This window comes from Amblyomma mixtum, chromosome 5 (genome assembly GCF_055824585.1).
Source record: "Amblyomma mixtum isolate Tamu chromosome 5, ASM5582458v1, whole genome shotgun sequence".
NCBI lineage: Eukaryota > Metazoa > Arthropoda > Arachnida > Ixodida > Ixodidae > Amblyomma > Amblyomma mixtum.
This window is the reverse complement of record NC_143016.1, coordinates 51,337,010-51,479,983: the sequence shown is the minus strand read 5'-3', so window position 1 is coordinate 51,479,983 and position 142,974 is coordinate 51,337,010. Positions and strand designations below refer to the sequence as shown.

The 142,974-nt window shown below is 45.6% G+C and overlaps 9 protein-coding genes across 9 annotated transcripts in view; 5 read left to right on the top strand and 4 right to left on the bottom strand.

Moving 5' to 3' along the window:
- Positions 1-991: 991 nt before the first annotated feature.
- LOC149342132 (uncharacterized) lies at positions 992-5,233 on the top strand. Its single transcript, XM_089546756.1, has 3 exons — positions 992-1,003; positions 2,686-2,856; positions 3,869-5,233. Exons 1-3 carry the CDS (start codon positions 992-994, stop codon positions 4,319-4,321), a joined length of 636 nt encoding a protein of 211 aa, XP_089402882.1. The 3' UTR covers positions 4,322-5,233.
- Positions 5,234-30,104: 24,871 nt separating this feature from the next.
- On the top strand, positions 30,105-43,742 carry LOC149342131 (uncharacterized). Its single transcript, XM_089546755.1, has 3 exons — positions 30,105-30,116; positions 30,722-31,210; positions 43,012-43,742. Exons 1-3 carry the CDS (start codon positions 30,105-30,107, stop codon positions 43,663-43,665), a joined length of 1,155 nt encoding a protein of 384 aa, XP_089402881.1. The 3' UTR covers positions 43,666-43,742.
- An 8,629-nt stretch (positions 43,743-52,371) lies between these two features.
- On the bottom strand, positions 52,372-57,606 carry LOC149342130 (uncharacterized). The gene is made up of 4 exons (XM_089546753.1): positions 57,595-57,606; positions 55,478-55,543; positions 54,035-54,163; positions 52,372-53,040 (listed from the first exon to the last, which is right to left on the bottom strand). Exons 1-4 carry the CDS (start codon positions 57,604-57,606, stop codon positions 52,372-52,374), a joined length of 876 nt encoding a protein of 291 aa, XP_089402879.1.
- Positions 57,607-68,461: 10,855 nt separating this feature from the next.
- On the top strand, positions 68,462-70,258 carry LOC149342129 (cuticle protein 16.8-like). The gene is made up of 3 exons (XM_089542114.1): positions 68,462-68,473; positions 69,006-69,053; positions 69,690-70,258. The coding sequence occupies exons 1-3, from the start codon at positions 68,462-68,464 to the stop codon at positions 70,185-70,187; spliced, it is 558 nt and encodes a 185-aa protein (XP_089398240.1). The 3' UTR covers positions 70,188-70,258.
- An 8,583-nt stretch (positions 70,259-78,841) lies between these two features.
- On the top strand, positions 78,842-85,985 carry LOC149342128 (uncharacterized). The gene is made up of 3 exons (XM_089542113.1): positions 78,842-78,853; positions 78,939-79,010; positions 85,599-85,985. The coding sequence occupies exons 1-3, from the start codon at positions 78,842-78,844 to the stop codon at positions 85,983-85,985; spliced, it is 471 nt and encodes a 156-aa protein (XP_089398239.1).
- A 15,026-nt stretch (positions 85,986-101,011) lies between these two features.
- On the bottom strand, positions 101,012-103,334 carry LOC149342127 (uncharacterized). The gene is made up of 2 exons (XM_089542112.1): positions 103,081-103,334; positions 101,012-101,288 (listed from the first exon to the last, which is right to left on the bottom strand). The coding sequence occupies exons 1-2, from the start codon at positions 103,332-103,334 to the stop codon at positions 101,012-101,014; spliced, it is 531 nt and encodes a 176-aa protein (XP_089398238.1).
- Positions 103,335-117,501: 14,167 nt separating this feature from the next.
- LOC149342126 (cuticle protein 10.9-like) lies at positions 117,502-119,053 on the top strand. Its single transcript, XM_089542111.1, has 3 exons — positions 117,502-117,662; positions 117,794-117,853; positions 118,440-119,053. The coding sequence occupies exons 1-3, from the start codon at positions 117,564-117,566 to the stop codon at positions 118,728-118,730; spliced, it is 450 nt and encodes a 149-aa protein (XP_089398237.1). The 5' UTR covers positions 117,502-117,563; the 3' UTR covers positions 118,731-119,053.
- Positions 119,054-131,548: 12,495 nt separating this feature from the next.
- On the bottom strand, positions 131,549-133,501 carry LOC149342125 (uncharacterized). Its single transcript, XM_089546752.1, has 3 exons — positions 133,471-133,501; positions 132,663-132,781; positions 131,549-132,064 (listed from the first exon to the last, which is right to left on the bottom strand). Exons 1-3 carry the CDS (start codon positions 133,499-133,501, stop codon positions 131,549-131,551), a joined length of 666 nt encoding a protein of 221 aa, XP_089402878.1.
- A 6,736-nt stretch (positions 133,502-140,237) lies between these two features.
- Positions 140,238-142,974, bottom strand: part of LOC149342124 (cuticle protein 16.8-like) — a 3,256-nt gene continuing 519 nt past the window's right edge. The window contains exon 3 of the mRNA XM_089542109.1: positions 140,238-140,705. Coding sequence (XP_089398235.1) covers positions 140,238-140,705 — 468 coding nt within the window. The remainder of the gene's footprint in view (positions 140,706-142,974) is intronic.

Sequence of the window (142,974 nt, the reverse complement as noted above, 5' to 3'; positions counted from 1 at the left end):
CCAACATTTCCGCATATTTCTTGTCAATAAAAGAAATATAGTTAGCGAATCTGTTTTTTGTGATTTTCTTACAGCGCACGTTTTCAAATTAGTAAAGGATATTGTACATTTTTCTTGCGTAGACAGTTCCCAGTGAATGGTATGTTAGCTACTTTTAACCGAAAATGTTGTTCCATGACGTAATAAAGTCCAAAAGCTGGAATGAATGCCAGGAGTTAGTCATTGTGGACTCCTAGCTACGATCATGTCATCAGTGTTGCTTTGATATGTCAGAAATGAGCACCCCTTCCACCTAGGCCCGTGCTGAACTAACCATCCAAATTATGAGAATATTGAGATTTTTATTTTCGTTTTTTATTTTCTCACCTTGTGCCAACGTTTGTGCTTTAAACTCGCCCGAAAGCACCATTTTTCAGGGAATGAAAGTGCAGTAGCGACTTCTTTATCTCAAAACTCTTGAAAACTCACAAAACTCTTAAATGGATCCAGGTAAAGCTCGAAGGCCCAAACACGAACTATCACTCTGCGGGTCCGTGTTCGACATTCAGAAACAACCAAGAATCGGTTCGCACTGGGTGCAACTCCGGCCGTTTTCTCCTCGTCCCGATGACAAATGCGGGCACTTTGCTGCCTTGCTATGCCCGCATTTTCATTTTTCTTTTTTTTAACCGTCGCTTCTCACCTCGCGTCGCCGCTGAATGCGGCGCTTTAAAATGCAGATGGCGGTGGCTGCCTGTCTTGCGCCGTCGCGCATGAAGACTCCCTCGGGGCCTGGCTCGTGCGCTACCCGTCCTGTGTGTCTCGTATGCCCAAATTTCGCCCTGACCCGGTTCGCGGTGAAATGGGTCGTTTTCGTTAATTTTTTTCGGGTGCCAAGCGAGAGTGAAAACGCGGCGCCCACTGCGAGGGAAATCTCTATATAAGAAAGTGGCACGCGATGACACCTCACAGCTTTGTGAAAGCGAGGTGCACGAGGAATACCACCGAAATCATGTTCGCCGAGGTAAGTGACGGCTTCAGCGAGCCAGCGCTACTTGGGTGTCGTCGAGATCAGGAGCCCTACGTCGAGCTGTGGTGAAAGAACTGGGCACTCTTTCATTGGATCGAGACAAGCGCCACTTATACTGTAATTTTCCTAATCGAATAGCTGGATCGGAAATGCTGGCTCTGCGGTTGAGACAGAAGCTTGCGAGGGGTCTACGCTGGGTGCTTGGGGACGTTTACGCACAACGGGTGTAATTGACGTGGTGAGTATTATGATCTGGCAGCGCATAGAAATGGGAAATAGCAGTGGACTAAGCATCAACAACCGTGACTGCAGTGGCTTGTCATTGGTTTGAAAGCGATAATATCAACCATTCTTCATACCCGCTCTCAAAAACTGTTCGCAATGTACTCCTAAAGGCAGAAGGCGATGACTTGTTAGTTAGCCTTGGTCGTTGGCTCGAGCGTGGAGATATAGCTAATTATTGGAACCTGGAGTAGTGCTTTACCTTGTGGGTTTATCTAGTCTTTTAGTTTTTATAGAGACAAAGTAGAACGAAAGGATTCGAGCAATGAAGTTTAGGAGGCATTACCTGTCTACGAAACGTTTGCAGCGTCCTGTCATAGTGGTTTCAGTATGGTTCTCCAAACGTAGTATAGAAGCTTTTTGAGAAGGAGGTAATCCAGATGACTACAGTCGGGGTTCATTCAGGAAAACCCGAAAAAGGAATTTTTAAATGGTGCATCGATAACTGGGTACTCTGGTGGTATTCGCCTTTCCCTGAAATCCTAACAAACACCTACATGTCGTGAGATAATATTTCAAGCCGAGTTCAGCTTGAAATGTTTTTACGCAGCTGCTCGTTTAGTAATCTTCGCTTAGCCTTATTTTCTTCGTTATTGTTGCATAAAACTGCGTATCGAGGCGTTGCTTTCTTGAAACGCCACCCCAATAACTTAAAAGAAGTTTTTAAACGCGGGTATTAAGAGCACGATCACTTAGAACAACGAAAACAAAAAGAGAAAAAGACTGCAATTGTAACGCTTTGTGAAGTGAAGTATAGGGCCTTTTCTTTCGTGGTTGTTGCTGCAGTCCTCAGATTCACATATTGCAGCCTGCACTTGGCTACAGAAGCGAAAGTGAAATCCCCAGCGCAGACGCACCATCACCTATGCGGTTGAAGATCACTTGGAAAAACCCACAATTCATCTCTTTGTCTATTATTCCGTACAAATCACGTCTAAAAATCACGTGTACAAACCAAGACTGTATAGCGATGATATGGAAGCGCGTCAGCGTGCGTAGTGGCAAGATATATTTGTGAAAGAGCAGCAAACGATACGGGTGATGTGTCTGGATAACTTGATTTGAAGAAAATAGCGCCAGAGCATGCAAACCACGAAAAGACAAGGACGAGACAAGGTTTCCATGCTCTGGCGCTATTTTCTTCAAATCAAGTATGCATCAACTCGCCCAAGAAGAAGTGTTAATGTCTGGATAACACCGACGTGGCAGTGAATGTGTGTGTACAGACGCCCTCTACATGTGGCTACTGGGTAAGTAGTTGGCAGAACTGGCCGTACGGTGTCACCTTGTACGGGAGTGAACTAGTCAAGTGCTTTCGCACAAGTGGGAAGCGAGTCCACTCTGTCAACTTGCCGTCGCCGGATTCTGGATCTCTGCTCTCCGTCGGATCGCAGGCCGCTTTCGTGGTGCTATGCCTGGCCGGCGCCGCCTCTGCGGGAGCCCTGCATCCCGCTCCAGCACCGTACTACGCGGCGGCGCCCGTCCTGGCACCACCCCGTGTTCTGGCTCCTGCCCCCGTCAAAGCAGTCGTCGCTCCTCTCGCTCCGGTCGCAGCAGCCGTACCAGTGAGTCGGACGGTGCCCTATATACAAGGCTCGCAGTGACGTCACAGTGGGCACCATCTTGGAGAATCGGGAGAGCGGCAAAAATCTGCCTGCTGTGATTGCCTTTGCAGCAAGGAAGCTTGGTTCTAGAGTGGTGCACATTCATGATGCCCGTGTCATATCAAGTGCAAACCGCCTATAGTTACATGCGCCCTCACACGCTCGTCCGACTTTAGGTTGTCTTGTCAATAGCTCGGAATTATTTAGACACCGCGCAAACGCAAGAGGCCGACCAAAGCGTTGCTCCTCTTTGCACAGGATAATTTCCTAGGCGTCAGGGTTTCCTTCACGAATACTGGGAAGAGAAATGTGCCATGCCTGGTTAAGGCATGGGGTGGTAGTTATAAGCTGAAGAACAGGTTAGAACGAATATCGAATGGTAATGCGTAATCCGATAGTCACGTTGCCGAAAGGGGAAGTGGCGTTCCCGAAAAACTGTGCGGGCTCTTAATAACCATAGAGGAAAGTCATGAGAAGGTTTCTGTCTTGACGGCTGTTCTCCTGCCATGGCGCCGATATTACAGGCATTTTTTATTGTTCTCTCTTAGCAGTCCGCCTTTACAGCTGCATTTCTGGTTGTAACAAGTCAATTTACTTATACATTTTGGTGTCTTTAGATAGCACGAGTAACGCGTCTTGTGCCAAGTTTTTGTCTTTTGCAAGTATTCGTTATCTTTTATCGGCTTTCCTGTCGCGTGCGTATTTTTTGCGAGTGCGTTTGCATGGGATGTACCCCTCTGTCCTCCTATATAGACGGTCCTGTTCTACAGTAAACCTGAAATAGCTGTCGCTCTGTTAGCTACCTCAGCTATCAGTCATGTAACTCTTTTTTTTTTTCTGAGCAAACGAATCATTACTGACAGCGCCATTCTTTACTGCACGCTGTTCACAATCCGAGAGGAAACTCCGTTATTCCTCTCCATTTCGGGATCGGGCCGAAGATCTTCCTTGATCGCTTGTCGATCGCCCGCAGGTGACGGCCCAGTCCTACTCGTTCGGCTACAACTCGGCCGACGAGTTCGGCACCCGCGTCCAGCGCCAGGAGTCTAGCGACGTCAACAACGTGCGCACGGGCTCGTACGGCTATGTCGACGCCAAGGGCATCTACCGCCACGTCCAGTACGTCGCAGACGCCGCCGGATTCCGCGCCGCCATCGACACCAACGAGCCCGGCACCGCTCACGGTCAGACCGCGGGCGCTCTCTACAACGCCGCCCCGCTGCAGGCCGCTCCGGTGGCCGCCCCGGCCCCGTACAAGGCCGCCGTGCCCGTGGCAGCAGCCGCCGTGCCAGTGGCGCCGGCGCCGTACGCGGCGTACGCCAAGCCGGCTTTCCCAGCTGCGGTCTACGCGGCGCCACCCAAGTACGCGGCGCCGCTGGTCGCCGCACCGGCGCGCCCGCTCGCTTACGGGCCCAAGTATTTATAAGGAGGGGATGTGACGAACTGCGGTCTGGCTTGCGTGGTTCGACGGAGACGACTCGGACATCGGAATGCTTTGGGACGAGATTGTGATGGTCATTAAACTGCACTGCTTTCCCACCTGCAACACGAGTGTGGAAAGAATCGCTGGTTATAGCATGCACAAGCGTAGAAGATGGCTCTTGGAGTGTTCACCAAGCTGACACTAGCGCGGAAATGATGCCTGTGAAGTCTGGGCTTATCTTGCACTGCATTTCTTGTTATTAAAATATTCAAAAATTATTAGTGAGCTAGAGGAGCGATTATCATTGAGACCAATTTCGGAGTAGGCATATCTTAGTGATGTATTTACGCTAGGATGTTCGCATGTGCTCGAACACAGAGTATACTGTGTCTTTATGTATACCTACGTTTCCGAGAATGCTCTAAGCTCAGTTTTTGGAGTCTCATTCATGATTATATCAGGAAAGCCTGGTGTGCGATTCTTTCTCACTATACCGATCATATGGGTGCGCTGTGTACCGACCTACGCTGTATACCGACCTGTAGCCGAGTAGACGCAAAGCGGTACCGAAGCAAGTCATTGAGAGTGTGGATGTGCAATGTGAGTTATTCTTTTCTGCTGTAGCTGTTTACTTCTCCTATTTCCTTTCCGAAGAACAACGAAGGCCTCTAATTTTTAGTGGCCTTCAAAGAGGGTGCGATGGCTATTATACCTTCGCTCGCACTGCGCATCACTACAGCGCTTTGCTGTCGGATGCGGGTGTCGAAGTGAACTTTGGTTGTGATTTTAGGCCTCTGAAGATGAGTTCATGCGCTAAGGACACGACATTTGGACGACGTTGAGCTGTGCCCGATAATGTATCGCTTATTATACTTGGATCGTATTCAAAGTTCATAATAAACTTACCAGACTGCTCATTGTTTTTGTTGACTGCGCTTGGCGACTTAACGTGCTCGACTCTGCCTACTGTCACAGCAAAGTCCGTTTTTTGCGTACGCGCATTGTGCTCCGGGCCTAAACCTAGTAGCCACCGCAGGAAATCGTAAAAAAAAAAAAAATCGCGGCGATGAATGAAATTAATGCGGAGGGGAATGGGTTAGCACCTCGGCTTCAATTTTGGGTACGCTTTGTATTTACGAACTGAATCCACACACAGCAGCAGCAATGCCAGTTCTTTTTTACCTTGCTGCGCTTTATTCTTATTCAAGAAAATTTAGACCACACAGTGCCTTGGTGCAGAGGGCAAAAGGCGAAAATCAATCCGCCTGACTGGGCCCTAAGCACCACTCGAACACAACAGCAAGGGGCACATACATACACATACATAAACAATATAATGATCCCACTGTAAATGTTTGTACAACACAACTTCCTAGTATAAACATTCATTATATTCTTATTAAAGGGACAGTGAGGAGAGCACTATTAATATTTTTTTGTAGCAAAATCCGATACTTCGGCATGTCATGGCTTTGTTGCCACTTGGCCGGCAGCGAAAGATGCGTTTATTTCTAAGAAATTTAGATTTGAAGTTGAAAAAGTTTTTCCCGCCACTCTGATTCAAACTTGGGATTCTCCTATGACGACACAGGACTAAGTGACGTGAAACATGACGTGATCGTGACGTAACGCAGACTCCGTGATTTCTGGCTGCCAGCAGTGCGGCCTAGCAGCAGCCGAAAAGAAAGCTACCGCCGGCCGCACGTTGAAGGTATCTATCGGCTATTGCGGCCGTCGCTACAGTCGCTTCGTTTACGTTTGCACTGGCGTTTTGCCAGCGTTACGATGGATCTCGTTCTCGAAGTCGTCAAAGAAGTTCTTGCAAATAGACACCTTTAGCATACCGTGTACCTTAATTGTTACCGCTAGCGGAATAGCGGGAGCTCGCCTAACACCGGTGAGCAGGCGCTGATTGGTCCCGATGCTTCAGGCGCGTGCCTAGCTGCCGGGCACGTGGTGCCATCTGTCGACGTCAAGGAGATTTGCGCATGCCTTGTCTGCGCCTCAGTGATTTTTGGCTTCTCGGGTCCTAGAGTTGCTTTGGTTCTAGCAACACTGCTTTGTTTGTCCTATGACGTCATCACGCTTGTACTTGCGAGTTTGGCCTGTGGCGGCGATACCTGTATTTTGGTTCTTGCTCTTTTCTACGTTACAATAGCTTTGTTGTCAGTATGAGTGGCGTTTTTGTAATCAGGAGCTGGTATTCTGTCGATACAAGCCAACTTCAATTTCTTTTCAGTGTCCCTTTAAGCAGCAAACATGCCTAAAAAAATCACAGGAAAGGGCAGTGCAAGAGCATAGATCCAAAATATGTATGGAAACTAATAGTATAATCAGAAAAACAAAAGAAAGAAGAAAAAGAACACAAAACAGAGAAGTGCAAGAGCAGATACAGATCATACATATGTATAGAAACTAACTGTGTACATAAAAAATAATACCCCTGTCACACTAGCAAATTTAATATCATTCGAACCTAATGGCATTCGATGCATCGAATGCCATTCGGTCTCTTTCGGTGCTACACGGAAAAAAAAAAATAGGCGTCTCTCATAGCCTCAGTCGCTTTGGGACGTTAAACCCCATAAACCAAACCAACCAACCAAAAAAATAATGTGATTCGAAAATGATGGCACCGACGATCAGTGAAAAAAAAATAGTCCAACTGAACACATCAGCGCGCATAAAATATGTTTGAAATTGTTGTGCAGTGTTTGAAAAGCGGGTGAGAACGTTTGTGTGCCGTATTACAAGCTTAACATATTATTTGCGGCCAATCTGCACCACTTTAGCCATCAAAAGCCAAGCCAAGTACAAAGCCAACCACAAATCCGATAAATGTAAACAAACAAAATGGCTGACATTGCGGCGCGCGGACACGCGCGGAGCTTGGAAATGACTTCCAAAAGGTGAACTGCTCAGTTACGCCTTTAAGTACCTTCGAGCTTAAAGGGCAACTCCGGCGATTTTTCAGCCATTTTAAGTTAATGGCTGTTTTGTGTTCCTAAGAATCTCCTGTAATGTGTACGATACAAGGTTTTCAAAAGCAAACGTAAAATAATTTTTAAACAGCAAAAAACGCAAAACTCGAAACCGAAACCGCTAAACCGAAACCGGGGAGGTGCCTTCGTGCGGTATTGACTGTGACGTCACGAGCGGGTTCGCCGCGCTTTGACGTCCCCGAAGATATCACAGCTACCCTGAGCCGCGCTGTCGACATGACTGAAAGCGCGAAGGACAGCTTTTCCGAGACCAGCGAGTCTTTATAAGACGACTCATTCGACGATTTTGGACTGGACGAGTCGCCTTTCAGGTATGATCCACCGCCGCGCGAGCCAGCCGAGTCACACTACAGGCCGCGTCACCTGCAGCACGGAGACGGTCTGAACTCGGAGAAGTGATTACTTGAGTCATTTCTCGTGCATGCATTTGTGACAGAGTCGTCAGAACAAAAGTTAATGAGATGCTCCCGCCGGCAGCTGTTCGTGTGACCAGTGCCGGCCGACCCAGCCTGATGAAAGAATCTGCTGCCGGAACGTTGTCGCGGTGCACAACGTCCTTACAGGGGCATGCATCACCAACAGTCCTCTCTGCGAAGCTTTATCAGGACGGCGAGCTTTTGGAAGTGAGTTCACGCCAGCTACAGTTCTACAATCCAACATACCGCTTCTTCTTGACGGCCGCGCTTCGTTCAGCTGGCCGCTGCGATATACGGTTGTACTAGAATAACGTTGGCACAGAATATGCCTTCAAGCGCCACTTGAACGAAGCCTTAGCGAGTCCAAAGCTGTCTTTGAAGTACACGCTGTCTTCATAGCTATTTGGCGCGAAATATTCCGAGCACAAGCGGGAATGCTTCCTCGGAGACCAGTTTACACGGCGGACAGCTCTCACACGCTTGTCGCGAAGGTTCTTATCGCTAGGAAACCTACGCTAGATCATGCCCGTTGTCACAGATCAAGAATTTGTGCACCCCACAGCACAACAGAAGTTGCCGTGACCCATCACTCTGCCGTACACATCACATCAGGCACGTTGAGATGGCGTGAAATTGCACAGGTGGTCGAAATAATTCCGGAGAGCTTCACTACGGACCTCTTTCTTCCTTTCTTCTTTCACTCCTACCTTACGTCGCGTTTCGGGTGTCCATTACTGCGTCATATTTACTTTCCCCAAAACCAATTTTCAGTTTTCCCCTGCACTGCCAGCGCCAGCACGCGCCCAACCAGCTTGACACGCCGCACCGCCAGTGACGTCACAGAACAGGGTGGCCTGTAGAAGTTGCTCGACCAGTGGGTGCCGCTCGCGTCGAGGAGCGCTTGTCTTCAAAATTCGCTTGCGGAAAAACTACGCCGGTTTCAGGTGCGAAATTTTACATTAGGTATCAGGCTATCATAAAAAATTCAGACTTAAAATTTCATTTCAATTGATGCACATCGAAAAATCGCCGGAGTTGCCCTTTAACGAACATGGCACGCCACCCAACAAGAATCACGCATCCCAAAATGACCGACGGTCGCGAGAAAGACGCTGCTTCACGCTCGGCCGCTGCTGTAGGCTGCTGAGACCGAGAGTAACAGCTATCCACGACAGACTCTAGTGTGAACAGATTCACATAAACATGAACTTTTTTTAGCACAACTAAATAAATGAACTTTCTAAGTTTGGCAGTGTGCACATTATTTTTTTCGCGTCGCTTGTTCGTGCTGCGTATCTGGTGTCCAGAGTACGCATTCGCTTCGAGATCGAATGCGAATGAGTTCCCCTAACTCATTCGATGGCGAATGTCATTCGAACCTAATGACATTACATGTTCCCGTGTAGCAGTCGATTAATGACATTAGGTGCTAATGTCATTCGATTCGAATGACATTAAATTTGTTAGTGTGACAGGGGTATAAAACAAATGTGCGATCAATAGAAAGATGTAAGTAGAAAAAAAAATTATAGTGCTTTTTCCTGAAAATAAATTTTCGCCCGCTTACGAAAAGGAAGGACAGAGGTAGATTTCTCCATAATATCAATTAACTCGGGATGGGAGATCAAAAGGTTTGGGATTTGCCAGTTTAAAGACTGCCTACCATAGTTTGTTGTGTTTCTTGGTTTCTGTATATTTGTGCGCCTGAACTCATATCGTGTTTGATCGGTCGTGTATTTAAAAAAAATTGTTGACGATTGGCTATGAGTTTCAAGAATGCCACCTGAGACAGTCGCTCATAATATAATGTTTGTATAGGAGGTATTTGGTTTTTGCTGAAGTAGGAAGATGTGGAGTCATATCTTGATAAATTTTCAATAAAGCGAATAGATTTCTTTTGCAATAAAAAAAAAGGCTTTCAAGATTTGCTTTTCCAGTGACTCCCCAGATAAGCAAACAATAGCGCAACCTTGAATGAACTGCACTGAAATAAAGCTGGCGCCTTAGCCGGAGCGGTAGAAATTGGCGAAGCCTGTTGAGCATTCCAATGCATTATGCTATGGCGCGCTTCACGCGCTTAATATGTGGTGTCCAGCGGAGATTTTAGTGGAATTGTACGCCTAAGAATTTTACTTGCGTAACGCGCTCTAAAGGTCGAGGCTGAAAAATTATCGGATTAGCGATCGCTGTGATCTCCCGCCATTTTGTGTCAGTTCCTCCATGCTCGACAGATATCGCTTCCTTGCGGCTTTTGCTGTGAGGAAAGGAGGGGTGGTGAGTCCCAGTGCTTGCCTGCTCCTTCGTTTGGACTTCCTCGTGCTCGGATGAAAGTTGATAAACACGACGATGTCCAAAGCACAGGCTTGAGAGGCTGGCAGTTTAACTCGCGAGGCGAAAGGCTGCGGCGATGGCCGAGTAGTCTAAACCAGCTACTAGCGAAGCTGATCTGTTCGCGCCGTTGTAGGTTCGAATAACTGTGGAGGCCATAACCCTTTGCAGTTAGGGCTCCATGAGCACTGCTATATTATTTATTCGACTGTCTTGAGCACCTCGGGCTAGCACGGCGGAAAGAGTAGCGGAAATGGCTTGCGTCAGTCCAGCGAGGGGGCGTTTCGACATTCCTTCGCCCTATGCAGAGATCTATAAGCATCGAAAGTTTCTTTTTTCTGTTCCCTCTCCATGCTCTGTGCGACAAAAAATGCCGGACGCCGGGTTTTTATTCGCATAAGCGTTCTAATGCTAACGCATTAATAAAAGGTAGAAAAGGTTATAGAATTACCGCGTGAATGCGAGTCATGGAATCACGTAATTGCAGTTGGTCAGCATGAAGAAAGAGATAGAGAAGTGCAGAAGGAGGGATGTTAACCCAATAATACCAACTTTTCTACCTTCTACGCGGCGAGCTTGGACAAAGCGCGCTGACGAGTCCGCGTTGTCCGCTGATCTAGACATAAGCGCAAAGTAAGCCCACAGTACGCCTACAGTCTGGCGCTCAAACATGTAGCCCTAAATAGTTGAGCAGCGATGATGCTCCTATAACAGACGAAGCTTTAAGTCGCGGTCCCAAAATCTGAGCGTCCGTTACGGGACGTGAGTCCAAGCGGCGAAGGGCTACCTCCAAAGGCATTTGTTGATTGCAAAAGCTGGGGTAGTGGCAAAGAAGAATTGAAGTCGTCGGCATAAACATTCGCAAATCTTAATAAAAGCAAGAACAAAAGAGCGCAGAGACACGGCGAAGTATGGTAACATAAATATAGAGTGCTGACTGACAAGCGGATGTTTACTGACCGCATCAAGCGTGCATATACGCATCGCCATCAGGAAGAAGAAGAATACAAGGCACAGGCGAAAAATAAGATGACGCAGCGATGCTTCATTTGAGTGCAAGATATGCCAGCTCTATAGGTTGGAATGCCATAGACAGGACACTAACACGATCTTCATCCCTGTCTTTAATTATGAACACTTCAACAATATCCCTTGCCCTTCTCTTCCGTTACTTCTTCAAGGTAGGAGAAGATACGAACAATAAGATACGTTTAGGTATTTCCATTTTTCTGCATTCAACAGAGTGACTTGTTAAATGTTTAAAGCGCAGTCTGTTCCGCTAATTGTCATGCTCTCTTAACAGTCCTTCAATTCATAATCCTGTTCGTCCAATGTCGCAGAGACCACACGATAAATAGATGAAATACGCCACTTGACTGCGACGCGAAGGGCATGTTTCTTTCCACAGGTCCTCTAGCGGTCATCCTCGATGTTGACTTGTCTGCGAAACTCAGACATTGTTACAGGAAAAAAAAAACTTAACATAAGAGCTCTGCATAATTTCCTTGATACTCTGTGGAGCATGTAAGGAATGACCACAATGTGAGACCTCGAGGGATCAGATAATGTCGCTTCCAAAAGCAACGAGGCAATTCAGTTTCCTTCTAAGCCATACAGCGGAGCCTTTACGGCACCCCTAGAAACGAAAGTGGCTCGAAAGGCTTGGGTAAGAGTTCTCCTTACCTTGGACCGATTTAGATAAGAGGTGCCATAAGCATTCAGCCACACGCGTTTAAGAAACAGACATCGTTGCTTCGTTACTTTGGCAAAGACGGCATTTGCCGGTTGGTTTTCCTTTCAACCTTTATTTTCCTATATATGCAATTGGCTATGCTTTTGAGCGTTGGCTTAGGGAAACCAGCCTCAGTAAGTGTCGACAAGCTGATGTGGACGCGAAAAACGAGAATATGGCTGGAGGAATCCCATTGTTTGACTATTGTAGAGCCTTAAAATAGCATCGGGAGCGAAGGGCAAAAGGCAATTTTTTCAATGTTCGAAATTAAAGAGAGAGAGAGGGTAAGACTGTGCTAGCTTCCCGTGGATTAGGCTCTCCTCGGACCAGCTGGCATATCTTGCACGTGACTGAATCGTTGTTGCGTCATCATTTCTTTTTTTGTCTGCATCTTTATTCTTTTTGTTCTCCCTATTGTCATTGTGTCGCTTCGCACTATGCAGCGCAATACGTACGCCTCGCATGGTCACTCACCATATGGTTTATCATCAGCGCTTCTTTCCTGCATTTTTCTTCGTTCGTCTCATCCTTGCATCTTTCGTTCCTCTTTATTCCCATTCACTGACCGGCCCAGATTTTTCTCTTGCAGTTCAATGTTCCTCAATAGGAACCAGGATGAGCGTCTTGGCACGCGGTTTTAGTTTTGCTTCCTAGTCTTTCTCCCACTGGAGCGGGCAGCGGGCTCTATACGGACTTCATTTTTCCTGAGGGAGTAATGATGAGGAACTGCGAGAGGGGTGCGGAAGTGGACACTGATTTAGCAGCTAGCGAAAAAAAAATTATCTCTTGCTCTGGCATGTGAACTCTGGACCTCTGATAATTTAGGATATCACCTGCAGTATCAGCGGCATCTGAAAGACACTACATCGGAACGCGGAAGCCATACATCCAAACCTGCTTCCCGCTTCGAGATAGCAACCAATATCTGTCGCTTCCTTGGAAGATGTGAGTCGTAGCAGAGACAAAAACAGGCTTAAACGAAGCACGCCTGGCATAGTGTGATGCTCGCGATATTTCCAATGCGTCACAATTATAACTCACCCCTAGGCGCTATGCAGAACGAAAATATCTCTGTGGACTGCTTGTATGAGTGCTTCTTTCACGTGATGGCGGGTGACGAATAGGGACGTAATTAAAATGCCATTCCTCGGCGTTGCGGGAGTACGAGCGTCTAATAGAAGCACGTATCAGGCTAACTACAACGACTCGTAGTCTGATTTTCGAATCCGCGCTCCGGTTTTTGGTGTAGCCATCGGCCATAAACAATCCAGACAGAGCGGCTTCACTCCATCGCGCCTGGAGGCACGGAAGCCTCGGGTGGCAGTCATTAATCTCCCGCTTGTTTTTTTCTCGCCCGAAGCCTTCGAGTCAGTTTTCTTTTAGAATCGTGTCCAGGAAGCCCGGCGCCGCACCGGGAACCGCCGCTCGCGTCTCACTGTATAACAGCGGCGAAGGCCTTTCCTCACGGAGCCAGGCCAGCGCAGCCGCTATGGCACAATCCCCCCCCCCTGCTCCACCATGCACTCTCTCGCCCTCTGTACACACGGGCCAAGAGGCGTACAAAGGCAACGCTTGTTCGGCTGGCCCGAAGCCTTGCCTTGTACGCGCCACAACCGGGCACAGAGGCAGAGCCAGAAAGAAAACGAGACACTGACCGCGGCAGACCTCTCTCTCCCCCATGCCAGTGTGTGCGTGCGTGTTATAACGGCTATGCATTATAATAAGGACTGGCTGCCGTAATCTCGTAATCTCTCATTGCGCAATTGAACCTCAGAGGCCTTCAGACGGACTTATGCCAGTCGCCGGGTTCGCGTATGGTAGACGTGCGTGAGTTCGCTGCCGTGCGCGGTGGGTACGGGCGAAATGATGGCCGAGCCCGCTCGCTTTCTTTTTTTCGCCCCCTTCACTCTGCACGCGTTCGAAAGTGGGCATGCAGCAGCGCGGAGCCCGAGGGCGGCGCGGTAACCCGTATAATTCTTCTGGCCGCCTCGGGTCGTTTACTCAGCGGGTGTTGAGGCCTCTGATTGTTGTTCCCGTTGCGTGCCATATATACAGCGGCGTGGCCGCGACCGGCTCCTGAGCGCTACTCACGGCTTCCATATGCGGACGCACGCACAGTCTACACCTGTGCCAAGTTGAGCGTGCGGGACGGGTTTCAAAGCCCGGAGGCCTGAGTCAGTTGTGCGGCTCATTGGGTTCCTCTTGCTGCTAGCTCAGCGAAATCCAAACAAACCAGCAGTGGTTGGAGTAACCGATGATTCAAGCTTACCTAGCCCCTGATAATTTCATGAGATGCAGGTTCTGCTGTTTAACTATGAGAGAGTGCACACGTTCTGCACTCGATCAGGAAACAGGCTTAGGGATTGAAACTATCATGCGCTGCCACTCTGAGCGTAGTATATATAAAGCAACAGCAAAGCACAGGCAGATAGCGCGGCACAGAACGGAAGGAGGAAGAAGAATTTCATACATATTGCTGGTGCCGAAATCGTAAAAAAAAAAGTAGTACCCGGGGCCCGTGATGGCCACAGTCACGGGCGAATACGTTGGTCAGAATTGACAGGTGTGCGCTGACAGCTAATAGCAGAGTTAAAGCAATCCCGTAGAAGGGTTCACGCAGTTCCCGCAGTGAGAACAAAACATCAGAAACACATGCGCTTAACTACTTGTTAAAAACCGCTGTTTGTTAAACGACATATGTATGGACCGCTGATTCTGGTAAATGGTTCTCGTGAATTTCAAGGTTCATATATTGCAGTTTTATAGAAGTATGGTTATTGTACTGTAATTTATTTTCTGCCAAATTTCCCGGGCTATCAATAACAGAGAACAGTAAATGCTTAAGACGAAGAATAATCTGGTCATCTTTCGGCTTGAGCACTTCCTACGTTATTTTCTTCCTTTTTTGTTGCGTACACAAGGAAAAAAGGAGCCCCAATGTAGGTATCCGCGACTTCGCCTTTTTTCTTGGAGCTATAACAGGTGTTTTAGGCGCGGTGAGGTTGGTCCACAAAAATAGCACCGTCTATAGTGGATCCTGTGCTCCGATATCAGCCGCTTATCCTTTTGTGTAAATCTCAGTTTGTGCTCACGCGAAGCTGCTCCCTGCAGGGCCGGGACCGGAAATGCAAAAGCGACACGCTGCGTTCCACGGCTGGGTGAACGCGGAAGGTTCGAACAACTATCGACTCTGACATTGACCGATGGCCCACTGGCGAAACAAAGGCTGCATTGCTGGCCACGTTGAATAACATGCTGCGCTGAAGCGACTAACGCACGCACTACATTCTCGTTTCCCTCTCAATCGGCGCTGACACAAAATTGAGTAACAAAAGGTTAAGTGCAGCCCGACGCACTGCCAGAGAGAAAGAGGTGAAACTAGAATAACTCGACGAAGCCGCGTAAACTGTTTCTAATGCAACGAAAAGGTTTTAAAAACTGCATACATGGAAAATGAAGGCTACTGCCTCATGAGGAGAAATGCTCACAATTGAACTTTGTCTGTATAGACAGCTTACCGCTTGCACATGAAAAAGTGGCTACTGCTACTGAAAACGGAGCTTTTATAAGATATACAAGACAGATGGATGAATTACAGGTGTGACCTTGAGGGGCGGTTGCCACAAGCAAACCTTTATGATGTAAATGCAGTTTTCTTGTTGTGGACCTCTGAGGCTATGCCGCACTATCATTCCCTTCCAGCTGGTGATGACGGAATCCTTTTCATCACTCAAATCAAGAGTTTGGGTAGAGGGACGGAAAATTCGATAAAATTCTTTATTTCTTGCAGAAATAATGCATCCTGCAGAAGCGTGAAGGGCTAAAAGCTGCCTCCACAGCTGAACTAGGTGCATGACCCCTTCTGCAAGGCAGTCGTCGTTTTACATCAAGAGGTATTGCCCATATTAATTGGCATTAGGTATGCGAACAAAGTGAATCATACATAAGCACAAGTACACATATATTATTAAAAAAGAAACCACATATCATTTCAAAATGTGGGTAGAATGGTAGTTGTAATATTTATAGACTCATTACAACACCAACTCAGCAAAGAATTAAACGGACAACCTCAAAGCGATAAATACAATACATATATGTTTAAAAAAAACCTTCGGAAAATAATTTTTTCGAATGTAATTTTCTCAGCCACGAATGCGCCTTTTGAAGCCGAACAAATTAGCACGAAGAGTCGAACAACCACTTTTTTGCTAAGAACAAAATAAAAAAAAATAAGTATATTTGCATAGCGTTGTCCTCAGCGCTTCCTTCAAGGCGGACTTGATCCACCACGGGAATGCTGCTAAATGCACCTTTCTATTTGACTTAACTAGTGTGCGGTCGAAAATGTTAATTAGGCCATATAATCATAACTGAGCTTGTCTACGGTCGAAAACGTGGGTTAGGCCACATGATCATAACTGAGCTAGTGTAGGGTCGAAAATGTTGATTAGGCCACATAATCATAACTGTGCTATAGTGGACGGTCGAAAACTTAGGCTAGGCCACACAATAATAACTGAACTATAGGGTACAGTCGAAAAAGTGGATTTCAGGCTACATGATCATAACTAAGCTACTGTGCTCTCTTCTGATCGCAGACATCTTGTAAATTCTTCCAATAGTGCGTTTATAATTTCTTTGAAAAACTAAATGAAACTAATTGTTCGGTATTAGGTGTGTGCGGAAATTAGATTCACATTTCTATAAAGTTCTCCTGAAAAAAAAAAACAGTGGTATGGCCTATACCGCGTTCTAGGCCTGTTACCAGTGATGCAAAACCAATATTTTGTGCCTCCCGGCACTCCTGGGGTGGCTGAACTGCCGCAGCGCCTATTTGGAGAAGCCCCATGTAGCGCATTTTTAAACTGTGCCCTTTGTTCAGAAACGAAGACACGAAAAAATTCACAGGGACACCTAATTTAATGATGTTTTGACAACATTAGCGGTTGCTGACCCCTTTACCTGAAACGACGAGATTGATGATCTCTGACGTCACTTCCAGCCTAGTAACGTCACTTCCCTCAAGCCAATAGGCAAATTTTACGACCGACGACTGTTTACAAGGAGATGAGACGGCCGGAACGTTTCGTCTGTGTCGTCTCTTTTTTCTCCGTCTTGACTCGCGATCGCAGCGCGCATTGCAGAATGAACGAAACCAACTAGCCGTCTCTTTGTTGCAAACTTAGGTATTAATTATACTACCGGCGAGCAGTGAAACGTGACCATGCTGGCGCCTCGGCCTGCTTACTGCCTTTGTTAAAAGATAGTAAAGAGGAAAACGAATTATCCAAGGTGAGGAGGATCTTAATGTTCATGTACCATCGATCATCATTATCATCATCATCATCATCAGCCTGACTACACCCACTGCAGGGCAAAGGCCTCTCCCATGTCTCTCCAATTAACCCTGTCCTGTGCCAGCTGCGGCCACGCTATCCCCGCAAACTTCTTAATCTCATCCGCCCACCTAACTTTCTGCCGTCCCCTGCTACGTTTGCTTTCTCTTGGAATACACTCCGTTACCCTTAAGGACCAGCGGTTATCTTGCCTTCGCATTACATGCCCTGTGCAAGTCCATTTCTTCCTCTTGATTTCAACTAAGATGTCATTAACCCGCGTTTGTTCCCTCACCCACTTCGCCCTCTTCCGATCTCTTAACGTAACACCTACCATTTTCCTTTCCATAGCTCGCTGCGTTGTTCTTAACTTAAGCTGAACCCTCTTTGTTAGCCTCCACGTTTCTGCCCCATAGGTGAGCACCGGTAGGATACAGCTGTTTTATACTTTTCTCTTCTGGGATATTGGTAAGCTACCATTCATGATCTGAGAGAACCTGCCATATGCGCTCCACCCCATTCTTATTCTTCTAGTTATTTCCCTCTCATGATCCGGATCTGCGGTCACTACCTGCCCTAAGTAGACATATTCTCTTACTACTTCCAGCACCTCGCTACCAATTGCGAACTGCTGTTCCCTTGCTAGGCTGTTGAAGATTACTTTGGTTTTCTGCATGTTAATTCTTAGCCCCACCGTTCTGCTCTGCCTGTCTAACTGATTGATCATGCTTTGCAGTTCTTGTTCTGAGTGGCTTAGCAAGGCAATGTCATCAGCGAATCGCAAATTACTCAGGTATTGTCCATTAACTCTTATCCCCAACTGTTCCCATTCCAGTCCCCGGAATACCTCCTGTAAGCAGGCAGTGAAGAGCATTGGCGAGATCGTGTCTCCCTGCCTGACACCTTTCCGTATTGGAAGTTTATTGCTGAGTTTATGGAGAACTATAGTAGCTGTGCAATCGTTATAAATATCTTCCAATATTTTCACATAACACTCTTCTACACCCTGATTCCGCAATGCCTGCATGACAGCTGAGGTTTCCACTGAATAAAATGCTTTCTCATAATCAATGAAGGCTATATATAGGGGTTAGTTATATTCTGCGCATTTCTCTATCACCTGATTGATAGTGTGAATGTGGTCTATTGTCGAGTATCCTTTACGAAAGCCTGCCTGATCATTTGGTTGACTAAAGTCCAAGGTTGTCCTGACTCTATTAGCGATTACCTTAGTAAATACCTTGTAGGCAACGGACAATAAGCTGATTGGCCTGTACCATCGATAGCGTAACACAAACAACAGATTAGAATTTACAATACCTCGTGACCAACAAGACACGGCTGAACAGAACACCATCGACCTTCAGATGTCACGACCAGTGCCTTAACAATTCAGTCGCAACTTTTCTTTATTGACAATTAGAGCTGCGGCGCTGATGGTTCAGCCTTATGCTTTCTAAGCGCTTTACTTTATGAATTTCACTGCGGTCTGAAGTTTAGAGCGACGCATACATATAAGCGAAAGCCTTCCAGGTGCGGTAAAACCTTTCAGACGGTAGGTCCTAAAGGCAGTGAGGGCTCGAAATCAGTTGTTTACGCATATTCAACGACAGCGCAACACACAATGGTTGATACTTAAGGGTAATTTTCCATGGATTTGTTATTTTACTTGTAAGCGAAATCAGCATAACCGGCCCCTGCGTATCAGCCAACATAACCCTTTCAAGTAGGTCGACGCCCGTCGATCCGTGAACCAGAGGCAAGATTAATCGAGCGAGCCCGAACCGCCGCTCAAGGCAGCCGTTTAAACAAACCTCGCGCTTGTTAAAAGCTGCTCGCGATCCATGTGACAACGAGCTCGAGCAACGCGACAAGCACACAGCCCAGACTTGCCGGGCGAACACTTTGACACTCCGTGTCAATGTCGCGCACGGATAGTGCCAATAAGTGGAGAGAGAGAAAGCGGGCAGGCCTGACTGCCTTTCAAAGCGGCCGCACTGAGCAGTATAACGGGCTTCCAAAGGCCATTTGACTTGCTTCTTTTACAGTTAACTGGCGCGGCTGATTTAATTCCGGAGCAGGCGAGCACGCAGCATCTACACGGGCATTCGCCGAGCGCGTTCGGCCACGCCTTTTTCACTGGGCGCCCGCATGGGGAGCGTTCGATTATGCTTCTTTTTTGCTTTGTTTCGTTTTCGCAACGCGACCTTGAGCGCGCGTTGCTTCGTTAAGAAAGACGGAGGAAGGTCGCGCGAGCGGAGAGCCCGGGCTCCTTAAAGGCGCGCGAGCGGAATCGCGGTGAGGCCAAATTGCCTGGCACTGTAAGCCGGAGCACAATATATACACTCGTTCGCAGTTTGGCGCTCGCGATATAGTTTTTTTTTTTTTCAGGCAGGCTTCGTTTCTCGGCGTCCGACCTTATACATATGAATTAAATCGCTCTCCTTCGGACACACGCTTGAGCACCAGAGAAAGAAGACCAAGAAGGGGGAGTCGACCAAAGGAATGTCGGAGTCCGGAGCACGGGAAGGAAGGAAGGAGAGAATGTAAGGGTGCTGGCGTTCCCTCGCTGCCTAGTTGCAAGAATGTGCCGTGCAGTGTCGGAGGACAGCTTTGTTGCGGGTGAAATGGGGCGGCCAGTATATATAACCCCCCTCACCCCTTGCCGCACCCTCATTGCGACCGCGCCAGTGCAAATTTCACGATTGTTTCTTTGTCTTCCTCGAGACCGTACCAAGATGGAAGCGGGCAATCTTGATTATCACCCACGTGTGTCCCTCTTCTTCTGGCGGAGTGCGGGCGTGGAGCCTCCGCTCAGCCAAAGGGAGGCGTGTTGTTTAAGGAGATGAAGGAATGAAAATAAAAAAGAACAATAAGAAAAGAGAACGTGAGGAAAGAATGCTTGTTTGTTCGGCTATGTTTTCTTCACACCGTCTCGTCAAATCCGTGCTCGTCTATGGGCGTGCACGCGCTCGTTCATCAGCTTGCCACTACCACGATTCTGACAGCCTCGGCTGCGAGGTGTGGGCGTAGAGCTCTCGAGAGCTCTGGGAGCTGCTCGCGTGAACGCAGCTCAGAGCACCATTGCGTTGTATTTGGGCTTTCCCAACTGGGTGTTCCGGAGCAAGAATGACGGGCGGACAGAGCGTGACCAAAGTGTCCTTTTTTTTTTTGCTCTACTTGTTGCGCTGACACTGGCGGATATTTTATCATTTTCCTAGGCTCTCCCTTTGTCTTCGTGAAGCCTCATGCGTGACTTGCACAGTCCCACTTTCTTTTTGTTTCTGCTTATTAGGTTTTCATTTGTTTAGAACTTCTCAGTGCATCGTTGTGTTTAGATTTAAGTGCGGGTTGTAGATTTATGTAATCCAGAGCGAGATTATTTTCAGCGCGTATTTTGTATTTGTATTTTTTATTATGTTTTTGTCACTGATTGTTGTAGAGCGTAATAAACAAAAGTGGGTGAGAATCAAGGAACTAAATAAAATGCAGTGAATTTGGCTCAGTTAGAGTCAGGTAATTTTGTGTACGCAATGGAGGCAAAAGTTTCACGAGTGAGCCTTTGTCGGGAATGACTGCGACCTCTTCCGGAGGTTTTTTGTGTACTTCGGATGCATATGGCAAAAAACAAAATGGCGAGTGAAAGATGTTTCATTCTACAACTGAAAATTTTCTCAATTAGACCCAAATATTACTATTTCGGGCCCATTCTTCTTGCAGCAGCTTGATAATTCCGGCAATTATTGTAATAACGTAGGCAATTTCAGAGGTTTAATTTCCATAAAACTATAAACATTCACTTTTCGCCAAATTTTACTCCTCATACTACCTGAAAAAGGGGAAATTCCTCGAGTAGAGCAGCATTGGACGCCGTTCACATACAGTCCGGGAAAATCAAAAATATGGTACAACGGAAATCCCTTCCAGTAAGGGCATAATCTAGAAAACTTTCGGCGCGTAAACACGCAAATAGCGTTTACTGCGGTTACACTGGCGGTTCAAGTGTCAATTTAAAGAGTTGATCGGAAGGAATTATGCACTGGAGGCTCAAGTGTGGTAAATTGTCCACGTTTTTTCCTGTGCTCGTATTCTGCTCCTCTGAGGCAGCAAGTGCGAATGGACGGTGCTTTGGAAAAGATAAACAAATGAAGGCTCGCATGGGTTTGATGGAGTTACGCCGCCATCTGGTGAAAGCAGTCCAAGCCGTATTAGCAGTGATTTCCACCATCATCATCTCATGAGCCGGGTTGAGTCCAATGGAGGACACAAGCCTCTTCCTGTCACCATAGGCGTGCACATGCCTCCCGATAAGGGGGGGGGGAGTTTTGTAGCAGCACTCTTTCATCTCTTTTGGGTAGCAGTTAACTATATGGTGCAAAATTTGCGTCTCCCTTCCCTCCTCTCCCTGCGTCCGCCTATGCCTGTAACAACCAATTACATATTTACTATAACATCCAACTGCACCCATTCTAATACAGGAAATTTCTTGACATTCTCATTGCATCTGATTATCTACCACACGTGGCTGCTTTCTTCTTATATGTAGCCGATCCCTAATTAATAATCAGCTTCCGGCCAGCGGCTCGGCGCTTTACGTGCCCTACCTGCGTCCATCTCTCTGTTCCAGCTATAGTACTCTCAGCTCGTGCTAGATTTCTAGTCTACGCTACTTCGTTTCTATTAATCTGTACCTTTTCATTTTTATTTGTTTTGCTCTCCGTGCGTTTTCCATTGAAACATGCAGCCGTTTTTCAAGGCAATAAAAAAACTTGTAATGTCTTCGATTGTAACGCGCACCACATTTTCATGCTTATTGATGCTTCGATGCACAGCCTTTCCTCTAATCATTAAAATCTCTCTCTCGGTACACAAGATCAGCTTATTTTAAAGAGTTAGCTTTTCTTTGCTCGTTCCTTCGGGCCGTCGATGACATCTGTAGTTCAAACCTTGGTAGCGCTCCAATAGCATCATGGCAGCGTTTATCTTTCGACGGGAACTACAGCGTTGGCTGTGCACCCAGCGAACTTGATAGAGCGTCAAGTCTCTGTGCACCCTGGCTGGGAGCGTCAGCAACGGTTGCGCGCTCGGCGTGGGGCTGCCCGGCTTAGCCAGTGCGTGCTTACAAAGCTACTACACACAAGGTCGCCTTCTTTTTTTTTAAACCCAGCGTCATGTTGAACTTAGTGCATCCTAGCAACCGATGTTTCCATGTTGGCCAAGTCCGGTTGACGCGTTACTGACGGAGTTCTTGAGATGCTAACGATAAAATCGAAGTGGAAGAAACACCAAGCCGCTATTTTGTAACACCGAATGCAATAGGGCGTATTGGCATAGTTTCAGTTTCGTACTCGATTCTAACGGCCATATTATTTTAAGGCGACACTATCCGAAAAAAGGTGTGCGTAAGAATCGAGTAAATACGATATTCTTTTGTTATAGTAGCTTACACTTCCCGCCGCTCCAGGATAACCTTCAAGGATATTAGTAAGAGGCTCAAAACATAAATAATGGTTATTTCGTGTGCACATAATGATGTACGCAAGCATAGGAATTTATAGTACACTGCACGGGCTCGGGCCGGCCCGAAAGCCCGGGCCCGGCCCGGCCCGCGGGCCGGGTCGGGCCGGGACATGATTTGTTTTGCCGGGCCTGGGCCGGGCCCGGGCCTGAAGTTGCGGGCCCGGGCCGGGCTCGGGCTTAAAGCTGCGGACCCGAGCCGGCCTTCGGTTTGTACAGAAACGGCTGATGTCCGACTATTCATTCACTATTGCAGAGTGAAGTACACAACTGCGGCATTGGAGCAGCGACACGGATGAGCTATGGGTTATAGTACGCGCTGAGAAAAAACTAAGCTTTATTCATTGACTTAGTTATTTCCCTATTTCCGCGCCGCGGTGGCTTAGCGGTCAAGTTTCTTGACTACTGAGCCAGTGAACCAGGGTTTGCTCCTAGCCTCGGCGGCCGCATTTTTATTTAGGTGGCAAGCATGACAGCCATGTACTTTGTAGTATCATTGCTCGTTGAAGAAACCCAGGTGGTCGAAATGATCCGGAGTCCTTTGCTTCGGTGCCTCTCACAGCCCCCAAAACATAGCTTTTATTTTTAGCTATATCATTCTCATGAGAGAAAATTCACAAACTAAAGCGCGTTTGGTTTTCTTTTTGATCAGCTGGCCGGAAGATCTCGTAAATTAGATAGCCACAAAAGCTTGCGAGAGTTTGTAGATCTCATCTCATAACCACATCTATCCCTCCTCGCTTCTTCAAGAGCCTTGTTGTCATGACAATTGTTCTGCCGTATAAGTTATCACGTGGTTCGCGCGTTATCTTTTGGTCCACCAGTAAAAGTAAAATTCAACCTGCCTTAATTGGCCATTGATCGTTCGTCATCCCAAAACATACCTATAAACTATTAGAAATGCATTCGGGAAGAACATATAAGTTTAGGATGCTTATAGTCTTCAAATACACACCCCGAAATACTCAAGCCTTTCAGCTTTTCGTTTCTGCTGAAAGGCGACCAGTTCGGCTATAAGTTCAACCTGAGAGATCGCGTTCACTAAAAAAATGTCATCCCACTGCTTGCTAGCCAGCTTTAATGTTTATACTTCACTGGCGGCAAAATATAACCGATTACAATCATGGGGGAATGAAAAGTATTCTATTACGCTCGTATGCAGCCCTTTTTATTTGGCTCTCCGAACTTCCTAGTTCATCTTTGCGCACGTACACGAGATCACTGTCCAAAAGACAGGCCTGGCGAGCGCTACTATTAATCACTTCCTTCTGGGTTAAAAACAACCAACTTTCCTCAACCCAAACTGCGGTTTCAGAACCTTTGTGGGCGAGTTCCTTATCGATCTAGTCGCAGTCTGCTTGCGCAGAGTGAGCAGTATACCTCAAGCGTTACTGTGATACGGGCCGGGCCGGGCCCGGGCTGGGCCTCACTCCGGGATTCACGGACCGGGCCGGGCTCGCTACAGCGATAATTTAGCGGGCCTGGGCCGGGCCCGGGCTTGAAGCCGCGGGCCTGGGCAGGGCTCGGGCTTAAGGTGTCGGGCCCGGGCCGGGCTTGGGCCTCAGATTGTGGCCCGTGCAGTGCTCTATTAGGAAATCTAAAACAGACGCTATTAGTGGAGTAGGCTAGCCGACTACCAAAAATTCTATATTTTTGACACTTCTAACCATGACAATGCTCGACGGCAAGGTCTACCTAACCAATTACTTAATTCAAATCTGAATTAGGGTGACAGTGCCGTTTCTGTTGGACACTTGGAACGTAAAATATTTAGGGACACTTAAGCTCCGCCTTAAGGGTGCGACGCGGTGCCGTTAATCGGTCTGTTCAGCTGCCTGGGGTCCTCTCTGCGCATTCCTCCGCAGACACGGACACTGTTCTTTCCTTCACTATCACATAACGCCAAACCTAAACTTAAGAATACAATGCGATAACATAAGAGATACGGCGCAAGTACTTCTTCTCTGTCGCCTAGGTTCTCCACTTTACATTCACAGATCGCGGGAGTCGTCATGCGTCTCCTGGCGCAGTGGTAAAACAGTTAAGCGATGTGTTTTTCACCCGGCAGGTGGCTGTTTAAAACACCTACACCGGTGGGACTCGTGAGCCAGAGGTGGCTCTCCTCGAGCAGACTCTCGCGACCAATCATTAGTTTAAAGGGCAACTGCAGAGGTTTTAGAATTCGACGAGCTTAAAGGGGTCGAATGCCTAAAACTTGCAGGTGGAGTACGACAAGTGCTTTAGGGTTATCACTTGAAGTGGTGACGTAATTGCCGACTAAAATCGCGATGGCCTTGAAGTTTCCCCGTAGCGCACAGCACAGTATGTGTGTGTGTGTTTCGAGGGGGGGGGGGGGGGGGGGGCATGATGTTTTCATCTACGGAACCGGAACAATTTCAACGCATAAAATCATGCTTTAAAGGAAGGTAACCAATGGCTCTAAAAGCAAAGCTCGCCGAACAGTGTTGACAGCACCTATAGACGCAAGGCTGGGTGTAACGTTGTTTAGAAATGGAGGTTTGAGGCCGACCACGGCTTACGGTGTCAACCGCCCTTAAACGTGCATTGAACTGAAATACACTGCTCGATATATTGAGTGACGCTCTTCGCATAATGCATCAGCCTCAGGTGATTTGTTGAAGGAAAGGGAAGAATTTTCGTTTCGCTTTTTTGCCTTTTGAACGTTGTTGGTGTCGGCATAGGAGCAACAACCTTCACCATCCAGATGTCCACTCAGCACCCGAATGAAAAAAAGCGATAGAAAAATCGAATTCAAGGATGTGATTGCAAGGCGACGAATGTAAAAACGAAATGCACAACCAATACTGCTAGCGCGGATTTTTCGCATCACATCGTGGGACAGATTGTGCATATTTTTCTTTTTCGGAGACATCTCATATATTACCTTTGGACTTTCAGTTTAGTCACGGATTTTGTGCCATGTCTTTCATTAGGTATGCCTGCGCCTGTCTTGCATGAAACGTGTGCACATAGCTTAAATAGTGCGGTGAATGTTTACTGGGAACGAATGCAAGAGAAGAGATGACTTGTGCTTAGTCACTATGGAGGTCACAAGAGCAGGGGCTCTTCAACGTTTGTGGACATGAAGTTCTTTAACGCTTCGGCCCTCTAGTGGGGACCGAACAAATAATCTGGCTGGTTGACGGTGTCGACGGCACAAAGCCAGAAAAGATGGGAGCAGACATCTGATGTTTTTAATGCAAAGGCGATTAATTTGGAAGTTAAGTCGGGTGGTATTTACATAACATTCGATGATATTTTGTTCATTCCTTTAGAAGGTAATTCTTACGCGCGAAATAGGATAACGTACTCCTCATGTGCCTTGTCGCTTGCTTTCACACTCGCTTGTTTCTCAAAATAAAGCTGTTTCAAAGTTTCAAAGTTTATTTCCCATCTAACACTACAGATGGAGGAATCGTAGAAAAAAGCTGCCCTTGGGCAGCTTGACGAGTCTACAATCCTAATTATTGACAGGGAGGCAACACAAGAGTTTATACAATTTTAAAAAACAAGCACATCAAGGAAGCACCCAAGAATACACGAAACAGCAATATGTATACATAATGAAATTTAAACCATGTTATTCAAAAACAAATTATGTAGTTCACGACGTGAAAAAGAAAACAAATCGAGGTTAATGTGGATATACCTATTTAGAAGAGATGGAAGTGTGTACTGAAGGCATTCCCTACCAAGATTTAGCCGAGGTGTTGGCACTGTCCATTCTTCGCCACGTCTTGTTGGATAGACTGATTCTTTTTTCCTTAGTTCTGCTAAATTTTTAAGATTTGTTACATTTTTCCTGATTTCTGTTTTAAAAGTAACACTGAGGCGATATTTATAAAGATTATGTGCTTTAATAACTCTGGAATGACAAAAGAAAGCTGCAATTCGATTTCGGAACGGTAAATTATATGTATCTTTTTTGCATTAAATGAATACGTTCAAGGTTAGTGAATGATGTAGTGCCCCACACGAACTGGCAATAGTTTAAATGCGAGTTGAATATTGAATTGCATACCAGCATCTTAGTTTTTGTGGGAAGTATGTATTGTAGACGGCCTATAACACCAGTGATTTGAGCTATTTTTTTTTCAAGATATAATTGACATGATAATCCCATGACATACTGGCAGAAAATATAACCTCAGTGCATTTAAACTGCTCAACAATTTCTATAGCCCGCGAGTTTAATATAATTCCATGATTATATGAATATTTCAAGTATTATGTTACCACACTTTAAATAATATTAGCACATGCAATTCCCTGATTCATCGCAACCACTCACTAGCGCGCCCTATCTTCTTAAGTCCGTGTCGCCGTCGTGTTCGTGAGTCTAATCGATGGGAACGAAAGAATGAGAATAAAAAGGAGAATACAGAGTGAACAAAAGAACACAAATGGCGTTTGGTGTATCGAGAAGCAGGGTGACTAATTTAGTTTCTTGAGTAGAGGCAAGAACAGTTCGTAGCGCGTACCAACCTGCCCCATTTTAATTATTGGCGTAGGTAAGAGCCTGCAGTTGTTTAAACAAGTGCCTTTTGATATGGTACCCCAGAGAAAAGTTACAGGGATTGAAAGGGACTACTACAACTCCATGTTTTCAACTCCGCGTTCTGATCGGGCTTCCTCAACAGGTAGGGGTATGACGGTAGCCGGGCAGGAGTGACAACTGGTACCTAATCTTAGGTCTTTTTTTGCTACACTCCGCAACGGCGTGCTACGCTTCCAGTGACCGACCAAGGACTTTCCTTGTTTCCGCTTTCCGTTCCTCCTTATTCCTCCATGAAACTTTCCTGCCCACTAGCTTTCATACAGTGAGAAGAATCGCTACTTCATTGCGCTTCAAGTGCGTCTGTAACTGTCTCTTCCCATTTAGCCGCCGGTGTGCACAAGACAAAAATTGTTTACTATTGGATGTCAGAAACGTCTCGTGCTTTCCGTCTTCCGATGTCTATAATTAAACCCACTAAATTTCGCTTCTTGCTTTTCTGCCATCGCGATTCTCGGATATTGCCGATTAAAGCGCTCGGAATTCCGACAAGGCAGAACCCTTTGTTGGCCGCTGGTCGTATCCAGCGAGCCATCTCATTGCGGTTCGATGCGGGAAACGAAAAACAGAGAGTACTCCAGTGTGACGCGTACCCCTCGCTTTGGCCGAGAACCAGGGACAGAGAGGCAAGATTATTTACAGTGTGGCTGCCACAGACAGGCCCAGGCAGGCGTGAAAGTCAGGCCTTTTTGCGCCGCGGAACGCCCGCTCGCTGCCATAGACTTCCTGGAAACGCCGATAACATCGGTAACGAGGAACCTTCATATTCTGTCCCAGAGAGGGAAGAAAATGTGTCGACGGCTGGAAATCGGAACGGCATTTGCCTTCTCGCTCGGTATCAGCCGAGCTCGCGCAGCTTGCCTTGTGATGCGAATCATAAGGGCATTTTATTTTGATTTTGATACTACCGAAGAATACCCGAACGCATAATAAATGACACTGGGGTTTCGCATCTGAACCGTCTCCACGGGCTATCAGCTATAGGGACACGATGCGGAAGCGTTCCCTACATCCGATGGTGGCTGGCTAACTCCGAATTAAAGAACAATAGCGTGGCTCGCAGTTTACCGATCTGTATCTTGTGTATCGGTGCGAAGGATCTGAGACATCTTCACTCGTTCCAATTTGACCTCTTTAAGTTCGGTCCTTTATCGAAGGGAATGGGTTTACTGTCCATAAGCTGGTTTAACGGAACTAGACGTAGCGGGTTACCCACGGAGCCGCTAGTTACACCGTGAGTTGTCTTACCTAAGTGTTCAATATAAATTATGGACATTACGGCCTACTTAAACAACCAGAATATCGCTGGTGAACACATACGTAGTTTGATTCAACTTTACGATGGTCCAGCTTTTTTCTGAACGTAATGAAAAGATCGTACAGTCTGTGGTAAAAATACTTTTGTATTCTGACTGAACATATTCTCTTAACCATTGAGTTTGCTTTGTTGTTTAAGTTCAGCTGATTATTCCATGAAATGAATGATCCATCCGGCACCTGTGATTACTAGGTGCGAGAATCTTAGGCACGAGCAACTAGCAATGAACAGCTTTCGTATCTGGCAGGCACATCGCCGAATATGAAATATGCGTGTCATTGCTATGACTCTCGTTGCCATGATGAATGATGAGCGCTGGATGAATCCATATACGATTCGGGAAGCGCCTTCAGAAATCCTTTAAAATTGGTGCATGAGTATATCAAAACACGCTCAAGCCTATACACAACGAAAGAACCAAATTTGAGCTACTACCAGCTGCCTCGGCAGCAGTAATGGATGACTCCTTGATTGCAACAATCCCACTGACTTAGCACGTTCTTATGTCACGCAGGCTGTCACCACGCACGCGACGCGTTATCAGCGCAAAAAGAAAGCCTGAATATAACATCTGCGCAAATGCGCTTAATATGCCTGCTGACCAAAGCGAAGGCGGGAAAACAGAACGTGCACGAGCATATAAACTTCGGCGTGGAGGATATGGTCGAAACGGCGCCCGAGCGCTGCCACATGCCGGAATAATGAGCTATGGTAATTTGTCGTCCAAGCCCGCAGCGGGCATTTCGCCCGAGCGAGCTAGCGAGCCAGCAAGCCAGCCAACGCGCATTCTAAGCGGCGGCCGGTCAGCCGGCAGGACGGCCGGCAAATGTGTAGCGGCCGAAACGAGGTGTGTCCCACGCCCGCGGCCACATTCTCGCTATCAGCGGAACGCACGCACGTCCAGGCGGAGGGCGGCGGAATCACGTTCCCACCAGCGGCAAATGCGGTGGCGGCAGGCAGCGCGGTTATCGCGCGACACGCACCCGAAAGTGAGACTAGAGTCGGCCGCCGGCAGCGAACCCTCTTTCCCTGCCTAAGCACTCACGCACACGCGTATGCCGAAAGGGAAGCGGAGAGGACACACATAGACACACACAGCCGCGGCCCGCTATTCTGCTCGGGCCGCGGCAAGCTATAGCTGGCGCAGCCGACAGGATCATCGATGGTCCCTTCGGCCCGAAAGTGGACCAAGCACAAGGACCACCACGCATCCGCCCGCTGCCGCACCCTTTCCCTCTTTCTCCGTTGCTGTTCTTTCGCTGCCTCTTCTGCTGTCTCTTTCTTCGCAGGACCCGCCCTACTTTCGACGTTTTCTCGTGTTTTGCGGGTAGCCGAGAGAAGGAGAGAAATCGGAGAAGCGCGCTCCTCCTGGCCCGGCCACTCTTCTCCCGGAATACGGCAGCCACCGCCGACTGTGCGGGGCCCGGAATGAAGTGGAGCACTTCCTTATCCTTCTATAAAAACCGTGCGGAGCCACTGTCCCCAACTTATTCAATCTGATCCTGCGCGGTTATTCGGAGGTGCGTTTCGAGAGCGCGCGCGTAACGCCATCCCCGGCATGATACTACGGGTGAGTCTTGAGCCGCGAGTATTGCCGAGCGGGAACCGGTAGTCAATGGCGCACTTTACATGCCAAAGCAGGAATTGAAATTATGAGATGTAAAATATTCAAGGGAACTTCGGGATAGCTTCCTCTGTATAATCGTGGCTTAGTGGGCCTCTTGTCCTGAGGCAAAGCATTACCTCTTAATGCTACTGTCACATTGTCTTCTTCTGTTCTGTGGTGAAGGTTACGTGGCCAAGTGCCAGAAACGGTGGGCGCTGGATTATAGAAGCCTTGGCTAGCCCAAAGAACTACTTCATAGCAATAGACCAAACGAACACGGTAAATTTGCGGCGCTGCAGTCCGTTGTAGGCTTTAAACCATTACTAATGGTTGCCGCTGAACGAAGCAAGTGTCCTCTTGATGAAATGCATACAGCTTCCATTATTCCGACTGCTACTATTTCGGAGATCCCCATTTTCGTTGTACTGACGCAAAATGCGGTGCAGCCATTAGGAAGAAAATCTCTTGCTGCAGAGACTTTAGGTAGCAGTTGAGGGTCGTTCAAAGTTCATTGGCTCCTGGCGTTGTTTTCTTTTCATCTCATGCTCCTGCGCTGATGACTCGTGAAGACCTTCGCCCTGGTGGCGCTCGCAGTAGCAGCGTCCATCCGAACCTCCTTCGCCGGACACAGCTTCGATGGCCACCAGCAAGATCCCGGCGGCTTCCAGACAATCGTGGAAGGACTCTCGCGGCCACACCTGGTCGAGCCTCAGGGCACGCCTGTAGGTATAAGCATTGTGCCGCTTCACCACCATCACACCGGCGGCGTCGGATACCAGTCACAGTCCGTGGCGCCCGTGACCGTGCATGTGACCCAAGTGGGCGTCCACCAGTCGCCCGTGATCGGTGTGACCGCGCCGGCCGGCGTGCGCGACGGCGCCCTTGCCCTGCACGCCTCGCATCTGCTGCTCAACGCTGTATCCTCGCCGGGAATGGTGGTCCATGGCGCGCCGGTTATCGGCGGCGCCGCCTACCAGCCGGCTGCAGGCGTAAGGCCGGAGCCCGTCGCGGCTGTGGTGCCCGTTCAGCCAGCCGTCAGACAAGTGCCGGAAGTGTATGTGAGTACCTGAGTGAATGGGAGAGAGGGGTCTGAGTTGGCAGGGGGAGAATGGGAGGGGGGGGGGGGGACGCAGGCTGATAGGCCAGTGCGCCAGCAGCAGTGGCAGGCCGTATACATATGGCGCTTAGAGCTCAATGTCTAGCTTCGTAACTGGTTTTTGTGTTTAACGTCGTGCGGTGTAGCGAGAGTAGTATTACAACGGAAAGGTGCTAAACTGTACGATGGTGGCTTCAGGTTCGCCCACCACTGGATCGCATCCTTCGGCCCTTTCCGATACCAGGCTTGCGTGGATCGCCATCGCAAAGGCTGAAAGAAAGCGTGAACCGAGTGGGAGTGTTGGCAATTTCTATTCGTGCCACAAAGCGAGTAGCTTGAGTAGCCTCTGTAAATAATGTGCTACTTTTTGTGCATGTGAAAGTGCCGACTGATGTGAAGTGTTATTTCTGTACCTTGTTCATCTACCAACAATATTGAATGGTCATTTATCATGTTCCGCAAAGATAGGAATATATGAAACGCGAGAGATGTTGCTAGACGGCGCTGCGAATGCGAGGACACAAAATACGTTGACTGTTGCTCTTCGTCTGCAAGATATACTGTGTTGTCGCGTACCTATTTTATGTGCTTGCCTGTGGACGATGTGAACAAAACAGCTGGTGGGCTTTGTGTTTGGATTAATTTGCGTTTCTCTACGACGGGATTTCACTGCCACGAGAGGTCGAGAATAGGCCCTGAATGGTGGAAAATAAATGAGGTATCAGGGGTAACACGGAGATTAGAGCGATTTCTTTCTGCTGAGACTCTGAAGGGAAGGCAGCCCGCAAAAGTTTCTTAAGCACAAATGTGAAATTAGGCCAGAAGTGTCGGTGCACCTTTTCGTAGGCTTTAATGCTGGCGAAAAGGAAGGTACATGCGAGCAAAACACAAATTGAGTTGTGAACCTAAATTTGGCATGCGGCTTGAACCAACATCCTGAACGTACTTTGAACGAACATTCATGTGGCATAACTGCAAGCGCGCGTTATGCATGGAACAGAGAGATTTTCGAGCGAAAGTGAATGCTGCCAAGTCAGGAACAGACCAAGGTAACCAAATCGTGCCTCGATTCCACTAAATATTTGAAACGACAATTAAATCATGCACGCCGCCGTAGCGAGTACGATGTTCTGGCCGCTAGCGAGCATTCCTGACGGAGTGGCGCCATCTAACGAACAACCGCGGACTTTCTGATCCCGGGAAGTGGCGCGGAAGTACGTGCTTGAAATATGGAGGCGATAACCGACGTCGGTCCGATTTCGTCAATGTCGAGAGTTTCTAGACGCGAACCAAAAGGGGAAACACCCGTCGATAGAGGCACATTGACAAGCATAAAAGTTACGTTAATGGTACTGGTCTCATTTGTACACATCTAGACACAAAGTTCTGCAGTTAAATGCGATAGAATTTCCCGTTGTTCGATCCAATAGGTGAATGACAGGTCGTATCACGCCATATTTTGCTTTCGTTGCTCTCTCAAATCTCTCTTATTTTCTTCAGATCGCCTATCAAAATAAACTCGGTGCAGCTTTTGAGTGCATTGAGAACTGTAGAAATATTAACTGGGGCTTATGGCCCTTTTCCGCTAACCCCTATAGCATCATAAATCGTTGGCAACAAACAAACTTGCCAAACGGAGCACCGAAGAAATAGCTTGTGCATTTCAACGGCGCATGTTCGGCGAGTATTTCTGATAGTGGATGCCGGGCTCTAGCGATTGTCGAGGGATGAGAGCGAACCATTCGCGAATCATTCCTACATGCAAAATTCTTTGGTTGTTTGGCCCCTAAATAACTGGCAGAGAGATTTGCTTGCACTTTCACTGCAAGCAGATTGCAAGACAAAATATTATTCTTGTATCGTCCTCGTGAAGAGCAGCAAGTCTTGGTTTATGATTTTTTTTTTCACAGCGCAACACGAACGGGACAGGAGACGAAAGGGTGACACAAACAAGCGCTCACTATCAACTAGTTTTTATTGAAATCATGAATACTTACCAAGTCGCCCAAATTTCCGCCTTGCTGAAGTTTTGGTTCTTTTCGCGGTTTGCCTGAAGGATTTTGCGGCTCATTACAATTCCTGAAGTGCCAAATGGCGCTAGTTCCCGAGTTAACTATTCAACCGAAATGAAAACGAATGACAGAATCTTTTGTTCATATTCCAATATGAAAAGAAAAGTGAATTTGTTGATTCTAGGCATGTGTTATTAAGGGGAAGGCTCTTTCTGTAGCGCACGCATACCGGGCGCAACTTTATAATGTCACTGAGATAATAAATTGTACTTTTAAGTTTTTACTGTCGAAAGGTTGCTGCGCATGCCTATAATTGGCACTATCGACATTTATTGAATGCGCTTTAACCTCAGCAAGTGTGCTGGCTTAGGCATTCGTTGTAATGTGTACTCGATATCATCACATTCAACTGCTGATGTTTGAAACACATCAGCCACGTTCTTGAGCCTGCGCTTTGCTCACAGCTAGGTATGTCAGCGGTGCAAAGCGCACGCTAGAGAAAGTATTCGCATGGCTCTGCTTTCACTTCTCGTAACATTGGGGTTAACTAAAACAAGTGAAAGGCAATGGTATATAACTAGAGTTGAATACTAGAGATACTTGGCTCGATACAGGATAATATTTTTGGGCGAGGACTGCCATTACATCTTAGTGATCTAGGCCAGCAAGTACACGTGACACACAAAACCACAAGAATAGTATAAATGAGAAAACTTCAGGGCTACTAACATGCTCATTATGTATCCACAAAATATACACTCCCCACTAACTTGTTTAAAACATACTTGGTAGACTGCTGCTAAAGAACTGGCTCACTGTTGACCGAAGCTACTTTATATAGTCACATATCTGCGACGTCTCAAACGAAAAACACACGCGACCAATTTCCCCACGTTCACTGCACGTGTAAACAGCTTGTGGGACAGCCACGATGCACGTAACCCTAGTAGGCGTACCGGTGTTTTGAAGCTTGATGCAAGCTTATGACATGAATGCATTCTTGCCACACTGTGGCGTAAAACAGGGTTTCTCGCATCCGTCTTTTTCTTGGAGCGCTTAGCTGGGTGCATTTTCATTTTCGGCGACTTTGGGTAAAAGAATTTGCTCAGTTGTTTCCGACAATGTTATATGATCTTTTCGATTCAAGGAGTAAATTCCCGAGCTGATATTTTAAGTTTGGTCATGCCCACATCGAATAAACCGACTTTGGTGCAGAAATGAACCGTTCCTCTTTGAAGGGTAGTCGTGTGTGCTACTACGTAACTTCTTCTCTTCACAAACTCCTCCCCCCAGCATGGTTACCGTGCAGCTCCGATAAGAACTACAATATCCGCATCCTGACTCGGAAAAATCGGTTTGTTGAGTGCATCAACCTCGTAATACCGTTTATTACAAGGACCGTATTACTTTACTCTGACGTCGTTGTCGCGAACATTGTGTACTTGTTTCATATAGCAAGAACATATACTCCGCAAGATGGTGCATGCTGGCGGACCCTTAAGGTTTTAATTTTTTTCGGTCAATACAGGACGATACGCTCCTTCACAAATACTTACTGACGACATAGAAGTGCGATTCTACGTCTGAGATTTTAGCGACGAGTTTTAATTTCAAAATTCTCGTCATATAGCAAATTTTCAGAAAATATCATCTGTTCACATATCAACAACGTGCAGAGAGCGACATTGTGGTCATACTGCAAAATGCAAGGCAAGAGGATGTTTAATACCAACCGATTAATTGGCACATTTTGCTGACGACCTAAAGTGATAGTCGAGATTGAGCAATTTGTGCGCACCCTATTAACAGCTCTGCTGGCTGTTTGGAATCGGTTTTTTAAGTAATTGGGTCCATTTAAGCCTGGAAATTCCAGGAATATCAAGCTTGCGCTTGAAGCTACAAGTGGCATACCCTACAGCAAAGTGGCGCTGTGAAACTAAAAATTAAATCGGTTCATTCGGACTCGTCAAGGTGCCACTGAACAGCTTTTTTTTTACAACAATTCCATCTGTACTGTAAGATGGGAAAATGAACTGATTTGATTTGATTTCAAATTCAAACAAAATACGTCCCTTTCAGTGTGAATATATGTCCACTTGAATATCAGCTGATCGACGTCTTCTTTGAAGACTGATGGATGTTCTTCACAAGGATGCCTTATTAATGTATATAAAAGCATCAGTCACATGGTCGGGAGTAGGCGTGACTCACCACAAACGAAATCGAGAGAAAGGTGTGAACGGAAATATAAATTAGAAGAGCAATAGATTTTTTTTTCGGCGACCAGCGCAAGATAACAGGAACAGATATGAAGGTACGCCCTACACAGCCTTCTCAGATTGGTGCTGAGCTTTCTCTTCTATCCGCAGCCACTGCTCATACAACTGGCCTGGTTGATACAGGTGCCTACAATACGGCGCTAGAAGAATATTTGCAGACTGCGTTGGCTTTTTCAAAATCCAGCATAAGTTATCTTAAACGGCCCGAATCATCAAGGCCTCGTGTATGATTTATAAACAGTGCGGTGTTTAGAAGATTAATATAGCACTATCTATGGTAGTTATTTTGCGAGACCACAGCCTTCGTGGTCTTGTCCTTCAATGAAATACGGTCTTGTAATGTGTCCCGAAATTTCTTTTCTGAAAAATAACATTCTCCAGTAGTGCGTGCGTGCTAGTCTAGAACAATTCGGAAATAGGCGCGGCGTTGATTGAACGGGATTAAGCGTTAGGTGAACGATAGAGACAACCAAGCTAAGCTTCATCGTAGACAATATCGTGTTGTTAGTGTATGCGTACAAATAACTGAACGCATTAATATATTCGAGGTGAAATGCAATCCCCAGCGGGACTTCTCTTTTACTTTTCAGCGTCAACAAGTAGGTTATCGGTCTAATATTAACATTTAATGCGCTGGAAAATTAAATTCCAAAGTATAACTTGCAAGAACTGCGAAGCTTCACTGTGTCAGGTATACGAACGGATCCGCCCGAAAGGTAGTCTAATGTAGAAATGCTAAAGCTACTAAATCCACTGAATCTGTCTTGTGGTCAAGTTGTAATAGAAAGAGCACATCATCGCAAGAAACATTAAGCTAATTACGCATTAATAATTTATGGCGTATTAACACTGCGGCCCCCACTACAGCATTGTACAGAGAGTGTGAAGAAGGTTCTCGTGAGAAACAAGCACTACTTTTATGTGGAACGGTTTACTATTCTTATTGTTCCATCTTTTCCGGTTACATTCTAAATCCCGCGATAGATTTAAGCCGCCTTGAATGCCCGCGAGAGAGGCGCGATTGAAGTACCCTGTTACGTGCTTCGAATAAGCGAAGACCGGTTTAAGCCAGGCCCGCTGACCCCGACAAGCGCGACAGGTCACTGATATTCGGCTCGGATTAGGAAGTCCTGCCAACCCGCAACTGGTTTCTCCCAGAGGCCGCGACTGGGAAGCACGCGCAGTCATTTCCGATAGCGATAAGCACAGTCCGGAAGCCAGTGACAAAAAAGGTGACGGTTTTATTCGGATACAGAAAGTAGACAGAAACGGCGGCGCAGTGTCGCGTTGAAACCAGTTATCTGTGTGAATATCGAAGCCTGCTCTGGCACAGGCTACCTATCGCTGTTTAGAGGATGCTTGGGAACGGTGCGAGATCTGCGATCTCTGTGGAGCCACTGATAGTTGCACGGATTTAGTTCAGATTACTGTTTATTTGCCCTGAACGCAAAAATATCCTCCTAGGATAGCTGCTGGTGAGGGAGAGCAGCAGGTGCATTGTTGTTTCGAACTTAGGCATTGGGGTTAGACGTGATATATATATATATATATATATATATATATATATATATATATATATATATATATATAGACTGCAGTACTTTAATACACTTGAGAAAGGCTGGTCCTCCAGCAGAAACGTCGTGAATTAAATCTTGTTATGTGTTTCAAGTTCTGGTGACTTTATCTTATATATATATATATATATATATAGCGTTTGTCTGAGGAGCTTAAACCTTTACAGCCTTATAAGGACAATTGGAATTACTTAACTGCGCCCCTTAGCACAAATAAAGGCTCAGTTGTAATATATTGATTTACTCTAAGCGAAGTGCAAACTTACTCTAAAAAAACCTCCGCCATATTAAACTGTCTTCAGAAACGGTAGCTTTTCAGCCACTACTGATGCTCATGCTCTGCGGGTAAAGATAAAAGTTGTGCACTGTAAACGTGCCGGAGAGCATCATTAAGCGTTTCTGGAAAGCAATGTGTTGCGAACCTGAACAACATGAACCGATGTCGTGAGGAAGCTGTGTATTTGTTCCGAAAATGAACTGGGTTCGTTTAACACATATCATGCCCAAAATGTTATTATTCGAACCAGCTTGCCCTGTTAGGATTCAACGTTGGCTTAAGCGCCAGTTAGTCACGAACAAACCAGAGCTTATTATGGCATAACATTGAGCCTGGGCCAACATTTATTTGGAATCCTGTTTCCATGAGAAGCACAAATGGAATGTTGCATTTGGCAAACGCAATAATCTGAGCATCTTTGGATAAGGCAGCCTTATTCTCGACGTTTTATTCCGTCCACTGACCTAAGCGTTTGGAATTCCGGAGACGCGTACGATTTCGGTCGCATGCGCGGGGGACAGCGATTACGACTGTGGGACACGAAAATAACGCTCAAATTCAGAACATGGCTAGAACGTTAGCTTCTAGATAAGTCTATTTGTGATTGTTATCCGGCGACATTTCTTGCTGCGGCTGCGCTATGCATTATTCAGGCTTACACAATCTCATTTTCTATGACCGCTTTCTCGGGCTTGAGCTCGCACAGAATATATAAAGCACTCTGTCCTGCTTTATATCCTTATCTCTTGTCCAACAACTTAAAAGAAAGTGTTCTTGTGTTTCATTGAAGCGCGTGTAAGTCGTAAGGTCAGTAAATACTTATGGTATGGTGTTCGCTAATATCTGCTGATGTTTGAAATTACTTACGAGCTGCCTGTATCCAACCCGCCCCCACACACATATATGCGCCAACTCGTGTGCTTATTAGGGTCGTATGAATTCAGATGGCACGTTTTTCCAAGTAACCGCGGATAGGTACAAGTTTATTTCATGACCCACTGTTACGCAGCTAACATCTTAGTGCAGCTGGTGAACGCAGGGGTCTTCTGTGACGTTGGCGACGACTTGATGCTCTTAGAGACAGTCCTTTGTACACCCATTACTGTGAAGTGGGTCTAGTGGGTCAGCCTTTTTGCAGCAATATTTTTTTTATAAGGCACGTTATATTGTTCGCCTCACGTTACTGTCGTCGTAGTTAGCGGTAACTAAAACGTCAACCCTACTGGAAGGAAATATTGATATCCAGGTGTGCACGTCGGTCGTGCGGTAGACGTGGGCGGAGAAGGCGAGGTGCGCTCGAAAATATACCGGCTATGGTCGTACCATCCAGGTGAACTTGAAGCCGAAGGACGTTTAAGGAGTGGGGGACTGTAGGGGACACATTAAATGAACATCTATCTTCCCTATTTTTCTCTAGGGGTTGGAAAAAGGTATTGATTTTTTCTAGTGAATGTATTATTTCGACTTTCCCACATCATGTCTTCTGCATTCGCTTTTTTTCTGTTCATCCATCCCTCCGCGCAAGTGTACATGTGCAAAGGCCAACCTATGCCAAGCTACATCCCTGAGGTTACCTAAAACGCCGCGAAACAGGTAGACTACACCATTGTACAGAAAGCGCTGTAATGCGTGGCATTCAATGGAAGCGCATCTCAGTGATACAGGTCTAAGCTCACCTGGATAAGAATGGGGCACCCATGTAGTTATAGACATAAGTGATGGCCTCAAAGATGCACAAGGCAGCATGGAAGCTATCTAAAGAGAAGCGCAAGGAGAAAGTACGTTGCAGAGTAAACCAATTCCTTGCTGGCTTTGTTAAGCACTCCGTGCGTAGCACAGATTAACCTGCAAGTTTCTTTAAAAGGGGGTGGGGTGTTGTACTTTAAATACCCTTGAATAACCGTGAAAATCCGTAGAAATCTCTTCGGCACAGAGCCAGTTGCGAGAGATGAGCTTTGGGATAGAAATGCAGCCCACGACTGCCTTTAATATGTGACCTCGACTTGGCGGCGGCTTGCATATCTTGGCCTTGCGCACAATCAGTACAGGAGCGAACTATTCGAGTTCACCATAAGCGCAAAGGCATGTCTGCAGTAACGCTGCTGCCAGGTTTTACTGGAGACAGCAGTGAAGATTCCACCGCTTTTGAGACTATGACGGCGGTGACATATAGTAGTAAAGTACGAATATTTTACAAAGTTACCTGTTTATATATATTACCTCGGTTTAGGAGCGTTGGTAGTCAGTAAGACCCAATTTATTTTTTTATAAACAGTTACGGAAGGTCTTTCCTTGGTTTTAGAGGACCAGACCATAGAGGTTATGATAGTTTGCAAGTGAACATTCAGGCTTGGACCAAAAAGGTATTTGATGGAAAATTCCAGCTGCTTTAGCTAATCACACAGCGTGCAGAGGTGAAATGAAGGTAGAACGGCTATATCTTGATCCTCGAGACGCCGGCCGCATGCAGCAGAAAAGAAATTTAATGGTGATGTTTGTGATTTCCAAAACAGTACTGAAGTTCTTCCAAGCTTGGAGTCTAAAGATAGGCCTCCAATCGTTCTACATTTCGTTTTAAGCTCCTTCTGCCAGTGAGAACATTTAAAGATTGGCGTAGCTAGAGACTTCCCCGAATGAGACGTACTTCCAAGAAGAAGGCTTTCGGCACTTGCAAACCTTGGCTGACAGGTGCGACATGGCTGCACCTTCGATACATTATAAATCATATCATGAAAAGTTAATGCATCTCAAACTGAAAATTGCTGTATTTGACATCATATTCTGCAAACATGCTTGCTACTCTACGCTTGCAGCGGCAGTGGAATAAAAAGATGTCCCGCATGTAATATCTGGATCTTTGAAATATCACCTATTGTCGCTGACCGCTGAAATTCGAGATCTCCACGGCTCCAACGCGAAAAAAAAAAGATCCGATACCACTTCGGTGGTATAAGACGGCCAGATTGCCGAAAAGAATGTGTGGACGATGTTTTCTGAGGCACCCCTCACCCACGACATTGGTCTTCTAAAAAAGTAAATCAACTGGGAGGCGTTGCTCGATGCTTGCGTTAGCTCACTTTGGTTTCTTGTATAAATCCTAGAAATTTCCACTCAGTGGTCGCTGACCTCCAAATCTATCTTTTGTCTGGCTCATCGAGTTGCGAGGTAGCCTTGTTCAGTCATCAGTGGCCCCGAGTCTCACTGGTGAAGTTATTGATTCGTTGCGGCAATGCTGACAACCATGATTTAAATTATTGCGTGAGCCTTTAAGCCAAAGTTTGGGGTTTCTAACCGAGGTGTTTAAAGCCGATCGCCAATATACATTGTGCGAGTGAGGACACAAAAGTGCTGTGCTCCGCCGCGGTCCTTGCATAAACCTCCCTTCACAAAACAGTGGATAGTTGTTCTAAGGTCGCATTAGTCACTAGCACTATGCTATAGCCAGCGGAACGAAGCTCTATCTTGTAGCTACGCCGCGTGCACCTGTTCCTGCAGAGACAATTCCTTTGTCATGCTCTTCAGGCTATAGCACTTTCCTTATTCATTGCAGCAGGCTGTCCAAAAAGAAGACTTTCTAGTTAATCTCCCGGCGGTTATTTCTGCTCATTCCCTTTCACATTCGAGGTACGACGTTCTTTACATGAACACCTCACGCCTAAATACCGTATTACAATGTTAATGTGACGCTGGTCTGTAATATATATATTTTTTTTTTGGGGGGGGGGGGGGGGCATGGAAAGCAATAGCATTTTCATTATTTAAGCCGGAAATGTAGCCAAATTTGACACAGACATGTGCGCATTTGAGAATTTCTATATATTTAGGATCAGCTTTATTGTTCCTGAGTAATTACAATTAACAATCCCGGAAAATCAATCCAGGGTCATAAATAATTAACTAGATAGTGTACAAGTTGTTTATTTCAACATGAAAGAGTTGTTCTATGCAATCAAAGTGTTCGTTCTATATTTTTAAACTCCCGGTACCGATGTAAATAAGTCCAGCATCCACACTAACACAAAAACTTTTCTTACAGAAATGACTTTCAAAAAAGCACTGCACGTAGACATAGCCAAATCGAGAGCTTTATATCACTCCTCTAATGTCCAAGGATTCATGCGCCAAAAAGAGAGCCGTTCAGCTTTCGTCCATTTCGATATGCCGATTGAATCAGTGGTAGAAATAGGACTAAAAGAAGGAGCTTAAGAAAACAGCCGTTAAATTTATTTCCTCATTTGCCTCTTTTATCGTCTCGTTTGCTTTTGACTTTAATCAGGCAAACATGGCGGACGCTCTCATATTTTCTCGTCCCGGTTATACACCGTGATGCTAAGACAAGTTTCCTCCGTCGTCGTAAATCCGAGGTATCCGCGATGCGCTGACACCATCAGAATCGCGATTCGTTCAGAGTTATCGGCTACTACTCATAATTAAAATTTTTCTCTAAACATCCTCTGCATCTTACTTGTATTGGTTGCTACGACACACAAAAAAAAACGAGGATAACAAAAAACTGATAGTGTTTTAACGTAGTTAAATGGAGTGGACGTCGGAAAGTATGAGTGAAGCATGGTTGGCTCAGGGTTTTGTTTTGCTGGGTCGTCGGTACGACTGGAAACGACATTACAGTCAGGTTAACTGCTGATTGAGGTTAAGCATATCTGATCTGTTCGCGCCGCACATTTAAGTTCACGAACACGACAATGTAAAATGCACAGCGAGAGTGTGTTGTAATTTAAAACGAGGCGGGATCGGGTTAGAACGAAAGATTAAAAAGGACACTGACATCGCACCATAGAGCATCCGTTTTTTGGTTATGGAGAAAAACTGTGCTGTGCCATATGATCTATTTATGTTGCTGGGACCATTTAGCCTCTGGAAGAGCCGCATGTTGGACCGCCGCACCCAATCACCATGGTCGTCGAAATCTTCGTTTCGTGAACAATGCGCTTTGATGCAGAGAGTATATTCTGCCCTGCAAGAGCCGCCTAGCTGGCTCCCCTATCTGGATGCATGTGTGTGCTTCCCAGACTATTGATGTTTTGGAAGATGGGGTCATGCAAGGGTATGGTGGCCTCGTGTTTTGTGGTGCAAGCATGCTTAGATTTAACTTTTCTGCACTATATTCATGTGATAAAGAAAACAAAAACTGCAGCAATAGCATAGAGCTTTCGAGCAGTGGCCAGCCAAGCTGATTTTTTCGCGCCGCCGGCAGTTCGAAACCCAGTAGCGGCAATACTTATTTTATTTCTGCCTTCTGAAGATCATGCAAGCCAGAAGACTTTTTGTAGATTTGACCCCGTTAAGTAGTGTTGTCGCACTAATATGAATCCAGATATTAAAAATCATGACCAAACTGCCCAGTTTATTTGTCGCAGCTCCCCTTAAGCACCTCAACTTCCTGCGCACGCAAGCCATTTTTAGGACTTCCTGTAATGTTGAATGCTTAGAGAACACAACCAAATTTCAAATATATTGATTGCTGCACTATGAGAAATTTACACGACATGGACACAAGGTAACAATAGAGAAAGCTATGCACGAGGCTAGAAATGAGACCCGTTCTGCTCACGGCACTGACATGGCGATAACAAATCATTTCCTTTTTTTTTTCGCAGGGGCCGCAGCCGTACCAGTTTGGCTACGAGATCTCGGACGGATACGGCAACAAGCAGGTGCGGCACGAGGTGAGCGACGGCCACAATCGCAAGCGAGGCTCGTACGGCTTCGTGGACGCGCATGGAGTCTACCGCCAGGTCCGCTACGTGGCGGACCACAACGGCTTCCGAGCCACTATCGACACCAACGAGCCGGGCGTCGCAGCAGGCTACTCAGCCGCAGCCGTCTTCAAGGTCGGCCATCGACCCGTCAATCCCGTGGTGAACCAACGGCCCATACCACCTCCGCCGCACCACATTCCCGTGGTTATCGAGGATGCTGCCGCGAACCTTGTACAGAAGCCGGTGGCCGTCCAGGAGCCGGCACTGCAAGCGGTGCAGGCTGTTCAGGACCTTCAGAAGTCATCGCTGGCCGTGGCGCCGCTCCCGATTTCTTCGGTCGAGTATAGCCCCGGTGTGGAGCACTCCGGGGGTGTGGACTTCATCCCATCGGCGCCGCGTTTGTCGGCCGCCATCACTGGCGCTGGCCTTATTGACCCACGACGATCGCACGTCACGTACGTTGAAGCCCCACAGGAGCACCCTTTCGCAAATCTGAGGACGTCCCCACCCGTGTACTATGAGAGGGTTCCGGAAGCTCGGAAATCACACTAGTCGGTCTTGTTTAGCCGTGTAAATAGTTCTTTCTTTGGTTCCTTCCTATGTGTGATTGCGGTGTCCTGTAGCCGAGCAGGTACCATCCTTGCCAAAAGTAACCGAGCAATGGTGGTTCTTTTCTTAGACGCGTAGTGAAGCACCTACAGCAGCCCTTAAAGTTGCACAGAATGTGAACTCGTATTTTTAACTCTGGAACTCGATCTACACATTCCGAGCGTTCTTAGAAACTTCGAACTATTGCCCTGTGCGGCCGATTTTCCTAATTTCAATCCGGTTAAACGTCCCGGCTAGTGCCTTTCTTTTTAGTTCGCCTCAGTCGATCGGAAGAATCAACCAACCTTTTAACCAGTCCCGTGGCGGCTTGCCGCTCTGCCATCGGCGAAGTGATATGTAGTGATCGGCGAAAGCAAAGAGTCCACGCCTATTTTTATTTCCGTGGGCCTCATTTGCAGCTAAGTAGTCTCTGAATAGATCTATTTATTTACGGAAACCTAAAAATCGAAATAAAAGCTAAAGCAAAGGCGCCACGCGACTGCCCGAAAGGCACTCCATGCGTTGGTTAACTCCTCCCCCTGTCTGTGGGGAATTAAAAAAAAAAGGCGGGAGCCGAACGTTAATCCGATTTAATGAGGGAAGTCGGCCGCACAGGGCAATAAATCTAAGTTTCTAAGAATGCTCGGAACATGTATATTGAGTTCCCGCGGCAAAAAGACGAGCTCAGATTCTTCTTCAGTGCACCTTTAAGCTCTGAATCTGTGTAAAGTGAGGTGATCCCTTGTCCTCATGTTCTGACACCCTTCGGTCTTTACGGGTGACGTAAAGGCTTGGTTATACGATTGAGAAGCAAAGACCTGCTACTCGTTTACTTTTGGCAAAGGGGGTACGTCGAAAGGCTTGGCCCAGATCCGTTAGTCCGGTCATCCCTAGCCTAGAATAATTTTATTTTCTACAGTTTCTGAACGCTTACTGCAGAACTCCCTTTTAATAAATCTGAGAAGCGTGAGAAATCGTGAAGTTAGCAAAGCGTCCGGGACGCGTGATGTTAGTACAGCACATCGGTGTCGACACCAGAACGAAAAAAGATGATCTACCAACAAAAACTTCCCATAGAGAGTACGTGTCTCAGTCTTCTATTCTTTCTGTTGTCAGGAGTACAGGACAGTGGTCGACTTCACTTGTCTTGCCACCCCGTGGAGCATGACAAGAAACTAGCGGCGCCGTTGTTTTTTCGGAAGAAAAAAATGCACCGCGGTAGCGAAGCCTCGATCAGTGCGACGTAGCTTGAGACCACTCGGCTGCAGCGGAACATTTATGTACGTGAGGATGCATTGGCTTATTGTATCATAGTGTAAGAGAGGGTAACGTTCTTGTAGACACGTCAATTTTGAAGCATTTCCTAGTTTGTTTGGACAAACACGAGATTGAAGAAAGTACCTGTTCTATTTGAAGAAAGTACCTGTTCTATTTGAAGAAAGTACCTGTTCTGAAAAGTGATTAAAAGTAAAGGTTCGTCAAAATTTTGTCACCCCAGAAAGATCAAATTTTCGTCGTTTCTATAGACGGCAATTGTTTAAGGTTCCAGGGGTTTGCGACTATTTGTGAGGCGGGACATCGAGACGCCGTTGCTATTAACACCTGCAGGAGATCATTTAGAACAAAAATCCTTTGTAAAAAGCCACTCCGTTGTCTGTCCGATTAGTTATAACAAAAAAGGCAACTTCTTTCGCTGAAGCATCATAGACTGCAAGGCTTATCGGTGCTGGCTAGCAGCTGTCCCAAATTCTCGACCACATGGTCCTCAGCGCGTCTTCTCCGGCACTTGCAGTCGTATAGGCAACTCTCGCTCTCTTTCTCTCGCTGTCCCGTGCGAAAGAAAAACTTTTCATTGCTATTTAGCGCTACAGGCGGCTATCGTTTATGAGCTTATTTCTTAAGGTACACTCTTCCTAAGAAAGCAGGATGATAGCTGTTTTCCCAATTGCCCATTTGTGCTTTAGGATACGTGCCATAATTTTTCGTCCGGTATGCTGGGAATGAAACGCGACTAGGAATGACCGGAACAGGGTAAAAACACGTCACGTTACAGCTGCCGTTCACGAGCTGTGCAAGAATATTGCAAGAATAATAAAAAAAACACTGCCAATGCTAATGCTCCCCCAATCTGACTGCCCCAGTAAAAAAAAAAAAAGAAAGAAATGTTACCTTAAATAGTACAAAGCATGCTTCCGTATTTTGTTATTCTTTCACCTCAGATCCCGTCGTGCCAAGCATAAAACGCGCAGCCCTTGTAAAAAAATACGCCGGCCACTTCGGGCTCGGCAAGAGAGCTTTGACATCGCGCTGCTCTCGCAATGCTACAGCTGCGAGGTTGTAGAAAGTAAGAGGGGCGGAATAGCTTCTTCACTAGAAGTTTTGCAGCGTCAAGAGCTCAACCTGAAAACTTCTTGGAGAAGTCTCGAAATGGCCTGCGTATTTGGGCAAAGCGCGAATATTAGGAATCATTGATGCTGGGCCTGATGCGCAGCCAAGTTTTGTGTACCTATGTGCATAGTCAAGAACTAAATAAAATGCGCGAATACTTTCGTTTCGGAAACACCTCTGCGCCGAGAATTAATGCATCGCTGCCAGAGGCTGTTACAGTGAACGCTTCAATTTGTTGAAAGAGGTGATTGGAACAGCTTTTAACACATTAGACGTTTTGCTATCGAAGTGCAGTTATTCTCCACGGGAAGTATGCTCCCGCTCACTTCAATTAAGCATTGCCTAAGAATTATATCCTTCAGCGTACCAAAGCCAATAACACTCACCTTGTACCGTACATGGTGCTGGAAAAGTATACGGAATAACCGAATTCTTCAAGTCACGCTTGTTTACATAAAGTTCACATGTCCACATTTCTGACATTTCTTGACCGTTGCTCAGTATTTATCAATAAAGAACCCTAGCCTCAACCGAATGTGTCCGTTCTTTAGTTCATACCGGTTTGGGTCGGATTTGTTCCTACGTTTTAACCGTGTACGGTTGTTTGAATTGCTTTTCAGACCATCCTGATGTGATAATAAGGCGAAAAGAAACGAATCGAAGAAAAGGACCAAGACGCTGTACACGTTGGTGCTGCTTTTATTTTTTCGCACGTCTTTCCGCGTCGGAAAGCGAGCCGGCTCTTCCGAAAGCGGGTGTCGGGAAACTAATTCCGAAGGGTGGCATTTCTGATCAGCCTGCTACCTGGTGGCCGCCGAAAATAGCGCCAAGAAGCGAGAAAGTGGAGCGAACTTCCTCGCATTTTCAAACCCGTCCGCGCGATGCTTGTCCTAAACGGCCGCGTCGTTTATACGTGCGGAAGACTGGGCTGGGCCCGCAGCTCTCAGCGCTTCCTCACCATAAGATCGCTCTTGATCGATTAATCAGTACCTGCTTTCTACCTCTCCGTCGAGCTTGGACAACATTCATAGCCGGACGCACCTGCCAATACTTCTCGTGGCGGCATAGGCTGTCTTCGGGAGGCGGCCGATCGGAATGCATGATCTTATTAAGGCTTATCTCGCTCATTTCAGTGCCGACCGACGCAGGCGGTGTTTTGGTGCGTAAATAGTTCGAGCACGGCCTCATTACCCACTGCACCTGCTGATATCTCATGAAAAGACGCTCTTCTTAATCTTCATCTTTCCCGGCAGCTTTTCCTATTTATAGCATGTGCCCATAATACTACTAACCATGACCCAGTGGTTAGTAGTAATATACGAGCATGGGCAACATCGCCCATCTGCGAATGTGTCTTTATCGGTGTTGGCAAGCGGGTGTTGACAATTATTGCTCATTTTGAAAAATGACTAATTGTTTTCTAGTGCGAAAGAATTAAATGTGTCGCTAGCGAAAAAGGCGTCCTCTGTCGGGATCAGCCGGGATGTAGCCCGAGGAGCGGGCAACAGAGGCGCGTGTGCTATCTGTGGGACGCGCGGAGGTTCACGTGACGCGGCGGCACAGCTAATGCGGGGGTTGGCGGCGCGCGCAAGAACAAGAGGATGGTCACGTGACTTGGCCGGCGTAGCAGGGTACCTGCACTGCCCCGGCAGCACTGCAATCGTTCCGTTCAGCGACTAACTAAAAACTGCTGCAATAAGGCACTCGGGCCCCTACGAAAGCAATACCACACTCTGAACAATTAGAGGGCCGCGTTTGGAGGAATGCATTCATGCGAGACTTCCTTCAAAATTAATTTTTCCGTGCATGTTCTGTGTGTGACCGACTTTGACGCAAGTGACACCTAAATCCGCTGTTTCAGACTTGTTTGGCATTTCAGAAGGGTATATGCTTCGGCTTGTTGGTTCATATTTGAAAGGTAAAAACGTAGCGCAAAGAAACAAGGACACAGAAAGACGGACGACACACGGCGCTATGTCGTCATGTGTCGTCCGTCTTTCTGTGTCCTTGTTTCTTTGCGCTACGTTTTTACCTTGTTTGGCATGTTAGAGACAATTTTTCCAGACGTGAGTTATGCAAGTGCTTTCCTGTATTCACCACTTGTAAGGGGTCCTGGACACAGCAAAAGGCTTCTTTATTCTTTGAGTAATGGTTATGTATATCATCCCAAACCTGCAAATTTCGTTTCGTTAAATCCAATTGCGAAGTGGCTGCTGATCTACTCCTGAATCGCATTCATGCAGGTGCACCAAATTTTGTACAACTCTTCTCAGTACGCGATCAAGGGGCCGTTTGCTAATGATCCGGTAGAGACAGATTTCATGCTCAATGCTATGCCGCTTAATATTGAGGACTACTATTTCATTCTGGTTTCGTTTGGTTTATTGGGGTTTAACATCCCAAAGTGACTTAGGCTATGAGGGACGCGGTAGTGAAGGTCTCCGGTAATTTAGACCAACTGGGGTTCTTTAACGTGCACTGACATCGCAGAGTACACGGGCCTCTATATTTCATTCTGGCTATGAATTCTGGCTGAAAATGAATAGCAGGGCTCTCTAGCGCTTTCGGATTTGGTTTAAGAAGACATGCATATGCCTCGGATCTCAACAGAGTTCTTTATAGCCTAGCAAAGATTCACAGGGGTGGCAAACTGCGATTTCACATACAACACATTTACAATCAGGGTTAGCTCCTCAATATTATTTTGTAATTTTAATGAAGTTGATACTAGTAGTGCGTCGTGTTAGTGCACCTGAATTTGGACTTTCTAGGGATGCTTCGGAACAGGCAGCGTGAAGTTTCACGAGCAATGGAATCAAATATCGCGTAATTTAAAATTCGGAGAGAAGGAATTTAAGCAGTAGAGAAAGATAACGTTTAAGATAAAGACAGAGAACTATATCAACATGTCAAGAAAATCTTCACGGTCGTTTTAGGTTTCTTATTTTTTCCTTCCATGCTCTAAACGAATGAATGAAGAAAACCCTTCTTACAAGGCAGGGATGGCTCTCAGTGCTGTTAGGTATTTGGGAGCTCCTAGCTCATCAGGTACAATTCAGCACTGCAGCCCAACACGCCATCGCGGCATACGGTAGTGAGAGTGGTCTGCTTCGACTAATGCATAGGAGAGATCGACTGACTTATATCCTCAGCTCTGAAGGCTATGAAAACGACCGACTAGAAGTTGCTTATGGTGTAAATAATAAAAAAAAGCTTTGTTGGCAGTCATAATTGGCAGCCATAAAAAAATTTAAGAAAGTGCGGCTAAGAAGTCATAGCATCAGTATGTGAATGCTCCTAATGAGAGGATAACAGCTTAAATGACGCAGTGTGGATTTGAGGTACTTGCTTTAGAAATATATGTAGCTGTGTTTTTATGTAGACTTATTTTAATTCCTAGACGGGTACACCAAGCCTAACCACGGTACTTTGGTGACGCTAGTGCGGAGAAATGAAGATAAATTATTTAATCCTTCCAGGTTACTGGCACTCGGTTTTCTTGTATTTCTGAAACAGGGCACTGTTGTAAACGTTATCTGAGAGCCGCTTTGCGTCAGCGCTGCAGCTTCCGTCGCAGTGACTAGAAACATGTCCGCGTCTCTCCTGAGTAGTCTACTTTCGCTAGCAACAGTGAATAGCACGAAAGAATCTGAGCGTGCTTCCATCATGTCCTTGTAACGGAAATATTTTAGCTGTAGAAGTACTACTCAGAGAGTGGAATTGAGAATAATGAAAGGAGAATTTTAAATCTATGCAATCTATTGACTCTTTTTTTCCATTTCGGTCTATCTGATAAAAAAGACAACAAAATAATGAATAAGGAAAAAACAAGACAGAAGAAAGACTTCTCGTGAAGAGTTTTCTTTTGTCTTTTGTGACTCAAGAACAGTTCAGGTTACTGCACAAAATGAGGAGTATTAGTAATTTTGTGTTATAATTATGCAGCCAGTTGTATTAATTATTTATCTGTCACCCTCAAGTGATGCATTGAATTATGTACGACTTAAGCGCAGCTTCTGAAATTCGTCTGTATGCGTCTTCAACTTCGTTCAATAAGTGGTTATATTTTTTCCAAGCATCGCTTTCTGAAGAGGAGGCAGTTTTTTGGATTCTACATGTACTTTTTCCTTTATATGCATATGCTTGCGCACACGACCATGAACTACGAATGCCATGAACCGAAAATAACTGATATTTCAACGTGTTGATCGGGCCGATGCGTCTAGCTAAAGCTACGTATTGCATAAACGCGTAGAACGCGCATGCAGATAACGTGAAGGTTGTCTCGGTGAAGTAGTACTCACCGTTCAAGGCAGAGGTAGCAGCACGTGTTCTGCCTGTGATTTTCGAGTTGAAATATTTTGCCTATGCTTCTTTCTAGACTCATGTCCTTGCTCATTTTTATTTTTACAGTGTTTCGTGATTTCTATTGGGCGGCGCCATGTAGTGAAATGTGATTGCATATTCCGTATAAAACATTTTTTGTTGGACATAACCTGCCTTTGAAAACATGTCGGACTTTCCGTAGCCTTGCCTTCTAAACACGTTGGAAACCTTTTTATCTGTCATTTGGGCTTATTAGAGAGAAGGTCATGGCCATGGGCTGAGTTTTTTTCGAATAGCAGGTTTGATACTTTTAATTATAGCTGACGATTAATGTGAGATTTATATTATACTAGGAGACTTGTCTAAAGAGATAATTTTTTTTTTGCTGTTCTAATATACTTTGCTTGCCTAGTTAACGAATACATGACGAAAGGAAACTTGTTGTTTAGTGTTCTAACTGTGCCGGCAACTAGCCACACCATGGTATTTAATTTTATGTACATGCGTGTAAGGGTTACAGAAGGCATGAAAACAAAAATTTCCTCACAGTTTTTTTTATTATATTGAGCAAAAATACGTACTTTGCACACATATAGAAAAGAATAAACGCGATTGCATACATGCTTCATCCAGTGATTCTGCTTTGAAGATTCGAACGTTCTACGCTCAATGCGGCAACGGAAAACACACAGTGGTAGCAGCGGGCGAAAACCATTCATTTGCCATGGCTTTTGAATGAATGACTGCGACATGCCAGAGACAAAAGTGGTTTCAAGACATCGAAGTTATGGTGTCGTTGCGAACGAAGTTGTTTTACGCTGCTAAGCAATACGATAACAATGCAGTCATGGAGTTCATCTACCAATGAGTGAAGGGTGTTAGACTAGACCATAGTTCCCGAAACTAACAAACAGAATGTGCCGAACTCCCAACCTAAGGAGTGCGATGCACTAGTGGAAGAAGCTTTGTAGATTTATGTGTGTAACTGTGGATGACTGACGAAACTACGGTTTTTTCAACAATCCTTTAGCGATGAAAGCTTCGGACAGCTCCAGACTACACGCAGCACTGATAAGAAAAATATTACTCCGGGGTCGTTAAGTGCGGAAACTATAATTTAGCGAGAAAGGCTGACATGTCTGCCTCATTTAGTCGCTGTTCTGGGTGCTGAGCCCATTACTGACAACTGAACGACTATAAATGCCAACACTAGATACACCGAATATGATATTTAAGACGAGAATTGACCAATAGCCTCTTTTTACTTCTCAATGTGTAGCGGCCATAAAAGGGAGATTACGGGCTTCGCTTTTCATAACCGGGTTTCTGCAGGCTGAATTGTTCAGGCTTCGGAGAAGAGATGGCGTTAGCCAGATCTTTTGCAGCATTCAGTTACCCACTCCAGAACAAATCTGGAATCAAACCTAACGCTTTACATGTTCTTCATGCCCCCCCCCCCCCGCCCCCCCCCCCCCCCCCCCCCCCGCCCCATCGCCGTAATGGCCTCTACACAGGCTTTCTCAAATTCTCTCCTGCTACTTGGTAGCTCATTGTAACCTTAGAGGCTGTCGAAGAAAACATGCTACACCGCTTGCTCCTTGCCTACCTGTATGGACGGTACGTGGCTTCATATAATTCGTTTGAACCGTGCTTTCACCTGCCCGATGCAGAACTTCACGGGAGCCTTTCTCTAGACACTTGCCTCCTGATGCAGTGCTCCAATAGCCCTAAAGAACAAACGTGCCCACAACTATCTCATTTCATGCATACCGCTGCGCAGAATGGCGCAGCGTCTTATTTTTCCGATCCGCTGCGCTAGAGCTGTGGAGCAAGTACAGAAAGCTGGCATTACTTCGTCGATTTGCTCACGTGCGGCCTACTTTCGACTTGATATTAAACGATTGATGATGTGATGTGATTGACGAGTGATTCATCCAGGACACCTGGGACGATCTATCAGTAGTAATGGAAATACTGTCCACCGGCAACCAGAGGAGCGGGCGCTGGGGCCGTAAGGGCGACCGCCGCTGGCCGCACGCCGTAGACAGGTGGTGGCGGCAGCACGGGGGCCGCGGCATGAACTACTGGAGCCGGGAGCACTGGCGCCGCCGAGTGGACGACCGGAGTCGCCGCAGCGTAGGGGTGTGCGAAGACAGCGGGTGCCGGTGCATGGAACACGGCTGGTGCTGCGAGAGCGGCCGGAGCTGGGAAGGCCTTGGCAACGGGAGCTGGGCCATAGAAGAGAGGAGCCGGAGCGGCGACAACCGGGGCTGGCCTGAGAACGGGCCGAACCGGCGCAGCGGCCACCACGGGAGCGGCGGGTACGAACGGTCGTGCCACGGGTACGGCAGCGGCTACGGGCGCGGGAGCGGCCACGGCAGCGGCCGGCGAGGTGTAGGCGGCCGCTGCTGGCGCCGAAGGAGCAGTGCCGGGTTCGTTGGTGTACACGTTGGCCCGGAAACCCGCCGCGTCGGCCACGTAGTCGACCTGCCTGAATACTCCTACGGCGTCCTTGTAGCCGTAGTTTCCACGCTTCTGGTTAGCCGCGTCGCTCACTTCGTTCCGGTACTGGTGGGTACCGAATTCATCCTTGGAGTCATACCCGAAGCTGTACGGGTGCGGAGGCTGGGAAGGGAGAAACACCCAATAAGGAATCGATCAGGGAGAACACTGTGCGCAAGACAAATGTTAGTTTATAGTGGCTGCACAAGAAGGGCCTTACTGACGTGGGGACGACAAATACAAGCTGCCATGTAGCCTGCTGTAAATACTTTAGAGATGAAAGGGGAATAGGAGAAACATCGAAGAACACAAGCGGACTTCAAATGACCGTTATCTGGCATCGTTTAGGGCCTCACTTAAAATACAGATTTACGGGTATGGAGTAGGAAGAAATACGCTGGCTGTGAACTGATGATACCCAAAGGATGCTGTTTATATTGTTCAGTTCGGCGCATTGTGAGCGATTAACACTGCCGCTCACCTTTCCTGCTGCGCAGGGAACGCACAATCTGAACTTTATTGAGACAGCGGGAATCATAGCGAATGTTCTGGACATCACATTGCCATTATGAATATCCTCGGTAGAGAAAGCACTGTGCAAAACAAAATGTACAGGAACTGTGCGGCGTGCGCAAACCCAATGGAAGTTGAAATTGTATGTTTCAATAATTTTTTGGCTACTGCATAATCTTAGATAATCATTTTTAAACCTTGAAAAACGAAGGAGGTAACGAAACATGAAGATTATTAATCTTTCTTGGAAATGGAATGGTGGCACGCACTGTGCACAGCTTTCTGAGGCAGTCACCTACGTTATGAAGCCGAGGCACACTAAAAGAGATATGCTTAACTGACAGTGCTCTCAAGTCAAAACCAGCAATATTATGAGGCATTCGGTTCGGTTAACCGCGCGTTTACGGAGCAAGTAATCTTTTTAGCTAAGCTGTTCCTCCAGAGGCAATAATTAAGTAGTAATGGTGAATTTGAGAAATTGGCTTCGATAATGTGGCCGCATAATCGATGTAATTTGTCACTGGGCGACGCGTTTGTCGTGAACTAGGCTTAACCTTGCCTATAATGGTGGTGACGTTTCCTGTAATCTGGCGACTCCACTCACCTGCACGAGGACAGCTGCTGGTGCCGGAGCCGGGGCTGCGAGGACGGGTGCGGCGACTGCGGGAGCCGCCAATGCGGGCCGGGCATAGCCGGCGATTGCGGTGCTGGCGGCGGCGGCAATCAGGAGCACCTGAAAGAACGACATGATCAGGCTGTAGCGGCTGGAATCAGACTGAAGTATTTGTATGACGGCTGGGATGCGCGAAACTTCACCACATTAGCAGCGAAATTTAATCTGTGTTGTCCTAAAAGGCAGCCGATTCTAACTTTCATTAAAGATAACTTTTCAAGTTTACAAAGACAGATGCGTCAGTGCAGCGAAACCTCTGTGTGTTCTCTCACGTCATCGTTAATTCGCCTGCTTGTGTACTACCAACATAATACGTCTCTTAGTTGCGCAATGACTGCATTACACGCTTACAGTCTCGTGCACTGTAGGCTGTAGTTCTTCTTTGATCTTCCATTTCGTCTCTTGCTGCGAAGTGTTGACAAATTGCGATTATCGACACTGAAGTGTGGCTGGAACCACCACCTAGTTGTGATCAAACCAGCGTTTTTACTTTACAGTGACTTTTTCGAGTAAAACATGCGTGTAAGAGGCATTCACCTTTAGTGCTCCGGGAGTATGTGTGGCGTCGTTCTTAGTGTAAAGAAAATTAAAATTTATTCAGCGGTCACTCAATCTGCTCAAATGCCATTCCATCTAGCTTTTTTATTACCTTCAAATGTGCCATTAAGCAGCCATTACAGCCGCCTAGAAGTAATTTTATAGACGTGTAGTAGCCATTAAATTGCTAGTGTTCAGTCCCGCGAGCTCGTTATGTTCATTTCTTTGCGACCAACATACCGCCGTCAATTCTGATCCTCGTACATGTGAGAAATGCAATCATTCTGTGACGCGCGCAGAATATAAAAAATGTTTTTACTTCAAGTGGATTACTGCTGCGAAGGCTAATCTGAAAGCAACAGCCCGCAAATTTGCTTTTTTTATTCGTAACTTGCACGTATTATGGCCTTCAGTCTTTACCAAAACGAAAGCGAGTGACCACATCTGGCGCTGCTATTTGTGCTCGTGGCCTCCAGTTCTCTGCCACGTTCACTTCGGCTGGAGTGCATTGCGTTTCTGTGCTTATTATCGGCCGCTTCAAATTAGTATTCAAGGTGACAATCTGTCTTTGCCTTGGAATTGGCGCATCAACGTACCTACATCAAATAAACAAGTGCAAAATTACGCAAAAGCACGTACCGCAAACTTAAGCCACCTTTCGCCCTTGCCACACTAGCGACAGCATTCGGGCGGAGATATGAAGTAAGGTATGAAGGTACAATTTATGTGTCACGCTGCATGCTAGAGTTCGTGCGTCGGTATGCGTTTCGTTAGAGAAAAAAATCTTGAAAGAACGAAACCAAATGCACTAGCATAACAGATGTTGACGTTGATTACCGCCTTCTCCCGACTTAATTTGCTCTGTTGGCGCTTCATTCGCACCAGCATCTTCGCTATTCGAACCTGCGACCCACATAGAGTGTGAAATGGACGAAAAACACGCTCGGCTTTCCGGCCCAAGCCGGCGTCCAGTGCATAAAGGGATCATCCTTGACTATGGAACGACACGCACAACTGGCCACGTCGCAAAGGATACGGGAGTGCGGTGCCCATGTCTTATCTCGAAATCCGCTTCGAAGGACGTACTGTCGCCATAACGACATTTGAGAAGAGTGTCGTGGGTAGTGCTTCGCCACATATTCTCGATTAAAACGAGTTCTTCGGTCAACTTAGTTTGCTATGCCAAAGGCGCGTCGCTACAGCGCAGTGACGTATTTTGGGTCTGCATGCGCACGAGCTGGGGCTAATAAACCTGTCGAAATCTGCAGGATACACGGGTCGTTTGGGTGCAATAAAAATTTATTTTTTCTTACTGTGCTGATTGTGTGAGAAGGAGAGAGACTTTTTCAAGAAATATGTGCGTGTGAAAAAGGCGTCCAAGAGTTGGTTCCAGATATCAAACCTTGGTACCAAGGTAAATTTGAATGCACTAGTAAACGCCAAGACTGTGCATGGAGTAAAATTAGCTAGCCCCTAAAAGTAGAACGCTTGGCTTTGTTCTCCTCTGCTTTCTTGGCCTTTAGCTTATCGAAAATTTGATCAAAAAAACCACAAGCAAAAATTAGTTTTAGCAACGTCTATAAAAATTAATTGTGTTGAGCTTTGTGCTTGCAGCTGCAGGTTGTCATAGCTATGGGCTTCTCTTCCTCTGCAATTGAAGTGCTGCGTTGGTGCTGCAGCTAAAAGGAACTCAGTTGATGAACAAATTTTGTATGTATTTGTGGGCAAACAGGAGCGTTAAATTTTGCAAATATCGTACTCAACAAGCGAGATGTTTGCTTGAACTTCGTGGATATCACTCACGAGGAATTAAGAAGCTTTTTGTCATCAGTCGCAGAATAATACAACGTTCTTCAAGCGGCCATTCTGTATTTCTTCAGGGTCCCCGCGAACGCGCATCTCTGTCTACCAATGAAATAACTTGCTACAGAACATAACAAACGGCTAACAGCAGTGATATTCACTGACCTATAACCGACAGTCACTGAACATGTGCTTTTAATAGAGGCCTAGATCCTCACAATTGTTAGAATGAACCATCTCCTCCCGGCGCCATCTTTAAAGTTAGCTAACTCTAAAAGCTCTTCCCCATGAACTTTAAGCGCTGCTACTGCAGGACTGAAAAGAAGCAAATATGCATGCGGCCCTCAGCATGCGCAGTGAGACCGACGTTGACATGAACCTCATATAACGGAAAGAAACAAGCGGAATGAAATTAAAGAACGGTTCTCGACAGTTGTTGTGCCCTTTCGTTACCGATTTGTTTTAGGTTACATACTGCTTCTAGGTTACATACTTCTTGTACATAGTATGAGGAGAACCAGGTTGTAGAAATGCACTCTGATCTGGTGCCATCGCCAACAGAGTAAAATATTTAGATCTGTGGAACACAATTAACAAGTCTGACTTTTTCACTTTGAATGGCGTGGAAATTTCAGCGCTTCAAGAAAGCTTCAGTTGTCTTCATGAGCTGCATCAAGTAAGAGTGTTTACTTGCCTCGAGGACCTGGAAACTTTCAGTCAAAGAGGGAAACCCTGGTTTTGTACGGTAAGTCGTGCCACGCGTTTCCTCCAGTTATGCAAAGCACAAGCCTGTGCACTGTCGAAGCCACGTTTGAGGAAACAGCTTTTCTCGCGGAAACTAACGCACCTCATCTGCGCCACGTTACCGCGCGCCTCCCATGCAATCAGCTCGCGGCCCTTTGTGGACATCAGGAAGCGTCGGCTCCAAGAAGACGCTGTTCATACCTTATCTTTCCCACGCCGTCGTTTGTTTCCTTCTTGTGCGCTTCTTTGCGCTACGCTCCGTGTATATATATATATATATATAGAAATGAACTGCTCTGGAGGCATCTCGATACCTCGAAAACAAACAAAGAGAAAAAGTAGACCAAAAATAAAAACAACACTTCCAGGCAGCTGGCTTCGCCCCGGGGCTTTCCGCACAACCTCACCTGAAATACCATGGCTGTTTCCTTTGTGGGTGCTGTAACCGCGGCGACACGAAGATTGTCTTCTAGAGAGTATCGACGTTTGAGGCAGTCGGCGTCCGCTTGTCGGGTATATCCTCTGGAGGTCCCACCAGGCGCGCTTTTGGAATGGTTGAGAAAAGCTCGGTGTCAACAGGAATTCGCGCCCTTATATAGCGGGGGTGCGTCGTCGTGTCCTGGGGAGAACGTCGCCCTACTTTCTATTTCATGACGCCAAAGGCGCCTACCGACATGTGCATGAATTAGCCACCATTTCCCGGCGGCGCACATATGGTCACACGCGTTGAACGAGGCGCACGCGCAGGCTTGCGGCGCTTACGAGGAAAGACGGACCCGAGCGTGAAAGGGTGGTCGTCGGGGTTTCGCCTCGTGCCGCCCAAAAAAATCTGCATGTCTGCCACGGCGAAGCCACTTTCGGCGCTCAGCCTAAGAGATGAATATAAAAGAGAAAAGTGAGAAACTGCAGGCACTTTCGGTTTGACCTGAAAGGTCGTTTAGGAGGGCACGCGTGAGAGTTTTGAGGCCAAGTTGCAGCGCGCGGCCGCTTTGGGCGTTTCTCCTTCGGCGTAGTAGTCGTTGATACTCCTGGAGATGTCGTCAAAAGTGAACGTTTCCGTGCCTTTTACGGAAGTGCGGTGGTGCCTTCTTCAAGGTTGCCTGTCTTGGTTCGTACCAGTTATGCTCAGTTTGATTCCATGTAGGCGAGAAATTGTGAGAGTAGTAAATAAGGACAGGGCTGGCAGAGAACGCTTTGTGTTCTTATCTGAGACGTTTCTAATATTCTCACTTGTCTAAAGCCGTAGTGGCTTTGGGTCTAACGTTTTCTGCTAATCAGCACGAAACCGTGGTTTTGAGTCTCTAATAAAGGGTTTTTCAGACGAAGACAAAATGAAAAACGCCAATGTACTGCAAATAAGCGCGCATAATTTAGAGCTGCACGAAACTGACATTATTCAGAACTCATTCAGTATCGCCCACCGCATGGTCTACTGCACGCACTGACGCGTAAAAATGAATAGGTTAGTGAGACTCTTTCACGACTAATTTAAAATCTACGTATGTATTTACACGTTGAAGTGGCCCTGTACTAACATTCATTCTGGATGAGCGCCACCATAATTATCTTGATAGAGCCTGCCGCTACTTGCGAATTAAATTATTAGCTTACAAACTTTAACGTAGTTCATGATTTTTTTTCTTGCAACATTAAAATACAGCTGAAAAGAAATCATGAACTTACGGAATTTAACGTACCCTAGCCAACTATATAGTGACTCTGAGACGCAATCCTTAGCGTTTTAAGGAGTATAAAATGTTGTATGTTAAAGAGAACCTAATTTTTTTAGGGATAAAGGGGAGCATTTGAGATTGTTACCGCAATTTTTATTAAACACATACATGAGTCGCTAGCCCGGAAAAAAACAAAAATATCACCGCACGCGCTGCAAAATAAACAGAAGAAAGTGGAGTATTAAGGACTGGCTATTTAAAGATAACATGAAAGAATTATTTAGAGTTAAGGTAGAACGTGTCTCTTGCCTGGTCGTCACGCAAGCGATGCGCTATGCTTTTCAGTATTGCCTTGAATGACTATTTTATAATATATGCTCACTTCCACTTAGCAGTCTGCGCAACTTAATGAAGCTGATATGGAGTAAGTACCTTTTATTGCAACACGAAATATGGACAGTACCTTAAATTACACTTCCTTTCTGAGACACAGTAGAAAGAAGAAGAAGAAAGAAGGGAATGGTGGAATGAAATTTTGATTATTAGTGAGTTTCATGAGGGGAGCAAGCACAGCCTCGTTTTGCAATCAGGTGGCTTTTTTGCGCATTCGAGATTCTTAACATTTTTTTCCGCTACAGATTTCCCCAGAAAAGAAGAAAGCAAGCATAGTTCTGCGCAAAACCTGCTATATAGTCCTGCTCGTTCCTACTTGTAGGGATTTTTGCTCTTTGGGGGGCACAGTCTTCCGTTCAATGACAACTTCAACGACTGCCGAATTTATATTCCACGGAGCAGAAAAAAAAATGCCAGGAGGATCCCGGACCCGATACTGTTAATGCAGGTGGGTTCTAAGGACACTGTGTAAGACGCCTTCGAAACAGCGCCGTCACATATTTAGCCATGCGGCTGCATAGCTATACGCCCACGAAAAGGGAGTGCCCGCAAAACGACCACTCGTTCATGAGAACTTCTTGGGCCTGCACCCGCGGAGCCGCAATGCCCGAGATAGCAGCTTGCGCCTTGCGGACAGTGCACATCCCGTTTCTGAAGGCCAGTCGAGCTTGCGACACGTTTCCTCTTCTCAACAGGCTGCGATCGGCCGTCGCTCGCCAGGAGACCGCTGCAGTTTCTGCAGGACTCGTCCGAGAGTGAGGCAAAAATTTCGATCTCTCAGCACGTATGCCATCTCGGACCCAGTTTCGTGCCGCAGTCTGTCTGGCTCCCGCCGGGTGAGCACTTCTTTATTTATGGTTCAAGGACGACCCTGTACGGCATCGGCAGGAGAGAGATTCCAGCTATGTTCCTTCTCTCGGTCCCTTAATAGATGTAGAGCGTTCCTAAGTGGCGCCAATTTCATTTATTCCGCCATTCCCCGGGGCATTACTTTGCGGTTTCGTTTCAAGCACCCTTTGCAGCGAAGTTTCCACCTTGGGGCGTCTTCTGTCGTTGCACGTATTAGTTTTTTCTTTTTTCTTCGTTCGTTCGCGCTCGCATACGTGCGCGAATACAAGGAGTCGACACCTTTCTCTGCGGTTATCCGCCTCGCATTAGGGCTTTCCTTTCTCTTTCTACCTCTTATCTGAGCTGAACAACGTGTTACGCCGTCTTTTAGCTTGTAGTCAGACTTGCATTAAATGCATTAGGCTGGGCCAAAATCCGCCGATGACCTTGCCTTCGCCTCGCCTTGACTGTCTTCGGTTGGCATGAGTGGCAATGGCCTGCAATACATGAGCTTTTTTTTCTTTATTTTTGATTACGATGCTGCAGAAGCAAAAGGAAGGTTTTCTCGCGCAGGTTAAGGCAGGTCAAGATTTGCTGGTACCGGAGGAGGCCGCTTATTGAAATGAGTTTATTTGGTGTGGACGGTTTCACGGCTCGGCACTCGAACGCGAAAAGCAATGGCTTATTAAAATATTGTGCCGGAATTCATGCGTTTGCTGTTTTCTTTACGAAGTATTTCGGTACATACTGGTTGCCTGGCAGTTGAATGCGGCTCCGTGAGTGCTCGCAGTTGCAATTTTTCAGTTTTTTTTTCGATCACCTACGAGCGCTGACCTGCATAGAAGCAAGCATCTTATCTTGTTTCCTTGCAGCGAATAAGTCATGAATCAGAACACACGCCTATATTGTCGCGTCTTTTAGTACGAACGTGACACATCTACATACCAGTGACCAAAGACCTGCAAATTTCTTCAAAATACGGTTTCACGCCGAAATCAATAGAGCCTGCAAGCTACAAATATTTCTGTTGCTTCAGTATTCGAGGTATTGTTAGAGAAAACAAGAAAATTGGCACGTTTCTCTCACTAAGACCTAATCACCGTGCATAGCAAAACTAAGAGCTCGCACATGGACTTATCGTCCTGCCTTGGAGACCTGCGACGAACAACCCACCTCAGCCCACCTACAAAAGTGACAGCTCTAGCAAGCCGTCACTACTGGGGAATTGTTTTGATGTATACACGCGGTCATATTCACTGGTGCACCTTTATGAAAGTTGGAAGGGCTTCGAAGATAGTAAAAGTTCTGGGATAAAAAAGCTAGGGTAGGCTAAAGCTAAACTATAGTAAGAGGCTCAAAAGCCTTAGTGTGGTGTATTCTTCCTTTAAGTTTGCATACAAAAAAAAGACTGCTGGGAATGAGAGGTACTTGTCACCTTCGTTATTTCATGCGGTGAATCCCTGAAGAAATTAAATAGGCTTCAATCCTGTGCCGGGCAGCTTTAGGGCGACAGAGAAGGAAAAATAAGGTAGCGTATGTGATAAAAAAAGTAAAATACTGGAACTTCCAGAAGGACAAGCTGCCTTCTGTAATAACAACAAAAGGAGGTTGGTCAAGGTGCAGATAGCTTAAGGCGATTTACTACAGCACTAAGAACAAATTACCTGACCACCATAAAACACGCTAATGGGTTCATGCGTTAGTCAGGGAATGCGCTGCCCCTTATTACGCAAAAAATAGAATCACTACCTCTAAATCTTTTCGACTATTCCCTATGCTTTTGACTATTTTACTAGACGGAAAGCTTCATACAAATTTTCTACGCCTTTTCCTCAGGAAGCTTTTACCAGGGGAATAACGTTTCTTATTTCTAGAATTATGAAGTACCGTACACGTGTTCTATGCGTTGGGCATGCTGGACACGTTGTTATCCCCGCGTTCTCGCGCCCTACGGTGGCCGCGGTGAATACCTAAAGACTATATTGGAATTTGCATCTGTGGAAAACAAGCATGTTCCAATATTTCGGCGCGTACTTAATCTTCCCTCGATGGATTTACTCGACGTGATTAGCAAGCATATTCACTCGGCTGCCCTAATGCTTGTTGCTGAGCAATGGGCGTAGTACATTGAGATTGTTGGACGAAAATATTTCTTCGTATTTCGGGGGTGTGGAAAAAAATTGTTTTCCGTGACAAAACTAACATGTTTATAAAAGCTAAATCAGATTCTTTCCACGCTCACCTACAATTTTTCTTACGAGATATTTTCATGCGATGTCAAGTAAGGAATTTTCTCGCCGATCTGCATGGAAATTGCATGCAGATGGGAGCAAGCACATTAACCGGATAATGAACTTTTTTTCGGCGTATGTCCTCAGTATTCGCAAATATACTTTCGTTGTTAATAACTAGTGCACCTCCAAGGGTTTTATCTTAAGCCTCGAGCATTAGTGAAATGGCATCACGGCCGCCGCGGTGGCTAAGTGGTTATGGTGCTCGCTGCTGACCCGAAAGACGCGGGTTCGATCCCGGCCGCGGCGGTTGAATTTCTTTGGAGGAGAAATTCTAGAGGCCCGTGCACCGTGCGATGTCAGTGCACGTTAAAGAACCCCAGGTGGTCGAAATTTCCGGAGCCCTCCACTACGGCGTCTCTCATAGCCTCAGTCGCTTTGGGACGTTAAACCCCATAAACCAACCAACCAACCATCACTGGCAGCGAATTAAGCAAGCTTGTGTTTGTGATTGACCGGAGGGCAATAAAAACTATGAGGATGCTCACTGTGGAAACCAAGAGTGTAACAATAGATACAAAACGGTATAGTGCAGTTTTCAAATGACGGAAAAGAGGTAAATAGTGTGAGGATGAAGCCGAAGTGAATGGCAAGAGTCGACAGGATGCAACACACGAGAAGCTCATCATGAATCTCCATTACGCGCCTATTCGGTCAAGCAGCCTTTCCAATTGCTACCTTAAAGATCTTGTATATGAAGCTCGCCTAACCCTGTTTTTCACCCCGTAGTGCAAATCTTGTAACTCTTCGTTTGCTCGTTCAATGAGGGCGTGTTTTGTGGGAGGCGAATAAAGAAATAAGAAAACGAAGTGTCACACAAACAAAAACTGCATAAGGAGGTCTAGTTAAGCTGCTGAACGCAAGGATAAAGTGTTTCTTTTTTTGTGCCCGACAGGTAACACCAGTGACGCTCTTAAATTGCTGGTGCCTCTGAAGTATCGCAAGAATGGCAAGACGAGAGCACGCAAGCGTCTCACCGTCTCGTTCCTGCATGCGCTGTTCGAGATGCGGAGTGCCCTAGATTATACAGTGCTTTCGCATGTCCTGAGGTTCAGGGTCATATGCGTAAGGACGGTACTTCGAATAAGTAATGTCAGACGTTCGCCTATCCCCATAGTACGCTTCAAATAAAGAAATAAACACGGCTCGATTTTTGGTGTTGCTGCTTTCTGACCTCTAGATTTAAACATGTGACCTTAAATATGACGCTCATAAATGACCGTTTATCCCGCACTTCAGTCTCCTGCGTTCTTCTTTTGGTGCATCTGGATGGAGAAATTGTAAATAGCTAGAACGTTGAACTGAACCAAACTGAACTAGTAACTTGACTAAGAGCCTGAATGTGGCCTTTCTGTTATAGTAAATATTCAGTTATGCGAAATCAGTGAGGGTGGCTTTACGCATGTCTGGTTCCTGAAAAAGCTGTAGCTCTGAGTACTTTCACGAGAACAATCACGCGAAGGCAACCGCACACGTTACGAGCTTGACGCTTGTTTTGCGAGACAGATTTTTGCCGTGCCAACTGACCTAAAGAGGCTAACCGCATTTTTGAGGCTGTCATTCAGGTTCTGGTTATATACCTTGCATCGGCATTTGTCGCTTCGGTGTTGGTAACGTCTTTCTCCATTAGGATTTGTGTATTCCAAGCTGCCCTATTGCCTCGTGGGGACTAAAATTATTTACTCAGGGGCGCATTTCTCCCTTTTATGGAGTTAACGAAAACGTGGTCAACTTTTTTGTTCAGGGACTCCCTGTTTTCGCTGAATCAATATCGTGGTCACAGCTACTAGAGCGCAGCCTAGACTTTTGTGATGGTAAACTTCTTCACTTTTCGTGCTCTGGAACTTCAGTGTTTATTTTATGGAAATCACCTGAAACCGCGAGAGCAGATTTTTGTGTGGAAAGAAGAGCCTTGTGACACTATTTCTGAGAGTATCTGGTGGAGGAGGCAGTAATTAATGTAGGAAAAAGCACCACCACAATCTTTGCTAGGTGTTTGTAGAGTCTAAGGCTAAAAGCGAGTGGAGAAAAAATGCAGCATGATCCCTGTTTGTTAGGAACTGTAGTAGAAGCTACAATTAAGACCACTCATCTTGGTGTTAGCCATAGTGGTAATAGAAGCCCCTTTAGCAAAACAACCATTTCGGGAGAAAAAAAAGCAAAACACTCCAAAGCCCTGCAGCTTGAAGAAACTCCGATGAATTGTTAGGAATGAATTGAAATGAAAAAAAAAATGTAGGGGAGTTCTACAAGGTTAGACGCCCGTTTCTACTCAAGGCTGCGATTTAAGGAACCTCTTGAATAAAAAAATACCAGATTCCGAAGTTTTATTTCTTTTTATCTTAGAATTGCCCTCAAAATAAAACATTTTTTTATATAATTGCCGCAAACCTTGCCGTAATTTTGATTTCTCAGGCAGTGAAATGAGTTTTAGCCTTCACAGAGCGAGATGCCACAAGCGCTGTCTTACAGTTCATAAAAAAGCGTAACGAAAAGCCTATTATCATCTACTTAGCCTTGTACAGGAACGGAAGCGAGGGGTGATAGTTATGGTGTTCGTCACACAAGAATCATTAACTTTTGAAACTGAAGGCACCGAAGTTGATTTCAGCAGCGTGCGCCATCCTCCGTATCGCATTAGTGATGCACCCCACACCTCATGGTACGTCTAGCTGCCTACGCTAAGTGTTTACTACACAGTAGAGGAGTGGGTGAGAGAATAATGTGCACTCGTCAGGAACAAAAGTACTTCAAGTGCGATATCTCATTGTGGAAATGACGCAGTTTTGGAAGGTATCATCAAACAAGCGAGAAGCGCTGAATGAACGGCCATTTAACGGAAAGATTAAAGGACGAGGCTACCCTTAGACTTATCAATAAAAGATGCACATATGAAATCAGTGCAGTTCGACAAGTCTGAAAAGCCCGTTATGAACAGAACTGCTATAGGAGAGATTCTCAACTTAGATTAAATTTGTTGAAATGCTGTTACCGAAATGTTGCTACCAACACAGCCATATTGAACTACAACCTTGGGAGCATTTTGTGCGTTAAATTTGTGCTTGCAGTGCTGGCAGTAAAAATTCACTAACACGCAGTGGAACCATCTGGCACATTGCGCGGCAGCGGTGTTTAGTGGCTATGGCGATCAGTTGCTGAGCCGTGTTTCAATGTCTGCGAAATGCAAGGTACCTTCGTAATGTGCGATGTCAGAGGGGGTTAAAGAAACGCAGGTTATCAAAATTAATCCGGAGCGCTTGAGTGCGCGGTGTCTCGTCCATCGCTGACCATGGGTAAGTTTGAGACGTTAAACTAAAAATATCTTGAACTGGGGGGGGGGGGGGGGGGGGGGGGGGGGGGGCCGACCTCCAAAGCGGTAAGCATTCCTGCTTTTATTTTGAGTGGCGTGAAATAATACTAGTAATCTTGTAGTGCTAACACTCTTGAATGAGGTATGATTGATCTTCGCTAGTGAGACTAATTTCCGGTGCAGGTGCGATCAAATGCAGCCATAGTGGTACTCAATTTTCATCAGCAAGAGAACAACACACGCTAGTAAAGAAACCTCTTGGTTCATAGTGACATTGTTGTTTGCTTGAGCTAGCAAAAATAATGATGGGAAATGCGGTGCCTTACAGCCGTTAGGCTTCCGACATCTATGGACGGCTCCACCTGATTTGGAAGGCCGCAAACACATCTTTGAAAACTTATGGTTGGCCAATGTGCCCTTCAGAACTGAGGCTTCTCCGTAAAGAGTGCTTGTGTCGAATGCATCATCGTGATGTGCACTGTGCCGTCACCCTAATGAAAAATGCACCTACAGTGATCGCCCGTACTAGACGGAAAAGTTTCATTTTAATTCTTTTGATTGCTCAGTGCGCACTGCGTTAACAAGGGCAATAAAAATAAAATAGGTGGTGGAAAAAAGCAAGAAAATGCACGGAGTCGTCTCAGCTGTGAGATTCTGCTCAGTTTGAAGAGCTCCTACTAAGAAGTGTAAATTTGATACCGCGACAATTATCTACTTTGCGTAAGACAAAACCGTTGTTGGGGATTGTGGGCAAAACTGGCAAAAAAGAATGTTGAATTTTGATATCCAAAAATGACAGCGTTCTTGAAGAATTCTTTTTAAAAAGGTCAAGGTCCTTGCAGCATTAGAAGGCATAAATTGTTCCAGCTGCGCCCGTTCCCTTACTCAAATGTACGTACTTCAGGAAGCACTGAATATAGAGAAAAGTAAATAAGGTTCTTTTATTCTGATAAATGTTGAAATAATTCAAGTATGTTTTTGCGTAGATCAGTGGCCACGCCAGGTGGGAAAAGTGTGATAAAAATGCTCAGGAACGCATTTCTTTATGCCAGTTTGGGAACGACATTGTTCTTCCGGTATTCGTGAACACTAGTTTCGTAGAGTCCCAGACATGTGAGCCTTTTTGCAACTTCCGATTCAATTGCAAAGGCGATGGTGCTTGATTTAAATTTTAGCGAATTTTATCATTTTTTACTTTAGTTAAGATACATTTGTGAAATACCTATTCGGCTTATAGCAATGAACAATATTACTCTGCTCCCACACCAGGGCCTCTCTTTAAGACAAAAAAAAAAGACTGCTTTTGTCATTTTAAAATAATTTTTATCTTTTGGTGGCATACATTTTGTGCTGTCTTCGAGAACAGTTATTTCTTCTTTCTTTGCAAACAAGAGGCTTTGAGAGGAATGAAGTCAATCATTGCTCTAAGCTGAATAGGTATCGCACAAATATACCATAACTAAAGTAAAGAATGACCAAATTCGCTAAGATTTAAACGGGTCAGTTTTTTTAACGTAAATTTAAGACGCACATGTTAAAAGCTACCTTGAAATTTGCAGTTTCTTTTCTAGAGGGTTTGAAATAAGTCTTATTCCCGCCTTCATCCCCCCCCCCCTTTCTCTCTTTAGAGGATTGAGGAAAGAGGTCATGAGAAGGAATTGAAGCAAATAATACAAGCTGGAAAAGTAGATATAAAAATCTTCATGTTCACTAGAAACCAAAGTTAGAAAGGAGTGCTTCGCGCAAGAAATGCGCTATATGTAAGATATCGGCGGAGAAATTATGTCGAACGGTTAATAGTTATATGTAATTGAAACATTACCGCCACCACCGTGAAAGGAAGGTATTCCAAATCTTGCAACAGTTGGCAGCAGTGATGGATCGCCTTACAATCCATACACATCCCGTGAGTAGTAAGACGGTCACAGAGGCGAGACAGTGGGGAGCGAAGTGGAGGTTTTCAGTTTTAAATCAGCCAGGGAGGTTCATCCGTAGTTCATAAGGCCCGCAGTAGGCAGAGAGCGTGGCCCCATCGTTTGGCTGCCAGATGGGCAACCTTTCCTACGGAGCAGTGTTTGACACCAGGCACTAAATAACGCTTGCAAAACACTTCGTCGTCTCAGACAGTGCATGCGAGTGTCCGACACGACAGTCTGAGCCGGAAATACAAATAACAGCTCCTCCTCACAACCGGTCATCGGAACAAAATTTGCGGCCCCAAGCAAGATGCGGTCCGGCGCACGGCGACGGGTACAAGCGTTTGAGAAACATTTATGCGAGTTTTTCGGACGCGTGCCCAGAGCGTCTGGAAGCTGGCGCTAAAATGGATACCGCTCATAAGTGCGGCCGACCTTTTGGCTTAGGAAATTCCTCAGCACCAGAGTGCCACCGGTAACCTCATTTTTTTTCGACCCAGCGATGCTATCAGCCGCAAGGTTAACGATGCGGTCGCTTGTGTAAATACGTGCTAGTGACATAACTGAATCGCCTGATCAACAAATTGGGAGAAAATAAAATGCATTAACTTGCGCATCCGCTTGGCTACTTGCGAATACGAAGAGTAAAAAGCATCGTTGAAAGTGACCACGTGCCGGACTGGGTCATCCTGACCTCCAACGGACGCTTGCCGACCAATGGACGGCGATAGTGCTGTCGCAAGTCGCCAATCAATGGCGGGGTTTCAGCACGAGGGTATATAAGCGACTGATCGGTCTCATCGAACACGGTATAGCCAAGTTGGAAGCGTTGGAAGTGGATTGCCATAAAGAAGAAAATAACCATGTGGACGAAGGTGAGTTGAAGTGGAATGTGCTTCGGAGAAGACATCCAAAATCGCGTGGACTTCTTCGTGACCTTTGAGAAGACAATATATTTAGCCTTTTGAGCCCAAATAACTTTGCCTCTGTGGGGGCGGACAGTAACTTTGCTGGAAGCGTTGTCAGCGTTAAGTACGCCTCATCAAACTAAGCTTATAAACCGTTAAGGATTATCTATTAGCAATGTGATGTAAAGAAAAGAACAGAAAAATGTCGTTACCATGTTTATATGGCTTACGCAGGCCCCTTGGGGTCTAAAACTAATGCTTACCTGGCGTCAGTATTAAATAATTATTACTTCTGCTTATTATAAAAATGGAATCAGGAAGGACATTTACAACAATGTCTTGGTACACGGAATTCAGATTATCTATACTGAGCTCCTCAACTTTTTAAGGCCGCAGAAAACAACACAGACACATATGAAAAAGGCTCCCGCTCTGTGTAAGCTACTGTATTGAGAGACCACATATGTGACATCCTAATGACGTTTTTGACCGGTTACAGGTCGCATTCTTCTGCATCGTCGCTTGCGTCAGCGCCCAAGTGAACCCTGTGAGTAGAATTCCTTTGCACTTCCACATTTTGTTGTCTTTTACATTAACTAAACATACAGTGCATAATGTTGTGACTGCACGAGCGAGTACTCCAGCATTGAAGGCTGCTACTTTGAAGCCGCAAACTCATAGGAGCCACAAACAAGCGCTTTCCGCGTGATATGTGCTACTGGGACTTCTGGTTTTTCGCAGAATAGGCTAGTCACCTTTATTTTAGTTGCGTTTCTAGAGAGAAAGCCTAAATGTTATTGGCTATAGTGCACCAGCTGACGAGTGTCAGTTCGCACTACGTGCGAAACAAAGCTTTGCCATCCTCCTTTGCCTTATTAGGCACTAAACGCGAAGTGCTCCTCCCCCAAGCAGCATAGGTAATGAGCCGCAATATTGGAAATGGATGGTATCACTGTAATCCTTTGTAGCACCTGCCCTTGCGAATACATTTCCAATATTGGGTCGATTGGCTGTGCCACTGGGGCAGTGTCATCGTTAAGGATTTTTACTTTTGAAACCTGTCTGCACAGTTAGCTTTGACATGTACCAAACTTCGTCGTGCACAAAGAAGCCTGATTAAGAAAAACCTAAGAAGGAAGCTTTGAAATTTTCATTTCCCTTACCTACCCCCTTCAACACGCAGCCGCCAGCGCCGTACAGCTTCTCGTACGAGCACACCGACGAGAAGACGGGCGCCAAGGTGACGCAGAACGAGAACGGCGACGCCAGCAACGTCAAGACGGGCTCGTACGGCATCAACGACCCGACGGGCCTCTACCGCCTTGTCCAGTACATCGCCGACGCGCAGGGATTCCGCGTCACAGTGGACACCAACGAGCCCGGCACCAAGTCTCACGAGGCGGCGAACGCCCTCTACAATTCCAAGGCCGCGAACTTGCCCGCCGCGGCCGCGGCGGCGCCGTTCAGGCCAGCGGTCCTGAGGCCCGCCATCGTGAAGCGGGCGCCGCCGCTGCGTCCCGTGAGCGCGGTGCGCACCTTTCGCGCCACGCCGCTGACTCTGCACGCCATCCCCGTCACCTTCCACGCTCTCCACGCGGTTCCTGCCGCTCACTCTGTCAGCGCCCGCCAGGCGAGCCTCAACCCCGTACACTTCACCCTGGGCAACGTGAAGATCTACTAGGGGTCGCCGGCTACTTGAGTGGAAGACCGCGGGTGAAGGGAGACATTGGCTGCATGTATCTTCAGCAGAGGGATGCGAGGAAAGGCTGCGGATATAGTTGAAGGAAACATGGAGTGAAGTCTTCTGGCTTGTTTTGTTTATGTAGATGTGTTTGAGTTACCTGCTTTCATTGTCTATGCTATAAATAAAGTGCGAAAATGTGAAGATATGGGATATGTCTGTGTGGTGCGCTCTCGCCTAAGGGCAGGGGGCACTGATGATTTTTTTAAAGTGTCAGCCGTAAAGACATGTTCGCCAACTGCAACCGATGGAGAGAGCTGGCCCCAACATTTGGCGCTTACTTGCAAGCAACGAGGCTATCAGTATTTCAGGAGTTGCTCTAGAGCGTACAGCATACCTGTTGGAGAACGCTACTAGCAGCTGTGATTTTTACCTGATGAAAAGAACAGCAAAAAATATCAACTCAGCGATCACGTTGGAATAAAAGCATCTGACGCACCACTCGGGATTCGAAATAGCGTCCATGAAGCCGTCACGACATCTGTGGCAGGGTTTTGTATAGACTTTTGCTTGCCCAGCTCATTCTTTCATCCCTCTGCCGTTCTAGCTGCGACTTCAGACGTCACGATTGACAGCTAATCAACCAAGATCAATAGTCTGCTCCGGTAATGAAGTCCGGCACCACCAATGGCAAGGAAGGAAAATATTAAGAAAAAAAAAAGAATCGGTCACTGAGAGAACGATTTGGCTTTGAGCAGACCGGGGTGGGGGAGTGAATAATGCATGAATCGAAATAAACTCCTGCGTCAAGCTGCACTAGCCATAAAGACATTTAATTTCAGATTATTGTATTCTCTAAAAGTTATGATTATATTGGAGGTATTCTAGAGAGATGGAAAAATGGGAGCAATGTAGTAAGGGACTGAAGCGACTTCACTTACGATGTTGAAAACTAGATATTCTTTTTTAAAACTGTGTGGTCTCGACGGAATTTTCTAACCAAACGAAGCTTTCGAGTATTTAGAGCATACGCTTTGGCCTCGCATCTTTTTCGGAAACTGTAAATGAAAGGAGTTCCTAATGCGCGGATTCGCCAGACAGAGAAATCCTATTACTGTAAAGCAGGGAAGAAAAAACGTGCAGCAATGGATGTTCAATGCGTAACACCAGCGGGAAATATTTGTAAATCAGACTGAGCCGATGTTTCGTTAGAAATACTGAAAGTAAAAGAAGGAAATAAATTATACAGTTTAAGCAAAATATTAATACGACGGTAGGCAGAGCAGTATATATTTTTTGTCATCTTAAATGCACGGTACTGGCGAAGCATGGCCCGCTTCGGAACTGACGTTAATGACTGCAGTCCTTTAGAGTAAAAAAGCGGTGAGTTTACTAATAAAGTTTTCATCTATTGATACTCTAGGCATTTCTTGTAAGAAGCAACGCGTATGAAGTGCAGAAATGGGAAAGGAATGTAATTTTTTGTATTATGTATTAACAAAAGAAATTAATTTTTTATTCATCGAATATGTGATGTTTGGAAATCGTGCCAACGAAGACGATGACCGAGTGACACAGTGGTGCGTTTGTGCGAAGAAAGGGCAATTCTGACATAAGGACAGATGGTCGATTTGATTATTGCATTGGTACATTCTTTATCAGAGGTGTTTCACGGTTAGGGATCTGCTTAGAGCACTAGCTGTTTGGGACATACTTCCCGGGTTACCGGCAACTGTGGTCCTAATAGATACTAAAACTGTTTTGTGTAATGATGTCGCGAGACCACCTTCTGATGGTTGCTGGTGTTGAAGCCCAGTGTTCATGGTGGTGCCATATGGACAATCACCCGTGTGCCTACCACAAGCTGTATGCTCTAGCTAGCCAATTAGCGTATACTGAGAAGTAATGTAATAAGTGTGTGGAGCTTTAGGCGGCTAAGTGAGCGGAATAGCTGGGGCTTCTTTTATTATCTTCCATACTTTGGTCTAGTCATGTGTGAAAGCACCTGTCGAGCACGGCTGGCACAAGGCAGCAGCAATAGGAGGTGATTGGGAGGGGCTTTTTTCCTGTGGCAGGCTGAACTCTTCTGACGATAATGATACAACAATATTTTTGACGGAGAATACTGATGTTAACTTTGGTGTTTCTTCTGTGCTTCGGAGTTTATTGAAGGTACTTTGGTTGTTGAAACTCATGCGGTTGATTCTTGCTTGAAGGTGTGCGATTAAAGTGTGCTTGTTACCCATATTTCCGAGATGTCAAAACTGAGCTGTTAAGGTACTTTGTCACTAACCCCTCAAAGCCGCGTTGGTGGAGATGCCTGGTTACCTGGAAATAGTGATAAAGAGTCCAGCTATTTGGGGCGCTCGGTGTATTTATTGGCTGAACACAGCACACCCAGCCGATTTTTTTTTTAACAGCGCATAAGTAACACATGCGCTTATTGGCGAGGAGTATGCACCCTCTTTGCCAAAAGTAGCCGAATGGTTTGTTCCTTAGCCGTGTAGCGAAACGACTATAGAAGCCCTTAAGCTCCGAATCTGTGTAAAGTAAAGTGAACCCTCGTCCTCACGTCCCGACACATTTCGGCCTTTAGGTGTGCTGCAAAGGCTCAGTTATACGGTTGAGAAGCAAGAACTTGCTGCTCGGTTACTTTTGGCGACGGGGATACATGGCTACCCACTCAAGAGGATAAAGAACGCACCAACATCTGCAAGGGCTCAGAGACAGTCGGATGGTATCAACTTCTTCATGAAAACTTTTAAAAGAAAACATGCAGCTCTAACGTTCAGGCACAAACAGACGGCCATACACCAGGGCACTGTAGGCTCCCCACATAGAGAACCGACATCGGCACACCTTATGGCCACGTGTGGAAAAACTGGAGACGCACATTGCGGAAATGTCCCGCAGTTAAATCCCGCAAACAGAACAACACTTCATGCCAAAATCCACAATCCCGGCGTAGCTTGCAGGTTTAGTGGGCTTCTCCTTCGAATAAGAAGGGTGTCTGTCTTCAGGCGCTTGCTTCCCACATCGTAATAATGTTCCCTACAGCCTAAGCGCCGTGATTCTAATAGATTCCTTACTGATGCTGCCCAGGTTTTGCTGATGCTGCCAAAAGTTTACAAGTCGCTTCCTACCTTAGGCATTCAGACATCTTGCTAAGATTAACCGGAAGGCTAAATGATCTGCTATAATTTTAGACCAGGACCAGCTCACTGCAGGAATCCAAATATAAACAGCCACGAAAAGAGATTCAGAAGAAAATAAAGACGGACGCCATCGTCGCAGTAAATCATACGGATAAAAGACACGTAAGATGTTCTCAAGCGCGGCATCCAGTTATTTGCCCATTAACCGCTTTTCTTTGATATTACTCGTACAGGTGAAGATCTTTTACTTCATTTAAAGCAAAGTTTACTTGCTTTTTTAAGTTGAATAATATAGAGCGAAACTGAGTCCTCCTCATGTTGGATGAAAAGTACAGAATTATGAGCATTCTTAAAATTTCTTGATATTCTTAAATATTTTGCCAAGCTTCTAAATTGGCAAAATCTTTTCTTCTTGTGCCATCTGAAAATTGAGCGCCTGGCAGCGATATTTCATTAAAAAAGAAAACGCCCCTGGTGATAAATTTTTGTCGTGAGATCTTACAAGGATTTCGTTAACCCCAATCGTGTCGGAGATACATTCAAGAGCGCATTACACGTGCTGCGCACAGAGCTGCCATTATGCGGACTGCGATCAGAATCAGGTGAACCTCGTTTTACGAGCGGCTCGTCTGCGATATCAGCTGGCGCGGAACATGAATAGGCAATGTAGCCGATGGTGCGTGATGCACCGTACGTCACTAATCGAGATGTCGAGCAGAAGTCGCCGCTTTGACCTTTCCAGCAGCTGCTGGAGCCAATTCAGGCTAGACGCAAGACATTCGCGGAACACTTTTGGCTTCGGCAGTGGCATCGTGACCGTGAAAACCGGAGTGTCTTGAAAGAATTGCTTGGTTCGAGCTTGTTTAAGATATGCCTTGGCCGGAGAGGAGTTCCGTACAGAAAGACATTTATGCAGGCTGCAACTGTTATGTCTGAAACCTCCGAATGCTTCCATCGCAACACCAGCTTAGGGGTTGGTTGCAGCCTCATCAGTTATTTTAATGTTAAGTTCGTCTTAATGCCGGTTGTCTGTGCTCTAAATAGGTGCGAAAGGTTAATGAATACGCACTTTGCTGAGTGCTCTATCTACGAAAAAGCGCCTATCTCGCTACTTGATAGGTGCAGTTGAACGAAAAAGCAGCAAAATATTGAGTCCTGCTCATCGCGGTGTTGTCGTATGAGTCCTACTTGATAGTACTACACTGGCAATAAGAGGTCTGTCAGAACAGTCAGTTTTCCTAAGTAGTTGGTATGGTGAATTTCGCAAAGGAAGACGACAGTCGGCGACAGATGCACAGAGGTACAGTAAAGGTTAGAGCTTAATGCTACAACCAGCTTGGCAATTCTAAATGAGCAGAAACGCCTCTGCCATTATGTGGTGTGAATGTGCTTAGTAATTAAAAACAGAACGAACTACACTGGACATTGGTAGAAAAATCGCCTGCTTGCTCGGCGCAGTTCCGGTGTTTGGACACCCTGTCTTACAAGCGGCCATGCAATGGGTAGTCCAGAATAAACGACCGAAAAAATTTCACAAATGAAAACGCCATCAAGAGTTCACCCCGTAAAATTCTTCCGCCACTAGTGGAGAGTGTGGCGACACAACGCATGCGAGATCTTGTACATGGACACAACATGCCGATGCAAACCTATGGAATCTACCTGTAGTTGTAGGATTCAGGCCGGTCGTATAAGTGCTTTGTCAGCGCAAGAACTAGCTCAACAGAAAATTTATTTATAGGGCCAAATGCTACTGGGAAGCATTGCTTCTCAGAAAGCTCCGCCAGATTACTCCTTTACTCCACATGGATGACGACTCAAGACGTGCTCCCACTAGCGGGAACAGGCGCAACGCAGAACGCTCTCCATGTGCCGCTTCCCGCACAAACCGATGTTGGAGCGAAAACTCTACTTCACGAGCAAGGCTGCAAAAGCCGGGCCATTGCTGAAGCCTTGACATTGTCCTTGAATAAATAAATAAGCTAATTAATTAATTGTTGCCGCGACTGGGATCCGAATCTGCGGCGATGCGAACTGATCAGCTTCGCTGGCCACTGCCGGGAGCAGCATTGCTATCGCCGCAGCCGATCACGCCTCGTGTTAAACTGCAACAAACTCTCGCGCTGCACATTCCACATCGTCGCCTTCATCAACTTCTATCAGCGGTGCGAACAGATCTGATCAGCTTAGCTTCGACCACAGCTTATCCTGAGCCTAATACCATCGCGACACTTGCAGACGAACCACCACCGCAAAACCATGAGCCAACCAGGCTAAACGGATGCTTTCGCACGTCTACTCGGTTTAACTACGCTAAAACCCTACCATTTTTTTCCTGCAGACAGACTGGTGGGCGGTTCTGCTGATGATCGGTCCAAAACTATTATTCCCGTTCCGCACAACAGAACATCCAATCGGAGGCGACCGTGACGTCGGGCCACTGGCCTGTCGCCGGCCGCGGCAGTTCGGTACAGTCAATGTTCGCTTGCGCGCTGCAAGATGAGGTTCCAGGAGTTTGAACAATTTCTAGAATGTCTTCAGCCGTACGCCTTCTTGTATAACAAGACACATAAAAAGGTATCAGTGATTCTTCTGTTGTACTGTTCAATAGTGAGGTTGCCTTCTTCGATAAGACGATGTAACTTGTGGCCTTGGTGTGCTACTGATTGACAAATGCTGTACCCTTTCTATGCGCATGCTCGAAGTGCACTCTTTTTCCTGCAAATATGTGGTGTTTCTATTGAATAAAATACAGTTGTAAGTGCGCTCGCCCCGTGACCTGTCTTGTGTGCGTGTGTGTCGCGCAACTACCATGTCTGAAGTATTGAACCAACTAGCCCGACATGTTCTATTTACACATAATAAGAGCCAAGGGAGAACAGCGATACGCAGACTCGAGAAGAGCGCCCACGATCTTTTCTATGCTCTCGAACGGCGAATAAGCACGAGCGCTTCGCTGGTGGCACATGACTACCGCAAGAGAATGAAGCACGCAATGTGGACGTTACTCCGCAGGCCAGCGAGGTGACGCCGCCGTTTATGAAGCGCTGCTAGTGTGAGCGGGGCCTTAAGAAGGGTTACATTACAGCGCAGCTGTTAAGTTCTCGTTCCTTGAGTTAAGTGCCAGTATTGTTGTAAGGCGTCGGCGGAACCAGAGGGTGGTCACCACCCTCCGAATGATGGCTGCGACTGGTTACCGTTTAGGGAGGAGGGTACGGCGAGAGCGGATGAGTGTGGCACACTGCCTCTGCAGCGTGTGCTTCGGAACGGAACGAAGCCTCGCGAGTACGGCCTTAACGGCGGCGGCGCCGCGCGCCAGGAGCGTCTAACTAGAGATGAGTGTTAGTCGAATGCTGTTCCGCTAGAGCAGTGCTCAGTATATCGCGAAATGAATCCCCTGCAACAGCGTCGTCTTAAGTACGTATTAAACATTATGCTGACCGTTCAGTTAGTATTCTGAAATTAAATCACACTATTCTTCATTACTGAAGTTGCACTGCGGTGCCAAAATCTGGCACCGTGATATAGCTGTCCATATTGTCATTGACAATGCTGTTTTTGGTTAGCGGCTGACAGAGTCGCAGGAGAAGCAGCGACGTTCTCTGCATCTCCTACCTCAATCAGGCGCCGCTTGTAGTTGCTGCCTTGAACACAACCGAAGAGGCCTACGATGAGCAGCATTAAGCCAGTTTTTTTTTTGTCAGCGTTGACAGCATGGAGAATTTTACTTAATTGTTGTGAAATCGATTTAACGATTATATCGCACATGAGTCTTTCAGGTGTCCGTTCATAACGCTGAGGAAAACGTACCTATTTTGAGAATCCAAGATGACATGATTTTCGTGGAACTTAATGTTGCCATAAAACATGTCCAACAATATCGGACAAAAGTTGTGAAAAATTGAAAAAAGTGTAAGATACTTTTACGCAAATGTGGAAGATAATAGTTCATTCTTCTGATATGTAGAAAATCGTACTTTTGAAGAGTTTCCATCGATCGCATCGAACATTTAAGACAACCAATGTGGAACGCTTTTGACGATAGCAAGAACGTTAACAGAAAAAAAGAAACCAAGACTGCTGTCGGGTGCTCTGCTGATATTGTAATTGTTATAGTGAAATCTTACATTCTATGCAAAAATTGCGTTCATTAAAGGTTTCCCGCTCAAAAATGCTTTCGTCCAGAATTGTTGGGTATGTCGTCCTTTCAGGTTCAGTACCTGTACGAGTAATCAATGCAAGCAAAGCGAGATTTTGCGTGATATCGGCAAAGCTACATTGCTTTATATAGGGGAATGTGGAACTAGCTTGACGGTATGCTCTTTCTGCTCAAGTTACATAGCGAGCTTCATACTTTCTGTACTAGAATTCCTCATTCTTCCGCTGGGTATAACAATAAGAATGTTCACCGGGAAAAATGAAAAGGGGTCTTCGGCCTTTCGAAACGCACAAGAGAGTCCCCTCTTTACTGTCATTTTTCTTTTTTGCTTTTTGTTCGCCGCCAGGGTGGCGTACCGAGTGGTCATTATCCACGTGGTGTCGTCGTTGAGTTCCTTGTGAGTGCCAGAAAGAAGTGAGGCAAGGAACTGTTTTATTGTTGCTAAATATCAGTTGCTACTCTCCCACTCCTGTGGCCCACTGCATCGCCAATCAGAATGAAATGTCACCCAAGGAAAGACATCTGCCACCATATTCCTGTCTCGTCCAGCAAGACATGCCTTCAGCTCGATAGTGATCGGTGGTATACCCATCGAATACTAAAGGCCAAACGCGGATAACCAATTAATATTTCTTCGCCATGCTAGTCCACTCGAAGGTTCCAAGTTCTTTTTTTCCTTGTTTCCTGAGAGGGATTGGTCGTACCGACGGAGAAATCCTGAGCGTCCTCTGATTTGAAAGTCTAATGCCCGCACGAGCCTGGCTCCTACCAGTTCCAGACGCTCGGAATGCGACGACTTGCAAGGAAGGGGGCTTCTCCGCATCAGTAGGTGAGGAGGAGGAGAAGCTCCAGCTCACCGTTAGCACATCGCCGTATTGTCGTCAAACGCGGGCGCGTGATACATTAGATTCACCTCAAGAGAGCCACCCCGAACGCCAAGGACGGTTAATGCGCTCGCTCGTGTCCCGAGAGACGCCGAGAAAAGAATTTCGGCGCACTCGTTCAAGGACGCGGTAAGGAAACAAGCGCGTCCCTCATTTCAGGCAAGAGAAGCTAAACAATTCGTTCGTTTTTAAACATTCTCTTCCTTTTTTGATCGTTTTGATTCGTCTCTCTCCAGCTATTGCTTACGCCTTCCCTCCGCTTCACTCACCCTCTCCGCATCAAGTGTCTACACTTGCTCCGGCGGGATCTCAGCCTGTCTACGACATGAAATCACCACTGGTGAGGTGCGAATGAACACTACTGGCAGCGAGTGACCAGTCTTTTCAGTGTGCACCGACAAAGTCGCGGCACTCGCTCGTATTTGGGATATCGAGAATTCGGCCAAGTGAAGAAGGATGCTCGCAAGGGTGAGTTTTCACGGTCTGTGTTCTCTAGCAGGGGCTTTGAGATGAATGCGCGCTAAGAGCGAGAAAATGGCACGTCCACAAGTAGATTCTTGCTGTGTGCGCAGTGACAGCTGCTTTGGGTCAGTGTCACGTCGTCAGGAGGGCAGCAGAAGACAATGTAAGTTGCTTTTTTCTGTATTCTTGCACTTGCAGTTGTTGCTTGCACTTGAGTTCAGATGCAGCCTTTTCTAGATTTTATTTTCTTCCACTGCCATCCTTGTAATGGTTTGTTTTAAATCTACGTTTTCCTTTACTAACGAAGTCAGGTTGAAGCCTAAAAGTATGGCGTAGTGGTCGTATGTGCTTGAGTAAGGCTTTTTGACGGACTTGTTGGTACATATTCATATTTGAAAGGCTGTGGGTTAAAAAGACGTTCACAGAAAAAAGGATAGAGACTACAGGAAGAAAGCGCAAATTTCAGCTTTAAATTTGAAAGTTGCGCTTCTTTCCTGTCGTCTCTATGCTTTTTCCTGTGAACGTCTTTTTACACACAGCCTTTCAAATATGAGTGGTCGTATCGGGCGAGTCATCGATATGCCCGATGCAGACCTTGTGAAGCCAAAACGTGATATGTTTTCTCACAACATACTTTGCCAAATTCACAGCGTTAACTTTAGGGCTACTCACTGATGTGTATGGAATGAGGAAAGTTCAGATAGCTAACTGGGATACAGTACTAAACGTCTAGCGTCTGACATCATTTATCTTTCATGGAGCTTTCGCGGACGCTTAGGCGAATGCAGATCTTGGCAGTGCTAACAAAAGAACACGCCAACGCTCCTGAGAAGAGAATGCAAATAATTGAATGCTCTATGCCTTCGTAAAAACATGAAATTTCTGTGTTAAACTGGTGTAACTGTTCTGGCAGGTTTACGCTGTAATGTTTTGAAGTGAAACAACGCATCGTTGAATTTGAGCTTGAATGTTTTATATAATTCCTTGCACCACTCTAAGCCAATTATATTGCGGCAAAACTGCGAGTGATTCAGAGTTGTTTTAAACCATGTATCTCAGTCTGGAAAAGCTGCTATTTATTTAACTTTGCTGCTCAGGTCCTTGTGCATTTTCTGCATGTCAAACAACGAAAAATGAACTGCATGGATTTTGTACGAGTACAAGAAAACGCTACGATATGTACAGGCGCGGACAAAGGTAAACGGAGCACGCAACTGTCTTCGAATATTTTTCACGCGTCACCTAACTGAAATTTCCAGCAGTGGTACGCGCATGCTGGTAGCGGAGGTTGGTGGGCTTTCTTCTAGACAAACAACGCTTCTTCATTACCAATGGAGAAAGCGTGATTGCACTTCGAACGCAATAGCGTGCTCCGATTACTTATGGCCGCGCCTGTACCTTTAAGCGGAACGCTTTACGTTGTTAGTGAATAAGTTTGAAAGAAAACAGTGCTTTTGAACTACGGTGCGAAGTGTTCTTGCCGCTGCACAGATGATGTACGACTGAAGGACTTCAAGGAGAGAAGTTGAGGCCACTTCTCCCTGTTAGGCTACTTTAGCTCCAGTTACGTGTAGTCTGGAAGAGTTGTTTATAGCCTTGATCGGGAGATTTGTGCTTTAGGCGCTAATTTCAACGAGAAATGAGCCCCGAGAAGGAAAATTTCTTACAATTCTTGTTGTTTGCAAGTTGAAACTAAGAGCCTATGAATAATTCTCGGTGCTCAAGAATACAGACCCGAACATCGATTAAGAGGATGGAAACTGAGCCTTCTAACTTGCCAGATATGAGTGGCAGCGGCAATGCATTGCTGAAATGATAAGTGCTTGTTTTATTTGTATGCTGTTGAAAGGTTCTTCAAGTGTCAGAAGAAAGGCTGTTTTCTTTCCATTCGTGTCGAACAGTACGTTTCTTTGCTTGCTTTGGTGAGGCACATTATTTGAGGTAAGCAGTAAAAACAACTTAAGAAAGAACAGATTTATTATGCACAATACGAAAGTTAGAACTCACACGTTATGTCATGCATTGCTCCATTAGTCAAATTTCTTGCTACAGAAAGCAATAATCATGGCTGCAAGTTTGTCTCACTTGATCGAATATAATTTGGCGACGTTAGATCACATCTTGCTAACATGCCCTGTACTTCGGGCGGCATGCAAGGTGAACTTCTGCAGCCAGGGTTACCACCCCAGCTGTTCAGAGGAACCAGCGCACAACGGACAAGGAAGAAGAAGCACGACACGGACAGAGGCGCTGAACTTTCAACTTTATTTCAGAAAAACTATTGCAACGTATCTATACAGATTTCTGTCAGCGACAATGACACACAGGAGGAGCAAGAGCAGTTTTTTGAAAGGACAATGACTGAAGGTCTAAAAGTGTGGCAAAAAGCTAGCAAAAACCAACCTAGCTCTTTTTTGTAACATATCAAGGAAAGAGAAAAGAAATGCGATAACAACGGCCAACAAGGAACGCGCCATAAACCAACGAAGATAAAAACATGATCCTTAAGGATAAAAACGATAGAAGGTATAAAAAAAAATGTAAAAAGGAGAAAGAGTTGAAGGGCCAAAAAGTAACACGGCAGAAATTTAAAAGTTAAAAGGACTACTGAAGAATGAGGTGAAGTTACACCTACAGATCCACAAAAGGGAGGGCGCAAAAGTGATGAAAGTGCTAAAGGAACAGTAGACATGGTGGGAGGGTTGCACAACTAATGCCTTGAATTTGTTGTCAGATAGGCAAGTTTTTTTTTTCTGATAGCGAAATTGAAGGCTTGCATATATGCAACTGTCCTTTAACGATAGTATGTTGACGGCTTCAATGATTTCACGGGGCATCTTGTTTCTGTACCTCGCTAATACTAAAGTTTCTTCAAATTGGGCTGTCCGTGTCGTCCTTCTTCCTTGTCCGTTGTCCTTCTTGCGCTGGATATTCTGAAAGCATGGCTTACCAACTAGCCCAAAACAAATTTTGCTGAAATTCACCCTAGCTGATCAGCATATACAAGAATCTGGACATAGAAACCTCAAACACCAGACCTTGTTGGCATTTGTAGCCTATATAGGCCTGCTTATTTACAGGGCCGTCCATTCTTATAGGGGGATCATGCGAGAGCATGACCGCGCTCTTAGAAGCGCCTGTGCTTCCATCGAAGTCACGCGCGGAAGTTAAGGGGCAGACGAAGCGAAGCACCACTTGTAGGTTCCTCATACCCTGCGTCACTCTGCTTCATTGCGCGACCGTTTAGCACGCACTAGCGCTCCGAGGCGCGCGGCCGAGCACTGGAGTGTTCACCCTAAAAGTGGACGACGCGGTACATATGACTGTCGTATGCCAAAGGGCACGTTTGCGCAATTAAAAAAAAATAAAGACCACAAAAACCAATGGCGCAGTACTATTTCGGAACTGAGCGCTCTGTGTTTCTTCTTTTTTCTTTAGTAACGCGTACACAGATAAACACTTAGGATATTGTTCTGTCACAGAGCCACAAAACTCAGAGAAATCTTTTTGGCGAAGGAACATTTTAATCGGTTATGCTTCCTCAGTGCGCTGAAACAAAAAGAGAAAGCGGCTTTAGCAGAATTGGTGACTGTGGCTAAAGCGGGCAGATGCGCGGGCAGGCACACGGGCACTCAAGTAGGCACAAACCAAGAAAGAAACAGGATCAAAGAATCGAGCCTACAACGAACGAAAACAAACAATGTGCAAAAACAAAAATCAAGCCTACACCGAACGAAAACACATAAGCACGCTCCTAATTACTGTTTATTGTTTATAAGGGTTTAATGTCCCAAAGCAACTCAGGCTATGATGGACGCCATAGTGAAGGGCTCTGGAAATTTTCACAACTTGGGGTTTTTGAACGTGCACTGACATAGCATAGCACACGGGCCACTAGAATTTTAGCTTCATCGAAATTCGATTACAATAAGGGTCAAATGACCCGAACGTTAAAACAAGACGTCTGTCTAAAAGTTACAGTAGGCACCGTTATTGTAACTTCTCAGACTTTTTCATTGAAGGCAGGGCTGAAATTCCATTTCTGCCGTTTTTCCAACTTCAGATAACGACGTGTTGTTTTTGTTCTCATTGATAGTGTTCCGTATAGGAGTACCAATATATGCGTGCTCGGACTCACGAACACACACCATGACCACCCGACGGAATGCGAATAGGGACAAGAGAACCCGGGGGCGAGAAACTTTACACCGCAACACTTTTACAAACTTTGGATTCCTGCCATCTTAATTAACGGCGACAACTCTATCGGTTGCGACAAGATCAAAATTTTCTTTTTCGCCCTCGCGTACATGCGCGCTAAAAATATTCTGGGATAGAACTAACCTCATAACAATGAAAGTTGAAGTGTTCAACAAATATTTTATGGTACGTTCAAGTTCCGAATACTTTCGCTAAATAGCTTCAGTGGTTGACATTTATAACCTCATAATAATGAAAGTTGAAGAGTTAAACAGATATTTTAGGGTACGTTGTAGCTCCAAATATTTTCGCTCTAAGAGCTTCAAGGGGTGGCATTTCTAAGAAACGCGTATCTGCTTTACGTCGCTAAGCGAATACACTGTTCAAAAGAAATTTAGAGTTTGCAAGAAGTTTTTCGTAATAGTTTAAGGATGTCATGACTAAGCTGCACACACTCTCTTGGTCTTAAGATTGCTGCTGGGGTTCTATGATAAATGCATCCATGCATTCCATGCGTCAGGACAGCAGTGACAGAGGTGAATTAGTTCGTTTTTGAACCTTACCAGGAGAGCCAACTACTTTCCGGCATGCGATCTTGAAGATTGTGTGCGCTCGAGACTCTTAAGCACTTACGGACTTTAAGATGTACTGCTTTAAGTAGGTCTAAAGATGCGCGAAGTTTGGAAAATGGGCTGAAGTAGGTTCATCAAAAGAAATATTGCCGCTAGAGCCAACTGGAACGCTCATGTAAAATTAAACTCCCGGATGATATTTTCATTTACCACCTCCATCTGCCTTCCGTCACACGTCCTAGTGCAATTTTTTAAGCAGAAAACACGCACGTTAAGGAAGGCTACATTCTCAGTTCTACATCAGTATGCCAGTCAGGTTGCCGCCTTCATTATAGACACAATTTATTATAACTTCTTTCTACCTGAAGGATATTGCATAAAGCAACCGTTACGATTTCAAGGCCGCTTTATCACCACAAGGACAGCGTTTTGATTCACGATTTGAAAAGCAGCCTCGTGAAAAGCGACAGATTTCGAATGTAGAAGCACGACAACTTTTTGATACTTTCGGCTTTTCTTACTGCCATAAGATGGTAGCTTTAGATGTTGTCGGGTAGCCGAGATTTGCCTAAGCTGCGAAACTATGCATTAACAAAACCCTATTACTTGCTATATGCAGCGTGTTTGCGAGAACAATTTAAGTAACTTTATAAACTAGGCTTTTTGAGATTGATTCCTTCGCAATCAGAGCAATAGCATTAGCTGATGCCACAAAGCATGTGAGTGAACATTATTTCAAGGATATTTTAGTGAAATTGGTTATTATTGGTTAAATTTTTGCAGCAAGGTGCTTGGTTGCAATTAGAGAAAAAGGCATCCAAAAATCTAGAAATTAGGCCAACGAACGTTAATTACAATATGGGGAAAGGTGTAATTGCCTGTGGCACTAATACGCTAGGAATTTTGGCCGTCAATGCATCGAGTGGTGGGATGCGACGCGCTCGGGCAGGCAGGAGAAAGATGGGGCTGGTTACGCTCTCTTTGTAGACAGTGCGCCCCTTGAATGCAACTGGACAGCCGAAATTCCTTTCTCCATTGCGCGTAGGGCAAATAGATTTCCGCACATCTAAAAATTGATATTCGGTACACTGACGGCCCTCTGTAATTGTGCAACTGCCACGAAGCGTTTAAGTGCTGCAATTTATTGGTTAATTAGCACATTTCAGGTAATTATCATAGTAATTAACTTACCCCACACGCTTTATGATGTCCCCTGACGCCGTCGCTATGGTAGCCAAAGAATCGCTATTTTAACTCTAAATCCCTACACTACTGATCTTAGCCAGGAAATTCTGAGAAGCGATTTTCGATGGAGGCGAAATTCTAGGGGCATGTGCACTGTGTGATGTCAGTGCCCGTTAAACAACCCCAGATGGTCGAAATTTCCGGAGCCCTTCAATACGGCGACCCTCATAGCCTGAGTCGCTTTGGGACGTTAAGCCCCCATAAACCCATAAACTCAAAAACATTATTTTGAAGAGAGTTTAGTGTTTCCGCGAACACCCTGTATAGTCACACGGTGAAGACTGAATTCACAATTAATCACCTAGAAGCGCTTCTTACATGTTCACTGGGAGAGCATCGGTTACTCGCTCATTTTTAACAAAGAGCTGGACAACTCAGAGGCGCGCTCACATACCTGTTTGTCCGCAAATTGAAAAGCCAGTAGTAAGAGATTTTACTCTGAAAGTCTTCCATATTCTGACTACTAGTTACGAATGCTTGCGACAACCGCAAGAGAACTGCAGTGGGCAGTGAGTGGGCCTGTATTCATTTTGAATAATTGTTCAAAACTATTTTCCGCAATTATTTGCCTTTTACGGAATTTGTTTTCTCTGCCGTATGATGAACTAATACAACGCGCCACCTAATAAAAAGTTTCGCGAGCAAGTGCTCTCATCATTCGTAAAAAAAAAGTGTTGCTTGATGCTATGCCTGTTTAACGCCTTTCGCATTGTACCTGAAACCAGCTCACGAAGGCCGCAGATTTGCCGTACACTGTCAACTACGACCACACGGACGAGCACGGGACCCGCATCTACCGGCTGGAGATCACGGACGCGGACAATGTGCGAATGGGCACCTATGGATACATGGACGCCAAGGGGCTATACCGGCAGGTGCACTACCTTGCCGACGCAACTGGCATCCACGTGTTCGTGTGCACCAACGAGCCTGGCACGGAGACTTCGTACCCGGCCGACGCCGTTATCCAGATGCACCACTGGGAGAAGGTCGACCCGGACTCGACGCTGGGGAAGCTGCTGGCAAAGTTGCCGCCTGTGACGCCACCGACGACCGGTTCCGGCGAAGAGAGCAGGAAAAAGCGCAAGGCGGCTGCTCGCCAGAGGAAAGAATCCAGCTAGATAGACGTTGCCAAAGTGAAAAACGAGTGTCATATTTGTTGTGCCTGAGCAGCTTGCAGTGACGTCGTGGAAGTATGGGAAAACTAAGCATGCAATTTATCCACTGAGCCTGTCCTTGAGACAAGTAGGCTGCCGAGCATTTCGCTAGAGACATGGAAATGCGCTGTCCAGAAAACTAGTGTTTATGCTTGAGTATGTTCTAACGCATGCCACCATGGCGACACATGCAAGCTCTGAGCGAAAACCGGGGCTGCATTAGTAACCGGTACCACGAAGTGGTAGTAGAGGCAGTGCTTCTTGATGGGTTTTTATTTGTTGGAGAAGTCCATTTATGTGTAGGGGAGTAATTGTGGGTAAGAACAAACCATAAAGACTAAGTGATGTGTAAAAAATAAGTAGTATCTGTTTATCCAAGTGTTCCAATTCTTTAATATTGATATCATCTTCATGCCAAGGACACTTTCTTTGGTCGCTGAGAACTCTCGAGTCGAACTTTCTTGATGGGGAAGAAACTCACTCAACTAATCAGTTAAATACCTCCGTCAGATATTTCGGAAGCACCGCACCTGAAGAGGCCTCCGAACGGTTCTGTTTTTTGTGTTCCCCACATCTCCTACGTCGAAGGGCCACGACACCCGTATAATTGCGTCAAAATTGCTTGCAAAGTCCTCTAGCTTACCAGCACAGTTGGTATATGCTCTTCTTGGAAATTGTGTTGTTTGTAACATTGTATTTCTGACATTCCTCCTTCAACAAAACCGGCTCGGTTCGGTGGATCATTCTCCAACGTTTTGCAGTACCACGATGGCCGAGTATAGGTTAAGGACTACTTGTGCTAATATCAAAGAACGGGCGTTCGTCGTTACGAGGGTTACCTGCTAGTCCGTAACGCATATACTTCCGTGAGGCTATTTGAGTACAGGCGAGGGCTCTCGATAAAGCCGGTGTTAAATTCATTCCATGAAGTAAGAGAGCTTCGCAGTGAATTTTAATATGCCAAGTGCTCCACGCCATGCTGACGCGATGTAAATGCTGGAAGCCGAAGTTATTGTGTATAAACTTCAATATTGTAAGCCCAGAATAACTGATGTCGGAGTTTTCGGTGTGCTCCGGTTAGTTATAGGCTTAAAGGCTTTGTTTTAAAACAAATATTTCGACGAAACAGAGGTTTCGGGCATTAAAATAAGCCTGCGAGAACAGTAGGCATACCTGTTTCTACATTTGCCTCTCGCTTATGTTGACGCCTAGTGTTCCTGTGAGTGATACAATACAATGGCTTGTATTAATATGTATGTTAAGCAAGCAAGCAGGCAACTTTATTGTCCTTTTTTTGTGATCGCCAAGTACGAATTTTTTCTTTTTTTGTTGAACAGAATCCGTTTAGTGCATGTGATCTCATTGTTTTGTTTGGTGTCCAATGTGTTTAGTGTAATGCTATACGTCACATTTTTTCGTCTTTTTAAGCCTTGCTTCTTGGAAATGTGAACGTTGCTGAAATGTGCCGCTCTAGAGAATATTCATATTTCTTAAAAGGAAAGGCTTAGTACCGCTTTGTTTCTGATGCTTACCACTTGCGATTAGTGTTAGTGATGTGTTTGTATTGTATTTAAGAAGCTTTGAAACTGCTTGGAAGACGAATACCCCAGTAATAAGCTGGACAGCCGGATGTCAAGAAAACAGTACAAATATTTCGCCTTTTTTGTAAAAGGTTACATGGGTTCCACATCTGTGCACTCGTACGCTGGAACATACGCGTAACAAGATTTGAGTAAAGATGATTCAAGTTTTGTTTCTTTGCAGACGCGTCTGGGAGTTCCAAACGTATCCGTCTTCACTCATTTCATCGCACGCTCACTTCTTCCTCAGCAGCTATTTGCATTTAATACTCTTCCCTTTACGGCCTAAAATAAGGGCTCCCATGGTCATGGTTTTGCAGAAGAAAAGAAATATCTGACCGCCTTCTGCATATAATAGTGTCCGGGATTTTTGTGTTTTGAAAAAAAAAAAAACCGGTATTCAGAAAAGGCAACCATTTAGATGGGTCCAAAAACTTCACATGTACACTCTTAACTAGAAATGAGTAGAGAGGGATTGCGCTGCCCTCTAGCGCACTCTATGATATAAAAGGGAGTGCGGCAAAGGAGAACTTACTCCATTTTTACACCCATATATGCGTATTCTTGCTTAAAGTGTAACGGTACCAGGCAATTCCTGATTAATCTAAGCATCGTATCAGTTTTGAACGATGTTATGAAAATGAGAATAGTCACAAGCTCAACGAACACACAGTACCGATTAAAGTTTGCTCAAGAAAAAAGAAACATCCAACAGTGTTACTAAAACAGGCACTGATTCACCCACTGTTCTAAACCATTACTAAATGCTGGTATCAAGGCCGGCTCTAAGGTTTGCAGTGATCGCTGAAATCGGGTTTGTTGCCGAGTACTCTTCCTCCGATTAAGGGTTATAGCATAACCTTGAATGCTAAGCCTATATGCAGCGGTAGCCAATTTGTTTTAACTTGCAGCACTCACAAGGCCGGAAGGAAGTGAATCGAGTGCGCCACTGCTTTTAAGCTAGAGTGCTTCCCAGAGGAACTGGGACGCACCGTGTGCGCATGCGCGAACAAACGCGAATAGACGCGATGCTTAACTTCAATTTCGGCTAAGGTACGGCTGCAGTTACAATGCTAAGGTGGGCTCTATTCTCTTATGTGCACCCTTGTACACCGTGCTGTTGTCCCTCGGCGTGCAGGTACAGATCGAAGCATGAAGCGGAAGCTCTGTGCTTCTGCCAACGAAACCATCTGGCCCAGGAACCAGAGTTCACGAATGCTTCAAAGGATTATGAATTTAGTATCGACCTTTTTAAAAGGCTACTAATCTGCTGGCTTAAGAACCCTCGGGAACCCTGTGGGACACACTGTGGACGTATACCCGGTACAAGGTCCCATTCACCGCAGTGCACAAATGGCGGATGAACGAGTGGGCTATTGTCCTTCGGTTACTTGATGCCAACAAGGATGCTCGGCATCCAAGTCGATATTTAGCCGCAGATTGAACATCACCTGGTAAATTCCAGTAACTAAATACTAAATCACTGTAATAATTAGGTATCAGCTTATTTTTATTTCTAATAGACATGTCTGGAGATGGGGAGAGCACGCAATGAAACTCCGGTAAAGCAAATAGATGCTTTTTTCCCTCCTAACAGGACAGCTAACTAGCTTTGATGAGCGAAAATATGGACGTACGTCCGGGACGCTTAATATGCAGCCGCAACAAATTGGTTCCTCCTTCGCCTTCTTATGTTTGGAGGCGCGACAGAAGGTTCAATTTTTGTAGCAGTCTCTTCAAATGGAACATTAATTAGGGGAAATCTGTGACCACCTAAAGGTAAGAGCGTTCAACAAATACAAGGCTGCAGGAAGACTCATCGCAAGCGTCCTTATGCAATCGTAAAAAGTAGGTAAGTTCTAGTCAGTTGCTAAACGGAAAGGCCAGATATAAATAAAATATGACAAAAAGAAATATTTCGAAAAACAGAACCTCTTGCGCAGATAAAAGAAGAAAACGCAGCCGGAGATGTGTAGCTTCCCCTCTTACTCTAGTAACATTTGCATAATGCCTACGTGACTCTTTCAATCAATCAATCAATCAATCAATCAATCAATCAATCAATCAATCAATCAATCAATCAATCAATCAATCAATCAATCAATCAATCAATCAATCAATCAATCAATCAATCAATCAATCAATCAATCAATCAATCAATCAATCAATCAACCAATCAAACTCTTAGGTGTTGTCATGCTACGTTGAAGACCGAGTCCTGAGTCGTGACTATCACAACGAGGCCTGACTATGCATAATTGTACAAACTCTATACACATCACATTACGTTACTTGTGTAGCTAATTCATTCTAAGTTGCAGAATGATTTGAATCATATCTATGACTAAGAGGCAGGACTTCGCATATTTAGTACGAAGTGTATACACCTCACATAACGTTACTTGTAAAGTGCTGTCATGCTATATCGCATAAGTAAAATACTGAGTCATGCCACGCTGCAGAATGAGAGTCATTTCTATGACTGCGCGTAAGACTACGCGTACTTTGTACAAACTCTATACACCTTACATTACGTTATTTGTTAACTGCTGTCATGACACGTTGCAGAGTTAATGAGTGACGAGTCATGACTAGGACTACGAGTCATGGTTTTCATAGGTCATAGTACGTTACGTTTCGTCATTCAAGACTACACATGTTCGCTTACATATGTTGCGGCATCGTACACTGGCGATCTGACATTCTCCAAAATTCGTGCTACAGACGGCCGGGTTTTGCGCTAATGGAACATATATTTCTTTGGAATTAATAGAGAATGAGAAAGGACTTAAATCTCAGTTTTGCAGAGGTCCTACCTGCTTTCCCTACTTTTCAGGACAGCAGAGAAACAGCACAAAAGACTTCATTTTTTGACAGAAACAGTAGCTTGCAGAAAAATAGAAACACTAGGTAAAAAGCAGCGCTAGTGGTAGCTACGCGAAACCGCACAGAAAACATCTCGTCGCTTTCTGTGCTTTCCACTTAGGTGCCAGTATGCACAAAAACTGCTCGGATTTCCATAGAGCTTAGCCCCAAATTGCAAAATCACGTACACGAGCACACCATTTACGCACATAGTGACTCGGTCTATCGAATATTGCTTCGCAAGATCCAAAGTAAGCTTTGAAAGGCAAAAGCAATTGCGCACTTTACTGCGCACTTTACTGCGCACTTTAATGCGCACTTTAATGCGCACTTTACTTTTTCATTTAATCGGGGAATGAGTCAATGTCGAGGACATGGTTGGGCACGGTCATGTCGCCGATGAGCGAAAGAGCGTCGATGTCGAATAGCAGTAAAGTTTTGTTGGCTGCATCAGGGGGGCTGTCCGAAGGCTCGAAGGGGCCGAGCGTGGTCGTGGCGCTGGTGGTTGGCTTCGCGCTCGTGCTCTCAACGTCCGCCTGCCGGGTGAGCAGCCACACGGTGAGGAGGAGGACGCCCAGGATCACCAGGCACGCGAACAGTCTGCAAACAAGCAGGGAGAGAAAAACATGGACGCAATTCAAGCTTCGAACTAACTGTCACGATCGCAGGCGACATACTGATAACGCAAGGTGATAAATTTAAGCATGGCTCAATGGCCATGGTACTGGAGTGCTTGTAGGTCAAAACTTCAACTCCGGCTTCAACGGATGCATTATAATGGAGGAATGCAAACAAAAAATAAACTCTCATGTGCAAAGAAATTTCAATGTCCGTGTAAGAATCCCGGCCACATAGACCAATTCAACCAGGAGGGCTCCACTACAGCACGCCTCATAACCCACCGGGTTGCTGTGGTGCGGAAAATAAAGCAGTTGATGGGGGCGTGAACCAGTCAATTTGCGGTTGTTGCTTTAGCCTCGTCTCCCCCTCCCTCATCATTGATAGACAATCAATCAATCAATCAATCAATCAATCAATCAATCAATCAATCAATCAATCAATCAATCAATCAATCAATCAATCAATCAATCAATCAATCAATCAATCAATCAATCAATCAATCAATCAATCAATCAATCAATCAATCAATCAGACAGTGAAAATAATCTATCCAATCAAAATATCACGTGTTAATCAAATAAGTAAATATGTCCACGAAACAAGTGAAATTATTTACTCAGTTATTGCATGCCGAAACCACTCAAATAAGACTTTCGCCTGGGCCTCCTCCTCTACGACGCGCGCGCGCGCGAGAGAAAAACTTTATTATGGCAAGTGTGTTGACCCCCCTTGGGTCCCTGGACCACCGCACGGTCCCACTCTACGTCTGAACGTTCATGTGGTGTTTGTTCGTGACGTCGGCACCCCGAAGCACTGCAGCAAGCTGCGATGGTGAAGTGACCACGATAGTTAGTTTGGATTAGGAACGGGATCACCCGTTTCCACGTCAACCTGGATCATAAGGCAATAGATGGCGCCAAATACCTGGCGTACAGAAAGCACAGTGCGCACAAGGCCCTTATTGCCTTGTTCCAGCTTGACGACGCTATGATTGACCGTCCGGTGAAGGCTTGCGGGCTTTCAGTTGCATACGACAATGACGTCGATGGCAATGCCGCTTACACCGTACAAATTCTCACGTGCGACTATCACTGTGTGAAAAAAGTTTAGCATTGACCACTGCAGCAAAGTGAATTGCGTATTCTTTTGCCTGGCATTTAGGGAGCACTGACCGAAAATTCAAGTTCTTCTGTATCGATAGAATACCGGGTTCCAAAGAGAAAAAAGTCTCCTCTCACTTAGAACCGAGCTCTTGTAACCTACTAAAGAAAGAAAAAAAAAAGTGAAATCCAGGTATCGCGGATACAGGCCGTTTTCACAAGCAGTACGATGACGCTCACCTCTGAGGCTAGAGTACATCGCCATTCATTTTCATACGACGGTTAGAGTCAGTTTCAGTCTTGGCGTGACGAGTTTGCACGTCGATTCATTAAAGGAACTTGTCTATTTCTTTTTTGTAGTCGCAATAATGCGTCTCTAGTGCGGAAAAAAATTGGGGACTACGCCTTTAAGAGTATGACGCGACAACAGTTCCTCTTGTCCAAGCAGACACGGACACTGTTTCCTCTTTCATAATCTCAGTTATTATGTGAAAGACCACACGACGTACATATAAAGCCCTGTTTTAAGTATGAACGTTTCATCGTGGCGTAGCGGTAGCGCGATACTGTGGCTCCCGACTCGAGGGCCCGAGGGTCAGGGGCCGCTATGAGCCTATGAGCCGATGGTGTGGCTGGCGCCATCTATGGGAGCCTCTTCTAATCGACCAGTCTTAAGTTTACGGTCCCGCCGCCGGCAGTGCCGACACCGTCTTTTCTGCGCCGCAGGACCTTCACTCTATCGCGTAAAAATTGGTTTGTTACTAAGAGCCAAACTGCAGGGAGTAGAAGTGCGATAGCTGGGCCTAGTCGGTTATACAAAATGAAGAAACGCGCCAAACTTTTCACGAACAATTCACTTCTTCTGTATTTTTGTTTAGTGAAGGTGGGGTCAGAGACCCATATTGCAAGCATTTCACCCTTAATTAGCCAAGCACCAGGCCAGGGGAAGCTTGTACCTATTGTATCACCAGTGGGTACCCGACGACACTGGGGATCGAACCCCGCACCTTCCGCCTGAGAGGTGGGTGCTCTAACCACTAGGCCAACTGAGCCGACCAGTTGCGCCTTCTGAAGCTTTCGCCATACCCTCCTCCTTGAGGCTCCAAGGTAACCAACTATCCTGCGGTTGGGGATTCTCGCTCGCCCCCGATACCCTCCTCCTTCTACGGTACCCCCCTTCCGGATGGTTCCTAGGGTAACCACCCACCAGTTAGACATTTCTCCGCTTACGTGATACCGTCCTCCTTGCAAGGCAACCACCCTCTGAGTGCTTCCCATGGCAACACATCCATCAGTCACGCCGACAACCACAGACCACGATATACTACTAAGACGCGAAGCTTAGGGAAGGGCTCTTCACAGCTGCGGCTGTAAAACGAAACTGCAACAAAAAAAGCCCAAAACATGGAACGTATAGAATCCTGCAGATTTGGCTTTGCGTGGCAGGACAGTGAAATAATCGATCCATATGCGAGTGGTACACTCCAAGCTCACAGCTGTATATGATCAGCCGGAAAATACGGCCTTTGGTGACGGACCCAGTTCTCATGTTACAGTACATATGTTCAGCTCGTTCTGTGCAGTGGTTCCAGAACGATGCAGTGCTGCCTGCAAGCCTTGCGGGACGTTGCTAGCTCGTATAGGCATTCAAAACGTCATTCTCCATTGTACTGCCTAAGAATGGCTCCCATCATTGTTGCCAGCTGACCGTAAACCTTTTCAACTTTTTGGTATGCTGCATGTATTTTGCTTCTGCATAAATTCCTTCAGCTCCACTCCTACCTTTCGTGCAAGACAAAACTAAACTTCCGCGTTTCATGGTCTTAAATTTGGAAAGAGAAAAGGAACACTATTCATAAGCGTGCCTTCAAGCAAACAAAAATATAAAGAGGCATACCAACGTTTGTAAGGGCGAGGATGGCAAGCTTAGCCTGTGCTGCAGCGCCCTCCTCGTGTGGCGTATACAGCTCTCAAGATGTGTCGTTAACAGAGCTCTGCAAATTCCTTAGTGAACCTTAGTGACCTCGAAACTGCGCAGTCAACGACGCGCGTTTCACGGTCCCGTGTAAAAAATAGCTCGAGGGGATGTGGGAGGATGAAAATGTCCTTAATAAACTTAGGTATTGCCAAGGAAGAATACCTCGTGATAACAAGCGGGCACAGTCTGACCGTGAAGAGCAATGAAAGCAACTCACCTCAGGAACTTGGACTGGTACAGCGCGAATCCGAGAAGTGTGACCCTGATCAGGGTGGTCGTCATGGGCACGGTAATAACGTTGCCGCCAGGCTTTTGCGCCGGCTGCCGACCCGCACCAGCTTCGTTGACCCTGGGCTCCGTTTTGGCCTGCTCGATAAGCGAAGCGTTGAACGACGTGACGTTCATGAGGGTCATAAGTCCGTCGCCTTTGTTACTGCACGATGACCGCGACTGCGCAGTATTAAACGACGTCTCCTCGTCCGTTCCCGAGTCACCCATGCTCGCACAATGACTGCTGGACGCGCCGGGGACGGCACAGTGATGGCGGGAGATCTCGAAGGGAAGAACTGAAGGACGGGAGTGCGAGAAAAGACCAGGGAAGACCACGCGAGGTTACAAGGAGACGACCTCAGTGGCAGTGGAGACCGGTGCCTGATGGTGCTTTCGTCTTCTTCTGCGTGCGTGGCTACGAATCCGGCAGGGCTTGTGAATAATGCTGAAGTTATAAGTATCAAATTGCAGAAAGTGCGCAGGTGACTGACGCGTTAAAATATTTAGAATAAAAGCGAAAGCATGAGCCTATGCTTTATGAATTAGCGATGCCCCACGTGCAAGAAGTATCCCCTTTATTTTAGGGTAAGAAAGAAAGATACAGAACATTTGTCATCCCGTAAGGTGGCAGAAAGCAAAAACTCTTCGCCTTCGCCTCTGCAGGCTCAAGCTCTCCTAGACAGAGAATGCCTTATAGTCTCTGCCCGCATCTAAGGTGCGTAGAATTAGGCCGTACGTTCTCAAGACGGAAGTCTGTGAGCGGCGATGACGCCCAGTTTGTGGCCATTAACGTAAAGGAAACAGTTACAACGAAACGTCTTCAGATTATATACATATTATCTATGGATGCGCGAGCCAATAACAGAGTACATTCCACCGTAGTCAGTGTCCTGTACTACGCTGTTTATCTTACAAGTGGAGAAAATGTATGCACTAGGATTGAAGAGACAATACAATAAACCGGGATATTTTGTGTACACTCTCTTCTTGTGTGGTGGTTTTATGCACTTTCACCCAGCGTACTGTTTTCCATCAATTTATACAGGCAGTGGCTTACCTTTTATGCTCTTGGCAATTACTTCGGCAATAACCAAGTTGCCGCACAAGGTGCGGCATCGCGCTGAACATATGCAAATACATAGGTAAATGATCATGATGGGATCGCCATTGACGTGACTAGGATTCCCCGAAGCCGTTGCGCCTACCCTGACAAGGACGTTAAGTACCGATCGCTCCACATCATATCTATATAATTGTTTTTTATTTAACACATACTGCAGGCCTCATGCATGAGTGGGGATACAGGGAAAAAAGAAGACACAAAACAGATATATTACTTGAAAAAATTGGCTGTGGGTTAGCTCTGGTTAAACCTGGAGTGACACGAGAGCTGTTGTTACGACTGAAAGGATGATTAAAATTGGCTGGGGCTTAACTTAGTTCTGCCTGGACGTGCGCAGCGAGTGGTACGGTTAACCTTATTGTTTAGTTTGATTATCTCTACGGTTACATCTTTATAGTTTAGCTTTGTACGTCTCAGTGTTTAGGTTCTGTTGTTACCTATCGTTAAGTCATGGTTACATTAAAGACTCGATATTTTTAAAGTGTAACGCATTTATTTTCAAAGTCTTCATCTTGTTGTTTCTTAATTGCCACAAAGACGGCTCGATGGTCGGTGAAGTAGCAAGCAGCCGTCTTAATAGCTCCGACACAGTACTGGCGTCGGCTCTGGCACGAGATGCCGAACTAGACGACGAACCATCCTCAACTGAATCCACTCGCCTGGCCGCTTCGTACTTACGATGCTTCTCGAGGCGTGCGGTTCGTTCTTCTCCCGTCTCCTCGGCTCGCCACCTCCTCTTGGTTTCGTTCTGAGAAAGAAGCCTGACTTCTTTCAGTCTCTTCGACTCACTGTCTACATCTGCAGACGAATTCCTCCAAGCCACCCCTTCTATATATGCTATGCAACGCCGGCTCCTCCTCTATTGTTGCAACGCAGTTTCACCGGCTCTTCTTCTGACGTCACGCCAGATGGCGCGGCGAACGGCGCTGCCAGCTGCGGTGGTTTTAGGCAGCGGCTCAGCTCAGCTTTTAACTCCTCTATGTTGGAAGAGGCTGTTTTTTTTATCTCCGGCTTTCTTTGAGACTGCGTCGCCTTTGTTAGAGAATAAATGAGAATACAAAATATAAGGACACGCACGCACGCACACACACACGCGCACAAACACACGCGCACAAACACACACACACACACACACACACACACACACACACACACACACACACACACACACACACACACACACACACACACACACACACACACACACACACACACACACGCGCGCGCGCGCGCACACGCACACGCACACACAACACTGAAACAAGGAGGATGAACATGTAATTACTCGTGGGTCGTGGTACGTGAGCACGCAGCCACTAATTGCTTGCTACCATGACAGAAATAATGAGGCAGCTGAAGTACTTGGAACTACACCCCGAACGTCACCGATCATGCGAGCGCAGTTAAGCGGTGACTACCTGCCGATCTCAGCTGCGCGCCCATTCCTGAGACAATGAAAGGCGCGTCCACAAAGATGAAGCCGCCGGACGCAAGAGAAAGGCGAACTACGGTGGTGTCACTCGGGGCGTTCGGGGTTGTTAGTTCAGCCACTGACACACAAAGGCACTTTGAATTTTCAGTAGTAGTAGAACACCTAAGAGCGTTAATAATCAGCGACATTATAAGAAGGCGGTGTTAAGAGACCGGCAACCGCAAACATTTGCTTCGTCTTTGGTTTGCGGGGGCATGGGGGGGGGGATAATAATTTTATGTTGGTAGAAGGTCAGTAATACCTTGCAGCATTGTGGAATATGGCGTAGAACCAACAGAATTTGCAACAGCAAAAAAAAAAAATGCGCTGTTGCACCATACTTATGCTTAGTTCTACTTGTGCGACATGCCATTACCAAGGCTTTGTATTTAAACATAAAGTTACACAGTTTTATAGTCCCTTTTCATAAGGTATAAAAATTAAGCCCATTAACAGAGACAAGCCGAATTTTGCCGTCATCTATTCTTACACGCCGATTTCCATCTGAGGCGGAATAACACACACACACACACACACACACACACACACACACACACACACACACACACACACACACACACACACACACACACACACACACACACACACACACACACACACACACACACACACACACACACACACACACACACACGGACACACGCGCGCACACACACACACGGACACACGCGCGCACACACACACACACACACACACACACACACACACACACACACACACACACACACACACACACACACACACACACACACACTGGAACCGAGATAGAACGGGGACTAGTCCACATAGGAACTAAAAAAGAAGCCAAAGGCAGGCAAACAATTCCACCGCCGGCATGGTTGCCTGGCACGCAGCTGAGACCTCATACAGGCATGGAAAAAGCGGAAAAAGCTTTTGAGAGCCTTAGCAAATCAACAGCACAACAATTAGCACCATAAAATGGTAGCTAAAATAACAATGCAGGCGATCATCAATGCGCATACGTTAGAGTAGACACAATGAAACCACATTTGTGATATCTAGAGTACGTCACATACCAAGCACACGTGTAATCCTTTACGTGCCCTCTCAGCATGGATAAACACATTAAGCGAAACACGTCAGGATGCAAGATATAAACAAAACCTTTGACGAACACCCGACACATCTTACACTGCGCATAAACTGTCCGCGCTGCTCAAAAGACAACACCGAAGAAGACTTCTCGGTGGCAGAACCAAGGCTGAGATTAGTCTAAGACCATAGGAAGACAGCGCCGTGTCCTGATGCTATCACATACACTCTTCTGCTCAACCTACTCTACGCGGGCCAAGGAGCGCTGCTCTCTCGAATTAACGAGCACTGGAACACAGGCTCCCTCCTAGACGAATGGAGAACCACACGCATTGCCAAGAGTAAAAAACAAGTGAAAAGAGCCATGCTTAGAAAACTCAGAACAATATCCGTAACACCATGTGTTTCCAAAATAACGGAACAGCTTGCTTTGAACACACTAGAAAAATACTTTGAGATCACGAATCATTTTGCATATCAACTCATAGGGTATCGCAAGAACATCTACACGCAGGACATATTTCTCATACTATACAACACGCTTTGACAGCAAAGAGAACACAGGCACAAGGACTTCTCGCAAGAGACATAAAAGGGATTTTGATAAGGTTACACTTGATAACTTGATAACTTGCACACGATCGCACACTCAAATCATAACAAGTAAGATTACATACGTAGTTCTTTCAAAGGTAGAACCACGTGTTTCAAGGTGGCGGAGTCTATCTTATTCCCAGTGAACAACATTACCTGTGGAACACCTCAAGGACCGATTATATATCCCACCATCCTTATTCATGACAGCACTACCGAGGTTGCTATCTACACCCAGAATCAGACATCGCACCTTCTACGCCGACGACATTACCTTATGCCAAAGGTTGACGTCCAGGAGAAGTCAAAAAACCCTCCAGGAAAACGTGGGCATCATAGTGGACCACTCAATGTCAGTCTATTTGCAGCCTTCAGCATAAAAGTGATCAGACTCTTCCTGAAGAATCGAACTCAATAGCAAAAGAAAAATTGCCCCTATTACAATTGCCCTTATTATTATTATTGCCCCTACAATTTAGCCTATCAGGGAAACAGATAGTAAAGCTTTCATGAAACAGAATTCTCCAGTTCATCGTACATCACAACAATAATGCGAACTCTAGCGTGAATCAATATCGAAAAGGCTGCCGAAATCTCACGCACCTAATCCTGTGGTTTCTTAACAAAAAACGCGGTATTCGAGAAAAGCAGGCAACACAGCACGTCACTGCACAGATGTATAGCAGGTTTTTGCACACCGCAACGTACCTAACACAAACATAAATGCAGACTGGAAAACTGGCACCTTCCCTCAACACACTCTACAAGGCAAACAGTGTCTTGTACGGAGCAGAGATGCGACATCCTGAAACGTGCAGAGATTACTTCCAATCAGCTGACACCCCTTATTTAAGGTTCTCAGCTGCCGCGAAAAGTTTCCAAAAATACCAAAAAGTATGACGCAACGCCTCCATGAGGGTGGACGTGAAGTACAAGAAAAGCATTACCGCTGATAGATTTCATGTATAATCATATGCACGGAAGCCACACGCTTTAACATGTGGTCCTACGCATACGCAATCATACCCATCAATTCTGGACAAATCTGGACAAAAGCATTTTTTAACGGGAAAAAGTTTATGAGCGCAACTTTTCCATATATTGTAAGATTTAATTATCGCAATCAACATATCCGCAGATGTCTTGTCGGCAGGCTTGCATTTTTGCGCTATTAACGATTTTGTTATCGTCAAAACCGTTCCCCATCGGTCTTCTACGGTAGTCGTAACTGCTCGATGCGAGCGATGAAAACAATATCAAAGAACGATTTTGTTGCATATCGTAAGAATGAACCATTAACTGCAATATTTATATGCCAATGCCTTGAAGTTTTCTAATACTCAAAAAATTTGGCCAAGAATGTCGGACATGATCGCAGCTTGGTAAATTTTCAGCTCTCCCAATAGAAACACTCTAGAAACTCACGAGATAGTATACTTAGTACACGGAGCCTATATATTTTTTAAATGCCAGAACACTAGCATAAACACCTATACCGACACCAGCAAAGCCATTAGAAATGAATAACGCCGACGACTGAAAACCCGCCTACATGACACATTAATAAATTCCATACGCGCAATCCAAACGCTGTACTCACCCTGCGTTGGATACATGGTCATGCTCGGATTGGGGGGAATGAATGATTGCGTTCATCAACTGGGTTCAAGAATTAACATATTGGAGGCCTAAATCCCCTCACAAAATCCAACTTACACGGAAAACGCCGCAACATACAAAGAGAGCAAGCGGACACTACCAGAACTTCACGAAAAACCGCACAATCTTACACCCAGTCCGCCCGTCACTGAACATGGAACAAACACGCGTCCATCGCGGGGTTAAAGCTAACACCCTCTTCACCTCACTAATGCTGTGCGACTTCGTATGGCGTCACACAGCTCATTGTCCCAACTCTTCGGATATCAGGTGAAATACAAAACGCATTCACCACTCATGTAACGTTGCCATTATCTCTACTTACTTGCATTACCCTCCTTCCTGGAGTGCTAGACTTCACTCAGATTCGGCAGGTAAACAACAGGCCCTAGTGGAGGAAACAGTCTTTTTTCGCTGACACTCAGGGCTGGCCTTAAATTAAGTTTTTCCCCGTTCTCCTCCATTTGCTCTCAGGAGCATTATCGGGATTCTTTTATCAAGGATAGAAAAAGCGCCGATTAAGATACTAGGCCATTTACTTCTAAATTCTGGCATGCGTGGCAGAAAAAAATAATTGGAAAGACTACTATGCACAAAATTTGTGTGATCGCAATAGTAGCGAAGGCACGTTATCTTAAACGGAAGGTACAAGAAATCATCGCGCGGCCTCGGAGAAGGAGTCGATGTCCAGCACGTGATTGGGCACCGTCATGTCGTTGAGCAGGGACAGGGCGTCAATGTCATCAAGGAGCATCGTCCTGTTGACGGCGTCGGGCTTCTCCGTAGCCACCGTGACGGGGTCGTAGATGTCGACCGATATCGTGGTTGTGGTGGCAGCCGCCTGTGTGCTGGAAGGGCCGGAGTTCGCCAGCCAGAGGATAAGCCACAGGAGGAGCAGAATGAGGAACAGGAGGGCGACGCACACGCATTGTCTGCGGGAGAGATTTACGGTGTGGGCGAGGAGAAGCTTAACTTAGGGGACAAACAATAGTGATTTATGGTTTATGGCTTATGGGTGTTTAACGTCCCTAGGGTAAGGGTGCGGGCTAGTTGGTGATCCATAACATATCAATAACAGCACAAAACAGCAGGACACACGACGAAGAGCAGCGCTTGTGTGTCCTCGTTCTTCGTCGTGTGTCCTGCTGTTTTGCGCTGGTATTTATATGTAACGACCCTAAGCGTCTCAGGCTATGAGGGGCGCCGTAGTAAAGGGCTCCGGAAATTTTGACTACCCGTAGTTCTTTAACGTGCACTGACATCGCACAATACGCGGGCCTCTAGAATTCCGCCTTCATCGAAATTCAGCCGCCGTGGCCGGGATCGAACCCGCGTCTTTTGGGTCAGCAGCCGAGCACCATAACCACTGAGCCGCCGCTTAACCTGTATCAAGAGATTCACTCAAAACGGAACTTTCATTAGCTAGAAAATGGGAAAAACTGAAGTACAGATGTAACCACTACCATCTGCTTTCGCATGCAAACCGCGTAGCCGTCGAGACGGTTTATTTCTTCTATGTGCCTGAGGTTAAGCCACCCCGTTTGCTTCCAAACAGGGATGACATAGTTATTTTAGGTTTTGACATCATAAGTTTAAATTGAATTAAAAAGTTTGGACGGCGAACAAACAGCAAACTTAATCAGAACGAACCATTGAACTGATCTTTGATGGTGGTCAAAATTTCCGGAGCCCTCCACTACGGCGTCTCTCATAGCCTTAGTCGCTTCGGGACGTTAAACGCCATAAACTAACTAAACTGATCTTTGATGAGAAAAGAAAAAGAGTTGTCTTCGGTGTTCCTTAAATGCGGCAAAGCTTTTAAATAGTCAGAAGATGGTTTTTAATTTTACATGCTTAGGTGATGTCGATGCTGACACTTTTGCTTCGCAGACACGGACATTGTTCTTTCTTTTACCCGCACATAAAGCTTCAGCCACCCCTTAGAGTACAGTGAGACAGCATTAGAAATCCATGCCGCGCAAGTACTCCCTCTTTTTCTCCTAGGTTCTGCCTATACACGATCATATATGGGGAATTGGTCATTCTCTCATTTGCATTCATAGATTGCGGGAAGTCCTTATACCACTGCTGGCGCAGTGGTGCAGCGGTTAAGCGATGCGCCACTGCCCCGGCAGTTGGCTTTTTGAAACAAATTTACCTGTGAGGCTTGTGGCAGAAAGGTTGCATTCTCTGATAAATCTCCCTCGACCAATCATTAATTTAAATGTCACCTGTCAATGTGGGCAACGTGTTCACAGTCCGCTGGGCAGGTTCTGATGACGTCACAATTTCACGTGTTCTGGGTGGTGGGCAGGCATCCTGCTCTAGAAATTTTTTGCACACTTCATCGATGACGCCATGTTCACGCCTGGACGGGACCGTAACGCTAAGATAGCATTTAGTCATACTGTCTCTTAGGCATTCCGAAAAGTGTAACCAGAGAGGAGGAGATTCTTTACTTTCTCATGCGAGAACAGAAATATCCGGTAAGTTCGAAGTCTGTGCAGCCCTGCTGTATTAGCTGATGGTTGAACAAAATAGCTCTTGGGCAGTGCAGCTGTCATTCTCGGATTACTCACGACGTACTCAACCTCCCTCGGGGATTAGGCGAGACACCTCTGCATGTGACTGAACACACAATTATTCAAAAGCCAGGCGCTACATAGCAAACATATTATGTCTGCGGCTGCGCAGAGTGCTCTGTCTGTCGGCAAACACGGGTACCTGAGTGCTTTGGACTGGTAGATCGAGACGCCTATCAGCGCTGTCCTGACAACGGCTGCCGTGACGGGCATCCCCGGAGCGGCCGAATGTGCACCCTGTTGGGACGCGCTTTCCGTGCTCTCGCCCCGGGCAGACGCCTTGTGGTATTGCATGAACCCAGAAAAGGACGTCATGGTCATCATGGTCTTGTCCTCGTTATTGTCCACCGCCGTCAAGTACTCCGGGGAACCAGGGGAAGCAGTGCCGCTGGCCATGTCCGCGGAAGGCGGGAGATGGACACTTTCCTACGTGGAAATACAGCCGCCAAAAAGACTCTCGAAAACTGTGAATATATTGAAGGACAAAGGTGATCTAACCTGAAGCTGAAAACCTTGCAGAGTAGAACACAATCGGTTGGTAGACGCGCGCTCTCTTCTTTCTTTTTCTTCACCTGCTCTTAGCGTTCTTCTTCTTCTCTCATTTTACCAACTCCCCAGCAGCCAAGTAGTGACTACGTCATAGTACACAGCCTAGGTGCCTCCGTTAGAGCAACTTACTTTAATAATATGCGCTCCAAGCAGCGGAAACGTTGATATTTACCTTACACGCGTTACAATATACTTCCTATGGGAATTTCCGTTGGCCAAAGAAATTGAAACACTGCTTGCCTCTTTAGAATGTGAGTGCGACCAAGCGGGTAATACTTTTTACACGAGACGACCTTCGCGCACGCTGCCAGAAGCCAAGTAGTGACTACGTCATAGTACACAGCCTAGGTGCCTCCGTTAGAGCAACTTACTTTAATAATATGCGCTCCAAGCAGCGGAAACGTTGATATTTACCTTACACGCGTTACAATATACTTCCTATGGGAATTTCCGTTGGCCAAAGAAATTGAAACACTGCTTGCCTCTTTAGAATGTGAGTGCGACCAAGCGGGTAATACTTTTTACACGAGACGACCTTCGCGCACGCTGCCAGAACGACCTGGCGATCGGTTTGTACGTCAAAATGAATTATTAAGCGTCTTCCACCTTGGTTTCCGGCTTTGTCGTCATCTTGGCAAACCCATCTCCTCGTGCCGCAGTCATTGCACCTAAAAAGATTCTTTCTTTTCCTTTTCGACATAAGAGATGGGGTCAGCTGTTCAAGATACATCGAGCATTTTGCATCCCTCTACGCCTCGTGCGTCTTCCATTTAGCGTTCATGTTCGATACAGCTTTTGGCAATACCACCTTCATCAAAAAGCATCCATCTCGATAATATTGCGCCCGTAAGTTTGAAGCCTCGTCTTCTGTCTGGGCCGAGTGGTGTTTGGAATCTGTGGTAATGTCCCGAAAGTGATCGCATTGCAGGCCATTTACGGCAAGTCGCCAACTTTCCGGTCACATGCGCTTTCTTCATCGCTTGGCATTCACAGTGGGTTGCAGCGATGTAAGTAATTCTACGAATACGTGCCTAGTTTAAATTAAGCTCTAACCTTATTTTCTTAGAGCAGGGGACGTATAATTCTTTGCTGACCATCTGGTGTGTTTGCGTAAACTCAGCATGGTGCTTGTCGAAATCCGCCTGCTCTGCTGGTTTGTAACCTTGAAACATACTTCTAAAATAGCCTCAGTTTCGAGTTTGAGATGTCCTGGAATGCGCTGATGAAGGTATTGCGATCTGACACCTGTTTAAACTCGCAATCTATTTAGTACATTATGTTCAATCAGAGAGTGCCATTTTAGTGATTCTATGTAATTGCATGATGTTAAATGCAACTTCCTATCGAAATCAGAGTGCACTGTTATCATTTCGGAGATTTAGTGATATAAAGGCCAGAAGGTAGGCGACAGGGGTCAGAATCTCAAAAACAGGTGATATGGGGAACTTCTTGATAGCCTAGTGTGAAGCATATTGCTTTGATGTAGAGTTTTCTGTTTTGTAGGAGAGGAATTATGTGAATTATAATCAGCTATGCGCAGCGCAGTACACGTCCTTCATATAAAGCTGCGGCTTTTAAGATAATACAAATCTTTTTCAGACGCACGACTCTGATGGTTGGCGTAATGGGAACCGAAATGGCTCGCAGTTTTTGCTGTCCAAGCACAATAAAAGGAGTCAGGGACGGCGATAGCCAGCGGCAATATTTGCGATAATTTTAGCGATCGATAACGTGTTCCTTCATTGAGATATATGTTGGATGCGCGTCAGTATAAACAACTGCCATTTTGTCTAGCAACCACGAACGAAATAAATTCTGTAATATTTGGAGCAAAAAAACCTATTTTAGATTAAGGAAACCATATTTAATTTAACAGTAGCGCCGGCATAGTGCTCAGTGTCATGCAACACAGCAGACAGAGGCTGTGGCAATTCGGCGTACGTGGTGAATTTTGGAGGAACGCCAGACTGCCAGCGCATTCCACAGGCCAGTAGTACAGGCTCACTTTACTCACTGAAGCATTGAAAAATGCCAAGCTTCAGGGCCGTTGCTGTGTCGGCGGCGCTTGGCTAAGTTCAAGGGATCGACTAGGAGGAGAAAAAAATCTGTCTCTCTCGTTGCCGCGTTAATGACCCGGTAAAGGTGAGATGGAATGCTTTGCACGATCGGCCTAGTGATTCTGCCGGACGGGCTATAGCTATTGGCAACCGCCCTCCCCCAATCGGTCAGGGCCAGGTGCACCCGCTTTTCTTCTTCGCATTTTTAGCGACGCCTTAGGCCGCTTTCTCTCGTTTTTATGCGGCTGCACAATGGCGCCGTTCTGATCCGCCGAAAGCTTCTCTGGACCAGCGCCCACCAGCTAAGAGTGCAAGACATTTCCTCCGCCCCGAATCACCGAGTCCCGTCACGCTGGTGCCGCACTTCGGTCGCCGAACACGTGGATTCGCACAGCCAATCTACACAGGGGTGAAGACTAACCGTTCGTGAGGGTTTGTTCCCTTTAGCGTTGTGTCACTGTAGTAGACGTTGCCACCTTTGTTTCAGTGCTTTCACTATTAGCATCGTTAAAGTAGTGCCATCTTTGCATCGATGTAGTCCATAGCGAGCGAATATGTCTTAAGAAGAATAAAGGTGCAACACCTGCCTCTTTCATGGTGGGCAATTAAACAGTGCAATGAGGGCAGGTATGAAGGAAACCAGCGTGGGGTTCTTCTGGGTGCAGGCTTCTGCTGGGTGGCGCGTGTAGCATAAACGCGCGCGCGCGCGCGCACGCACGCACACACACACACACACACACACACACACACACACACACACACACACACACACACACACACACACACACACACACACACACACACACACACACACACACACACACACACACACACACACACACACACACACACTAACTAACACTAACACTAACAAACAGTAACTAAGGGTGGCACACATAACGTGTGAGATGGGGAACCAGCACAAAAGCTGACGCCAGAAAAGGGAAAGCGCCATCTGAAGAGATGTATCGAAAACGCCGGGGAGGAAGGGGGAGGTGTGGCCTCAGCAGAGTGACACGTTAGTCATGTAGCATCGGTGAATTTTAATCCAGGTAGGCGCAATGGTTCCGGCTGTAAATGTTGTCACTTTCCAGTCTGAACGACATAATGTGCCAAAAATAAAGAAAGTCTAACCTGTGTTCGAATTTTTAATGAAGTTTTCTTGAATAGCAATGGTTCCTTTACACTTGCCACTGAGAACATGCCCCGATTTGCAGTGATAGTGGCCGGAAGGCGGGGGGGGGGGGGGCAGGGGGGGGGGGGGGCGGGGTTTTGAAGATGTTAAGTACTAGGGCTTGGCTTTCGAGAACGAACGCAGACATCATTTCCTTAGGATAATCAAGACTTGATTTTGCGAGTCTCGATTCACCCTACAAAACACTAAAACGAATCAAATATTTATATGCTTCCCAGCCATCGTCGAAAAGCCAGGGACAAGAGTGGAGCTCGGCCTGCTTTGTGTAAGACATATGAGGTTACAGTGCCAACGGCGAGTAATTGATATTAGCACCTGAGAAGGGCTCTAGTGAAATGGAAAAAATTCGGAATGAAAGTTACCCGATTATTTTACAATCCGTAGAGGAGACTATATATCCCGAACTGTTATATGGATTGAAGGGTTACAGGAGGAAGCATTAAATTTCTTAGGTCTGCCAAGAAAAGGCGTCTTTCCTTCTTTCCATCCTTATTTCCTTCTTTCTTTCATTCTAAGAGCACTTGCTGCTGGGCTAGTTGGTTTTGGTTCATATTTGAACCATTTCATTCCTTCTTTCTTTCATTCCTTCTTTCCTTCTTTCTTTCTTTCCGCTTTGCGTGCTTTTGCACGCAAATAAATACGAGTTTATTGAAGTGGCACAAAACATGTAGTGACTACGGTTTATGGGATTTAACGTCCCAAAGCGAGTCAGGCTATGAGAGACGCCGTAGTGAAGGGCCCCGGAAATTTCGACCACGTGGGGTTCTTTAACGTTCTCTTACATCGCACAGTACACGGGCCTCTAGAATTTCTCCTCCAAAGAAATTCAACCGCCGCGGCCGGGATCGAACCCGCGTCTTTCGGGTCAGAAACCGAGCACCGTAACCACTGAGCCACCACGACGGCACGTAGTGACTACCTCACACTGACTCTATATGCGTGCTCTTCCTACAGTCCTGCCATAAAGTTCCGAAAGCACTGAAAAGAGTTCTATACATCAGGGTGTAAAGTTCGTTACCAAGAGCCCGCATTAGATTCAGTGTGAGGTAGTCACTACGTACCCTATATGCGCGCTCTTTGTAAAGTTCGTTACCAAGAGCGCGCATATAGGGTACGTAGTTACTACCTCACACTGACTCTATATGCGGGCTCTTGGTAACGAACTTTACACCCTGATGTATAGGACTCTTTTCAGTGCGTTCGGAACTTTATGGCAGGACTGTAGGATGCCTTCATCAGAATCGTCACTGTTCGCTTGCCTTTGAAAACGAAAGAAGTTCTTAGAGCAGTTAGTGGACTCTTTTTCCTTATCGACATCGGAGGCCATGACCAGTTGCCTCTACATTATCGGTACACTGAAAGAGAAGTCTACTGCGATGCCCTTAACTGCTTTCACCAGCTTCTGCAAGTTTTGGCACGGTCAAATCGGGACGCCTCGACCAACGGCAGAAAAAACTGAAAACAAAAAAAAAATACTCGTCTTTCCTTTTGCTAGCACAACACATAAGTAAACTGATGCATTTGCCAAAGTCTCGAACCCTATAAATTTTTACTCCCTTTTCTAGGAACTATCGATGACCTCTTGAGCGCTAGAAGATGAGCTATGAAAAAACGAACACGTGCGATGGAGAAATCGAAAGCTTCTCAAGATCCCATTTGCACCGCCGCGGACTGCAGCCCACAAAGCCAGCTCAAAGCGCCCAGCAAAAGAGAGGTCACGGTCGAGTTGGAAATGCGGAGCTGGCAAACTTGCTTGAAAAGCTACAGTACTATGCAGGTGAAAGCGAGCTCTCTACTAGAAAGTGACCAACGGCGGAGGAATTATAAAGCTGGGCCACGCCAATAAACCGGCCGAGGTCACGGTGTGAAAGTTTCATATCCCCATGGTCCGTAGGGAAGTTAAAACTTAGGAAAGAAAGCAAGCGGAAGCAAAAGAAACGCTTGCGCCGCAAAGCATTTTGATGTACCGAACGCACCAAAGTAGAAGCGCAGTGCTGATGTCAAGAAAATCTAGTTGTGAAAGTTGGTTTACGGCTTCAGTCACAATTAAAAATACATAACCGTTGAAATGCTTCATTCAGACGCAGAAATCAGCATTCAAAGCTGCACTGTAGAAAAGAGTTAGTAACCATGCTGCGAGATTTTCCACCAAGCAGTATTTCAAACATCACGGGGCTGTAACTGGATGGCCATCGATGTTGAGTTTAATTGTATCAAACAACCTTAAGATGATCAATTCAACAAATAATGTGATAAATAATCCACGCCTCATGTAACAGTCCTTCAACGGGGCCTTTTAGGTATTGATCAGTGATTGAATCATAATTATAACCACCTTGCCGGATGCACTACAAGACCAGTTTAGTTTTTTGGTGATACAAAGCTTATGACACGACACAGCACCGGAGAATGGACATGAGCGCAAAATTGAAAGGGAAGGGGCAAAATAACAAAAGGCTTAAAAAGATCTAGCTGAATATTCCGACCGCGATACTGCTCGAGCAAAGTATGCGTTGCGAGAGCTGCACTAAAAAGAACTTGGCTACATTTTAGCCGTGAAGCAACACTGGAAGAATAAAGTTAATATACTGTACGCGGTATGCGCGATAACTTGTGCGGGCAAGTATCCGCAGGAACGGGTTCTCGGCAGTGAAGCGCTTCCTTTGCCGCATGCCTTTTCGCCTGAGGATTTACGTATGTAATGTCATGTCCACGTTTAAATACCAGACGCCAGGCTTGGGGCGCAGGAAATTCCCTCGCCTAACCAGGCTTGCGCATTCCTTCACAGGCAGCGGAAGGCGTGGAAATCTAGGCCACACTTGCACCCCTGGGTAACCGGGCAAAGCGGTCTGATTGCAGTGTTGCGCAATTCGAGGGGAACATGCAGACGTTCCCTGACGCAATTCTTGGAAAGCTGAAATAAGGCGTGGAGGGTATTTAGAGCAGGATGACCACCGCAGGAGAATGCCAAAAGAGAAAAGGAGGAAGGTTGTGCATGAAAAGACACAACGACTGAAAACAGGATACGCTGCTAATTTATGTAGCATTCTTCGCTTTGTTCTTTCTGTTGCACTGCTTCATTCCACTTCTGTCTGTTGAAGTAATTCTGATGACTGCGCATACTGCAGGAGTGGTGTGATGGTAAGGTATGCAGGTTTAATGTCCCAAAGATGCACATTAACTTTGAGAGACATCGTAGTGGAGGTTTCCCGATTAATTTCGACCACGTGGGAGTCTTTAACGTAGCGTAAATTTCTCAGCACACGGGCGTTTTTGCATTTCGCGTCCAGCCAAACAGCATAGCTTCATATCTACGTGACCGCTACATGCGCCATACTGGGTTTTTAAGCTCATCGAAGAAACACCTGGTTTTTAGGAATCGAACGCGAGTCCTATAGCCACTTCGAAAATACTATTATCACTCACTCTAAATGGCCTCTAAACTCTGAAAATTACTAGCATCCGGTACAGCTAGCATATCTTGTTGGCGTGAATACTGCGCTAAATTTGAGAAGTTAAGGACAGCAGAGCGGAAAACATGGCGCACTATTTCTGAATAATAAATTACGGGGATTGAAAGTTCGTTGTCATTGAACTTGCAGTAGTTATCGAGTCTGAGCACGAAATGAGACTGGAGATTTTAGACACAGGAAAGAACAGCTGTCGTCCAGTAACAAGCCGAATGTCTGAGAAACGCTGAAGAAACGGGCTATGTGTAAAAACCCCGCACCTCCACCAGTTCACGACCTGAGGAGGCGTGCAAGTAGGCGTCGGGGAGAACCCAAGAGCGAGAACCTTTTTTAAATTAGAAAGCCAGATCCCAGATCATGGAGCAAGCGCGCCTCTAGAGCCAACCTCCGCTTCGTCGTCGTTTTCGACTCAGCCCAGAGGCCGCGCGGCGCGTTAGGCACGTGGCAATACTATCGCACATGCGCGCCCTCAAAAGAGCTCTTACGGTGGCTCTATCCCTGAACAGAAAGTCGTGTACAGTCTTTACAGGAGCAGATACTCTGAAACACACAACGAAGACATCTTTTGACGGAAATTTTTGAGTGCATGACATGAAAAGTTTTGAAGTGCCGGAGGGTCATTGTGAATTTTAAGGCTGTACTGAAAGCCTCTTGAGTCATTTGGAACTTTGTGGGTTCTTAAATACGAAATATTAACAGTACACGGGTGCAATTCCACTGCCGCTGGGAAAATACGACTGCCGTTGCCAGTCTTTAAGCTTCCAGCAAGTGGCCCGAAGAGAAGGATTCACCGCAGCCGGTAGAAAAGAGTTTCAGTGTCTCTAGACACATGTTATATTGCGGGAATGGCGCTGTACATCAACGTCACTGCGGAATTTCCCACGAAAAATTTAGTTGCGCACTTTGATTTTTAATACGAAACACTTCAGACCAATTTCGAGCACTATATGACCACACATTAACGAAACGTTTAGTGTGTTGCGAAACTAGTACTAATGGGGCAAAGTCTGTCGGGCTAGGATAACCAAGGATAGTTAAAAAGAAGAAAAAAAACTTGCAAGGTGACAATAACATGAGGCTGCGAATTTCAACGCTGTTAGGTCGCTTAACCCTCCTCCCTTCGAAGTGACTCTTTAATGATGCTGTTGAGCATGCAGCTATGAATTTGCAGCTCCTGCGAGAGTTAGTCGCTCATCTAACTCGCAGAGCCACACCGGCTAGTATTGGACTGACGTTCAGACTCTACAGTGGGAACATCGCGGTTCGCCTCTCCTTTGCATCCCTGGTTCAAGTGAACTTTACTTTCTTTTGGAATTTGCTGCTTATGTAGTCTCGTAATTTTTAACTAAAGCACCTGCAAACGAAAACATGTTTTCTTTTTCTATTTCTGTCGTCGCGCTCGTGGATGAGGTGGGTACTGAATTTTAAAGCGCCATTTTTTGAAGTCTGAGAAAAAGCTTGTGGCACCTGATTACATCGGTGGTTTTACTGACCACTTTCGTCATCATCGTTATCAGAGTCGCCCCCCCTGTTGTAGTCTTCCATATAATAAATGTTCATCATAGAGCAAGTCTCAGCTTTGACGCTCTTTCTTGGAGGTACCAGTTTCACAATTTAGGTTTGGCTTTTCGGTCAGTGAAGTCTCTAATTTGTATATGTAGCGGGTGTTTGACCTAAGACTTAATGCAACCTAAACAAAAAACAGCCTTTTTAGATTAGAAGAGGCTTTTTTTTTGTCATAGCATTGTCAGCGGTACATCGCATCATGGTACAGCTAAGACGTGCTAATTAGTATGCTGGTTAACTAATACTGAGTAGTTTCTTTTTAAGTATTACGGCTAGGCTCCTTAAGTATTGAGAGGCGTGTAGCCTACCATAAGTAATATCTATATCAGTTTCAGAATTTCTAAAGCGCGATTACCCTCGGCGTGGTGGCCACACATATATTGGTTACATCGCGCCAAAATTTTTGTTTTCGAGAAGCTTGCACGCAAAGAAACCTCCTGAACACGTAACTCGTCGAAATAGCCAAAATTTGTGGCGCCACAGCGCCGAGGGTAACCGTCGTTTTCGAAATTCTCTAAGCTCATGTGAATATTGCTTACGGTGGGCTACACGCCTCCCAATAAATAAGGAGCCAACAGTAATGGTTGAAAGTAGCCAATTAATATTAGTTCATCAGCCTGCTGCTAGCACATCTCATCTGTATTGTGGTGTACTGCAATGGTGACCATGCTATGCCGAAAAAAGCGTACTTCTAAGTCAAAAAGTCTATTTTTAAAAGCTGCGTTAAGTCTTAGGTGACAGACCGTGTATATGCACTGACGAAATATTTTATTCTAACTGCAGATGTGACACGTGCGTTGAACTTGCGCTTGGTTTGTGCAGTTGTCGCTTTACGTTCTGTCCACCATGAATTCATTTCATGGCATGCAGTGCCAACTATAGCCTTCTCAAGAATTTTTTTGTACCTTAATCGAATATTGATCGATTCATTGAAACGCGTCTGTTACTAATAGCCGATCATATGCCCACCGATCGAGAGTGCGGCTCCCCCGTTCTCACGGCGGCCGAGGCGAGTGCTGATTCGATGAATGCCAATTGCCCTAAAGCATGTTACTCTGGCCTCTTACCGCAAATTTCCCCGATCTTTGCCCAGAACACAGGAATCGCCGTGGTGTCGCCTGTTACTGGAAGAACCCAGTCGCTGAACGTGGCCGGCCAGATCGCAGTAGATAGTTCGATGAACTTCTTTCTGCGTAGCTCTGAATGTTGTTAGCATTCCCAAATGATGTGTGTAACGGTCGCCGGGCTTCCGCAGCGACGGGAGATCATTTCGTTGGGGTTTCTGTTGAGAAACTTGTGTCTTAAAGCAGGGGTAAAACTCCCGATTTCAACCCTAAGAAAAAAACCTGCGGTACATTCATGAAGTTCGTACGTCACAAAGCATTGCACTTTTCCGGAACTTCTAAAAACGCTCAGCTATGATATGCAAACTCAAAGACTGGTCTAGCAAGCCAGCAGGTAAGGATATTAGGCCTTTGGTTTCTTTCGCCAACCGCAGGTTCCTGCTGTTGATGGTGTCAGCAGACTACTGTTGACGCCATTGAAGGAACAAGGAATGTGGTAAAGTAAAAAAATTCACAACTAGAGAATTCATTTTTTTTTCTCTAGTTGTGAATTTCCATTAAATTAATTAATAAATAAATTATTCCCACTAAAGCGCAAAGAAACATTGGCTGGAAAATGACGCTGACGAGAGCTAACTACAAAATTGGTTGTTAGTTAGTGCGTGTCTGTTTTAGCGAGGCTAAAATGAGGCTAGTAGAATGAATACGCTGAGTGGTTACAAGGACTAAGCAAGAGAAAGAGAACTGTACATGACGAAAATCTGAATTGAAATTTTATTATACAACAAAGTACATAAAGAAGAGGTCCATCACTGAGCATACACGTTAGTGACCCCAGTTATCACACGTGCAGGCAGCATGGGTCACAAGCGCGAGGTCACTCTAGAACTTCGAGTCAGGGCATTCTAAGATTGTAAGAAGAGGTATGTCAAAGGCGTGCCTGTTAGCAGTAATGAAGAGGTCTTGCCCTCATCAGGTGCAAAATAGCTTAGACCGTCCGACTACCAGGCTTACGAAAACTGGCTTTCCGAGACATTTTATCAGACCGGTAGCGAATGATTGCCTGAAGCTATTAAAAGGAAGGAGTTTTCCGTTGGAAACCGGCGTATAGGAAACAAAAATACCAGTCGTCATGCCATATGTGCATAACGTCTCGCAGCCCATAAAAAAGATAGACAGCAGGCATAACGTGAGCTGGATTCTGTTCCCTATGAAAATTGAGATGATTGGGCCAGAAGATAAACTGCATCGTAACGCAAGGCCTTCGCTGCTCTTGCGTACAACAGCGTAAAACCGTTTGTGCGTAGTCAGACTGAGTAACCTACCACAATTTTGTGTCTTGCGGTGCTAGTTATGTTGGGCAAAGTGGTCGTTGCTTAAACGTTAGCTGCCTCGAGTGTTAAAATGAAAGCCTGGTATAGATCCGCGCTCCAGGTGCTCTTGCAGGTCACTACAAAAATTCCAATCCCTATAAAACGACAACCAATTTTGTAAAATATGTGCCATTAAACCCAACACATCACAACACACACACAATTTTGTAAAAAAAGTTGTGTTCTGGCCACATGCGAGATCATGGACGCGTTCTCTATCGAGAATAGAGGTGAAGGTTGTGTTAGCACGCTTTCTGTAGCGCTAACTCAGGGTGAGATAAAAAAATAATTGATAATGACAAATAGTGACACACATGCTTCGTGATGGCAGCCATTTGCTTTTTTGTGTCCTGCCTTGTTGAACAAAATTTCAGTTGAGTCATACGCCCCGCACAGTCGTCGTCTAATTTTCTCTCGAGTTTCGAGTTAGAGGAAAATAACAAGAAGAATAAGAATGGGGTGGAGCGCATATGGCAGGTTCTCTCAGAAAATGAATGGCACTTTACCAATATCCCCCAAGAGAAGAGTTTGCAACCGCTTTATCTCACCGGTACTCACCTATGTAGCAGAAACGTGGAGGCTAACAAAATGTGCCACATGTATCACGGCGACTAATCGGAGGAATATGTGGTCATGTGATAAACAACAACAAGCACACCCCATGCATGTCTGTAATTCGTAATTTTGTGCATATCTATGTGTTATCAAAAAATTTAATTGCTCATTGTAAGCTGCCATAAGTGCTTGGTTGCGTCAGTATATGACTAAGTCTTGTCATTTACACCCTTACTTCATCATGAGTGCTGTTTGGGGCAATGGTTTCTTCAATAAGAGGCTGGCACTGGGTACTGCTTTGAGACCCACGTTGCTTTGGCGGCGAACAATGTTTCTTGTTAACTGCTTCCGTGGGCGTTATTAAATGTGGAAGGTGTTTAATGACGTTTCCTTCAGGCAAATGAAGTGAACTTTATTGGAAACGATAAACCATGCTTCCTTACCCTATCGCGATCAATGGGGCTCCAGCCTCATTTCTCTGTGAACAGTCTGCTTCAGAGTAGCCTACAGGCTGCTGCTCGCTGCATGTGCAATAAATAAACATAACTGAATGCTAACCGTTATGCACATGTGCAGTCTGGATAAAAGACGCCATTGGAAGGTGGTCGGAGGTTATCTATGCCAGAATAAAACAAGGCGATTGCTTCCATTATTGCCTGTAATCAAGGTACGGATTTTTGATGTTGATAACCAATGCGAATTCGATGTCCAGTTGACGCAATGAATTCAAAAATTTGTAAAAATCTTTTTGCGAAGTGGACAGAAAAGAAGAAAACTCGGTGTCAGAGCAATGCATTTGTAAAAGCTGCAAGTGTTTACAGCTCAGAGTGAGATGCGTGAGGCTTTCTAAGAGATAAAAAATATGAGTGTTGGAGGAATTGCGAAACTTGGTAAGAAAAGTGTGAAGGAACTAAAAAGAAAAACTAGACGGAACCTTGCTCTGTTGATGGGAAAAGCTTTGGCTAGTATACTGCATTTCTAATATGTCAGAATCACAGGTCAGATGAGCGTTGTCATACAACAAGTTTCCCTTGGCGTAATTCAAGGCATAAGAGCGGACTCCTTCACACACCACTTTTAGAGTAACGAGTAAAGAACGATTGCCACATGCATTCCTTCTTTGCATTGGAATAGATCAAGCCATTATTGTTGGAAGGTCACGTTTATCTGGGCAGGCTTATTCGTTCTCGTATTTATTAAAGAGTTAAAATTAGAGTCTTAACAGGTTAGAAGATTATCCCATCTATTTATTTTTATCCTCAGTGCGACAAATATCATTCAGAGTCATTTTACTTTGCGAGATGTAACCTGTGAATCGTAGGACACATTTCATTTATGAACCAAACACATTAATATTTACCTCAACACGTGCTTCATGTTCACGCTTGCAAACAAATCTGACATAGGTACTCTACAAGGATGAGATCAGTTCCGAAAGGTTAACATTGGGAGGATCATGATAATACGTACTGCAACTGCAGTGTTTGGGGACCGCTTGTAGGACACACGTTAGGAATATAGGGCTAATTAATGGTCCCTATCTCCTACTGCAAACTCTAAGAGAAATATACGTAACACTAATCCGATGGGCAAATTTCACTTCATTGATCCAATTGCACGATAACAATGTGTTCAGAAAACTACTTCGTATCAGACACGGTATATGAGGGGCGCTCATTTATGGCCCTTAATGTATAACTTATGGTACCTATACGTCTAGATGAATGTTGGCACGCGTGTCAAAATGCTCGAAAGGCAAGAAAATACTACCGCTACTGATGCGTACTGGGCGCGATACTATCGCCAGGCCCGCTTGCAACTTGCGCTGAATGACGCGATCGCAATGGTCCTGCTGCACTAGATATTTATGTGCACGTCGATAAGAGAAACACGTTTTTTTGGTAGCCTTCTGCTGAAATGTACCGCAACTCGTACTCGAGGCTAGCCGTGGTTTATTGAAGCGTAATCCCCGCGTCAAAAGGATGCCCGCTGCTCCGCTTTCCCGGTGGGATCCTGCTCCATCTTCTTTTCCTGAAACCAAATCACGCATCCCCGGCGTCGCTCAACCGTTATGTACATTGAGATGCGCAACTGAGCCGGGGTTATGTTAACAAGCGCTTTCCTGCAAGTGGCGAGCAAGAGTAAGAAAATGAAAAAGAAAGCAAAATGAATTCGTGCATTTTAACGCAGTCATGACACCTTGCTTATAATCCGGCTCTTTGCGCAGCTTCTACCTTTCTTTATTTTTACTGCGCCTCCTTCGCGTGGCGTACGGCGGTCCATGGGATCTTTTTCAAGCGCATTTCGTTTTTCTTTTTGCCCTTCTTTTCGCGACGCGCTGCTCTTTGAGAGTGCTACTACGTCTGTTGATAGCGGCCGGAGATCCACGGGCGGAGGACAGCGCTCATTGCTAGGCTGAGGCCGTCCTAACAGGTCCTGCAAGGAAGAGCGGCCGTCGACAAGTTAAAAATAAAATTAAGTCAGGCTTGATATTCTGCTGCGATTGCTGGACGCTAGCGCTGTCCTCAAGGACGCGTTGTCTCGACTCTTCCCCTCTCTTCGAATGAGCATGCATGCCGCGAAGCTGGAGCGTGGCGTGGGAAGGGAGGGAGGGGGTTCCGTCTTCGCTTTGAGCGGTCACCGCTGGCTCACGCGTCCTGCGATGCGCACCACCGTCCAACGGGATTCACCGCCGAAGTGCTGCTTGACGCTGCAACCTCCTCGCCCCACGTACGTGATGTCCGGTCCATCTTGGCGGCTAGTCTGAAAGATGGCCTTAACGTGGCGCTTCTTCACATGGCTATAAAAACGCGGTCGCAGCTTCCAAAAGGCCAGATCTTCCTCTTACATCCGACCGAACGGACCCAGGGATCCCATTCCACGATGCTGTGCAAGGTAGGAGCCTAGCGAGCGCAGTGAAAGAGGGAAAGGAACCGAGAAAGTGCAGTCGGGGCTAGACAACGTCCTCATCATTCTCGGTTGATGGCGGAGTACTAAAGCAAGCGCACCGTCTTCTTGTTTCGCAGGTTGTCCTCCTCTGCCTGGTGGCCTTCGCCGCCGCCCAGGTCCAGCTCCAGGAGCAATTCGTACGTTTCACTTGTGCTGTATCCACGTTTGCGCTGCCCAGTCCTGATACCCAGCCTATTAGTCGTGATAGCGGAAAGCTGCTGTTAGAAGAGAAACTGCAGACGTCTTCTTACACTGTAGCGGGACTAAAAGCTATTTACTCCGCAGCATTTAACGCAGTCAAATGCTAGTTTTATTTGTAAGCTCAGAGAAATTAATAATATTATGTGCTATCTCTAGGGTCATATCCCACTTCTTATTACGTAGCAACGAGACGAAGTAAACAAATGAAGGTATAACGATTCTTTTCGGTTTCCATTGTCATGAAAGAACGACATGACTCGATAGGATTTAACCTGCCACAAACGTCGATTTGGACCTCCGGCGTAATAATATCGATGTAGCCAATCAGGCAGTCGAATGATATTTAATGGTGTAGGCGGATCACAAAATAATGTTATCTCAAAGGAGAACTATTGGAATTTCTGCTGTATTCTATAAATGTTTCACTGGTTTAGAACTCTGACAAAAATTGAGCGTGACCCGTGGCCAAGTGGAATTAAAGGATGCATCTCTGATTCGGACCTTCGTACTCTTCACCCACAGCCACCCCACCCATACACCTTCAGCTACGAGTCCACCGGCGAGGACGGCGGCCGTCTTAGCCAGCAGGAGTCCGGCGACGAGAGGAACGGCAAGACCGGCAGCTACAGCTACCAGACCCCAGACGGTGTCTACCGTACTGTCAACTACGTTGCCGACGCCGACGGTTTCCGTGTGTCCATCGACACCAACGAGCCAGGCACCAAGTCTGAGAACCCAGCTGATGTGCAGATCAACGCCAACCCAATTGAGGTCCCAGCCACCGCCTACACCTTCGGCAAGTCCAAGAGCTAAATTAATCGCTCGAGAAAATCAACTACCGCTATGTAAATTAAAAGAAGAATATTATTCTCCCGACTGCCGCACCGACCTATCCTTGGTCTCCGTTCCACGTGCTCCTGCTTCCTACTGACTGCTCCTTGCCTTCGCTTCCACCTGCCACGTTTGGATAGTGTTTGTTGGACTAAACAACGCCGGCCATACGTGACTTCCTGTCGTGAACGTTCTGTGTTCCACTCGAATCAGTCCTGCTCTTCCTGGATTCCTTTCTCGATCTGACCTTTTCTCTTTCTCTTTCAAAAGAAAACGAGAACAATAAACCTACAGTTTTGTTACAATGGTTGCCTCTCTGTGACTCTTTAGCTGTACCCTTGCGCATTGATCCCGTCAATGGTAGGGTAGAGAACCAAGCATTCCGACGCCTTTCTTCTCGTCGGATGGCTTCTGATGTGGCCCTGAAGGTAGTGGGCCGGTGCAAACCAGGAAAGAAGTGACAGTATATGAAAATATATCTTTTGAATACAAGTAGATGTTCTGCGCAAATCCATGATGTTCTTGTGCTTTTTTTTTGTTCATTGAAGGTCTGCAGCCTACGCGTCCTGATGAACGGCTAACCCTTGAGAAAAAAAACTGGCAATTGGTCAAATTCGAAACCACTTTGTATTCAGAGCTAGTATACCCTTGCAAAGTTCCGAAGCCAGTCGAGCACACATGCTTAAGAAGTGGCCAACTGTCCATGGCATCGAAGAGCGATATCTATAAAAAAGTCGTACGCCACTCAAAAAATAAAAAAAATTGCTCCTCAAGGTTCTTATTGTGTTTTAATCTGCGCTTTAAAAATGCAGGGTGTTGGCAGTCCAGAGCTTATTAAAAGGGTCTGAAAAATGTTCCTTGAAACTTGATGCTGAATCCTAAATAGTTGATCTTGGCATTTAAAGGTGAAATTCATTAGAAACAGCCCAGTTTTGCGTACAAAGAAAACACTTTGGGCACGCAGTAGCGGAGGTCTTCAGATCAAATTAGACCGCCTCCAATTTTGGTAAACATGCAATGAAAGCTGAACATGGAAGAGTTTTTGTACTCGCTGCCCATGAAAAGTGCGGCGGTGCGGTTAGGATCAGATGTGTGGCTGCATGCCCAGTAGCACGCCATGGGCACTTAGCACCAGGCTAGGTTGATTTAACCGTGAACCAAAAAGTTGCAGTAATTACTGAGAGCGTACAGTACCGTGAGGTAAAAAAAATACCTTCGGGTTTCGTTTAAAGAACTAGCTAAAATTAAGCTCCGGTACAGTTGGTCTGGAAGCCGAACTCGCTTATGCCGCCGACTCCTTTCTAGCACAGTAAGTCACCGTTTCTATTTATCGTCAGTATAGAGATGATGATACCTTCACAGTTACTCTTATATTGCCTCGTGATTTTCTCTAAAGTCTTTTATTTGTCATATCTGCCGGCTCGAAAGCACTGGTGTTGAATGTTTCTATTTTCATTCTTTGTCAACAGGAGTATGTGGGGATGATTTGACCCCTTAGCGAAGTTTTTACTATGGAGTTAAATATGGAGCGGTGTCCACACTTAACACTAAGCAGCAGATTTTCACACACACTTCAGATTTCAGGGAAGTTCTGTGTTAAACCTACAGAAGAGCCTCAAGGTTGCTATTCTGTTATTACATGAAATGAACTCGGAGACGGCTAGATTTAAGTGAAGATTTGGGGTGTAACTTGCGCTGGGAAAGGGGTGATGAAAATGAATTTAAATGGCGCAAGGGCATCTGTGGCTAAAGAGTGCCATGACACAAGGGTTTCTCTGGCACCCACGGGGGAGGAGGGGGGGGGGGGGGGGCGGTCCGAAAAGTCTAGGCGATGTTCTTTGGCATGCAAGTTGTTTTAAGCGTGGAATTGTTTGCATTTCAAGTGTTATTTCACAGTTTCTTGTGGCGGATGACAGCATACGACAGCAAAAAAAAGGAGGGAGGGGTGGAGGGAAAGCAAGATTGATGCGCGAAGAGCTAGAATGTGCCAGCAGCGATTGTAATTAACACTGTCATGTAATGTTTTCCAAACAGGAAGAGAAATTGGCATTTTTTTTTCATCAAGCTGCGCTAGTGTATACTATCTACAGGTAGCTCGAAGGAAGCGCCAAATTTTTGCCCTGTGAATTTCTTTTTCAAGCACGCTTTAAGAATGTATTGTTCGTATATTAGGGTAATTAGTCTTTCTGAACAGAGAAAACTCTCTAAATTTTCAGTTTGAGCTACTAAAGATGCGTGATAAGAAATCACATGTGGGAAATTAATAACAGGGAAGCAGAAAAAAGCGAGACAGGATTATGATCGTGCTAGGAGTTTGTTTTGCTTTCCGATAACACCTTATTATTCATTTTGGCACTTAGTGTGCAACGCGGGGTTTGACCTCATCCGAGGTAAGTGATGAAATACCGCATTATCCTTCATATTGAAAGCGATAGTGGCGCACTGCAAAAAAGAACATGCTAATTTCGAATCTGCTGTGAAGGCTAGTAGTGGTCATGCCCGAAAATTCTGCACAAAAACATCCTTGAACGGAAAAGGGTTTATTAAAGCAATTTTTTTTTCATGTATTGTAAGATTTCACTATAGCAATAAATACCAACAGGTTTTCAGTTTTTTGCTATTAACGTTTTGCTATCGTCAAAAGCGTTCGCCAAGGGTTTTGTATGGCAGTCTTAACTGCTCCATACGAGTGATGGAACAAGCTTAAAAGAAAGACTTTTCTACATGTCGGAAGAATGCATCACGAATCAATACTTCCGTAACAGACCTTAGAATTTTTCGATACTCAAAATTTTCATCCACGAACGCTGGGCATAGTACCACCAAGTGGAGAATTGCTGCTGTTTGAAGTAATTCAACACGCGTACTCGAAAGTTTTTTTGCGAATTCCATGCATTACAAAACCGAAAGCAGCATATAACGTACAAGAAAATGTCATTGTTGCAAAGCCTACGCTGCTACAATAATTATACGTCTAATATCCAATGCAGCTTCTACGTCCACGTTTCATGAAAGCGTTTTTGCAGCTTTCTGGGTAATCAGTAACGCCCTGGTGTGCGTATTTCTTTCTACAAACAGTATAGTACATTCATCGGAGCTAACTTGTCTTCTTGTGACAGGTTTCATTTGCGAAGTAGATTTTACAGGTTTCGTGTACTTTTTCTGAGCATCAACGTACAGTGGACAGGTGTTAGTGTGTATCAACTCTCTAAAAGAGCACCATGGGGAGTACATACGCAAAAGAGTTGTGGGCTATGAACTGCACGCTTTTAAACTATCCACTGTCAGGAGGCGTTTTCAGAGGTTGCTTACACTGGCACTGCTGGTCTCATGCCCAGACTAAGTTCAGTTGACTTACTTATTTCATGTTTTTTCGTATGCTCACAATAGCAAGTTGCCACACTGCTGTGCATGCATTAAATATTTGTAAATCAATAACGCACCTGACTTAAGCCGTTATAAATTCCATAACTTGACCCAACGATCTTCAGTACTCAAGACTCTCAATATACCTTTTTTTTCTTCGCTCGCTTGCCTGACGCAACCTAAATAATTTTTGTGGGTTTAAAAATCTGATGCGCGCTTGATGGAGGAGGATCTGCAAGAACATGAATGACGAGTCGTAGTTGCAGTGCCCGAGTTACTAGCCCTAACATTCCAGCACAGTTTGTCCAAAAGCTAAAGTCTTCGTTAGGCCCAAAAGGTCCGATACGCATGGCCTGTTCTCTTTACCGCCGGTGGACACAGGGGGACACAGTATGGCCGCCTTATCGCTGTCCACGATCACCGCTGGGTGGTCGCACAAGCCGCTCAGGAAGCGAGAGCGGCGAGACGGGTGCCTTCATTGGTATGGAAGTGTCGTATGCTCATAATCCAGCTCCCTGTACATCCTGGACCGAGTGGTCGAGGCTCTATTTTTTGCTGCTCCGCCCGCTCCCTGACGTCCGCCTAGGGCGTCCTTGATCCATTTCGTCCTTGGCGTCGGCGCCTGCGTGATCCGTGGGAGGATGCTCCAGCCGCAGATGCCGCTGTGCGCCCGTAGCCACCGCTTTTGCGAGACCTCGCCGGCATGCCGTCGCGCAGCCCTGCGCTGGGAGAATGCTCGTATAAATGCGATCATGGCCATTCATTTCCAGTCTGTTTTTCCCGGTCACGCTTCACTGGTGCGTCTATTTCATCCGCTGGAAAAAAGAAACGATTCATAGGCGGCGGTAACGACGGGTATAGGCGTCGAGTGAGCTGAAGTATCGGGTTGAGAAGGAGTTACTTTTTCTTTTTTTGGCTGAGAGTTAAATGACCAGGAAATTACTAACGCTGTAAGGATGTACGATGATACACTTAAAATCATTATCCTTAATTTGATATTCGACATTCCGTTCCGTCTTTGCGAACGTGACCGAAGAGCGGAGTCTTCGCATTTACAGCCACTGGTTTTACGTACTGGTTACCGTGGAAACAAATGTGCCATGAAGCATGGGATTAAAACGGGAATACGTATCAATTCATTTCAAATCTATTCATGGCAACATTATAAGACAAACATTTTGAATATTGTAATATTTTAAGGTATTCTTATGAAAAATTGAAGGTAATGATCCATTGTTATCATATGTAACAAAATCAAATCTTTCTTTTAAAGTGTTTCCATCGATCGCATAAAACAGTTAAGACTGCCATAGAAGTGCAATGGGGAACGCTTGGGACGACATCAAAAACGTGAATAAAAAAAATACAAGAGTGCCGTCAGGTGATCTGCGGATACATTGCCTTTTATAGTGAAATCTTACATTATATGAAAAGATTGCGCTTAACGTCAGTCCCGATCAAAAATGCTTTTGTCCAGAATTTTTGGGTATGAATCCTGTTGTCGCCAATTCGAATTCATTACCAGGAACCCCGTCAGGCTGTTATAATAGTAGCTATTTCAGCAGTGATCACCCCTCCCCCTCCACTCTTTTATACACACACGTTCTTAGGGCCCCTGTGGGTGCTCAGTGCGTATGGTGCCAGGCTGCAGACCCGAAAGACTCGACCCCGGCCATGTTGGTCGCATTTCGATGGAACAGAAATGCTAGAGGCAGAGGCCTATTTAATGTGCGGTGTCAATGCGCTTTATAGAACTCCAGGTGGCTGAAATTACCGGGGCCCTCCACAAAGGAGTTCCTCATAGCCCGAGTCGCTTTGGGAGGATGAATCCTATCAAACGAAATCAAACCGAACTATTTTAATAAAGCAAATCCAAACAAACTAACTCCAAAAGAAAATCCAAGCAAATTATATACGCTTTCGAATTTAGCGTTTAAGAAGAGAAGGAAGGTTTTATTTCAAGTTTAAATCTATGTTTGAATTCATTCTTGAGATAAAGTGAAGCAGCGTTGCCTTCCCCATGTGCCCCAACCTGTGTATGTGTACTACTGCACTACAGACACCAAAAGCCACTTTCCGAGAAGATAGAGCAGCTGACAGCTGATACTCCTTTTTCCCCAGAGATGGCGCCTCCAGTCGGCAAAACACATTTGTAGAGCACGGGCATTCCTGATTGGCTCAGCTCGTCATAATATCTATCTACTCTTATTTCCTGTTTGTTTCAGCGCTTCAATGTTGTTTCATTTGATCTGCATAGATTTTGATCGCGTTAATGAAAATGGCTGTCTTCATATGCTCTAAAAAGCAAGTGTTATTGCGCTGGAAAAGTGCAGCCTTATTTGCAGCACTCGTATGCCATTTATACGCAGCAGACAATTAGCTTATCATACTATGCGCTTTAGAATTTTAAAGTTCGTCTCCTAGGCTAGTTCAGAAATCTCACGTTGCTTCGCTAAATTTAGGGTCCAAGGTGCCTGTGTTGCTTTTCAAATAAATAATTTTGACTGCTAATAAAATTTTCTATATTGCCTCTTTTGATGGGATCACTCAGTGCCCGCAAATACGGGTGCTCTAAACAGCTTGAAACAAGCATCTGGCCTGCTAGAACTGCACCTATCAAGTTTTGAGACAAATAGCTCCGACTGAAGGTACGTTAACACCTTGAAATTGTACGCTACATACAGAGGCAAAGTGAACGCTGTCAGTATGAAATCTGAGTTGGTAGTCAGTACTCTTCGGGTCTTCGTCCTTGACTTTAGTGTAGGGTCAACGGCGAGGCTTTTGAGCATTTCTTTTCACGGCAAACGATAAGTACACTATGACGCGATCTATTTTCTTGTTTAATTGTGAAGTCATTTCTTAGTTGTCTACTCACTTAAAAGGTGGCGCTGGCTCCACACGGCAAGCTGTCATGTTTTGAACGTATTTGCTTCTATGCAAGGTACGCTACTACTGTACATCTACCTTGGAACTCTTCCAAAGCCCTTAAAAAAGTGCCACATAAAGAGTACCTTCATGTAAGCGCTCAAGCCTTTAGTATTTAAAGCTTCACCGCATACTTTTTATTGACATTTCGCTGCTCAAGCCCATAGTTCAGAACTGATTAATTTTACCTGGTCTATCAAGTATTTCTTCAGACTGAAAATATACCGCCGACTAGGTGAAGGGACCACAATCACTAATTTGTTGGTTTTACTCGTGTAGGATGAAGTGTCTTTTTAAAGTTTTGAATATGTTGAGGTGACAGCCTGAGTGGTCGCTGAGTTATTATATATGTGCGCAGTCAGCCCGGTTTCTCTTTGTTATAAACAAGTTGCTCTCAGAGACGCTGTGCCCCGAAATCCTTTCTGTCGTATAATCACAATCCTATCACCGACTGCTGTCTGCAAAAGTGGAGAGAAAATGGAAAGTTACGGAAAAATAAATGCACGTTTCTTGGCACAAAGAAGCAAGGCATATCTTTTTCGCAATCTCCAAGTGAAGTTTACAAGCTGGCGTAGGGCATCAAACGTGGATATCCTCTAAAAGCTCTGCGTGGGACGTGCCCCAAACCACAACTACTAAAGCGTCGCTCTCTCTGGCTCCGTGCCTGCATGGTTCTGGACGTTTTCGAAGTGAATGGAAATGCAGAATTCGCTCTGTCGACGGTGTGCTATTCATTTCTAAATTAAAGCTTCAGCTTAAGAAATGTCCGTAAAAGCAGAAATGGCGACAGACGTCTGTAAGTTGGCAGTGACAAGTGGCCCACCTGCTGCGGTGGGTAGGTTGTCGCCTACCCACCGAACTTCTTTGGGCTACGTAGTAGGGCTACGAACTTAGTAGACAACATATACGACTTTACTATATTACTCGGGATATAGCGAACCTTCGTATGCCACCTCGGATATATCGACATTTGGTGTGCAAACCTCTCATATAACGACCTTTAGTGTTTTACCTTGGAATAACGAGCATAAATATGCCAACTCGGATATATCAAACGTGTCAAGCTCGGATATAACGACCATTCGGCTGCTTACGCACTGAAACGATGCACCGAAAACCACCCAAGAGTTTTATGTTTTTTCCATGTTCCTACTGCCGCAAGGCTCTTGCTGTGGTAGGGTGCCTCACTTTCAGCCATAAAAATGGTTTGGTTTGATTTATTGGGGTTTAACGTCCCAAAGCAACTCAGGCTATGAGGGACGCCGTAGTGAAGGGCTCCGGAAATTTCGACCACCTGGAGTTCTTTAACGCGCACCGACATCGCACAGTACACGGGCCTCTAGAATTTCGCCTCCATCCAAATTAGGCTGCCGCGGCCGGGATCGAACCCGCGTCTTTCCAGCCAGCAGCCGGGCGCCGTAACCACTGAGCCACCACGGCAGGGCCCCATAAAAATAGGGAAGAAGCAGCCCCTATGGCAGTAAAAAGTAGAAGAGCGCATTAAAAGAAAATTTTATTTCTTAAACTCTGTTTCCTCGCGCCCCAGTTTCTTTGACATTGTGAAAGTTTCGTTGCTACCGATATGTTTTCAGCCAGTCACTTCTTTCTCTTCGGGAAAAAACGTTACCACAAAATGCAACACAAATTGCACAGCTAAGGTTGTCACAAAGCCATAACGACAAATAACAAGAATATCACTGTGATGCATGTAGTTCATTTTAAACAAGCGTGAGAGAGGCATTTATTTATGAGCTCTTAACATCATACACGTTCAAGGCGTTTCATTCACATATATTCTGAGTAAATAATGAATACCGGAAAGTGTCTTTATAGAATGGAAACTAGTTTAGTGTGTGTGAGAGAGGATGATGTACTTACATCGTTTGGTATCTTGATACGTATCGCAAAGTGTCCAGTTTTAATTGATTGCGCATAAGTTGACACATGGTTTCAAGGCGTCTTAGTTTAGGTCTGTTTTGAAGTGTTAGCAGTCCTGAATGTTTAAATAATTGTGTAATTGAGTCGCTTAACCTGTGCTATATACACATCTTGGCGCCTTTCTTGAACTGCTTCAAGTTTTTTAATCAGCTTGTTAGTGAAAGGAATCCAAACAGCATTTAGGCACACTTCGTCTGGTCTGAAGAATATTTTGTATGCAGGCAACATGGTTTCAGGTGTTGCTAATTCGAGGCGTCTATTAACAAAAATAACTGTTTTAGAGCGGTTGAAGTGACATTGTTAACATGAGGATCCCTTCTCAGGTCAGGGGTTAGTATTACGCCTAGATGTTTGCATTCGTTGACAGATGCAAGAGGAATGTTGTTTAAGGTGTACTGAAAGAGTGACTGGTGTTTCTTTTTGGTTAAAGATAAAAGAACAGATTCATTAACGCTAAGAGTCACCGGCTATTCTCCGCACCACCTGGTCACAGCTGTTATGGTGTTGCTTAAAGCTATACGTCATTGAAAAAGTTAGTTTCCTGCTAAAGTACACGATAAGAGGCAGAAAGTATTTGTGGGAGATACTAGCAGGCAGGTCGTTTATAAAAATTAAGAATAATACTGGGACTAGAACACTTTGTTGCTGCATACCTGTTGTTACATTAACTGTCGCAGACTTCTGGTTGTTAATTTCGGCAAACTGAGAACGGTCAGTGTGGTATCTACTAATGCAGTCTAATATGGGGCCAATTCCTAAGGCTAGTAGTTTAAGTTTTGAAAGAAGTTTGGTGTGCGATACGCGGTCGAAGGCTTCCGAAAAGTGTAAGAAAATGATGTCCATTTGTTTCTGGTGATCAATAGCGACGAATATAACGTGTGTTAGTTCAATTAGTTGAATAACGTTAGACAGCTTCTTTGGAAATTCCCGCTCAAAAGGTGTTATTGTTTGAGTTTCTTCTCAAAAGCTGTTATTAAATTGAAGATAATGTGTTCAAGTAGCCTCCGTTCTGTGTTAGTTAATGAGATTGGTCTGAAATCTGAAGGGTCTTATTTGAAAATTTATTTGCGTACTTAAGTTATTTTAGATGTTTTCCAGTCTTTATAAAGCGTAGGGGATGATAACATCTTGTTAAGGTACTATTAAAAATTTGGCTACCTATTCGAAACATCTGAGCAGGAATACATCTGAGACCTCGGTCCTTTCTTCGTATCAAAATTTATTAAAACTTTTGACTTTCATTTAGTGTCTTCAGCGAACGCAGCAACTTGGTTGTTATTGCTCCACACTAACAAAAAAAACACTGAGCCAAGTATCCGGAATTTATAAAGCTCGAATTTAGCGTGCTTTGTGGTTTTCTGAGGTTTAACGTCCCAAAGAGACTAAGGCTATGAGAGACGCCGTAGTGAAGGGCTCTGGAAATTTCGACCACCTGGGGTTCTTTAATGTGCACTGACATCGCACAGTACACGGGCCTCTAGAATTTCTCCTCCAAAGAAATTCTAGCCGCCGCGGCCGGGATCGAACCCGCGTCTTTTGGGTCAGCAGCCGAGCACCATAGCCACTGAGCTACCGCGGCGGCTCAAGTTTAGCCTGTTGCCTTAATATTTTCTTTTTTTTACGCGAGAGTTGCGAGAGAAACTTCATCTACGAAAGGGACGCCTGCGACGTCATCGTAGCATTGCGGAATGAGACAACAGCCTAATTCCTAGACTAGCACTAAAAAAGAAGCCTAGTTGGACGTGGCCCTTCAGTTAATTAGGATGCAAGCATTCGGACATATCAAAGAATGACAAAAAATAAAACGTCCATAATTTACGCCATCTATCATAGCGGAAAGTGACAGTTAGCTTTACCCAGTTAGCGTTAGCGTGGCTCAGCGGTACGCCCACTACAAGTTTCACGTGAACCATACAGCGCGCTCTCCCCGCCTATTTACCCCAACAAGGCAACCTGTGCAGCACTGTCCAATGCCCAGGCAATCTGCAGACACGCTTATAGGCTGCACGGTTACCACAACATGCCCCGTGGTGCTGAACATGAAAAAAATAAAAAATGCGGTGGGCGCTTACGATTACTTACGTGCAGCGAAGCCGAAAGTGTTTGTGTCTCATCGTGGGCTACTAGTTAACTACATTACTGGTTACATTACTAGTTTACTGGTTAGTACTGGTTAGTAACTAGTGCCCATGTCTCAAAGGCCATTTGGGTAACGGCCTTTGAGTCAAAGATATTTAGGGCGAATGTCTTTAGGCCAATGGCTTTTAGAATAAAGGGCTTTATGCCTAAGGTGTTTACCTTAAAGGACTTCACCCTAAAGGCCTTTGATCTGAAGGAGATGGCATGTCTATATACGGATTAGGTCCTGTTTTGATTCTCTTATGGTTGCAATGGCAGCTGTGCTCATGACGTCATTGGAGCTTTAGGACCGTTTCATCCGGACAAGAACACCGGGTTTAGTTGCTTAAAAGCCATATAATGCATTGGCATTAAATCATAGCAGGGATTGCGATTGTTAGGTACATCCCGCTGATTTTCTGTGGCCACCGGAAATAGCTCGTATGTCCGCAGGAAGCATTTTATAGGTCAAATTTTGAAGCGAAGACGAAGAGTCCACCATAATAATCACCATGTTCGTGCACAATATCTCGGGACTCGAGTTTTTTTTATTTAAGAACAAGTTTAGATATCTCCATTGGGTTCTATAGCATTCGCTACCGGTAGCCGACAGATGGCGTTAGCTGGTGGTGTACAGAAGAGCCTGTCATGTTGAGAAACCCGCTTGTTGTGATGAACGTTGGCACTCGAGGGTTTTAGGGCACAGAAAGTATGCAATCGGCTCCTGCTGAGCCTTCGTCCCTGCTTCACGATCTACGTTTGCCTTCGATCGTTTTACAAGCAAGAAAGTTTAAAGAGATATTTTTCTTATAAACAATAAGACCAAATTAGGCTCTCAACTCTCATAACCCAAAACCGAGGGCATAACATAGAGATTAAAGTTGTTGTCGCAGCAGAAGAATATACAAAACCAAAGGAACACATTGAGAATTTTAAACATACTCATATCCTACAATTCTGGACAAAAGCATATCTGAACGAGAATGAGTTTATGAATTCAATTTTTCATATATTGCAAGATTTAACTATAACAATCAATATATCCGTATTTCTCTTATCGGCAGGATTGTATTCTTTTTTTCCCTTAACGCTTTTGCTATCGTCAAAAGCGTTCCCCATTGCTTTTTTTATGGCAGATTTAACTGCTGGATGCGAGCTATAGAAAAACTTTAAAAGAAAGATTGTTCTGCACATCGGAAGAACAGATCATTACGTTTTTTAATATTTTAATTGCACTTCCGAAAATTTTTTGTAGTCCAAATTTTCCTCTAGAAAGTTGGATATGGCCCGCCAACGCCATTTGAAATTTTAACACGGCTTTAGATTGTAGAATATAAGCGCTCGGAGGTTTTCAAGAATATGAGTTTTTAAAAAGGCACTGCTTTTGAGCTACTTCTGTCCTCAGGTGCGTATGTTTCCTTAGGTCGGCCAATTTCGTCCGCATTGGCGCTGTTTTAAATGTCAATTTACCTTTCCGGAATCAAAACTGTAAAATAGAAAGCGTTTAAAAAACTATTTTATTTAAGAGTTAATGCAGTTTGGTTCTTAAGTATTAATCTCACATAATTTAATGTTTGTTGTGTTTCTGGCCAACAGCGAAGCAACGTTTCTCTCTTACGAGAGAAATCAGAGTTATTTCGATAATGGTTCAAATCGTTTGCGATCAGTGTAGGCGTCAGCTACAGAAAACCTTTTTTCGGGAGGAAATCTCATGACAGTGCGAATTTCCCATATCACTCAATATAGTTTTTCATGTTCACTGCAGTATAGGGCGTAGACACAAGGAATGCAAGAGAAACGAATGCAAGAGATGTTGCAATTTTATTGTTCTCCCCAACAAACGAGGAAATCCAAAGCATCACAGATAGACGAATGCTCTTCGTCGCGAACAGAATTCGTAGGGACAGCACACAAAAGTTTCACTAGAACAAGATGAGCGTAAAAGAGATAATGAAGCAGGTTCCGTCATTTTGCGAAGGTAAAAACCAGCAGTGGCGGTTTGCATTTAGTGTACGAGGTGGTGCTATGAACAGCCGCTAGCCTCCACAGACAGTGCTTTAGCAGAGATTCTTCAGTACAAAATGTTTTCACTTATATTTACACAAGAAGGTTTGCTGTAGACTCATCACGACGACCGTGCAGGCCTTCGTCGTTGCGTATATTAGCTTATGTACAGTGTCAGCACCTTAGGATTGTACGTGTCGTTTACAGGAACTCTTCCAAGACGCTGAAGGATATCGATTGTGGCATTGCGTACTACTACATCATATATTGCCAGCAGAAAACAAAAGCCAAACAGACCAACAGACCAAGAGAAAACACCGGCTGACGTGTGAAATAGCTGTGCATGGCTGTTGTGCACGCTAGCCATTCCTAGCGTTGAATGGCTAGGAAGCGTCTACAAATCAGAACCAGAAAGCAAAGACCGGGCAGATGGAAGTACCGGAAGCCGTTTAGCTCTTAGCACGGCCAAGAGTGTAAGTCAGGGGCGCATGTGCGATGGCGATCGGGTGGCCACCCACAGTCACGGGGGTCACGCGCTGAGCGGTGCCATAAGAGATAGGCGCCGCGTGGATGGCGAAAGGCGTGGCGTGCAAGGTGACCGGTGTGGCGTGCAGTGCGTGGACCACAGGAGCGGACTGGACGACATAGGGCCTTGGCGCGGGTCTCACGACGGCCGCGGTCTGTACGGGCCTTGGTGCGGCTGGCGCCGGCGGGGGCTCGACGGCGTTGGAATAGAACGGCGCATCGGCCGGGTTGGAGGTCTTTGTTCCGGGCTCGTTGGTCTCCACAGTGACGCGGAATCCATCGGCGTCGGCTACGTAGCGCACAGTACGGGTGATGCCGTTAGGGTCGGTGTAGCTGTAGGAGCCGACCTTGTTGTTGTTTTCATCGCTCGTCTCTTCCCGAGTGATGCGGGTGCCGAATTCGTCCGTGTTGTCGTGGCTGAAGCTGTATGGCGTGGCAGGCTTTTGGGGTGGTTGGGGCGCGAAAAAACAAAGTGCAGGTGGTGAATGCATTGCAGGCAGATGTACGACTCTACTATTTAACGTCCCAAAGCGCCTCAGCTGTGAGGGGCGCCGTAGTCAACGGCTCTGGAAATTACGACCCCCTGAGGTTCTTAACGTGCACTGGCATCGCCCAGTACACGGACCTCTGGAATTTTGCCTCCATCGAAATTCGGCCACCGCGACCGGGATCGAACCCGCGTCGTTTGGGTTCAATGAGCCACAATGGCGGCCTGCCAATTATATTGCTTGCTTTGCGCAAATATCCATCGTTTACGAGAATAAAATATGACCCTTTTCGCTAATGCAACTTCGTTCGGATATTCATTTTAGGACGTGACAGGGCTTCCTAATGGCTCAGAACCTAATGGCGCAAAAAAACTGAGAAGAGTTTTTGGAACACTAATTCTGCGCTCGTGCTTTCCTTAATTTTTATTATTATTTTTTTTTCTTGGCGGGGGGGGGGGGGGGGGGCTACCCTGAACCAAGAAACGTCACATCTAGTCTTACTGCGCGTTAGCATTAGGCCGAGGCACAATGTTTCCGGAAGCATACTCACGAGTTCTCCCGGAAGGGCTTGGCCGGCGGCATAGGCCACCAGGCAACACAGAAGCACCTGGAAGAGTACACAGTGCACGTTACATAAATGGCAATAACGTCGTCCCGCTGGTCCAGTGCCTGTAATATTTTTCGGCTTTACGCACACACACAAACACACAAGCACACAACACGGCAAATTTCGGCACAACTCCACGCTTGTCGGCGCACCTTGCTGAGCATGCTGAAGGCGAGATGTCGGGGAGGGTCTGTTTAGACCGCTGGGGACACCGGAGTCTGAAGAAGGTGTTCCTGCTTCCGCGTCGCGTGAGTCAAGGATGTTTGGCGGTCCGTTTTAACCCGTGCACGTTTTTATACCCCGCTCCTTGAACGTCTTGCTGAATCCCAGAGCGAGCAGGCCTGCAAATTTTTCTACGTTTTTCTGTTGGGCTCTCACTAGGACGACCCTCCACAGATCGGTTCGGAGAGGGGCGGAATATTTTTTTTTTTTTAACAGGTGGACACGCTATCATGTCGCGCTAGCGACGTCCACAGAGCAAGAGCCAGAGGACAGAAGTCGCGTAGAGGGGAGAGGGCACAGGATGTCCAGTCGCCGCGTGATCCTTGCCAACTTGCACGCATTCCGTTCGCCTTCTTCTTGTGGCACTTCGAATACTATACCCTCCAACCGGAAACTAGTTTCGTCAAGTGCGATGCGCAGCCAGATATTGCGCTATCTCAGTTGTCGTCGAGAACTGCAGTGGAAACGGGATCTATATGGTAATGGAAGCGGTTCAGGCAAAACGCGAGCCGCTTTGCTGCGTCCGTACCGCCGATGGAATTGTTATTCAGTGCGACCATTGTGCCCTTCGGTGGAGTCTGCGAGTACGTGCTTGGGGAAGCAACATGCGTATATTCGAGGCCGCACTTCGGGCAGGGTAGAAGGAAAGAAAGTCTTGGGAAATCGTTATGGCATACCTATTTTTGTCATCTATTAGGACTGAGGGTGCCCACTGCGAACTAGACTGTGCTATTGGGCGGAGCCTGCTTCTCAGATTTGTTGCCTCATTGAAGGCCCAGACGATCAGTAGAGCGCCATTTGTATTCACTCGTAGCTTAAATATTTGCGAATACTGCTGATAGCACCATCGTTCGGGAAGCGAGTGCCATATTTAATTCAAAGATTCTCATCCGGGTAACGTTCCTTTCAAAAGAATAGGATTTTAGAGCGCCACAGAAGACGAGTTCTGCGTAATTCTGCTGTTCAGTACTGTAGGGCTCGCCTTTAGATTAAGCGAGCGTTTTCACGCTTGCTTGCGAGAGCGTTCTCTAAAAAAACGCACCACCTGGTTTCATCGGTTTTATTTTAGACATTTTGTCTGAAATAATTAATCGTACATCATAAGCCCACAAATCACGCAGTATGCGAGCCTCTTCCTGTTGCATAATAACTTGGCACGGTGAACTTCACAATTCGCAGCGGTTAGAATTCTGAGAGCCTGACCGCGGCAGGTTTAAGTATGCTTTTTTTTTGTCGAAGAGCTACGTACCGTATCGGAGCGTAGAAGGACTGGAACCAGCAAGCACGAATTCTTGGCCGTCCAGCGCCGACGCGGGGAGAGTGCGTGGCCGTAATGCCGTCTTATCAAGAGATTCGAAGCGATCAGCTTTTGCCAGAATTATTTATCATCCGATGCAGGTACTTCCTAGTGACACGCAGTTTGTTTCCTGATAGAATGCTTTAACAAAGTCACGGCTGTTTTCTCTGCCTGTTGAAAACAAGGAACACTTAAATGTATATCAATGAAAATCTAAAGGAGGAGATAACAGAAAAATGACTACTAATTGACGCCAGGCGCAGATTCCAGCATATACGGCCATGCTGCAAAAAACGTTTTATTTTTGAATCCACTTCAAAACGGCCCTGAATAATGGGCAGTGAAACATGTGGCCTGCCTATATGTTAAACAAAAATAAAATTCATGAGATCTTCGTGCTCCTCTTCATGTGCTCTCATCGATACCTGTAATTTCTCTTTCAGATGCAGCGACAGTTAACAGGACAATCGATGCGTTGCCTTCACTCCTACCGGATTATGATAAAATGGCATCAAAAATTCATGTTTTTGCTCATTTCAGAGCTCACCTGTACTAGTGGACTGTTGGGACTTATTCTGACGAGCTGAAGCAAACTCGAGAATCGGATCTTCAACTCAAGCGACAGCAGCGACATAATATGCACAAGCGTACACTAGAAATGGCCAAGAAGCGTAAGCTTTGCGGCAGCGTTTTTTAAGAAGCTAAGGCAATGTGAGCGGCAACTCACTGACCACTGCCATAAAATGGGTAATGCGAAATCATTTTTTTCCAACGAGTAGAGCTTTTTCATGTACTTCTATAGAGGCGGCGCTTCAAAGAATCTCTTTTGGCGTGATTCGATGAGCGCTGGCAAGCTCAGCTTTCACGTCACCTCGGCGGCCCCAATTCCTTTGAGATAACTCGGCCGCGACGCCAATAACCGCCGCTTTCGTCGATGCCAAATCCGCCGCTGTTATTCACATAGGGTAAATTTTTTTTGGCCTAAAGACGCCGTTTGTGCGGAAGCTGAAAGCTTGCGCCTATATCTGGCACTTAAAGGGAGCGCATAAATAACTACCAGAAGATAGAAATATATGCCTGCAATGATTATAGACATCATTTTTTCTTTTTTTTTGTTTATTGTTTCCCGGATTTTCTGCGTGTAGGGGGCAGAGGTAAAGGCAAAATGCCTGACAGAGCCTCTGCGCCCCCACAGTTGAAGGCAGCATGACGTGTCATTTACACACATATTTGCTAAACATATTTTAGCACACAACAATAGCAAAAAAAAATTCAATTATTCAGATCACATGTCTTCAAAGCATTAGTTTTTCTTGAACATGATAGATTTTGAAGAAGCAGAAGGGACATATGCAATAGGTATTATGTAATAACAAAATTGGCTTCCATCAGAAGCCAATCAAAGAAAACAAAAACCACAATTCATTGGTCCGAAAAATAAATTGCATATACAGGAAATAGATCAGTACATAGAAGCATTTCAGAAAAACAAAACAAAAAACTAGGTTTAGACTGATGTGCAGGGTACATGCTGAAACAATGGCAAATATATTTTACAACCGAAGAGAGAAATAACATAACATAATATAACATAAATAATAGAAATAACATAGCATAATGCAACATAGCTGAGGTTACATGCGTTATCAGAGGTGAGCGCAGGTTAACAAAAAGAGAATGGAATGTCACTGCCCACTAATAGCTTTTTACAGTTCTTTTTGAAGTTGTGGAAGGATTGTGTGTATTATACATTAAAGTGATCACTGTTTAATATGTTAATTGTTTGATAATTCAATGTTTGCCTTCCGTAATCAGTTCTTGTGGCGGGCTTGAGATGGTGTGGTCTACGTATTGGGTATGAAGTGCAACTGTCTACAGGTATTGTGTGCAGCCTATTTTTATAAATCCACTGAAGTAGTTTGAAATAATAAACTTGATCTGCTTTAAGCATGCTGTGTTTAATGAAGAGCGGTTTTGTTCGGAGTCCTCGTTTGTCACCAATATAGTTTTCACACATTCTCAATATTTTCTTTTGTACCCTGATTAGTTTGTTGTAGTTTGAAGCTGTCGTAGTTCTCCATACTAGAATGCCGTAACTGAGTTTTGAATAAAAAGGTGAGTAGTATAATGCTTGCTTCAACCAGGTGGGTAGTATATTTTGTATTTTATACATGCAGCCAGTAACTCGAGATAGCTCGCTTTTTAATTTGTTAACGTGAGTATTGCATGTAAGGTCCTCTGTAAACCATACGCCCAAGAACTTTTGCTCTGTGACTTCTTCCAGTAGCGTGTCCTCAAATTTCAGATGAAAACAGTAGGGGTCTCTTTTATTTTGTGAAGGTATAGGATGCGCAATCAAAGGACGAACCACGAAGAAAGACACAGAGACACACGCAAGCGCACTAACAACTGTTTATTTCTTCCTCGGGACGCTTACTTATACACCTGGCCACGCATGCTCAAAAGCAATCTTTAACCACAATATTACTGAATATGTTATCGCTTAAAGTAATTGATTAGAAAAGCAGAAGAAAAACAACCACATGCCGCCTGTGGGATCCGAACCCACGACCTCCGAATTACGCGTCCGGTGCTCTACCTCTGAGCTACGGCGACGGCTGTCAAATCTTCTACTTTCGGGGGTATTTATGTTTACAAGTAACGTAACCTTGAGAGTGTTCATCAGCGCCACCCACGTTCAAAAGCGGCGGACGTAGAACGTCCTGATTACGCACCGAATTACGCACCGGACGCGTAATTCGGAGGTCGTGGGTTCGGATCCCACCGGCGGCATGTGGTTGTTCTTTCTTCTGCTTTTCTAATAAATTACTTTAAGCGATAACATATTCAGTAATATTCTAATTTGATCAACACCACAAAATAAATAAATAAAAATTAAAAATCCCCTGTGCCCCTTGGTTTCTGTGGCTTTTGGCTTCTGTCATATTTATAACGAGCCCCTCATTCCCCTTCCCTTGTTTGCTTAATTGCTTAGCGAGGGCCTCGGTTCTGGCAGCCTTGACGCCATAGGAAGCATAAGAGGGTTCTCACGCAGCTTCCACCCTCTGCGTTCGATGACGTTCTACGTCACACATGCGGTAAATCAGGACGTTCTACGTCCGCCGCTTATGAACGTGGGTGGCGCTGATGAACACTCTCAAGGTTACGTTACTTGTAAACATAAATACCCCCGAAAGTAGAATATTTGACAGCCGTCGCCGTAGCTCAGAGGTAGAGCACCGGACGCGTAATTCGGAGGTCTTGGGTTGGGATCCCACCGGCGGCATGTGGTTGTTTTTTCTTCTGCTTTTCTAATCAATTACTTTAAGCGATAACATATTCAGTAATATTCTAATTTGATCAACACCACAAAATAAATAAATAAAATTTAAAAATCCCCTGTGCCCCTTGGTTTCTGTGGATGTTGGCTTCTGTCATATTTAACCACAGTAGTCATGCCAAGGGCTGTTAACGCTGACGCGAACGCAAAAAGTTGATTTCGGCAACGTAGAGAGCCACGGACGTGTCACTGATATAGTCTACAGCGTTTTCCTTTATGTGGAAAGCCTCCAAAGCCAGCCGCGCTTGTTCATTTTTGCTTTTTCCCAGTATCACGGTCTCGTCAAGTCGCGGTGCGCAATTGCGGCAAGAACTAAGATGCGACACAAGGTGTGCCCCTTTGTCTGTGTTGTTCCTAACTTTATTCGCATGCTCCCTGAGTCGCTCGTTTATGCACCGCCCTGTATGCCCGATGTAGGTCTTACCACATGAAAGAGCTCCGTGGCTCTGTACGTTGCCGAAATCAACTTTTTGCGTTCGCGTCTGCGTTAACAGCCCTTGGCATGACTATTGTGGTTAAAGATTGCTTTTGAGCATGCGTGGCCAGGTGTATAAGTAAGCGTCCCAAGGAAGAAATAAACAGTTGTTAGTGCGCTTGTGTGTGTGTCTGTGTCTTTCTTCGTGGTTCGTACTTTGATTGCGCATCCTATACCTTCACAACATCATGTACCAACTAGGCCCAACCCAAGTTTTATTTAAATCTCTTTTATTTGCTGGCTTAAAAATTATGTATTTGGTTTTGCATGTGTTTAAACACAGCCGGTTGCTTTTAAGCCATCTGGAAAGATGCAGGAGGTAACTGTTAGCTGATGATTATATGCCCTCTTTTGTGGTGCCAGTAAAGAAGATATTTGTGTCGTCAGCATACATTATTATTTCAGGGGAGTTTGGTATTGACGTTATATAATTTATGGATACAAAAAATAAGAGGGGTCCTAAGATTGATCCTTGAGGGACGCCATTTCGACTTTCAATTTTTGTGACACCAGACTGTCGACGCATACATACTGATACCGATTTGAGAGATATGATGTAATTAAATTCTTCGCTACACCTCGGACACCGTACGCAGCAAGCTTCGTAAGAAGGATATCGTGTTGCACAGTATCGAATGCCTTTTTCAAATCCAAGAAGATTCCCAGAGTAAGCAATTTGTTTTCAATGTTTTCAATTATTTTGTCCTTTATGTTTATCAAAGCTTGTTCTGCACACTTATGTAGGCAAACAGTTATCTCCCCTGCAGTGTAGCTTCTCTCCAACACGAAACTGCATGTTTAGCACAAACGTGCCCAGAGGCACCGATGTTGGGAGCGAGGCATCCTTCATTACGAGAAACCGCAAGTGCCCTATACATATTTACCACACCAGAAAGTTGCCGCATGATCAGCTAAACGCAATAGCGATTGGTGTTCTAACAAAACCAGGCCGTGGAAGCAATAGGACCTCTTTATTAACGTGATCAACGCCCACAACTGGGCGACTGGAATCATTGTGATTGTGCGCAAAGGCGCTTTTTTATGTGAAAAAATAGTCACGGACAATGAATAACAGAATTCTTGTTTCTTTTGGCGCATTCAAGTCCAGCTTTCGCGTACAAACATTTTGAAAATTAGAAAATTGTAAGATACTGCTATAGAAATATTGAAGGCAATGGTCTATTCTTCTCATAGGTAGCCAAATCGACCTTTTAAAGTGTGTCCATCGAACAGTCAAGACTGCCGTATAAAGCCAATGGGGAACGCTCTTGACAATAGCAAAAAGTTGATGAAACAAAAATCTAAAACTTCCGTCGGGACGTCTGCGGATATATTGCCTGTTATAAATAAATCTTATATTGTATGAAAAAATTCTGTTGATAAACATTTTGCCGCACAACAAAGCTTCTGTCGATAATTATGTTAAAAGGAATTCAATTTCTATGCTGCCTTTTCTTACCTGCTTGTGAAGAGCCGGCTACCGCAGCAGTAACCGTGAGCGATAAATTTTTCCTTCCAATATTCCCAGTTCTGCCAGTGCATTTTATTTGCTTTAAAGCACGTAACGCTGCACTTCGAAGAGCTTGCGAGGAAGCAGCTCTAGGGAGAAAACAGTGGGCCTAACAGCTCCGCCCAGGAGTAGTGTGTGTTGCTGCATCCACGCATGTCATTTCCTCACTTGCGCACTTTGGTGTCAGCTTGCGACAACGTAGCTGTCACAGGCGGACACGATAAAAATAAATTAACAGATAAAAATAACGAAAATGTAAATCAAAAGCCAATGGATAAACAAGAAGAGGCGCAGTATGCCGATTTATTTGAAAAAAGTTAAACGCTAGGCGAAAGACTCGGGCAAAGAAAAAAGAAAACTAACATCCTGTAAAATAAAGCGTTTGGAACAAAGAAAAATGATAAAGCAGGTAGGAAGCATGCAATGCTCGGTGCAGTCGCACTTCCTATCGATCTTCCACGCACAGGGGCACAGATGAGGCAAGCACAATGCGCCATGGAAGAATTGAACAGTAACAATTTTTTATTTCATAACTATGAAAAAAAACATAACAGCTTTAAATAAAAGAAAAAACAGGGCGTCGATTGATGCTTGAGTCCCGACTCGTTTCCTTCAGGACTGGCCAGCCAGTGACCACCTCATCCTGTCCTTTTCCGTTGCGCAACTGAGACAACTTAGGCGCTCTTGGCGCGGCCCAGGGTGTAGGTGAGGGGAGCGTGGGCGATGATTGGGGTCACGTGCTGGGCGGTGGCGTAGGAGATGGGGGCGGCGTGGACGGCGAAGGGAGCGGCGTGGACGACTGGGGTGGCGGCCTGGAGGACGACTGGCTTCGGGGCCTCGACCTTGACCTCAACGGGCTTGGCCACGACGGCGGCGGCTGGGGCTGGGGCGACCTCGATGGGGTTGGCGATGTACTGGGCATCGGCTGGGTTGGAGGTCTTGGTTCCTGGCTCGTTGGTCTCGACAACGACGTGGAAGCCGTCAGCGTCAGCGGTGTACTTGACGGTACGGGTCACGCCGTTGGGGTCGACGTAGCTGTAGGAGCCAACCTTGTTGTTGTTCTCGTCACCGGTCTCCTGCTGGCTGATGCGGGTGCCGAACTCGTCGGTGTTGTCGTAGCTGAAGCTGTAGGGCTGTGGTGGCTGGGGAGGGCGGCAAGAAGCAAAGAAAGCGGTCACAGCCCCGTTCTTTCCTACACGACACGATAACTCTAAAACAAGAAATAAAGCTAGCAGAAAACTGTGATATCATTATCTTTTTGTCTTCGCATTTTCTGTTCTTGTGTGTGCGTGTCTTTATGAGAGGAAAGAAATATAAACGAACCCGACACTGGTTCACTCATGTGACTAGTTAGATCTTCTCGTCTCTCTCAGATCGAAGCAGTATTATTAGTGAATCAGGAGATTTGATGGAGAATGTGAAGTGTTCAGCGGTTGCATTACAATGACAATAATTTCCTAATCAGCGAATGATTTCTGAGAAAAAGAAGGTAATGGACTTCATGTGCTGAGCAAAAGTCACGTTGAAGATAAACAAATTGCACTTCATAGCTGTGACTGCGCTCACTATATAAGACGCGTCAGATAATGGACCACGGTCTCTCAGACACAGGGAATTGTTTTCGCTTGTATTTATTACAACAGCTGCACACTGCATCTACATTTACACCTCCAAAATTTCCACAGTCGGTCGTTGCGGCACCTCGGGCAGAGTAGTTAGCCAGAAAAGACATTGCAAAAATATTTTTCCGCTCAACCTGCTCCACTTCCGAGCCTTGCGACCCAACTTCAGTGAAAGGTTGCTGGCGTGTGCTGTGTAAGCTGTTTACATACGAAGAGCTTAGCGTGAAGTTTAGAGTATCGCTGGTTAATTCCCTTTCTCCACGCGAAGCCTTGTCTTGTGCAGGCATGTATACCTCTGAGAACTTCCTCCGTTTCGAGAAGCTCGCGGCATTGCAGTAGACCTGTTCTCTTACGTTATCCGGGAGGCAAAGATGGTGGCATCTTGGCCGTCGGCCGTGGGATTAGCTCCCAGAGAGCACGCAATCCTGTGCTTCTTCATTCCGTTCTGGCATTTAAATGGTCCGGCAGTCTAGACACGCAGGGCACGTAGGGCCGACCGCCAGCTTTTCTTTTTTGTCGCGAGCCAGCTGCTTATAGTGCTTTGCGGTTTTCCCTGGAGATTTCACGCGAGAAAAAAAAAATCCAGACCAAAGCGCACTCACAGATGTGCTCGTCGCGGGTCTACTCCGCAAGCCGGTTTTTCTTCATGCGATGTTAATCACGTCTTTCTATTCTTCATTTGATTTGAGTCAGAGCTTTTTCTGTTGATTAAGATGATATTTTTCTTGGCTAAGACTAACTTATGCTGCCTTTTTTCCCCTGCTTAGGCAAACGAAGCAAACAGGCTTCAGTTTTGAGCGGTGGAACGATACTGCACATGACTTAAAATATAAAAAGGAATTGCTGATAAAAATTGTACGAATGCAAACTAGCGCTGAAAATTTCGCACCATTATCGAACAGGCGACACATTTCGAATAACGTATCATATCAAACCGGCTACAAAAGCCGTGTTCCGCAAGCCAAATGGAAATTAAAAACAAAGCTTTTTCATTCCCTGCTTCCTTGATATAGGGACATTTTCCTCAATGAGGAATGAAGGCAACGCGTGGCTCATTTAGGTGGTTTCCGTTTTCACTTTGGGTCATTCCTTCATTATGGACGTTGAAAACATGGCGTGCAAACTCCCCTGAATGCTGTTGGTATTACTCTGTGGCAGTTTCCATCCGTCTGGTTGTACTTTATTCATCTGATAATTCAGTATGCCATATCAGTGTGCTAATTTTCATGTGTAATATTGCTCTTGTATTACGCAGTTGTCTGTACTCAGGCACAAGTACTGCCGTTTGTCGCGTTCCTTAAGGTATTTTTTAAGAGCAGGCCTTTAATAAAAAAAGGAAAAATAAACCGAGGTTCTTATTCCACGTGTGCACGGAAAAAATGTTCCACCTCAATGCCAGGCGACTGCAGTTTTTCTTTTCAAGTGAGCGTATTTTGAGTGATAATTCAAACAAGGCCTCTATTTTGGACAATTATATTACGGTTCATTAAGTGATATTAAACAATTCAGCTATATCTACATTATTATTTCACAAAATATGGAGAATTAAAACATTTAGATATTGAAAATCGGCGCTTCGGCAATGCTATACGACTACGTAAATATTGTTTTTCTCCTCTCATCCTTCATATCAGATTTATTCAAGCAATATTTATGCAACTTTTCAGTTTGAAACAAGCGTGATAAAATAGATAAACAATAGCAATTCTTTAGAGATCTTAGTAGTCACTACTAGCTTTCATGGTTAAACTGTACTCTTCTATGGCTTTAAAGAATGCAACATGCTCGA

What these genes read in the sequence shown, in the direction of transcription:
- LOC149342132 (XM_089546756.1), top strand. An exon ending in CGGTCGCAGCAGCCGTACCA is followed by an intron (nt 2,857 to 3,868) that starts GTGAGTCGGACG and finishes GATCGCCCGCAG; the next exon opens with GTGACGGCCCAGTCCTACTC.
- LOC149342127 (XM_089542112.1), bottom strand. Translation starts at nt 103,334, where the DNA reads ATGGCCAGCGGCACTGCTTCCCCTGGTTCCCCGGAGTACTTGACGGCG. An exon ending in TACCAGTCCAAAGCACTCAG is followed by an intron (nt 101,289 to 103,080) that starts GTACCCGTGTTT and finishes TCTCTCCCGCAG; the next exon opens with ACAATGCGTGTGCGTCGCCC.
- LOC149342129 (XM_089542114.1), top strand. An exon ending in TCAGCGCCCAAGTGAACCCT is followed by an intron (nt 69,054 to 69,689) that starts GTGAGTAGAATT and finishes TTCAACACGCAG; the next exon opens with CCGCCAGCGCCGTACAGCTT.
- LOC149342128 (XM_089542113.1), top strand. An exon ending in GGAGGGCAGCAGAAGACAAT is followed by an intron (nt 79,011 to 85,598) that starts GTAAGTTGCTTT and finishes CAGCTCACGAAG; the next exon opens with GCCGCAGATTTGCCGTACAC.
- LOC149342131 (XM_089546755.1), top strand. An exon ending in GACAAGTGCCGGAAGTGTAT is followed by an intron (nt 31,211 to 43,011) that starts GTGAGTACCTGA and finishes TTTTTTTCGCAG; the next exon opens with GGGCCGCAGCCGTACCAGTT.
- LOC149342125 (XM_089546752.1), bottom strand. Translation starts at nt 133,501, where the DNA reads ATGGTCGCACTGAATAACAATTCCATCGGCG. An exon ending in GAATAACAATTCCATCGGCG is followed by an intron (nt 132,782 to 133,470) that starts GTACGGACGCAG and finishes AAAATATTACAG; the next exon opens with GCACTGGACCAGCGGGACGA. An exon ending in AAGCCCTTCCGGGAGAACTC is followed by an intron (nt 132,065 to 132,662) that starts GTGAGTATGCTT and finishes CCACCCCAAAAG; the next exon opens with CCTGCCACGCCATACAGCTT.
- LOC149342130 (XM_089546753.1), bottom strand. An exon ending in AATTAAGTCGGGAGAAGGCG is followed by an intron (nt 54,164 to 55,477) that starts GTAATCAACGTC and finishes TCGTTCTTTCAG; the next exon opens with GTGCTCCTGATTGCCGCCGC. An exon ending in CAGCAGCTGTCCTCGTGCAG is followed by an intron (nt 53,041 to 54,034) that starts GTGAGTGGAGTC and finishes CTCCCTTCCCAG; the next exon opens with CCTCCGCACCCGTACAGCTT.
- LOC149342126 (XM_089542111.1), top strand. Translation starts at nt 117,564, where the DNA reads ATGGCTATAAAAACGCGGTCGCAGCTTCCAAAAGGCCAGATCTTCCTC. An exon ending in ATTCCACGATGCTGTGCAAG is followed by an intron (nt 117,663 to 117,793) that starts GTAGGAGCCTAG and finishes CTTGTTTCGCAG; the next exon opens with GTTGTCCTCCTCTGCCTGGT. An exon ending in TCCAGCTCCAGGAGCAATTC is followed by an intron (nt 117,854 to 118,439) that starts GTACGTTTCACT and finishes CTTCACCCACAG; the next exon opens with CCACCCCACCCATACACCTT.